The following is a 124444-nucleotide window of genomic DNA, read 5'->3' as shown; positions in this document are numbered from 1 at the left end:
TGTCTTGCCCCAAAATGAGCACCCACTGAGGTCGGGACGGTGGGATCCTGGCCCTGGGGGAGAGCGGGAACCTGCTGCCCAGGGATGAGGAGGGGATGGAAAGGGTGGAGGAGAGGTGGAGGGGGTGGAAGGGGTGAAGCAGATGTGGAGGGGGTGGAGGAGATGGAGGAGATATGGAGGGGATGCAGGAGGGGTGGAGGGAAGGGATGGAAGAGATGTGGAAGGGATGGAGGAGATATGGAGGGGGTGGAAGGGATGCTGGAGATGTGGAGGGGGTGTGGAAGGGATGCAGGAGGTGTGGAGGGGATGGAGGAGATGTGGAGGGGATGGAAGGGATGGAGGAGATGTGGAGGGGATGGAAGGGATGGAGGAGATGTGGAGGGGATGGAAGGGATGGAGGAGATGTGGAGGGGATGGAAGGGATACTGGAGATGTGGAGGGGATGCAGGAGGTGTGGAGGGGGTGGAAGGGATGCTGGAGATGTGGAGGGGGTGGAAGGGATGGAGGAGGTGTGGAGGGGATGGAGGAGATATGGAGGGGATGGAAGGGATGGAGGAGGTGTGGAGGGGATGGAGGGGATGGAGGAGATATGGAGGGGATGGAAGGGATGCTGGAGATGTGGAGGGGGTGGAGGGGATGGAGGAGATATGGAGGGGATGGAAGGGATGCTGGAGATGTGGAGCAGATGGGGTGGGAGGGGACAAAGGGACAGAGGGACACAGGGCTGGAGGCAGCAGCGGGACGGGTGCTGCCTGGGGCTCGGCGGGCAGCCTCCCCACTCGGGCAAACCTCCGGCGAGCATGGTCAGGCATAATAAAGCTTAAAATTGTCCTGTAAAATCCAGTTGCAGAGCTGTGCTTCCCAGGGCTACGGGTCAGCCCGGCCCCTGCGAGATGCTTTGCAAACTGGGGGGGGGGGGGAAACGGGACCCCTGCAAGCAGAGACACCCCCCCTGCACCCCCAAACCTGGGCAGAGAGCAGCACAGGGATGCTGGCAGGATGGGGCCAGGGTGCGTTAAAGCCCGCAGAGGTCACATCAACCCTGTTGGTTCCTCATCGCAGCCCCGGGATGGAAAGGAGGTGGGGGGGGGACACGGTCCAGCCCTGGAGCCCCGTCCCTGCCCCAAGGACGGCATCGTGGTGCTGGCGCTGGGTCGAGAGCATAAAACGGAGGCTGGCAGCACCTTGTCACGTTTATTGTCCTCTTGAGAGAGGAGTGGGGAACAAGAGGATAATCCCCGCTAATCCCATCAGCCGCTTGTGCGCAAGACGAGTGGGTGCAGAGGGCTGCAGCGATGCACACACTCACACTCACACACACACACGCTCTCTCCCACCGTGGTGGTATGTTTTGGGGTGCTGGGAAGCTCGACGTGCCCCAACCGTGCTGATGGGCTCGTTGGGGTCCATCAATAGGTCCTGGGGGAGGAGAAGACCCTGCGTGCTCCTTCCGCAGAGCATCCTCCAGGCACTCGGGGAAGCACCTCGGCCCCGGCGCCGTCTGGGTGATATGGGGGGGGGGTGGGACACGATGCGTCGGGGTGCTGCTGGGTTTGGGTGCTGGGCTCCCACCCTGCGCAGGCAGCGTCTGCTGAAGCACATCCCGTCTTTCCCAGCTTCATTCCCGTATCCCGGCCGGGCTGCGAGCACGGGAAGGCGATTAACCCCCACGCTGCGAACCTCGACCGGAGCATCTCTGCCCCAGCCCCCCGCCCCGGGAGCGGGACGTGAAGGGCTCCTCGGCCAAACCCCCGAGGCTCGAGGCTCGCTCACGCAGGGAGTTTAATTTGCTGTCGGAAGCACGCGCAGGCCGGCGGCCAAGAGCAGGCACGGCTCCGGCGCCCGGCTTGGCACGGCGAGGATGGTTATTGAGCGGAGCCGGGTGAAGGAGGAGGATGACGGAGGGCTTCGCGCCGTGCAAGGAGTGTGCAATGTGCAGCCACATGCCTGCCGGCTCCCGGCGGCGGCTGGCAAACCCCCTGCAGCGATTATTTAGCAATTAGCGCCTGAGCAAGGCTCCCCAACGCGGCAGAGGCTGTATCCAAGCGACCTGTGGACCGAGAGATTAATCTGGGCTCAGCCCACAGCACGGCCGCTGCTCGCCTGTGAGGAGCGCTCCTTTCTCCCCCCACGGCTTCCAGCGACGCGAGGAGTGGGTTCTTTTTCCCTGCCGGGAGGTGACCACGGCAGGAGACACGCAGGGGGGTGCTGGCCGCTGCAGTGCACAGTGAGCAAGGAACGGCAAGGGGCTGGGAGTGGGAGTGCAGGCCTGCTTCCTCAACCTCATCCCATCCCCATCCCCATCCCCATCCCATCCCCATCCCATCCCCATCCCATCCCATCCCCATCCCATCCCCCTCCCCATCCCATCCCATCCCATCCCTTCCCATCCCCATCCCCATCCCCATCCCCATCCCCATCCCCATTCCATCCCTATCCCATCCCATCCCCATCCCATCCCCCTCCCCTCCCATCCCCATCCCCATCCCCATCCCATCCCCATCCCATCCCCATCCCCATCCCATCCCCATCCCATCCCATCCCATCCCCATCCCCATCCCCATCCCATTCCCATCCCCATCTCCCTTTCCCATCCCCATCCCCATCCCCATCCCATCCCCATCCCCATTCCATCCCTATCCCATCCCCATCCCATCCCATCCCATCCCCATCCCATCTCCATCCCATCCCATCCCCTTCCCATCCCCATCCCCATCCCATCCCCATCCCATCCCCATTCCCATCCCCATCCCATCTCCATCCCATCCCATCCCCTTCCCATCCCCATCCCATCCCATTCCCATCTCCATCCCATCCCCATCCCCATCCCCATCCCCATCCCATCCCCATCCCATGCCATCCCATCGATCGTCCCCCACCTTTGACCCCGGGCTGGATCCCTCTCCCCCAACGCCCCCGCAGCGCTCAAGCCGACGGGCTCGGTAACGAGGGTCGACGGGGCTGAGATAAAGCTTTGGGAAAAGGGGAGCAGCGGGACAAGGGCGATGCCACCCACCGCCCCGCAGGGACCTTGGTCACCGTCCCTGCACCCCTCAGCCATGGGTGTCCTTAGCGGGGGGGGGGACCCTGCGTGGGGCCGGAACGGGAGCCCCGTCCCCGCCGAGGCGATGCAGCGAGTGCTGCAGTGCAGCTGCCGTTCCAGGCGTGTTCGGTCGGTGCCTACAGCTGGGGAAATAAAAACAACAAAAAAAAACCCCCAACCCCAACCCCCTCCGACAACCGTGCTTTTCCTTTGTGCCGCTATTTATTAGGCTACAAAAGAAAAAAGGAAGGGGGGTGGTGGGAAAAAAAAAAATAACCCAGGGCACTTAATAACCTTACACATGTAGAAACTCTTCTGGAAAGCAGCCTGTCTCCCTGCCCGAAATCACTCATCCTGCAGGCTGGGTTTTTCCAGCTGATTGTAATTCTCGCAAAGGCTCAGCCCGAACAGGAGGCGAATTGGTTATTCAGCACCGATCCTGGCTGGGGATGGAGCTGGGGGGGACACGACACAGCACCCGGGTGCGTGGGGGGGTGGTGGTGGTGGTGGCTGCGGTTAAAAATCACTCGTCCTTTGCCTGGTGTTAAAAAAAAGGATTTCCAAAATATTTCGGATGCGCCCAGGTCCTGAGACACCCCCCCCTAAAGGGGCTCCAACGGACCCCGTGGCGGGTCCCCAGCGCCGTAGGCTCGGTGGGAACCCAGTGGGACCCCCCCACCCGAACCCGGCTCCCCGTCCGCCGGCTGTCCGAGCACCAGCCCTCCCCGTTAATAACTCGCTTCGTCATTAAGCGTCAGCAAATCCGCCCCCGCGCCTGGCCGAGCCGGGGGTACGGCACTAATCATGTTTACTGCAGAGCCGGAGCGTTGTGTTCGCAGCCGTCACGGCCCACCGGGGACTTTCCCCCTAACGAAAAAGCAGCGGGAGCTCAATAATTGAGGCTTATTTATGGCAGGGAAGCGGTTAGCAGCGGGAGCGTAGAGCCGTCGCTGCGAAAATAGGCGGTGGGAAAGAAGAAAAAGAAAAACCAAATAAAAAAAACCCAAAACCCCCCCCAAAAAAACCCAAAAAACCCCCAAACCTGGGTTTCCATCCCTCGTCCCCCTGCCCTCGGGACCCTCTGCCCGCTCCCCAGGCTGGGTTGGGGTGGGGGGTTCGTTATCCGCCGGCCGCAGGAGACGCTGCCCCAGGGGTTTGTCTGTCCCTCGATGGGTTGGGGTGTCGTGTCCCCCCTCCTCCTCCTCCTCCTCCCCTGGGACCAAATCGCTGCCGCTGGAGGAATTTGGGTGTTCGCTCCCTCGTAGCATCCCCGGTTCCTCCCCGGGTGGGCACCAGCAGCAGGGAGAGGGGCACGACCCCGCTTACGGCTACCTGCTCCGTAACGTATAGAGCCAGGAGCTAGAAATCTCAGCCATACCATCTACGTACCAGCTAGGATACAGAACGCTATGCTATACATCCTATACATCCCGATATCCGTTATATATCCTATACGTACACGCTGAAACCCCAGGGCGGGTTCGAGGGGCGCCGGGGGCGGGGGGGGGTAACGGCCGAGCATCCCTCCCCCCGCGCAGCAAAGCTCATTTATCGACGGCTCGATGGATTGGTTATTTGATGATTTTATTCCGGCGTATCGCAAAATGAGCTATGAATAAAACCCGAACTTGTGCAGAAGAGGATTTATTTATGAGTTTCAGGCTGAAATTTGCTCGGCGAGGACCCGGAGCGGGCAGGCAGGAATACAGATGAGATCCCACTTCCCGCAGGCCAAGCCGGCAGCTGGGGAAGCTGTAGGTATAAATTTTACGTCCCGCATCCCAGCTCTGCTCCTGCATTTTTATTTTTTTTAAATTTTTATTTTATTTGTATCTTATCTGGATTATTCTGGTGATATTTATTCTCCAAGGAAATTAATCTCGGGGGGGGGGTGGGTGGTGTCCGTGTGAGGCTCCCGGCTCAGATTTGGCAAATACAAACCCCATAAGGGGACGACGCCAGGGACAAAGCGTGGATGTAAAAACCTCCCCCCCCCTCCCCAAATCAGGAAAACCAATTTCCCTTCATCTTTAATTAATTAGCTCATGCTAATGAAAGCATCACATTTCCATGACGACCCGGGATTCCAGAGCACAGCCCAGTACCGCAGCAACGCTTGGAAATTAAACCGATAAATAATAGATGCTCACCGTTAATGAACTAATTTAAAATGGAGATTTTAATTATTTTTTAAAAATTCACAACTTTTTCTGCTCACAGCAAAGCCATTAGCACTTGCCTGGAAGCAGAATTAAGTCGGTGAACAGTAATCGATTCCTTTTATTAGCAAATTGAGAAGCGCTTTAATATTTATCAGTTTGTTGTTAAGAAATCACCCGGGAGGAAAATGCCGCCCGCCCCCCCCAAAAAATCTCCACTTTGAATCCCACGCAAACTTTCCAGAATTCAATTTATTAGGGGTATAAATTTATAATGGCTTAACTCGTTACACAGCTGGAATAGATATTGCTCATGTAATTTTCCAAGCCAGCGATGAGCGTGTCTGAGGGATTTATTTATTTTTTTTTTTATGGCAAAGTAATACAGACTAATACACTGCACAATGGGAAAATATATTAAATATATACATGAAGCACCAGGGGAAAAAAAAAAAAATAGAGCGATGCTTGGCCTGTTACAGCCTCGGCGCAAGGTGGGGACAAACCCGGCCGGGATTTCGCCTTGCTCCCAGGATAACGCCGAGGAGCAGGATGGAAGCCCAGAAGGCCGCGTTATGCCAAAAAGCTCGTTGAAATGAGGTTAATTGAAGGCTCGGGCACGTCGAAATGAGCTGGGCTGCTTTTTGCCTCCTCCCTTTTCAGAGGTGGCGGAGGGGTGGGAGCCCATGGAGCACGCATGAGCGGCTCCGGGAGAAAAATAAGGGGGGAAAAAAAAAAATAAAAAAATATATATATATAAAAAAAAAGACAAATGGGGTCTAATTGGCATAATAGGGTCTAATTTGTTTTCAAAAGCTGCCTCTTTCCCGACCCAGGGAATTGGCACGGCGTGAAAAATACCCGCAGCGTGCGAATGAGCCGGCTTTTCGGCAGCTTTATGGATCCCACCTGACACCAGCCCCTCGTTAAATCAAACCAGAGATAGCGCAGGAATTAAACTGTCAGGATAACGCATGCCGATATCTGCCAGGTGACGGCAGCGCCCGCGCCCGGGTCCCGCGCCGGGTGCGAAAATGAAGGATTTTTTTTTTACGTCGCCGGTCCCTTCCGCCCTTCAGCGTCGCTTCCCTCTGGTGCCAGTCACCCAACGGCACCCATGGGTGCGGGGCTGGGTGCTAGGGCACGGCCAGCTGCTCCTAAAACATCTGTCAGGAGCAAACCCCCGGCTCTTCCCTTCCCTTCCCTAGCCCAGCACCCTGCTGAGCATCCCAGCGCCTCCCAGGTGGGGCAGGATGAGCCTATATTAGGAGCTCTGGAGCAGCAGCTGCCCATGGTAGGGCTCAGATCCTGCCTCCACCTTGAGCTGCTTCCTCTTCCTCCTCCTCCTCCTCCCAGAAGATGCAACCAGGCGACAGCAGCTCTCGCCCCTTCAAGCAGAGGAAAAGCCTCGGTACGTTACTGGGGGTAAAGGGGAGCAGAGACACGGGGACGGGCTGAGCTTATCGCTCCTTCTTTTCCCTTCCGCAGCCACCAGGATGCACGAGGTGACGGAGATCCGGATCAAATATCCCAACAAGATCCCGGTAAGGGCTGCGCTCCGCTCTCCTCGTGCCCGTGCAAAGGGAAGCTGTGAGGGTCTTTGCTAAAGACCTCGTGGGTCTCGATTCTGCTGCTCGGGGTGGTCCCGCAGCCTTCCCGGGTCCTGAGTCCCCCTCCAGCACCTTCTCCTCGCTGCAGGTGGTTGTGGAACGCTACCAGAAGGAGAAGACCTTGCCGCCCTTGAACAGGACCAAATTTCTGGTGTCCCAGGACCTGCCCCTCTCCCAGTTCGCTGTCACCCTGCGGTAAGCGGTTAACGACGCGGAGGGCTCCAGGCTCGCTGGGTCCAGCCCCGGACCAGTCTGGGTGGAGCTGGTCCTGTGCACCAAGCTGGGCTTGGAGGCCACTTTGGCAAGCGCTTAGTGGGCAAGTCTTTAGGCTTAGCCCGATGCAATTAGGCGTCGCAATTAGCAAAGAGCATTCGTCTAGTGGGCAAGTCTTTAGGCTTAGCCCGATGCAATTAGGCGTCGCAATTAGCAAAGAGCATTCGTCTAGTGGGCAAGTCTTTAGGCTTAGCCCGATGCAATTAGGCGTCGCAATTAGCAAAGAGCATTTGCTTGCCAGTGCACGGGGATTCCTTACAGCAGCGTTCCTCCACCCTTGCTGGGATAAAAGGGGACAATTAGCTGGGGACCTGCAGCACGTGTGAATCGTTAATTGGGGGTAGGTGATCAGCAGCCCTGCAAACGAGCAGCACTGTTGCAGCTCATTTGAAACCCCTGTGCTTGAAATCCCACCCCCCCCCTCAAAAGAACCAACATCTCCACGGTTCAGGACGGACGGAGGTGAGAGCTTGGAGCTGAGGGTTGGCTCTTCCAGATGTTTTGGGGAGCAGCTGGCTGTGCCCTCGCACCCCTCTTCATGCCTGTGGGTGCTGGTGGGTGGTTGGCCCGGGGCGGGGGGGTGACCAGCACCGTGTCCCCATGGACGGGTCCTCCCCGGGTGCCGCTCGCCCACACGCTGCCGTCACCTCGGCAGGACGCGGCTCTGCCTGGCCTCCTCCCAGACCTTCTACCTGCTGGTGAACAACAAAGGCTTGCCGAACATGGCCGTCACCATGCAGGAGCTGTACCGTGACAACAAGGATGAGGATGGCTTTCTCTACTTGACCTACGCTTCCCAGGAGATGTTCGGCAGCTCTTCCTCCAGCGAGCCAACGGCTGCTTGACCCGTCAAACCATCTCCGGCCGCCGCGTCCTCGTGGCTGCTCGTCTCGGGACCCCGATGCCGGTGAGGTCGGGGAACGTATCTCTCCAAACTGTGGGGAGCCCCGAATTGTGGCTGGACCAAACCTCACCTTCTCTCTGGCTGCTGACAGGCTCAGCTTTGTAGTGGTCTTAAAAAAAAACCCAAAAAAACCAAACAAACCAAAAAACTCCGCTCGCCACCTCCTTAATCTTGTGGCTTTGGATAGAAATTACTCTCCCAACACAGCAGAAGATGGTGCCGGTTTACTCGGATCCGGGGGAAGGTTTTTCTTCTCCCAGGGTCTTCTAAAGGGCTTTGCAGCCTGTCAGCCCTGCCCAGAAAGACTTAGGCTCCTTCTAAACGCCTCTCCTAACAGGATCGGGAGCGGGGAGCTTCACGGTTTTCGTGAAGCCGCGTGTCCGTTCCAGCTGCTGCTAGAGCATCCGTGTTCTCCAAATGTGGAATAAAGAGAATTTGGCTCTTGGTTCATCTAAACGCAGCTCGTCCCTTGGTTGTGAAGCCAGCCTTGACCTTGGGGCTTTGTCCTTGGCTTTGCTGGGCTAAACTGGGCAGGGGGGCGCAGCCAGGGGAACAAGAGCATGGGGGGGGGACGGGACAGGACTTTGCACCCACCATTGTAAAAGCAGCCTGGGAGAAACCCTCCTGCAGAAAAGCAGCTCCCCGTCTCGCTCCCCTCTGCAGAATTGGGGGGGGGGGGGTTCACCCCAAGGACGGGGTCCATAGCTAAAAGCCGCCGCAAAGATGAGCTGAGCTCAAACCGTCGCGTTGTGCTGTGAGTCAGACATAAATGCTTCCTGCCACCGATACTGCAAAACGCCTCTTAAATATTTAAGGCTTCCCTTGCCATAAAATGCATTGTCACACCGGGTGAATATTTCATGCACGTTTCGTGTTAAAATGTTAATAAATAAGCTCTAAAATTAGCTGCCGCAACAGCAGGAGCTGGGTTCCTGGTGCACTGGGGGGGGGGGGGGGGGGGAGTTGAGACAAGTCCCCTTCCTGCCCGGAGCTGGGGTCCGTGCTGTGCCCCCCGGCTGGATGCAGCCCCCAAATAGCGCAGCGAGAGGCTTCGGGCTGGCTCAAGGGGGATTTTATTTTTTATTTTTTTTTTGGGGGGGGGGTGTGTGGAATAACAGACTGGGATGAGCCCTGGTGCTGGGGAAGCCTGGCTTAGCATCTCAGGGTGCAGCTGATGCTCCGCTCCTGGTGACCGACACAGCTCCGGGGCTGCTGGCAGGGAAAATCAGGCAGCGCTTGCCCCTGCCCGCACCAGGCAGGAGCACGGGGAGCAGCCGGAAACGCTCGTGGCTGCCCGTGCCCGAAGCACCACGGAGCTGCAACCCTTAAAGCCAAGAGCAGGGATGGGGCAGAGGGTAGAGGAGCTGCAGAAAAGAGCTCAAAAAAAAAAAAAACCCACCCCAAAAAAAGAAGGGTGTTGCTGAGCGCTGGGCCCTGTTAGCTCGGTGCCCTTGGAGGGGGGGGGAGAGCGCTGCCCCATCCCCTTCACCCAGGCTCTATCACCTCCAGCCTTCTTCCCATCTGTTATCCCAACCGCGGCATTTACCTCCGCGACTGCCGGCGCTTCCCAGGCAGATGTCTGGAGGCAGCTCTTGCTCCCTGCACAGGCACCTTCCCGTTCAGGGTGGGGTTTTGGTATTTTATTTTTTTTTTTTTTAAACAAACATATATTTAACTTGTCAGCCTGCAGCTGATCCACTTATACCTAAACTCGTCTCTCTCCCTGTTGAATAGGGAAGGGGCTGGCACGCCTCGCCGTGTTTGCACACGCGCTCCACGCTCGTATTACCTCTAAGCATCCCGTAATTAAAACTGTGAGCTCTATGGGGCAAGGACTCGCTGGTTTAATCTGTGTATTTTATTTAGGAGGGTCCCTGCAGTCCCTAGGGCTGGCTCTGAGCAGCCTGGACATTCCATCCCCTTCCGCTGCGTGTGTGTGTGCGTTATTTTTCCACGAGCATCCCTCGGATACCCAAAAATACTGCCTGGAAGCCCCCAGGCTACAAGCAAAGCAGAGAAGCTGCATGCATTGTAGGGAGGGGGGGAGTGGGGGAGACCTCCCTCCATCCCTCCATCCATCCCTCCCTCCATCCCTCCATCCATCCTTCCCTCCATCCATCCCTGCATCCATCCCTCCATCCCCCATCCCTCCATCCTCCATCCATCCCTCCATCCCTCCCTCCATCCCTCCCTCCATCCCTCCCTCCATCCCTTCCTCCCTCCCTCCATCCCTTCATCCCTCCATCCCTCCCTCCCTCCATCCCTCCATCCTCCCTCCATCCCTCCCTCCATCCCTCCCTCCCTCCCTCGATCCCTCCATCCCTCCCTCCATCCCTTCCTCCCTCCCTCCATCCCTCCCTCCCTCCCTCCCTCCCTCCATCCATCCTCTCCTGTCCCGAGCTGGCGTCAGAGCAGGATGGATGGGGTTGGCATTTGTTAGATGAAAGCGTATTTTTCACCGGCACCAGGGAATTGCTTCCCAGAGCTTCCGTGCTCCCCCCCCCCCGGGGGAAGATGCGCTTTCCTGCCCTTTTCCCATTTCCCCTCATCACGGGGAGGGAGGGGGAGCCCAAAAAAACCCGTTTCCTTGCAGATATCAGGACTCACTCCGTGAAGCCGAATCCCGTGGGGAAGGGATCCCAGCACCCAACCCAGTGGGACAAAGCCCGGCCAAAGCCCCGGATCACTCCGGAAGGGACCCTGCTGCCTTCCCAGGGTTGTTGCCGACCCAATTCTGAAGACTTGCAGCGCAGATCGCCGCAGAACTTCGGTCCGTCTCCCTCGGGATCCCGATTTTGCAAAGAGAGGCCAAGGGAACCGCGCGTGCCCTGGGCTGGGCGGACCGGGAGCATCTCTCTCCCATCCGGATACAGGGATGCTGATGGATGGGCTTCACGGGTTTCATTTCTCCTGGTAAATCAGTTAAAAAAAAAAAAGCCAATCAGCATTTTACGGGATGCCGACGGACTTTTCACTGGTTCATTTCTTTTGCTAAATGCCATTCGTAATCGCAAGCCGCCCGTCCTAGTACAAATATAATCACATATTTATTGCCGATATAATTCTGAGTTTGACCTCCCGCCTCCTCGTTAAGATTCCCTTCGCACTCGGTTTGTGCGTTCATTAGGGGATAAATATCTATTGTTGGCCGCTTGATCGGGTGGAAGAATTGCCGCGCTTTTTTGGTTTGGAAATCGTTCTTTCAGCTCCGAAAGATGCTGTTTGTGTAGGAAACGCTGCTCAACACACACTGGCTCCTGATTATACTCAGTTCCTTTTGTCTAGCCCTTGAATAGATGTTTTTCCATGAGAGCCACACTAATGAAGCCATCTCCAGATTGAGGTGATTAAGCTCTCGCTTCCTCTGGCTGCTTTTCGTCCCCCAGCCAAATTTTTTCGCGGCTCGTCACGTGAAGCGTCCGGTTTTTCTTTTATTCCGGTTTTGCTCCTCCTGCAGCTGGAGGCTTCATGACGGTCACTTGGCTCCTCCGATGAAGAAGGTACCTAAAGAGCTTCGACGGTTTCCTTCCTGGCATCGGCTCCTTCGTGAGATGCTCTGACATCATCCGTCTCCCTCAAACCCTTCCCCCCACCATTTGCAATATTTTTTTTTTTTTTTGCTGCAGTTTCAGCGGTCCTGGTTGAACACCACCCCACCCAAAAAAAAAAAAAAAAATGGAAAACAAGAAGTTGGTTCCGCTCGAGGTGCTTCCCGAGCTTGCAAATCTGGGAGCTTTTGGAAGTCAGCGGAGCCCCAGGCGGGTCGGCGCGGGCAGCAGCATCGAGCATCGGCCCGACGGATGCAGAGGAAGGCGTTGCAGGTCAAGCCCACCTTGCGGCTAATAAAAAAGCTTTTTTTTTGGTTAATTTTTTTTTTTTTTAATCTGTTTGGGAGCAAGCGCTCGGCCGCTGCCCTTCAACCCGTCCCACTATTTACAGAAACGGCAGAGCCAGCCCAGCAGTGCACCTTTGCCTCGCTCTATGGACCCAGCCTTGGCGTTATCTCCTCTTCGGAGCCATTTGTTCCCCTTTATTTATCCTGGGATTTCTCTCCCCGCCCCCCAAGGCTGTTTAATTTCGGAGCTAAATCCAGGTTGATCCAGCGGCAGTGATATTTCCCGCCTGCATTCCTCCTCTTCTCGTTACTTGATATTAAAAGCGATTTCACTTGCAGTCACATCTCGCGCTATTTATAACCCACGAGAGGGAATATTTGCTAACAGAGCAGGTATTTGGAAACTCTGACTCCAGCCGGGCTGCTCTGCCTGAGCCTCTAGCAGGACCAGGGGGGGGTTTGGGGGGGTACCACATCCCCGAGCATCCCCAGCCCAGGAGGGTCCATCCAGGTGAGCATCATCCCCGGAAAGGGATTTACCCCTACGAATCTCCGCCAGAGCACTTGCGTTCACCCACGTATTTCCGTAGGACCCCCACCACCACCACCCTGTAACCGCATCCCCGGTGGCGGCGGGAAGGCAGGAGTTTTGGTTCGGCTGGCGCAGCGGAATGAGTAAGGAACGGCTTGGGAATGACTCACCTTCCCTAGCAGGCAATTAGAGCCGCGGCTAATGAGCTGCCCTGTCTCTCAATGGGCAGAGGCAAAATACATATTTAAAGAGATCATGGGGGGGGGAAAAAAAAAAAAAAGCCAAAAAATAAATCACTAACCCCTCCCCCAACACCACATCACGAGCTATTTTTAAAACAGTTTAATTAGCTGGACAGAAGGGAGCTGGGAGCCCAGGGGCCAGCGGGACCCGCAGACGTTCCCAGCGGCCGAAGACACCGGCTCCTCCGAAAGCATCTCGGTGCCTCCGCTGAGCTCCGCCGAGCGGCAGAGCGACGGTGCCCAAGAGCTGTCGGTGCCATCCGTTCGTTGGAGTCGGTATGATGAACTTTTCTAAGGAAAAAAAAAAAAAAAAAAAATTTTTTCCTTAAGGAAAAAATAAAAAAAACCCCCACCACGGCACAGGAGGGCATAGCAGAGGGGGAACAGCTCCAAATTACTCCGTTAACGCTGCCGCTAATTGCGTTCCTGCTGTTCAGCACAACAGCAGCCAAAAAAACAAAAAAAAACCCCAAAAACCAACCAAACAAAAAAAGCAGCTGCTTCTGCTTGGCCCGAAAGCGTTCTCCTTCACCGCAAGCTCCCGTGAAAATAAAAGGGAGCGAGAGCAGCCGGACGCCGTCCCGGGAAAGACCTCGCAGCGGCAAGACGAGATGAAGTTGGGGAGGAAGAGGAGGGAACCAGTTCATCCCAACGCTCACGACACCGGCGTTGCCTGCTTCGTTCAAATTAAAATTTCCCCCTAGGGCCACAACCCGGTTCCCGCTTTGCAAATTTACGACTGCTGGAGAAGGATTAAAAAAAAAAAAAAATATGGGTTTTTTTGGTTTTTTGTTTTTTTACCGGCAAGCGTTCCTGGTGGGAAACCTTGCTGTCTGGGTAATTTTGTTATCCGTGCACGAGGGGCCCCTTCCTTCTGCTCCGGCTCTTTCAGCGCTTTGCATAATAAACAAACAGAAAGCACCAAAGGATTTTTTACCCCCTTCATCCAGTCAAAACCTACGGAGACTCCGGATGCGTCCCGAACCGAGGAGGGAAGGGGATTCCCCACCAAATAACCCGCTAGAGGGTTATTATCTATTTTGGGAGGAATGGATCATTAGTCCCCAACCAGCCTGGGGATGAAAAACCCACCACCTTCTCCTCCAAAAGCCGCACGATTCTCCGCCCCGACCCTCTTGAAACTTCGGTATCTACAAGCCAACCTGGTCGAGTTGAAGCTGCCCCTGCTCGTTGCCTGGGATTTGGACCAGATGACCTTCAAAAGTCCCTTCCAACCCAAACTGGTCCATGATTCCACGGGTCTAAGATAAAACACCCCCTTGCACAACAGCTCTCCCTCCCTAGAGGAGACCGCGAGGGAGAAGAAGCCTTGTGAGTGATGTTACTCCTGCCCAAATCCATCTGCCAACTCAACTGAGGGAGCCCCCGGATTAATGGAGAAGGAAGACCGTGATTTTTTTTTTTTACCCCATCCATCCATCCATCTGTGGTCGTCAACACAACCAAATTCACCAACTGTGGTTGTCAACACAACCAAATTCACCAACTGTGGTCGTCAACACAACCAAATTCACCAACCGTGGTCGTCAACACAACAACCATGGTCATCAACACAACCAAATTCACCAACCATGGTCATCAACCAAATTCACCAACCGTGGTCGTCAACACAACCAAATTCACCATCTGTTGTCGTCAACACAACCAAATTCACCAACCGGACCCACGGCCCGAGTTGAAACCACGCCTCCGGCATTGCTGAAAAGTCATTAAATTCAGGCAGCAGCAGGGGACCAGGGGACGCCTCCCCAAATTCAAAGCCCAAATTTTGCCCACCCCGGGCCCTCATCCTGCCGGAGCGAGCGCGCTCGTTCCGCATTAGCGGCGCGTTCCCTGGAAGTAATAAAAACCCCTCAGGTCATTAATATGGAAATGTATTCCCGCTCCGCGGCAGCGAGAAGTTTGCGCAGATTGGAAGCAGCTTGCCGAGATTTGCTTCCGAACGCGTGGACATTAAAGCCTCCCATTACAATGTTGATGATTTCTTCCCTTTTGATGAATAGCCTGCCATAAATAGACTCTGATTAATTGCGGCTGCACTTGGAGGGCTGGAAATGCATCATTCGCCGCTCTGGATCGGGATAATGGTCATCATCTGCCTTCGAGTGCCGTTCAGCCGAGAGGGGCTCGGCTCTGCCGCCAAAGCCAGGTGCCTGGTTTCAAGTTTTTGCGCCAGACAAGAGTCTTGGTCGTGCGTGCGGCTCCGAATAAAAGGGCTCGGGTGCCTCGCTGCGAGCTCGTCGCCAGCTCGTTCTTATTTATCGGCTCCGGCGAGGAGCGGTAGAGGTGGTAGGAAGCCGAGATGGGCCAAGGATCCGAATGGGATCGGTGGGTTTAGAGATCCGAGCTGCGGGGAGGAATGAGACGTGCACAAAAATCACCCCCGCGCGCGGTTCGTCCTCGCGCAGGTAACCCGGGCGGAGCGATGCAAAAGGCACGGCACCCCACCACGTGGAAGCTCCAGTTCCCGGAGCCTCCGGTTACGGACCTCCGGATATCGTTGAGCGTCGCCTCCTCGTGATGCCCAAGCACCGAAAAATCCCCCCCCACACACACCCCCCATCCACCTTCCTAGAGGGCTCTCCTGAGCTGCACAGAATATATAAATAATATAAATATAAATAGAATCTATATCTAGAAAAAGTATAGTGCATATATATAAAAAAAGTGTAATTATATTATACTTCTGATAGGAATCTCATCTATACAAACACATAAATGTTCATATAATGAATATAATACGCATTTTTGAACATATATGCACCCACGTTCGCGTACGTCGCTGAGCTGAGCCCGAGCGCAGGCAGGGCAGGCAGAGGAGGCAACGCCGCGCGGGGATGCTCGGAGAGTTGCCATGGAAACCTGGGAGCCTTGGGATGCAGCTAAGCATCAGCGAGGGCTACAAGCGGGGTGGGACGGTTGCAGGCAGGTGCAGGCAGCTCCCTGCCAGGCTGCGCCGGGTGGTAACGGGGCTCTTTGCTTCCCTGCCAGGTTTAGTTACTCCTTGCTCGTTAAGGAGGCTGAATGGCTCCGCGCTAATTTTGCGGGATTCGCGTATTAATAACGTCTCCGCTTCCCTGGGAAGCTGGGCCAGGACACCAGAAAAACGCCGATGGGACCAGAGCAGATTTCAAGGAGGGGACCCACAGGGCAGGAACCCACAGCGGGGACGGGGGGATGGGGGGGGACACGCGCGTACGGAAAGGAGTAATAGGATTTTTAAGCTCTGCTGGCTGAGCGGAGGCAAACGAGGTCTCGGTGACTAAAGCACGTAAGTAAATTACGGCAAGACGGTTCCAGGAGCTGAGAGCCGGGGGAGGGCAGGGCTGAACAACCCCAGAGACGTGGGGCGGTGTGGGGCGGCGTGGGGCGGCGTGGGGCTGGGACCGGCGACCGCACGACCCGAAGATCCCGAGCAGCTGAGCATCTCCCCCGGGGTCGGGTACGCCCGGCGCATCAACCCAACGCCGGCGACGCAACAACTCCGAGCTATCGGAAACGGCACTTGCAGTTCATTTTTGGGGATGAAAAATGGGGCGGAAATGGATTTCCAAGCAGAGGAGCAGGAGATATTTGAGAAGGAAACACGCAGTTTTGGGTCAGCCGTTTCTACGGTTCATTACCCCTACAATTTAAAAAAAAAAAACCCACCACAAATAAATAAAAATAAAACCCACTCCTTACTTCTGGTCTCAGTTTCTCTAACACCAGACTGGGGCACATCCCTTATTAACTGGTCCGGCATCCCCGCGTGTTAATTCCGGTGAGCCTCACCCCACGCAAACCATCTCTACGTCCCATTTCTCTCGTTTAAACTTCCAGCCTTTGCGTCTCAGCCCCGGCTCCTCTCTCTCCCGGGCTCAGAGACGCGGGGATCCCCTCCCGGAAGGATTTCACACCAGGCAGGAGAAGACTCCAACCCCCCCCCCCCTTCCCTTCCCCACAAAAAAAAAAAAAAAAAAAAAAAAAGAAAGAGAAAAAGATCCTAAAGATCCTTCCCGGTGTGTTTTTTCATCGCTGTAGATTTTGAAATATTTGGTTGAAGGTAGCGGGTTTAATGGGCCAACCGAAAACCATCAAAGCAGGCGCTAATTGGGTCAGCGAAAAGCAAAAAACGGGTCGAGCTCCGGGTCTGGATGTTTCGCAGCTCCCATTGCTCTTGTCGACGAGCTGGGGCTGATGAGGAAGCGGAACGTGCAGAGCAAGCGGCGATTAATCATTCCAGTCGGGTGCCGTAAGGAAAAATAAGCAAACAACCCACCAGGAAAAAAATCTGCTGCAAGCTGGGAAAAAAAAAAATATATAACTTCTGGGTAAGGAAGAGGAGACCGTACCGTCACGTGGCGCAGAGGGGGAAGAGCGGCAGCTCCTTTCCCGCACGGCTCCGGGGCCGATCCCGCATCCGAGGGCGGGTTGCCCGCCGATGCTTCGTCTGCCGTGGCCGGCTCGTTTCCCGGCGAGACCTCGGAGCAGCTCCCATCGGGGACCGGGACCAGCGGGTGCCTGCGCCCGACGCGTACGGAAGCCAAACCTTGAGGGCAGCGCCCGCTTTTTGAAAGAAGACGCGTTAATTCCGGTGTCCCAGCTCTTCCTTCCCGCTGGCGCGAGCAGCGCGGCGTGTCGGGATCTGCTCCGCGGGAACCACGGGCGGGAGCCGGGCAGCGCTTCCCCTTCTACACCGAACCACCGTGAGCGGCTTTCCTGGCCTCCCCGCTCCATCCCAGTGCCTCCCACTCCATCCCAGTGCCTCCATTCCATCCCAGTGCCTCCCACTCCCTCCCAGTGCCTCCACTCCATCCCAGTACCTCCCTGCCCCATCCCAGTGCCTCCCCACTCCATCCCAGTGCCTCCCACTCCATCCCAGTGCCTCCCCACTCCATCCCAGTGCCTCCCACTCCATCCCAGTGCCTCCCACTCCCTCCCAGTGCCTCCCTGCTCCATCCCAGTGCCTCCCCACTCCATCCCAGTGCCTCCCACTCCATCCCAGTGCCTCCCACTCCCTCCCAGTGCCTCCCCACTCCATCCCAGTGCCTCCCATTCCCTCCCACCACACACACAGGGTCCCGCTGTGCTCGGGAGCCCAATTTCCAACACCAGGAAAAAAAACTCCCTCGGGTGAGCAGCCAGAGCCGCCCGGCAGCAGCAGGCTGCACCTCAGCACCGCCGTGGGATTTCCCAGCACCGCAGCCGGATAGACCCGTCCCAGCGTCTCTCCCCTTGGGCAACAGCCTCCGCCGGCGCGGAGTCGGGGCCGGATGGCAGGAGAAGGGCTGGAGATGGAAGCCATCCCCATCGGGCGCGATTCCGAGAGCAGCACAGAGCCTGCGGAAGGTGGCCGCCCGCCGCCCGTCCTTTTTCCACCATTAAAGCAACCGGGGGCGGAGGGAGGAGGCTGGGTAACGAGAATTAGGGTAACGATCAGCCATCAGTGTTTCCCCGCTCACGTCCCGTTGGAAGCAGAACTACGTACAGGAAGGCGGCTGGGATGCATGCGGGAGAGAAAAGCAGCCGCTTTAAAATAGTAATAAAATAAATAATAATAATAATAATAATAATAATAGAAATAAAAAAATGCTTAAAAGCAAAGTTGGCAAGTTTTGTGACCTAGCAAGAACGGAAGGCACTTTTATAATCCCCGGTGGGGGCTGCTGTCAGGACAAGGACTGCCATCCCACGAGCTGCACAGCCCCGAGTTTGTGGATAAAGGGCGAAAGGTGGGAGCAGCGACGGGGGGACGAGGCTGAAGCAAAGGCCATCAGAGCCTTTGTCACATTGAAATGTTCTTTGAGACCTTTCACGGAAATAACGACCTAAATATTAAGCCGGTGCTGGGGCACATGAATAAATCATGCTCTCCCGTTTATTATAGAGCAGCCGGGAGGCACGCAGCACCCCGCTGCTCACGTGGGCAGAGAGCAGAGGTGGCAGACGCCCGGAGGAATTCGGACCCAGCTGTATTACCATCCCAATATTTCTCTTCCCTTCCTCGGTCTCCAAGCACGTGGGAGCTCCTGCAACTTGCTTGCTCTCTAATAATTCACCGTGGCAGAAGACGGGCGAGCACCCAACGCAGCCCTGCCTCACCGTGGGTGTTTTGTTACGGGGATAAAGCTGCAGCGTCGAGACAAACATCCTCAAGACACAAACCCATCCCCAAGACGAAAACCCATCCCCAAGATGAAAACCCATCCCCAAGGCAAACCCATCCCCAAGACAAACCCATCCCCAAGACGAAAACCCATCCCCAGGACAAAAACCCATCCCCAGGACAAAAACCCATCCCCAAGGCAAACCCATCCCCAAGATGAAAACCCATCCCCAAGGCAAACCCATCCCCAAGACAAACCCATCCCCAAGACGAAAACCCATCCCCAGGACAAAAACCCATCCCCAGGACAAAAACCCATCCCCAAGGCAAACCCATCCCCAAGACAAAAACCCATCCCCAAGACAAAAACCCATCCCCAAGACAAAAACCCATCCCCAAGGCAAACCCATCCCCAAGACAAAAACCCATCCCCAAGACAAAAACCCATCCCCAAGACAAACCCATCCCCAAGACAAACCCATCCCCAAGACAAAAACCCATCCCCAAGACAAAAACCCATCCCCAAGGCAAACCCATCCCGAAGATGAAAACCCATCCCCAAGACAAAAACCCATCCCCAAGACACGGGGCAGCTCAGCGTCCTCCCAAAAGCAGCGGAGAACTAGGGAAAAAATAGAAGCAAAGTCACGAGCCCGGCTGCGAAGGGACCCTCCGTGTCCTGGCACCCCGAAGCTGCGTTTCGGAGTCGTCTTTGGGGTCCAATTCCTCCTGAGCTCGCCCCGTGGATGGGAAACCTCCCGGGGTTGCCGCGCTGCTGGGCGCTGCTGGGCTCGTGCCCTCGCGGGTGCAGCACCCGCAAAGAGCCTGGGTGGGTTCAAGGCAAAGCCAGCAGGTCCCAAACGCGGGGCTCCGGCGCCCCGATACCTCTCAGCACGCGCGAGAGGGGCTTTCCAGGAGCACCGCTGCCGCGCAGACACGGCTCCTGACCCCGCGGCAGCAGTTTGCAAACGCGCCGGCACCCCTCCAAACCCACCCAGGCTCAGAAAAAGCATTTTGTGCTAAAATACGGGGCAGGGTCGGGGGGGGGAACCCAAATAAAACCCCATCCCTGTTCTGTCCCACCCTTCTCCAAGGAAGAACCTCGCACAAACCATCACTCCCCCCACCCCAAACCCTCCGGGGCGAGCGCAGTCCCGCACCGCAGAGACGCGGCAGCTCAGCCCCTTCCAGCCAGGCCAGGGCAGGGAAAGGATGGCTTTTATTAAAGTGTCTAAAAATAATTAGCAGGAAAGTTCATTACGGCAGAGCTAAACGCTCCAGCCTCATCCTTGGAAGCTGCCGGCAGCTCTCTCGTGCACGCCGCTCGTTTGCCCAGACCCGTAATGAAACATGGGGCGGGAGGAAGGCGGGGGGGGGGCCCCGAAAACTCGGCAAATTAGATCCAGCTGATGATCCAATTAAGGTTATGTTTGCAGAACTATCGGACGTAAAAGACGGTCCCTGGGCAGATGCCACGCTGAGAGGCAGCTCACACAAAATGGCCCTGCAGGGAGCGCGGCGAGGGGGGGGCTGGGGAGATGCATCTGGTTTCGTCTCCGTACAACAGCTCAAGAGCTACATCTAGAGGTGCAGGCACCCTCCAAACCGACGACCGCCAACGTCTTAACGAGGGATAACACTCCTTCCCGCAATATTTGCAATCGGAGCGACGCGGTCCTTCATCCGTGACGGCTACGGCTCACGTAAAAGCGTAGACGTGCCTTTATTTTTTACGCGGGCCGTCCGTCCCGCGTCGCAGCTCAAGTACGAGCAGGTCCCGGAGGCGCCGGGTCTCGAAGCCAACCTCTGCGTCCCCCAAAAGTCCTTCTGTGGCATCGCCTGCGTCAGGGCAAGAGATAAAAGCGTTCGATGCCAGGAGAGAGCGAGCAGCAGTTTTAAAATAAGGGATTAGTTAGGAAACTTCGCGTGAATGTTAATTGAATGCAAAGTGACATCGGGGTGGCGTGACGGAGGGGAGGAGCGGGCTTCCGCGGATGCAAAGCCAGGGATTTTGCTGCACTTGTGACATCCCTGGGGAGAAGGATCTGAAGGATCGAGAAATTCGGTAACGGGGATTAGGATGGAGCCCCAAAAATAATTTTATTTCCCCAGCAGAGCCACCGAGCGCTCCCTCGCTTTCTGAAATGGCGGCGTTAAACAAACCCTCTCCGTTGCGTCCGTGTGTCCTTCTGCATCCCGGTTCGCAGCGCCTGGAGAACCGTCGCCCATCCCGTGGAAGGCGGGGAGCAAACAGCAGCGTAGCCCGGCCGTGGAAGAGAAAACTCACGGATGCTCCCCCAGGACGGTGCTGGCGGTTGTTGGGCACGGAGACGCCAAAGCAATCTCCGGAGCACAGCCCCGGGCGAGGGACCGGCTGCGATTCACCCCGACGACGGGGAATGAGACCACCAGGAAGCTCCCCAGGTGCGGGTGGGACCCCGGGGGTCCTGAGCTGGGTGCTGCTGCTTTGGTCCACGCAGACCCCGCTCCTTCCAGGAGCCACGCAACCGCTGCTTCTCCATCTGCCCCCCCTGGGCTCTGGGTCTCATAAAGAGATTTCCTGGAGCAGACTGTGGATCATTTCTATTTTATTTTCCAGAAATCACCATTTCTGCAAAGCCTTTGTAAAAACAAACACGTCAGGATCGAACCACTCGGTAACACCCAAGAAACCATTTCGACCTCCTCTCCCTTCGCACGAACGCCACCAGAACCTCATCCCAACTTGACCGATTTAATCACACCGAGACTTTGCTCTATTAACTCCACAGCGTGCCCAGGAAGTTTTGGGGTTCCCCCCCCCCAAAAAAAAAATAATCTTATGATTTCTTCTGGGGCAGAAATACCAACCGTGAGCATCCTCCGTGTCCTCCTGAGCACGAGGAGAACTGCTCACCTTTCCGCGAGGGCCCCAGCGGAAGGAGCGGGCTGCGCACACGAGTTTCCCCGTCTCCCCCCCACGTCCACCCCTCCGTAGGCGCGAGGGGTGCGTTTTTAACGGGACCCTGACACCGCTCTGATTCTTCTCCTCTTCCTCTGGCGAGAAACCAGAAGAAATCCCTTAAATGCTCCTTCTGGAGAAGCGAAGGCTTCAAATATGACGCAGTCAGAAGCGGTTACCGTCAGTGTCACCGCTCCGGTGACGGAGTCCAAGGGCTGACACGTGTTCGGAGCGCCGAGCCAGGGTTCCCTGCAGGAACGGGGCTAGACGGAGCCGCGCTGCTCCGTATCTCACCCAGGAACGATAACCGGGAAGGGACCTGAATCCAGGCCATGACAGCACGCCAAATCGGGTTATTACATCACGGACGCTCGCTGAGCGCGGCCACAAGCGCCGCGTGCCCTGGGGAAAGGGCAGGAGACCAAAGCAGCTCCTAGTTTATGACCTCTGCAAAGAGATAGACAGGACGGTTTCTGAGCAGAGCCGCGGGAGAAGCTCCCACCCGTTCAACCTACCTACTACGCAGTTTCTACCTTGAGCAGCACCGGCTGGACACCCCAAGGGCGTTTATTCTTCTCCGAGCGGCCGCTTGGACCCCAAGACACGGATCCCCCGGGGTAGCAAACGTCCTGAACAACACCCCCGCCCCCCCAACAAGCACTTTTCAGAAGCCGGCACCGTCTCACACAGCCCTTCACAAACCCATGAGAATAACAGAAAAGCCCCCGTACCACCTTAATCCCCAAATTTTCCACCTTCTCTTTCTCTCACGACCATCTCACCAACCTTTTACTTACCTGCTTTCCTGATACCACACAGTTATTTCAGGTATTTTTATTTATTTTTTTTCTTTTTGAAGTTCTTGTTACCCCGAGCTGGATATTTTTCATTTTTTTTTTTTTTTAAATCAACACGTAGCTATGGAAACCAACTTTTATCCAATGCGCAAGAGCCTGGAGGCTCCCCAGCGTAACCAGGGAAGAGCAGAACCGCAAGCGATATTCAAAAGTTTGCTTTTGGTGATCACAGCACGTAAGAGATTTGTGTTTCCCCAGCCCTAAGATGGGAGGTTTTAGGGAAAAAACCCCAAACCCACCATGCCGAGGAGCCGCTCTCCGGACAGGCTGATTTCATAGTACGAAGGGAACACCTAAATTTGCAGAGCTGAGGTAGGCAGTCGGTATGAAATTGCACTGGAATTACTGGGTTTACCTTATCTGAAGTAACACCTGGTACCGGGATTTCAACAGTTCTGATGAAATAAGCAGGAGAACCCAATGACAACAGAGAATAAAGAATATTAACTTATAGCTTAAGACAAATTTGGAGACTTTTTTCTTAATACCACGCAAGCCACGTTTCCCTTTTAAGATTTAAAAAAAACCCCAAACAAACAGCGAGAGCCAATTCAGCACCTACCGCAGAGGTTTGGCTTTTTTTTTTTTTGTTCGTTCGAAGAGAAGCAACAAGATCTCTACAGGCAAAGGAGGAGAAATAATCAATACCAGAGCTCTTGAAATGTTTAATTGGAGAGGGCTTTATTTTCTGCTTAGGAGAACTGGAACTATACAGCCGGTTTGCACTGGACCAAAGCTGGGATTATTTAGTTTTTTCTCCCCCCGTTTTTATTTCGCTAAACATAAGCAATGCAGTGTAACTGGAAAACAACGACTTACAGTGTTTAAACCACAAGTGGATCGAGAGGAGCTTGAGAAAAAAACAAAACAAAACAGCCTTCTAGCTAAAACTGAAAATCCACAATACAGTCCGCCCTACAGAATGGCACCGTCGTGTCTAAATAATGGAGTGACTTCAGCATCCTACGTACCGCTACACAGCTCAGGCTGGCTACCGATCTTCCTGCAGTGGGAACTACTGGCCGTTAGCCTCTCTCGTTTGTAATCAGAACCAAAAGGCATCTTCAAGTTTTAAAGTCGAAGCAGCGGCAGGAGCGGCGAGGGCTCCCGGTGCCACCGCGCGACGGGACAGAGGGACGATCCGCGCCGAGGCAGCTGCACTAAGGGAAGCTACGGACGGACACCGAGGGACGGGTGCCCCACGCTAAGCTGGCTCATGGTTTGCTATCTTACGGTCAATTTGTGAATGGCTTTAATAAATCAGTTCTACAAACCAAGAGATTGGGCTGCAGAGCAAATATCGCTCATTCGGGTTAAAAACGTGTTTAAAGGAACATGCAGAGGGTTGGGGAGTTCATTCCGCCAGAGCACCAGAGTTCACAAGTCAGCTTCGCCACCATCAGTGCCGCGCTGCAATAAATACGCCGCGTCTCTAAGAGGGTGGACGTGGGAAGCACTGAGGTGTGACCTTTAGCATTGACGATTCCTCGGCTAGGACACACGTCAATACGACTCAAGCAGCTGTGGCATGCCAGAAATGGTGGGTTTAACATTCTCTCTGCTTATGAAAGATGCTACTGTCTTATTTTGATTGTGTTCTCACCCTTGGCTAACCATGCGTCTCTGCAGGTGAAAAACATTGTGTCAGGTGCCACAGAAGATATTGAGATATGAAATGAGCTTTTTTTTTTTTTTGGTGTGGTTTTGTTGTTTGTTTTTTTTTAAACTGGAAATGAAGTTCATTTGGGAGAGTGCAGGGTTGGAGTAGGTTTTGTTTTTTTTCCTTTCTTCCCCTCGCCCTTTCCTTTCTACATGTCACCAAGGCACTTCACTCTGTGCGTAGGATGATGTGGATCCCTGATTCTGTGAAAACTGGTCCGCTCATCTCGCCAGCCCTCAGCGCAAATGAGGCATCTTCAAAAGGTTTCTGCATCTGACCTGCAGAGAGCAGACACCAGAAAGTTCAATTAAGCTTCAGCAACGAATGGAAGATCTTTCCGAGCAAGCAAGCCTCAAATGAAGACAGCTTCCAGGCAAACAACAAAGTCACCAATTAATAACTTGCAGGGGGTGTTTGTTTTCATCTACTCCCAGAAGATGATTCAAAACAACTCATTCACACATGCATATACACAGACTTTTTTCCCTTTTTTTTTTTGTTCAGATCCTGCAGACATCACTGCAGCAAGGAAAGATACTCGGAGAGCTGCGGATCCGAAAAGCAGAGGAAATCTGTTCTGCAGAATCACTGGCACAAGTGGATGTTCGTCTTCCAGTCTCGTGCGCCCTCCAGGTACACAGGGGGAACGGATGCGGTGTGCATTACAAGCTGCGCTAAATAATTCACAAGGCACACATGGATAATGTCATGACCTAGATGGGAACTGCTCTCAGGGCTCCCGTCTCCAAGTCACTGAGTTTCAGGAGGTTTAGTAATCCGGGCTCGGGAAAGCCAGAGGTGCTCAGAGGAAGGACCCCGCGTGGGGATTCGTGAGCGGAATGACTGCGGCTTTGCAGGGGGGGGAGAAGGAATAAGCAGCACGAGTGCTCAGCCAGAATAATCCAAGCCAAGGGGAGACACCAGCCTGCTACAGAGGATTCGAGGGGGACGGGGTTTTTCCCCAGTTTCCCCGAGATAAAGGTTAGAGCAGAGAAACTGCCCACCCCAGCCACAATAACGGGGCTTTACTGTTACCCAACAGCTCAAAGTCTCACCGGGGGACTCTCCGCAAGGACAAGGTGGCTGCGAGGGAAGGCCGGGAGGTGACAGTACCCCACAGACACAGGGGGAACCCTCACGCTCTGCTCTTAGCACCGACCACGCTCGCAGAGATGCCTGAGACGACGTACAGGCCAGCGCCTTGCCAAAGACGCAGCATCAATCTCCTGTAAGTTTATGACCCTCGTCTCCGAGCTTCAAGGCGGTGCTGTAGCTTTGGACTCCGCAGCAAAGGAGTTAGGAGGGGGCTGCAGAAAGCTTTTCGGCAGCCTGACAGCCGGATCGGCAGCAGATATCGCAGTGACACACTAATCTCTTTGCAAATTCAACCTCCCCGACCCCTTCAAAGCCCACGCATCCCAGACGCATCGCATCTAGCCCAAGAGCATCTCCAGAATTCATGTTTTCCTTCAGGATCTACATCCATCCATACCCCTTTCTCTAGCAAGGCAGATGCCACAAAAGATGCTCACTTCCTCCCTTTCAGGATTAGTAATAGCTTCAGCTTGGCGTTTTCCCCTTCCAAAGGAAAAAAAAAAAAAGTGGTTTATTACTGAAGTGACCTGATGCATACGGTTTTCCAGAGTTTCGCTTCTCTCACGTCAGCATTTAGATTAATTGCTAGGAGAGGCGAGCAGCTTGCAAGCTCCAGTTACAAAGGCAGCGTCATTCACCGTCAGACAGACCTGCCTTGTCACCTGAATTTTTTGGTTATTTTCCACTAGGACCTGAAATCTTTATTTCAGATGAGGTAACAGCCTCCCTGCTACACCACAGTGGTCTTCCTCAAGCAGAAACATGATTTATTTGAAGGGTTTCAGGAAGACAAATTGAAATGTTTTAATAACTTCACCTCTGAAATAACCAGTGCTCCAAGTTCTAACAAATTACGTTTTCAGCCCAGTGAAAAAAAACAACCAACCAAACAAAATAAAGGCAGAGAGATGGGTTTGGCCACCACGCATGGTTCCAATGCCATCTAGTGGAAACTGGCTTTTGTGACATTTCTTTACATTTTGGTGCAGCCGAGTTTCCGCCGAACCCAAAACAACAGACACAGCACCCTAGGGTTAAGGTTTTGTTATATATAATAAAATATCACTGTTTAGCCCTGCCTGAAAGGATCTATTTGAGGAAGGAACTGCTGCTGAACTGTACCAACGCTGCACCCTAAAATAGAATAGTAATTAAAAATAGTATTTTGAGGGGAAAAAAAGCCCCAGAACTACAGTCCTAAATACAGTTTCACCTGCCGAAGATGGGGGGGGCTTCACCTAGCAGCAGGGGCTGAAAGAGCAACTCCGGAGCCCCTTCCGCGGTTACGTCTGCAGCAGCGAGGCTGCCGGCGTTTTAAATATTCCCAGGACGTCCTAAGCCGGGTAACAGCCCGTGCAAAAATCTCCTGTCAAATCTCTATACTTGCTGTTGGGCACGAGCCTGAGATGAGCTTCTGAATGCTTCAGTCCACAAATCCCAACGTGAGCTTCGGAAAAACCATTAAAGCGACACGCCGGACTGCTGCTCGCCGGTTCAGAGGTGAGCAGCTCTTACTACAGAGCTTCCTCTGGGATCACTGCAAGTCCCCGGGACTTTGGGCACGGATTGTTACAAGAAATATCGCATTTTCTCTCCCTGGAGGAACCTTTCTTGACCCTCTTCAAATAAAATATGCACGGACACTCTCTTTTTTTTTTTTTTTTTTTTTTTTTTTAAGGTTTTGGTTTGTTCTTTGAATATTGTAGCTGCACTCATGGCATCATTGCTTTCTATTTTCTTCCTAGTCGAAATTACCGCAAAAAACATTTGTAAGATAAAGCAAAAGAGGTTTCAATGTTACGCTTTCCCGTCCCAAAGATTCTTCCTCCCACACCAGCAAATCTCATTAACGAGGAAGCATCCACGAGATTTTTGTTGTCGCTCCCTCACTGCACTGATCAATAATCCTGTAACAAAACCTCTCGCCAGCGACATTATTTCAGTGGGCTGTGAATTGTTCTTATTTCCACAATTTGTTAATAGCTTTCTCATTGAAGATTAGAACGTCAAATCATTTATCTGGCGTGCCCTTAGCAAGACTTATCCACTTCTTCCCTATTCACGGCTCATTAATCTGTGCAACTGGATTTCCATTCAGTGTAGCTGGAAAATCCTTTTCCAGAGGGAAAAGCCAATTTCACAAAGGGCGTTTGCACAACATCTCCTCTCTGCCTAGAATAACATTACGGTTGCATTCCTAATTGGTTTAACTTCTAGGCATCAAACTACATTTCCTGCACAGCAGGCTGCCTAGCATATAAATCCATTCTCACGTTCGTTCCCCCTGCCAAGAAGATCAACGTCAATCCCGTAATCTTGATCTGGCGCTCACGTTGCCAGGCTGAGCTCGACTCACCTCTTCCAAACGCACCCAGGTCGCCTCCCGCTTTCGCCGAGCTGCAGTCGCTAAACTGGGAAGCCAGAGATTCAAAATCCTCCTCTCCCGATTTTATCTTCTGGATGTAACCTGTAAATACAGGGAATAGTTCAGTCAGGGGAAGGAAAAATGGAGGAAAAACCCCCACAAAAACCTCAGCCTAAGCATTACATCCTACAGCAAGAAGGGCATATATGCACACCGCGTACACGAAGCAAGGTTTTCAAGCCTCCTGAATAAAGACAGAACCAGAACTAAACTTTCACAACACCCCAAAACCACTTGTCTCAAGTTGTTCGTGGTTTTTTTTTTTCTCCCCCAAGCACGTTTCCATCTTTGCACGGTGGTCCATTTCTATTTAAGCTTCTATCAAGAAAAAAAAAAAGTCGATTCTGCCTACTACTACCCCTGAAGCACAAGAATTTATTATTGGGCTTGAAAATAGATGAGCTTTTGATTTCAGAAGGGCTCACCTCAGTAGAAGACCAAGTATGAAGAATCCCCAAGGAGTGAATTATTTGTCAAGACAGCTTTTTAAAAGGTCAGGTAAGAAATATTCGTAGTCTTAACTGAGAGCTCCGCCTCACCGTTCTGAATCTTTCTGGACCCGCGGAAAACCCCCCTGGCTAAGAACAAAGAAAACCTAAAAGATAAATCGTATTTTCCAGGCAATGGCTTGCTAATGCGATTGGGGAGCCACTAATTAGAGATCCTGGCTGCTCTCAGAGACAAGCAAAGCACAAGTGTCACCAACACATCCCCTAACACCGCACGAGGAAAATTTTTCACGGATCCCTGAGACGAGGAGAAAATCCTGCGCAGTTTCACGCGACTCAATCAGCTTCAGCTCCTTCATTAAAAGGAGCGTAACCACTAATTAAAATCCCAAGCCATCGCCGGCCCAATTTCCAGCCACCAAAATCCAATTTAGCACCAGTTGCAAGAAATGTTTCTGCACCAGGACAGTCGTGTAAGCCAAACCTGCGAGCGTAGGTCTAACCCTCCACCTTCCAAAGCAGCCCGCTCCTGCCAGAGGAGTTTGCCTTCTGCACTTTGGACCACAAGTGATAAATTAAGACTAAATTAAATCACAAGAAAAGCATTCATCCATGTATTTTAAGCAAGGGAGCATCTCCCAGAGGAACCCATCCACACATCCCCTGAAACGCAGAGGAACAGCCCCAAACTGGTGCTCCAGCTTCCAACCCAAAGCAACTCTCCGTACCAGGTGAAATCCAGCTAAATTTATTTCTCACTAAAGATCTGCTTGATTTTTAAATCCTTCTATCCAGAAACCTCCCGCCAGCTTTTGAAAGAAATCGGCAAAGCCCATCTTCCATTTTAGCCCCAAGCAGTCTTCCACCTTCAAAAAGAAACACTGAGAAGCAGCTGATTTTCTTTAACAGGAAAAAAAAAAAATATAAATCAAGATAAAAGAAATGCTGTCGCTCCCCCTTGAAGCTTTTAAGTCTCCTGGTTTCAATAACCAAACTTCCTATTTCAGGTCACTCCCATGTAAGCCCTGTAGCTTGCATGTATAAAGAGCCTGGCACTTTGCTAGATAAGCCTCTGAAAAAATAAAATAAAATAAAATTGGGCTGCATCTCGTTTGTTCCAGCTGTAAGCAGTGGAAGATCCCTACCTGGAAGAGGGTCACGCACGTAATTCAAGAGGTAGGCTTTATTATTTGGAGGGATGCTCTCACAAAAGGAAGAGGGCGGTTTATGACGCAAAAGGGTGAGGAAATAAGTATTTTCCAGCTCATTTTACTGCCATATACTTATATATGCCCGAGGAAACAGCTGCAAGGGCTGGGGGCAGGTAAGAAAATATTCCCTAATGAGAGAACGGAGGTTGCCTCTTAGGAGACGACACATCCAGCAGCAATCGAAAAAGCAGGCTATCGATTTTTGAACGAACCCCTTTATTGCGGTTTGATGCTAGCAAGACCAAACCGAAGGGATTTTAAAAGTCTTCACGTTAGTCTTTTACCCTGCAGCCCGTACTTCCTCCCCAATTCAGTCATCTCTAAATCACCTGCCACTAGCCTCAATCTTTGGAATTCAGCAAGGAGTTTGGGACAGCTAGGTTTGTTTTTCCAGCTGGATGGGCCAGGAGGAAAAGCTACTAAAAAAAAGGGGGAATAGGAGATCGATTACCTCTGGTTCTATAATTAGTAATATATTTATTTTTTTTAAACAGGTGTCCTGAATATAATTCAAAAGCCACAGAAAATGATCTTACTTCCTAAAGTGCGTAACCTGCTTCTAACAGAAAACACCCAGCACCGGTACTGTCACCTAAGTGAGGTTATACACATTTATCCCACCTGCTGCTTAGAGCGCACACGTACAGGTGGAGAAAGTCTAACATGAAAGTCTGAAACTCTACAAAACTTAAGACAACAGCTCTTTATCCTGCATTAAAAAGGAAAAAAAAAAAGGATTATTTATCCGGGTGGAAGACAGTTCACAGCATTCATATGATTTAGGAAAGAAACTGATAGCGGTTCATCCTATTAAGCTAAGCTGCTTGAGCGTAAACAGTCTGCTTGCTGACGAAACAGAGTTTATCCTAAAAATACATATTTACACCACCATAAATGCGTATCTAATTGCACACAGCCGCCAGTCCCCAGCAAGCACCCGCCAGGAATTACAGCTTTAAGTACGTTAAAGTAATAAAGCATTGAAATTAAGGATCGCAGAGTTTACATTTAGATCCAAAACCGCCCGCCCTGGTCACATCAGCAGGTTCCTAGCGGTAAAGCGCTTCCTAAGTGCGCAGAGCAAACCAGTCAACTACACGTCGAAACAGAATTTAGTTATTAAAACCTCCTAATTTTATGCCAGTGACCAGCCTGAGAGCAAAACTCGCCTGTCCTAAGGCAGATAAGGGGTTTCCAGCATAAAACCTAAAGTTTTTTTAAAGCTAAGGGAGTTGTTTCAAGTCACCTCTACCAGAACAAGACTCTTGCACCTCGTGTCTAAACTTTAGCTGGGGGAAGTGGGATTAACGAGCCTTTTCCCCAAACGATCTCAGCCATTTAAAACAAATTTTGCCGATTAGGTGCTGTCCAGGTTTTAATAAACTACCTCTAAAAACGGCGTAAGTGAAATCGAATAACGGGACATTAGTGCAAAAAGAGCAAGACGAAAAACGGCAACGGATTGCGCTGAAATGGGGAGCATTTGTGCTGAAATTGGGGAAGAGAAGCTTTCGGGGACTGAAATTTGGGATGAATCCTAACTGATTCTGCAACGAACAGGGCTCAGCTAACGAAACATCCAAATGAAAGGAGGATCAGAATATTAAACGGGACCCGAACCATCAAGCAAGTTCCAACGACACCAAGCGAACTCGCAGACGCATTTACAAATGCAACAACAAAATAAATAATAATAATAAATATCTGCTGTATGCAGAGAGCTCGATCGGAAAGAGGAGGATGTAAACGCGCAATTACAAATTAACTCCAAACCGGGCAGTATGACTTTAAAAGCGAAAAACCCAGCACCGAAGTCACGGTATCCTCGGCAGAGTAGAGAAGGGCAGTAGTAAATGCCAGAGTAAAAGGCACGGCCAAGAGCTAATCCGGAATATTGCACACCACGATGAACCCGTCCTCAAGAAAGATTAATCGAAACTGAAGTGCAAAGGAGGGCTAAGACTAGAAACAGCAGAAGGGATGACCTACATTACCAGAAACTAAAAGCCTGGTTAGCTCGGCACGCAAAAACCAGGCTGGTAAAGAGCAGGGCTCTCTGAATCCACTGAGAGGTCAACATCAGGAAGAAATTAAATTTAATTAAGTAATTAAACAACACTAATGCAAGAAACAACGGGTAGAAACTGATCATAAGCCGTATTTAGCTGGAAACCGGGTTTCTACACAGCAGAGCAGAGACGGTCTGAAATAACCTTCACAGAGCCCTAACTGCCTCTTAAGCGGAGCTTGACAAAGCTTGCAGCGGGGCCTAAGAGGTTTCACCGCCTTTAATATCAGGGTCAGGCTCAAATCTGAAACATCTTTTTAGTCCCACATTCCCTGCGACGTTACCACCCATCCGAAAAGCGCCTCGTGAGCCGAGTCCTCCGACTCCCGCTGTAACACAACGGGAGAGCTAACCTACATTTAATCCTCCGCTGCAACTTTCTTAACGGATTAAAAATCGTTCACGGAGGACGCACCCCTCCAGCGCTCTCGACTCTCCTCCCTTATTATCGGAGAGAAGCCATCAAATGGAATATTTGACATCAGTCAAGTTCACCTACAGAAAGTGTTTATCTTTAGGATCGTCCCCTCTCCTGTGGGAGCAAAGAACTCCCTAATCAAATTTCTTTCTTTCTCAGATTTTTATTGCAGAAAGTGTCAACAGCAGAGCTAGATTCGGAGGAGGGGATCTCAGAGATAACCCATCTCCAAACAAAACACGAAAATGTGTGGTGCTGTGCCTGTCACAACAAATTCCTCCCCAGAGACCTACTTCGACAATTCTACGCTATAATTACATCCACCAGGTACAGTACATCTGTTCAGAGAAGTTCACCGATGCCCCACTGTCAGGAGCCAAGCCGTGCATCCTCCCAAAAAGCTTCAGCTTTTCTAGAAACTTAATTTACAGTCATTTTCAAGAAGCCACCATAAAATAATTAATCATAAGCTGATGTTCCCTAGGACTTTCCCAGGAATAGTGTTTATTGGGGACAAACGTGGACAGAAGGGCGGTTGGGTTGGGGTTTTGTTTTTTGGGGTTTTTTTTGGACAATGATATTCCCACCATAGGGATTAATTCCCTAACGGCCTTTACCGGAGACGACAAGCAGGGTATTCACATGAAATAAGTTTTAATCGTGACTCTTTCCTCTTCAGATTATGAAGCCTAAGAGTTATTTGATAGCAAGAAAGCCCTGAAGTTGTCAAGCTAAGGGAAGTTTAAGCTGTTTCTTTCCATCACCTTATCGGGTAGCAAAGAACTGTGGCGTCTCAAAGAAAAGCACCCAAACAAAGACAGAAGGATGACAATTGTTAGGTCCAAATAGCGTTAATCAAGCTTCTAAAGATAACCAGGTTGCAGAACATCTACATATCAAAAAGCCTAAGCAGTCACAAGCTCCTGAAATACCTCGTTAGAGAAAATGAGACAATTTTCTCTTCTAAAAAGTAAATGGTTCCCTCTTACAGGGATCCAAGTACACCACTGCCTGCTTAGAACAGGCCAGCATCGTGCATCATTTAACCTCTGATCTGTAGAAAGCTCCCCGCTGGCCTTTTGATGACTCTCATCCCAAGAGATGGGTCTACAACAGTTTTTAAAGAATAAAAAAGAAAAGAAAATGAAAGAGGAGAGACAGAGAATTTACAGCTCGGCTGCAATATTTCCATCCATTTATCTTTACACCAGTCTCAACTCCCTCGGCACACATCTCCGCACCAGGCGCCCATCCCGCTTTCTCGCCCCCGGTCACACTTTCTCAGCCACCCTAACCTGAAAGGGACAATTCCCTAAAAAAATTCCCATCTGTGCCAGTTAATTTAACCTCCCCTTGCGAAAGGCTGTGAACAGATACCACCTGCTGGTCACTGTCTGGGTGCTTCAAACTATTCAGCAAAGATATTTCCCCCCCACCACGGGGCTTGCAAATAAGAAAGTCCTTAAATTTACTGTTGGTTAGGACCAAGGCAATAGCCAAAACATCCGTCCTATCTTCCCTCCCTCATTGCCGAGGCCATAAAAGATAAGACGGTCCCGGTTACATTATCTACGCGCTCGCAGCTAGCCTCCGCAACCTCGCTGCCAGGATAAACAACGCTGCCCACTGAAGAGCACGGTCTCAGTTTCATCAATTAATCAGTGGGACTGACTGAAACCTCACCGCAAGCCCCCGAATTCCTTATCCTAAGAGGGGAGAGAAGAAAAAAAAAAAAAAAAAAAGAAGCCAGTAGCAACAGCTGGACTTTGAACTCCCGTAAGATCAAAACCTTGATGCTGAAGAAACACGACATCGATTCGATTCTACTGCCAGAGCTGCAAGGGGAAAAAAAAAACCAAACCAAAACATCCAGGCTGCAAAGACTAACACCACTCGCTGCGGGAGGCACGCGGCGCCCTCGTTCCTAGACCAGATCACGAGCCAGAACACTTTGGGAAAAGCCCGAACCGATGGGGTCATCCGTACAGCCTCGTGCAAGGTTGGTTGATCCCCTCCTACAAGCACCTTGACTTCAAGTTAATTGAAATTAAGAGGTTAATTAGAACTTACTCTAAGTTGCTATTAGGGGAAGGAGTCACGTGACATTAAATAAAAAGAAATGTTTAAAGAACATTTGTTTTAGCTTTAAATAATTTTATTTTTTATATAAATATACACATTTACAAAGAAAATACAAACAAACCTCTGAAATAACATTACAAAAAAAAAAAAAAACCACCAACCAAAACCAAACCACAACACAAAGGGGAAGACACACGGGCCGGGACCTATCTTTACGTCATTTAATCATACAGCAAAATTGTTTCTGCGAGTGGCTGGGCCACACGAAAGTCCATGTTCAAACCACTTGGCTTAAAGCACTTTGCTTTAGCAAGTTCCCGACACACCGAACCACTCATCCGGGGTCCAATTCTAGCCTTAAAACGACTTTTCCCCTTCAACAGTATCATATTCTCTCTCTCCTGCATTTACTTGCCATTTATAAGCTCCAGTGCCTCATCTTTGGTCCGCGTGATCTTTTCCTGCCTCCACGACGAGGGTCTTCTGGACTGGTTGTGTTTCACCAAGAGATGCGAACATCGCACTTTGCTGGGCTCCCCTTGGCCGTTCTTCCCGCTGCCGCTGGGCCGTTCCCACTGGCTGGCATTTGTGATGTGGTTGAAGTAATAAACACGGCCTGCGGACAGACAGAGGGGCTGGGGTTAAAAAAAAAGCTCCCGACGGACCCCAAGAATCAGCTTTTTGACCCCAAGAAACAGTTTCTGATCCCAAGAAACAGCTTTTTGACCCCAAGAAACAGCTTTTTTGACCCCAAAGGCACAGAGGACTAGATTTCTGCGAGCGCTTGGCCACATCCACACGATCAGCTCAAACACACCAAGCAGGAAACAAGATTTTACAACTCCACATAATTTCCTACGCAAACGTTTCCGTCGGGAAGCGTCTTCGGTCAAAGCAACAGCCCCGCGCAAAACCAGGCTCCAGCTGCCTTTCCAATTCACCACGCTGGCGCAGATCAGCGACAAAACACCCGCTGCCACGGTCAGAAGCCAGAAACACCCCCAAGACAACACCCTGCCGCTGCCGAGGAGGCGGATAGTGCCGGGGTTCCTGGCCTGGGAATGAGATTGTGTTTTCACCCTGTTTACAAGGGTGAAAGCGTAAAACTTCTCTGTTAAGCACATCCCGCAGCAAACGTGGTGAGGTACTGCTAGCAAAGATCACGTCTTTGTGCCGCACAGACCTTTCTTTCTGAAAATCCTCTTTTTTTCCTACCAGAAAAAGACAACCTTCCTCCACAAGATACCCACGGTCTCCGTAGCTAGCAGAAAATGAAGCTCCTAGGAAGTCACCTCTCGACACATTCAGCATTAGAACCAGGTAATTCTGCTGCTCAAAGGCCTCTCAGCGCTCAAAGCCACGCGTGCGTTTACCTGCGATAACTCACGGCATCGATCGAGATGATTTCTGCTCGCTTCTAGCGCATCAGTCATCCCAAAGCTCTCCACTGAAGCCAGAAGCAGACTAGACTCGAGGAAAAAAAAACCAGCCAGCCGCAGAGCTCCCTCCCTCCCTCCAGGACACTTGAACCGCGGTGGGTCTAGCAAGGAGGGCTCACGCAGGCTGCTCTTCCCTCTCGGCCTCCCTACATTCACCGTCCCCACCTCGAACAAACGAGCTGAGCAGCCAAGCTGAAGAACGCGACCTCCTAGGAACTGCTTTTGAGCCGCAAAGGACCAAACCCTGCTGAAAGCACCGTCCTGACCCCCCCCCCCTCCCCGCCCCGAGCCACCGCAGCCCCACGGAGGGCAAAGCGTCCCGCCACGCTCCATCCCGGCCTTTTATAAAAGAGGCTTCTCCCGGCTCTACCACCCTGCCCCGCTTCCTTCCACCGGTTCGCAGCAGCCGCCTCCCGGCCCCAGACACCCGCAGGGCCCAGGCCCGGTTCCCCCGGCAGCCCGCGGCCCCCGGAGCCGCTTTAACCCCCACCAAGGCCAACCCCCGCCCCCGGGGCACGACGCCCCTGGGAGCCGGACACCCCCCCAGACCCCCACCCCGGCTCTCAGGCCCGCCCCAAGCCCAGCTCTCCACACCCCGCCGCCCTCAGGCCCCGCTCAAAGCCCCTCACACCCCGCCCAGGCCCAGGCCGGGCCCACCGGGCCGCATCCCCACCGAAACTCAAGCCGGATCCCCGATAACCCGAGAGGACCCAACCCACCGCCCCGGGAGCGGGTACCACGGCAGCCCCTCCGCTCCTGGTACCGCTGCCCGTACCGGAGCTGCGGCTCATGCGCTTCTCCCAGCCCGCGGGCAGCTTCTCCTCCTCCGCCATCTTCCCTCGGCTGCACCGCCCGCACCCGGCCCGGCCCCATTGGCGCGGAGAGGGGCGGGGCGAACCCACCCTTTCTCTACTTCTATTGGCCTGCGGAAAGGTAACGCCCACCCTCCCCGCGTTACTATTGGTGAAAACGCCTGCCTTTCTAGATTTCATTGGCTGCGGGCGGGAGGCCGCATTGTGCCCGGAAGCGAGCCTGGGCACGTGACGCAGGAGCGGACGGTGGCCGTGGGTGGACAAAAGACGCAGGAGCCCGTAAGGAAACAGCAACGCGTCGCTCCGCTCCCGGTCCGGCGGCTCCCGGTGCCCGATTCCCGTTTCCCCCCCACCCCAGAGCCACACACCAACCAGAGACTCGAGAGACACGTTTATTATAAACCACTTAAACACTCCAGGGTAGCTACAGCAGGTTTAAAGCCTCAACGCGGCCATACCGGGGCGGGGGAAAGGGGGATTGGAGAAGGAGAGAACGGAGACGAGAGCACCGGGAGGAACCGGGAGGAGATGGCAGCCGCTACTGGTAGTAGAGCTCCAGGTTCATGCCATCGTGGATCTCATCTGGAGGATGGAGTTAAGGGGAAGGGCGGAGATCGATGGGGGATTGCGGGGACACCCCCCCCCCCCCCGGTAATACCGTAAAACACCCGCCCGGAGAAGGATACAGTCGCCCAGCGTGACGTGATCCTTGAAAATGGTGTACCTGCGGGGATGGGAAACACCGTTATCGGGCAGTCGGTACCGTTCCCACGGCCCCGCCACCCCGGGGCAGACGCTGCTTCTCCCCCCGCCCCCTCCCCCGCTTCCACTCACCACTTCTTGAGCACGATTTTATCCCAGCGTGTCCCGGTCTGGGCCGCGATCAGCTTCTTCAGGTCGCGGATGGAATCCTCGGTGCTGGCGGAGCCGTTAAGGAAAACGGGGGGAACCGGGAGGTGGGTCCCCCCCCCATCCCCGAACACCCCCCCCCCCCCATAATCTCGTTTCCCGGGGATACTTGCATTTCACCCGCACTTTTTTACCCAGACGGTCGTTGCAGACGACTTCGATCATGGTTACCTGAGGGGGGGGGGGGAATGGACCGGACGACACCGCGGGTTAACGGGAAGCACCGGGAGGGGGAAAATGGCACCGGGAGGGGGCTGTCGGTAAGGGAAGGGGCTGTCGGTAAGGGAGGGGGTTAAACAGGGAGGTCCAGGCCGCCCCGGTACCCACCGAGCCCTGCGTCACTCCGCCACAGCCGTTACCGTGCCGGATCCGGAAGTTACCGCAGTTAGACCGGAAGCGGAAGTGACGCTCGCAACGCCCGCCTCGTTGTGGTGAAGCGGCCAAGATGGCGGAGGAGGTGGGAGCGGTGCTGCCGGTGTTGCCTGATTCGGTGCTGCTGAAGGTCCTGGAGCTGCTGCCGCTGCGGGATCGGCTGCGGGCGGCAAGGTGGGACACCCACCCCCTCCCTCCCCGCAACCCCGGGACCGGCCGCCTCCCCGCCTGGGCCTCGGCGGTGATGGCCTGGGGCCTCCCCGCAGGGTCTGCCGGCGGTGGCAGCGGCTGGCGCTGGACAGGACGGTCTGGAGACATGTGGATCTGAGCCCGCACCGGGTACGGGCTGCCCGACCGCCTTCCCGCGGCGGGGGGGGAATCACCCCACTGGGGACGGGGGGCTGAGACGGGGAGGGGGGAATCACCTCACTGGGGATGGGGGCTGAGACTGGGGGGAATCACCCCACTGGGGACGGGGGGCTGAGACTGGGGGGAATCACCCCACTGGGGATGGGGGGCTGAGACTGGGGGGGAATCACCCCACTGGGGACGGGGGGCTGAGATTGGGAGGGGTGGAATCACCCCAGTGTGGGCAGGGGGCTGAGACGGGGGGGGGAATCACCTCACTGGGGATGGGGGCTGAGGTGGAGGGGGGGAAATCACCCCACTGGGGACGGGGGGCTGAGGGGTGTCACCCCACTGCGGACAGGGGGCTGAGAGGGGAATCACCCCACTGGGGATGGGGGGCTGAGACTGGGGGGAATCACCCCACTGGGGATGGGGGCTGAGACTGGGGGGAATCACCCCACTGGGGATGGGGGCTGAGACTGGGGGGAATCACCCCACTGGGGATGGGGGCTGAGACTGGGGGGAATCACCCCACTGGGGACGGGGGCTGAGACTGGGGGGAATCACCCCACTGGGGATGGAGGGCTGAGATTGGGAGGGGTGGAATCACCCCAGTGTGGGCAGAGGTCTGAGACGGGGAGGGGGGAATCACCTCACTGGGGATGGGGGGCTGAGACCAGGGGGGAAATCACCCCACTGGGGACGGGGGGGGGGGGGCTGAAACTGGGGGGGAATCACCCCACTGGGGGCTGAGATTGGGGGGGGGAGGGATCACCCCACCGGGGGCAGGGGCCGATGGTGCCCCCCCCCAATCCCACGCCTCGGGAAACGAGCCCCTTTTCTTCCTCGCCCCCAGCTCACTTCCCCCATCCTGTGGCACTTGGTGCGGTGGCGTCTCCGCGACAGCCTGCGGACGCTGCGGTTGCGCGGCACGCTCCGCTCCGGCGACAAGCGGCGACTCCTCTCCCCGGCGTTGCTGGTCGCTCTCGGGAAACGGTGTCCCCAGCTCCAGCGGCTGTGCCTGGCAGAGATGGATCTCCGCCCCGTCCCCTACGAGAGCATCCCCCTTTCCCTCACGGTGCTGGAGCTGAGTTGCTGCGAAATTCCCGCCGCCTGGTTCTGTGGTTCCGCCGCGATGGCCCTGCCCCAGCTGCGGCACCTCATTGTCCGCAACGTCCCTGCCTTTTCCGATCACCATCTGCTGAACGTCTCCTCCCAGAGCCGCCTGAAGACGCTGAGCCTTTCCGGCACCTACCGCGTAACAGATACGGGGATTCAGAGAGCGGCTCCGCGCTTGGAAGAGCTGGAGCGCCTCGTGCTGCGCCATTGCGTCATCGGCGACTCCGCCGTGGACTTCATCGGGCGCCACGTGAAACATCTCCGGTTCCTGGAGATCAGCAGCGCTTCCTCCCTGACGAACGCGGGTCTGGCTGGTGTAACGACCCTGCAGCGCCTGGAGACGCTGGGCCTCGACCTCTGCGATAAGATTTCCCCCGGTGCCGTTATTGCTTTGTGTCGAGCGCTGCCCCAGCTGAGGAACCTCAAATTAGGCGGGGCTGGCTTAGAAGACGAAGTAATCGATAAAATTCAGGCGAGTTTGCCCCACTGTAGCGTATCGCACGCTCCTTGACGCAGGGCCCGAAGCAGCGGGGCTTTTGTCGTTCATTTTCTACGCCACAAAGTGCCTCCTTTTTGGGGTAAAGCCTCCTTTTCCCGCGAGCTGCTGTACATATTTTTAGCACAGAATTTTTATTTGGGCTAAAACGGCAAATAGGTGATGTAAAGCGGTTTGTCGGGACCTCGTTTTTGGTAGGATCCCCCTCTTTTCTGGCGATGGGGGGGAATAGGAAAGCCGTGGAGCACCCAGCCCTCGGGAACCCCCCCCAGAGACGGGCTGAGGTTACGAGTTTTTAACCTCTGGCTGCTTCTCTTCCCCCCGCCGCTGAACGTTGGGCAGCAGCTTAACGAGCGCAGAATGAAGGAGCAAAGCGAGTTGCCCTCCTGCCACTGAAAAAAAACCCCACAAACCCCAAACAGGTGGCGGCCCAAACCCCAGACTTCCAGTTAATGTCTAACTCCGATTGCTTAACCGCCCTGCACGTACACGCCGGGCTCCGCCGGGGCAGAAAACACCTCAGCGACGCGTACCAGAGCCGCTGTTTGCTTGGCAAAACTCAGGCGATCCGCCCAGACAGCGAGCGTTTTCAGTCCAGGATGTCGTCTTGCTTCTACTTCCCTTCAAATTCGGTTCAAGTTGCTCCTCGGGACAGTTTTGGTAGCCGGGCTTCCTGACCAGCTGGTCCAAAAAGCCAGAGGTCCGATTTGCGCAGCCAATGGGCCGCTACGTGCGAACGGGCGTCGCCAGGGGCTGCCGTTACCTCTGGGTTCGCAGCCGCGTTTCCTCCTCGCCTTTTATTGTCCGCGTCCTCCTCCCCGTAACACCAGGTGACCCACGCCGAGCCTTGCGACGTTGCTTTTCTTAGGTCGCCGCATCAGCCAGGATGTTTTCAAAGCGAATATTGTATTTATTGAATAAAAACGCTTTTGATTTATGTTTTCTCAGGCCGCAGTGTTTTAACTGAACGCGTGCGTTTAAAATAAAGAAGTCGGGCAGTTTTTGACACCGAGCCGTGTCTGTTTTCACCTCACCCCCCTGCCCTCCGTTCCGCTGACGCAATAAGCCGTTGGGTTTCAGACAGACCTGGGTGGCAGTGACCCCCTCGCCGTGATGAAATCCTCGTTCCTGTGCGTCTCGTTAAGAGCCGGTCTTCGTGCCCTGACCTCCTTTCGGTTCCTGTACACAATCCCGGTGTAGCTTTGGGGCAAATAAACAACGGTAAAATGCCCCAGCTCTTGTTTTGGAAAGTATCCCAAGGCTGCTGGCTTAATAACAACCGCCACGTGTTCATCACAGGCCCGGAGATTTACGCTGGAGTAATTAGCGTTATTAAAACTTCCAGCGCTATCTGTCCCAGCACTCTCTGAGCTCGGCGAGCGAAGGGAAAATTAAAAACAGTAAAAAAAAAAAAAAAAAAATCAAACCAATCCGTCAGTCAAGGCGCAGCTCGACGCGGCGAGAACCTAAACGTTCTCCCAATGTTTCCCGTGGGATGCGCGCGAGCCTGACGGCCCAGCGCTCCGAACGACGTAATTTAATATCCGACGGTCCCAACTTGCCAGTTTTCCATCATCTGTCTCCGCAGAGCGCGTAATTGCTAAACGCGGAACAGCAATTGCAAGTTTTTGTGGCGCAAAGTGGGCTTTTTTTCGGGTTTGGAAGCAGGAGGGGAGCTGTAAATACCGGGTGAACGTGGGCAAATTGTAGGAATAAAGGACTGAGAGGGTCGTCTTGAGTCAGCAGTTCGGTTTCTGCCCCGGCAGCGCGGCACCTCGCCCTCCTGATGCTCCTGGGGGCCGTTCTAGACCCGTATTGCTTCTAATTCCCAAATTGGGGGGATTTCTGCTCTTTTATCTCCATATCATTTTCTGCCAACCTTTAACTCGGTTCTTATCACCGACTCAGAGAACGGTTTGGGTTGGAAGGGACCTTACGGATCCCAGCTCCGCCTTACAGCTGGCTGTATGCACGTCACGACATTAAAGCCCAGCTTTTTTTTTTTTTTAAATAAAATACAGAATAAAAGACACAAAGCCGGCTAAACTCGCAGCGAAGCCACCGCGTGAACCAGCTCCGGTTTATTTTCTTGCATCTGTTGGGGCGCTGCTTGTGCCTTCAGCTTTGGTTTCCACGCCAAAGACTTTGGTTCCTATTTTTCCAGACCCCGCTCCCTTCCACGCTTGGCGGAAACACCTTCAGAAACTTGAGGATTTCCCTTTTTTAATCCAAAGGGATGGGGAAAAGTTACAAATAAAAAGGACACCTGGCTTGGTTGGAGGAAAAAAAAAAAACCCCGACCAACCCAGCCCCTCCAGACAGCTGAATTATTGGAAGCGGATGCAATCCAAGCTGCTAATTCCGAGAGGACAAACCAATAGGACCCAGCCTGAAAACCCGCTGGTTAAATTACAACCTTTGGCCTCAACATCCCTAGAGGTTTTCCAAGTTCTTTATTCCGGAGATCCTGGTGAAAAAAACCAACCGCTTCCTTGGCCCAAAGCTGCATCCTCCTCCCAGGCAGAGCTCAGCGGGATGGATGAGGAACATCTTCACGACGATCTGCACGTTTTTGAAGGTAAACTTCGGCCCGCCGCCTCGAGGGGACGGGCAGGAGCGAAGAGGGGTTTGGTTTCGGAGGGAGAGGAAGGTCCGCGTTCTCCTTCCTCCTCCGCTTGGGTGACTCGGCTGATCAGCTTAATGAGGTTGATTGATTGGGATGGGGAACCCTCACCCTGATGAGCTCAGCCCTGAGGTGGGGTGGAAAAAGGGACTTTCTGCTGGGCTGGCACCGAGCTGAAGGTCTGGTGGTGCCCAGGCAGCGACACCTGGGAGCGTTCAGCCCTGGAAATATCCCGGACCGGAGTAAAATTAGGCTTTTCCTGGAACTTTCCTCAAAAAAACCCTGAGTGGCTCCGCAGAAGGATGCCACCGAGAAGGATTTCTGGGGAACCGTTTCCCTTTTGAAAAGGGCTTTCTAGACGGCCGGGAGGGTTTTAAAAACACGTCGCAGCCCAAAATCCACGGTGGAAGCTTATAATTTCTTTTTTTTTTCTTTTGCTTCCACGGTTCGGGATCGCCTGCCCTGTCCTTCAGCAAGGCTGCGCCGGTGCTAACGCGATGCCCCGCGTGACGGCCGTCCGTTTTGGGGTGCTTTCAGCCCCCCCCGCTTGGCCAGAACACAAGTTACCATCACAATTTTGCCTTTTTTAGCAAATAGTTAACTATTCCGGGTTATTTATTAACCCTTCTATAAATGGAACTGGAGGAACTGTGAAAAAATCCCACTGATCCGAGGGGAATATTTCCACATCTCTTTTTTTTTTTATCTCTTTTTTTTTTCTCTCTTTTTTTAATCTTTTTTTTTCATCTTTTTTTAATCTCTTTTTTTATCTCTTTTTTTTTATCTCTCTTTTTTTTTTTTTTTATCTCTTTTTTTTTTTACCCTTCTCTTTTAAAGACAGAAACTTCTTCCAGCTGAAGCTGAGATCCTTCTTCACGGTGTACTTGCTACTGGCCCTCTCCTTCTTGCTGAACATCATCCTGTTTGCTGTCTCGCTCTCCAGAGGTACTGGGACATCTTTGAACTAATTAAGTAGGCAGGTAGGACTAATTAATTAGGCAGGTAGGACTAATTAGTTAGGCTAGAGGACTCTAGGTCCTAATTCCGCAGGAAAAGGCGATACAAGGAGCTCCCAGACCGTCGCACGTAGTGACCGCTGACGCCCACGCTACCGTGTGTATATACATATATATATATATAAAAAATATACATAAAATCCCGGCTAATCCATGCTATAAGCCAGGATTTTAAATTTCCTGGGATTTCTTTGCCCCGTAGGTTGCTGGCAAAGCGTCTCCCCAGCAGAACAAACAAGGCAGAACAAAACACGTCGGGGTGAGGTGCTTGCGGACAACCCTCGGCGCACGGGTGGAACACGACCGCTAACCCGGCATCTCCCTCTCTGTCTCTCTCCAACAGTTTCAACCGTTTCTTCTAAACTCAACGAGGTGAGGCCGGAAGAGAAACAGAACTTTTCTGGCAGGGATTCGCTGTGTAAGTCACCCACAAGTTTTTCTTCCCCTCTGAACTTTCCCTGCTCCGGATCGCATCGCTAAGGCGGTGCAGAGCATCCGTCTCCTTCTTCTTCTTCTCTATTTTAGCAAAAAAAAATAAAAAATAAAACAAACCAAACCCCAAATTTTCCTTCCAGTAGAGGCTTTTTTGGCTGCTGTGCCGTTGGGTCGGGAAAAATCCTCTTGCTGGGCCGATCCCAGCGAGGACCGGCTCGCCTGCCCGCGTTCCCCCTGATTTCCCCTCCCCTCCCCAGTGTTTCCCTGCGGACCCGGATCCCGAGAATGGGAATATTTCGATGGGAAATGTTACTACTTCTCGCTAACCAGAACGAGCTGGCACAAAGCGAAGGCTCAGTGCGAAGAGATGCGCTCCCAGTTGGCTATCATTAACAGCTACGCCAAGCAGGTAAACCCCCCCCCGGGAAAATCCAGGCACGGCCGAATCCTGCCCGCAGCACCCCCCGGTACCTCCCTGGCTCCCCGCTGCCATCCTGCGCGCCCCAAGCTGGTGCTGTTATCCTTTGCATCAGCCAGCAGAGAGCAGGCACAACCTTCTCTGCCCGCCCAACGCCCAGAGCTTCTCTTCTACGCGTGCGGGGCGCTTAAACCCAGCGCCGGCACCTATCCTGCACCTCCACGTTTGAAATAAATAACCAAACGCGGAGTCGTTACCTCGCCGGTTCCTCCGCGGCGCGAACGCGGAGCCGAGCTGACCGCGAGCCCGCCGGCTCGAGGAACCTTTTCCTTGTGCTTTTCCCTCCTGATCCCTTTCCCCGCTGCAGAATTTTGTCATGTTCAGGACAAGGAATGAGCGTTTCTGGATCGGGCTCACCGACGAGAACTCGGAAGGGGAATGGGAATGGATTGACGGGACCGACTATAAAACCACGTTCACGTGAGTGCCGGCCTGCCCTGCGTTTTCCCACCTTTCGCCCCAAAACGGCGGGCAGCGCCCCTGCCCGCGTGCCCCTGTTTCGGGCAGCAGACCGGGTTTCTTCACCCTGCCCTGGGACAGGCGCTTGCACGAGGTTCTTAGCGGCAGCGGAGGCAAAAAAAAAAAAAATTAAAAAAAATAAATTAGCGTCTAAACCCATCTAAAATCAGACAGGTTTAGCTAGTCCCTGCCTTTCTCCCAGTCCCGGGGAAAGCTGCTCCGCTCGGCCGCCTGTCCCTGCCACCCTCTCTCAGCTTGATCCTTCTCTGCCCAGCTTTTGGAAGGAGGGAGAACCCAACAACAGCGGCAGCAACGAAGATTGCGCTCACATCTGGATCTCCGGGGAGTGGAACGACGTCTACTGCACCTACGAGTGTTACTACGTCTGCGAAAAACCTCTGCCCGACTGAGCAAAGCCGCGACGGCCGATGCTCCGGCACCGCGAATGTTCCTTTTTTCCTCTTAATTTATACTATCCGAGCGCTCGCTCCCCGCTCTTCCTCTCCACCGCGTCGGCCCGAGGAAGAGCGGGGACGGATTTCGATGGTCCTAAGCGATATACGCAGGAATCCGGGTTCTCCGCGGGGAGCTCAGCCTAATAAAGGCCGATTATTGCTCTGGTTAACGAAGCTTCTCTGTTTCTAGGCGTGGGGGCGAGCCGGGGCCGCAGGCTGGGGACAAACGGGACAGAATATGGGATTTGGTGCCCAACGGTGAATCCCGGGAGCGGGACGGGGCGGCGGGGCGGGGGGGCATCTCCGAGGGGAGGTTGGGACGGGCTAGAGCCGAGCTGAGCCGCGTCCGAGAGGGTTCGGTGCCAGCGAGCCAGAGGATCCGAGCGGAGCAGCCGCGGGACACCGGCCAACGCGGTTTCAGGGGTGGAAACGAAGTTGGGTTTTCCTGCTCAGGGGGGAAAAAAAAAAAAACAACCCCCAAACCCCTCATCATTTTCGTAACTTTTCCTTTTTTTGTTGTTCTCGTCGTTTCAATTCGGATGCCACGTGACAAAACTGCCCGCCGCTTGTTTGTCAGAACGTGAAACTCGATGGTGGTTCAGCTCTGCGTCACGGCAGCGGTCACCACTGGGGTCCTTGGGCTCCAGGACCGCGCCAGGATCCGGCCCCCTCCCACATTTTCCATTCAAAAACAAAAAAAAATCCCATTTTGGGCCAGACTGGGAAACCTTGGAGCTCCCACTCTGGTTTCAGGCAACACTCGAGCCGCTGACGGCACCCGGATCTTGCACAGCGTCAGCGGGCGTGCACGTGTGTGCGTGCACTGTTAGGGGTGCGTGGGGTGCGTGCACGCGTGCGCACGCACGCTACAAGGTGCGCGATGCGTGTGGATGTGCGCACCCTGCAAGGGGTGTGGGTGTGCACACGGGCGTGCGTGCGCGCTGCAGGGTGTGCGTGCACGCTGCAAGGCACGCGCGTGCGCGCTGCAGGGAGCGGGCGTGCCCACGTGCGTGCGCGCACCCTGCAAGGTGTACATGCGATGCACGCGAGCGTGCGCGCGCTGCAGAGAGCGGGCGTGCGCACGGGTGGGTGTGCACGCTGCAAGGTGTGATGTGTGCGTGCGCGGTGGGGTGTGCCCACGTGTGTGTGCGCGTGTGCGCTGCAGGGAGCGGGTGTGCCCACGCGTGTGAGCGCACACTGAAGGTACGCGTGCACGCTGCGAGGTGCGTGTGTGCGCTGGCAGGGAGCGGGTGTGCCCACGCATGTGCGTGCACCACAAGGGTGTGCGTGTGCGTGTGCGTGTGCGTGTGCGCTGCGGGTGGGAGCCGCTCTCAGCCACCCGGTACCGGCGGTGCCCGGCCGTGCCCCCCCCCACCCCCACCCGAGGGCCGCGCGGGGCCGGGACACGGGGTGGGTGGGTGGGTGGGTGGGTGGGTGTGGGGGGGTGCAGCACCCAACGCCCCCACCGCCCCCCCCGGGACACCCACCCGGCTGCCGCCCCGAGGTCCTGCCCAGTGCCTGGTCCCGGTTCCCCCAGTTCCCCCCCCGGTTCCCCCCGGTTCCCCCGGTTCCCCCCCCCGGTCCCCCCCGGTCCCCCCCGGTTCCCCGGGCGATGCCCGCGGCGGATCCGTTCGTGGAGCCCCGGGAGGGACGCGGACACCGACCCGGCAGAGCCCCGGGCCCCCGCCGCCCCCCGCCGCCCCCCGCCCCCGTGGAACCGTCCCCAGAGCCGAGCGGTCGCCCCGACGGCGGGTGGACGCGTCTCCTCCTGCCCTGTCGGCGACATTGTCGGGAGAGAGCGCGGGTGCTGCGAAGCGGACGGGGATTAACGAGACCGGCGACACCGAGCCCACCCCCCCCCCGAGCCCCCCCCTCCCCGGCCGGTCCGGTCCCCGCGGAGCCTCCCCCGTGCCTGCGACAGCCCCTGTCGTGAGGAGCTCTGCCTTGTGTCACGACAGCCGCTGCCGGGGGACCCGTCGGTATCGCCTCTTGGGCGCACCGGCATCGGGGGGGGGGGTGGGTGGGTGGGTGGGGGTGTCCGGAGCGGGTTGTCGGGGGGTGTCGGGGGGTGTCGGGGGGTGTCGGGGGGGGGTGTCTGTCGGGGGGTGTCTGTCGGGGGGGGTGTCTGTCGGGGGGGGGGGTGTCTGTCGGGGGGGTGGGGGGGTCCCGCCTTGATGGGGCCCCCGACGCGCTGGCGGCTCAGGCGCGCTCCCGGGGGAGGCGGGGGGCGGCGGCGCTCACGGGCGCGGACACGGGCGGGGGCTGCGAGCTCTGCCCCACGCACAGTCGCGCCCCGCTCCGCTCCTCTCCCTTCCCCTCCCTGCCGGTACCGTTGCCGGTACCGTTGCCGGTACCGTTGTCCCGGTAAGTGCTCACGCGTGGACGGGGCGGGTGGGGATGCGGTGCCGGTAACTCGGCCCGGTGGGGATGCTCCGTACCGTGGGGGGGGGGACACGGGACACGGGGGGACACATCGGGGCTCGCCCCGTCTGTGAGCGGAGAGACCGGCCCCGGCACCGCAGGGACCCGTCGGGCCGCCGCCGTGTCCCGCCAGGACGGGCCGGGGCCGGGGAGGGGGGGGGGTGGGGGGTGAAGGGGGGAGCAGCGGCGGCCGCAGCCCCCGGGGTGGGCACCGGGGATACCGGGGCCAAGGTCGGTCTGAACCCCGGGGGGAGCGGGGGGAGCGGGGCGGGTGGGCGCTGCCACCGCCGGGATTTCGTTACCGTTCGTTAACCGGAGCTCCGGGACGTGGAAAACGATCGGGGGGGGGGGCACCGGGCAGCCCCGAGCCACCGGGGGGGTGGGGGTGGGGTGGGGGGGGGTGTCGGTGACCGGTGCCGGTCCTTAACGCCGCTCTCCACCCGCAGCCCCCGCACCGGCTGCCGGTATGAAGACGGAAGAGGCTCCATCCTGCCTGCAGCAGGCAACGCCGGTCCTGGGCTTCGGTGAGTGCCGGGGAGCGGGTGCCACACACCGGGGAGCCCCTCAGCCCCCCCCCATTCCCCCCCCAAGCCCGGGCTCCTCAAGCAGCATCCGTGGCCGTCCGCACCATCCTCATCCTCCCCGGGCCGCTCCGGGGGGATCTCGGGGTGTCCGTTAAGTTGCGGCGGGACCAAGCGGCCCTGCCCGCGCTGCCCGTTTTCCCCCCAACCGTACGATCCCATCTGCCCTCAGCGGCGTTTCCCCGCTCCTCTGCCGTGGTTATTCCCCGCTCGGGAAGGAGATTCCTTCCCCCCACCCCACCCCACACCACCCCACCCCGGATTATCGGGGTGACCGGGGGAGAAGGAGCAACCCCCCCCCCCCCGCTCAGCCTGGCTTTGGGATTTGCCGATTTTGAGGCAGCAAAAGCCACGCCGAGGTGTTGGCACGCTGCAAAATGCCATCGTGCGACCCCCCGCCCTCCCCCAAAAAAGCGGCTGCGGCTCCGTGGGCTGAGGTTGTCCTTAACGGCAGACGGCACCGGCGCGGAGCAAAGCACACGGTACGGAGCTCGGAAGGGACGGGGACGCCGTAAGCATCCGTCCCTTGTCCGTCCCGACCTCCTGGATAAGCCCCTTCGGAGCCTCGGCTCATCCCGGTCCGTCGTTGACGGTCGTGTGACCCTCGCCCACCCCAACCGCGGGCGATGGCTGGATTCGCTGACCCGAAATTTCGATTTCAGCGAGAATATCCGTCCCACGAGACCCGGCGGGGGAGCTCACGTGGGAGGGTTTGGCTGCGGGGGGGTTAATTTTGGGTAAACGCGCCGGGCTGGCCGGGTCGCGTCCCCCTCGTCGTCCCTTTTTCCCTTTCTCGGAGAACGGCGACGCGGTGGGTTGGGATTGCTCTTCGTGAACGTATTTGCGGGTCCAAACTGGTGCGGTTTTATAAACCTTTCGGGCGGCGTAAGGCAGGATTAATCTCCTTTATTTTCAGTTTTGGCTCTTTCATCCCGAGCCAGCTACTGGGGGGGGGGGTGGGATTCGGGGAAGCCGATGGTTTTCCTGGGATTTTTCACATCCCCTCTTCCCCCTGGAGCTCGGGATTGTTCGCTCGCCTCCCGTTGCGTCACGGCATCGCCGTGTTCGTGGCCTCGTGCCGAGAAAAACCGAGCTGTGACTTATTACAGGGCGGTAACGTCCGCTCCGGACCCTGCCTGTGCACCCTGAGCAGGATTCTGCTGCCTCCCACCGCCCCGAATCCCCGGCATCCTCCTGCCGAGCGAGAGGGAGGGAGGGACAGACATCCCTGGGCTGAAGTTTCGTGACTCTCCCTTTCAGACCGATCCCACATTCCCAGAGCTCCCTGCCGATTTAACTGTCTGCTCTCAGACGAATTTACTACGAGATGATTCCCTGCTTTTTACCCCCTACATTAAAGAGGAATTGGGGATTTTTAGTCCCGGGTGCCTCTAACCCGCTGGAGGTTTGGCTGGTCCCGCGGTGACGTGCAGCCCATGGGGATCAAAGTCCAGAAGGGTGAAAATATTTGACTGTAGAAATTAATAACGGAGGAAAAAAGTGAGAAGTGGAGGCTCGACGTGGGATAAATATCCACGGGGAACCCCCGCACGTGGCCGCAGCCCCTGGGACGCGGGTCCTTGTCGCCCCGGCCGTCCACGCTGCGTTACGGAGTTGCACGGTTATAGTTCTGGTGCTGCTGCTCCGGCACGGCAGACATTCATTTGTCCTCTTTTTGGGCTAAAATCCTCATTTCCGCTCCTGATCCGCTGGATCTCGATCTACAGGAGATCTCTCAGGGTCTGGTCCCCTCCAGCTGACGCTGCCACCCGATTTCCAAGTCCCAGCACTTAATTAAGGAGCTTCCCGGGAGCTGCGAGGGACTTGGCTTGCCGCAACGTCCGGCATTGCCCGGGCACGCGTCCGCGGGCTCGGCTGGCTGCGATGCCGGCTGGGATGCCGGAGAGGCAGGACCCAGACCCAAGCACTGCAATGAAGTGGGGCAGAAGCTGCCTTCACACAAGACACCCCATTTTCGGGTGCGTAGAAACCCCAAATCAGCCAAATTTGCTCCCCGCAAACAGTCCGTCCCGTGTTGGGTTGGAGACCGTGTCGGTCTCTTGGAGGCAGAGAGCATTTGCCGCGGTTTCAAATGATTTCGGGACTTTGGGAAAACATCCGTAGCTAAAATTGGACGGAAAAAGGCGTTCGGAAAGCTTCCCGCTCGTGGATGCTTTCTGCCCGCCTGCGTTCTGCCTCCGCCCTGGCGGTCCCGCTGGCTCCCCGCTCCGCTCATCCGACGTGAACCTGCGGAGTCCAAGGAGCCGGAAAACAAATCGTTGATGGGCTGGTTCAGGGTCCTGGCTGGGACCTTCCGCAGCGGAGGAGCGCGGATGGGCGCAAGAGCCTGGGAGAGACGATCTGCGGGGCTGGGAAGGTCTTTGCGTGTTCCCGGAGAAGCAGAAAAATCCCTTTTTTTTTTTTTTTTTTTTTTGCCGGAGCTGTTCCTTCTCTCCCAGCCCCGCGCGGAGACGCGTGGCTCTCCGCTGGAAGGTGCCTCCCGCCATTTGCCGCCGCCGTCGCCTTCGCGCGGGCGAATCCCTCGCGGGGCAGAGGAATTCCTCTTGATTCCTCGCCCAAATTAGAACCGGGCTTAGCGTCCTCCGAGGGTCCCCGTCCCTCAACCTCGCCGCTCCTCCGAGGTGCAGCAGAAGACCTCGCTTGCCCTAAACTTCGTCGGCGGGATGCCAGCATCCCTCCGAGCCATCGAGGCGGGGGGGGCTCGGGCAGGCGTTTCCCCCTGGGATCTCGGAACTTACGGGAGGATAAAAGCGTCGAGGAGCTGGAGGGGAGGGAGATAAAGGCTCCTGAAAGGCAAGGAGCTTGGCAGCGTGGAGGTGGCGGACATCGGCGAGGGTGCCGCTGCCTGGCTCAGCCGGCAGCCCAGATCCAGCGCACCAGATAGTGGATTTATTACTCACTCCTTTACCTTGAAGTTATCACGACGGAGCCTTTGAAGAGCAGCCATAGATTTATATGTTGATAACACTGAGGAGGGGGGGGGGGAAATAAAAATTAAAAAAAAAAATAATCCCAAAGGTCTGGAGCAATTTTAAGCAGCTCTTAGCACCAAATCTGGGGTGAAACCGGACAAAATTCAGACCCAGGTCTGTCCTCTGACCTGGCCCAAGGTTCCCAACAAGCTCAGCACCCACCGTCTCCCAGCGAGACGCACGTATCTTTGCTCTCCCATTTCCAAATGCGTGTTCTCCACGTTCTCTGCCATTTCCACGGCGCCAGAGCTCTGGGCTCGGGGGTTCCCCTCGAAGAGAAACCCAGAACCCGCTGCTTTCGCCGAGCCGTTTATTTTCAAGGTTGTCACGGCTGAGTCCTCGCTGAGCCTCCCTTCTCCACTATCGCCACGTGCCTTTAAAAAATTACGAAGCAAAACATAACAGGAGACGATCACAAGGAGTTTCGGGAGGCCAAGCATCACCCCCCCACCCACCCCCCCCAAAAAAAAACCCCAAAACGACCAAAAAAAAAAAAAAAGACAGCGCAGGATGCGATCCCGCCCCGGCACGGGGAAAAACTCCTTCTCACGTTGCCTTTTCCCCGCCGCCCAGGTTCAGACTCCAAGATGCGGGAGGTGTGCGCCGGCTGCGACACCCCCATCTCCGACCGGTTCCTCCTGCGAGTCAACGAACGCTCCTGGCACGAAGGTTGCGTGAAATGCGCCGTCTGCCTGCAGCCGCTCTCCGGGACCTGCTACTGCCGCAACCGGCAGCTCTACTGCAAACACGACTACGAGAAGTAAGTGCCCTCCGGGTTTTTTCCCACCCTTCTTGGGTTTTTTTTAATTCCCTCTCGGATTTGTTTTGACGGGGTTGGAAGCTGGGGGGGGGGTGTCAATGGAAGGGGGGGTGTCCGGAAGGGCACGGCGGCGTCGGTGTCACGTAGGCTGGTGAGGACCGGGAGAGACGAGAAGGAACGTGGAGGCGTTCGGCTTCGATTTAACTGGGTGACGTGGCGGGGAGGAAGAGGAGGAAGGGACGAGGTGGCGGCTGAAGAGGCGGAAAGGACGCGCCGTTGGTGGTCGGGGTGCTCGGTCAGGAAACGAGGGGTGCCCGGTCAGGAAACGAGGGGTGCCCAGGAGATGACAGCGCTCCACGCCTGGTCCCTCTGGGACACGCGGGGTCGGCGGATTTAAACCCGAGGGGCTTCGCTCTGCAGCGAAGGGGCACCCACCGCTGGGCGCGAGGGACCCACGTCCGTGGTTACGCCGCCGGGTTGGGCCTGCCTTTGTGCGGCAGGGTGCTGGGCTCCGTGCGGCAGGGTGCTGGGCTCCGTGCGGCAGGGTGCTGGGCTCTGTGCGGCAGGGTGCTGGGCTCCGTGCGGCAGGGTGCTGGGCTCTGTGCGGCAGGGTGCTGGGCTCTGCTCAGCAGGGTGCTGGGCTCCGTGCGGCAGGGTGCTGGGCTCCGTGCGGCAGGGTGCTGGGCTCTGCTCAGCAGGGTGCTGGGCTCCGTGTGGCAGGGTGCTGGGCTCCATGTGGCAGGGTGCTGGGCTCTGTGCGGCAGGGTGCTGGGCTCTGTGCGGCAGGGTGCTGGGCTCTGCTCAGCAGGGTGCTGGGCTCCGTGCAGCAGGGTGCTGGGCTCCATGTGGCAGGGTGCTGGGCTCCGCGCAGCTCCGCTCGTGGTGCAATCCTGCGGCTCCGGCAGCGGCGACGCCACCAGTATTTAGAGTGGGATGGGATGGGACAGAATGGGAACGGGGATGGAACGGGAACGGGAACGGGAACAGGGATGGGATGGGATGGGATGGAGTAGAATGGAAGGGAATGGGAATGGGAATGGGAATGGGAATGGAATGGGAATGGGAATGGGAATGGGAATGGGAATGGGAATGGGAATGGAATGGGAATGGGAATGGGAATGGGAATGGGATGGGAATGGAATGGGAATGGGAATGGGAATGGAATGGGAATGGGAATGGGAATGGGATGGGAATGGAATGGGAATGGGATGGGAATGGGAATTGGAAGGAAAGGGGAAAGGAAAGGAAAGGGGAAAGGAAAGGAAAGGAAAGGAAAGGAAAGGAAAGGAAAGGAAAGGAAAGGAAAGGAAAGGAAAGGAAAGGAAAGGAAAGGAAAGGAAAGGAAAGGAAAGGAAAGGAAAGGAAAGGAAAGGAAAGGAAAGGAAAGGAAAGGAAAGGAAAGGAAAGGAAAGGAAAGGAAAGGAAAGGAAAGGAAAGGAAAGGAAAGGAAAGGAAAGGAAAGGAAAGGAAAGGAAAGGAAAGGAAAGGAAAGGAAAGGAAAGGAAAGGAAAGGAAAGGAAAGGAAAGGAAAGGAAAGGAAAGGAAAAGGCGTTTCAGTTGGAAGGGACCTACAACGATCATCCAGTCCAACTTCATTTGCTTTTGAGCACCTTGCCAGGGCTTCCAGGAGAAGACAGGGCCGTCGCGCCGCTCTGGTTCTCGTGGAATTTTAATTGCGTAGCTCAAATGAGGTGTGCGGGTGTCAGCGAATCCAGAGCCGAACAGAGGGAAGCGACCCGCGGAGCCGGAGGGGCTGAAGGGGTTCGGAAGTGGAAAGCTGGGTCGTGGTGGTGTGAGATGGAAGGGGACATCCCTAAAACGGAAGCGTGGCAGGAACCTGGAGGGGCTGGGGAAGCCGCCGCCCCGCGTATCGCCGGGCTCTGCTCTGGGCTGCGCGATTTGGGCAAACGGAGCCGTTGCCGCGTGTGAAAGCCTCGGGAAAATCAGGTTTTTGGATTTATCCCGAACTCGAGCCTCGTCTGCAAAACTCAAAGAGCAGCAAATCCCGCGGCGCTGGAGACGCAGCCCTGAATTTCGGCAGCACCCGAGCTGGCGGCGTGGTCGCGCCCTGCCCCAGCACTAAAGCAACGAAGGGGTTTTTTGGGGTGGTTTTTTTTTTTTGCCTTTTGTGGTCGTAAATACACTTTTATTAACAAAGCGGCTCGGGTGCTTCTGTTAGCATTGCTCACACCGGTGGGAGGTAACACGGGATGGAAAATCTCCTCCCTCCTCCACTGCCCCGGCTCTGCGGCCGCAGGTAAATCCTTTCCCCTTCCCTCTGACCCCCTCCAATGGAAAACCGGAGCCTCCACCCTTTGCTTTGATTCCCACGCCGGTGATTTCCCCTTCCGAGGGGCGCTGGGACTCTGTTCGGCCACCCTCATTTTTTGCAGCCTGGAAGCATTTTGCAGCAGAGCAGCAGCTAGAAACGAGTCCGGGAGGAGAGGGAAAGGGGCTGCCCTCTGAGGACAGCCTCGTGTCCCCAATTCTGTCTTCCCCCGGCAGCCACCGCAAGCCCCGGGTGGCTTTTTTTTTTTTGGGGGGTGGGTGGGTGATGTGGCACAAGAAGCCACTCATTTTCCCGAAAGCAGATCCGGAGCGGTGAGAGCCCGTCCGCTGGCCACCCCCTTGCCTTCAGCATCTCAGGAACAGGAGATAAGCTGGAGGAACCCGAAGGGAGTGCAGGACCTGTTCCTCCGAGCAGGACTTTGAACGACGAGCCAGCGCCGCAACCTCCCGTCTGGATGCACCAACCAAGCGGCATCGCTCCCCGGAGCCGGGACGGGGTCCATCCTGCCAGAGGTTATCTCTTGGCACGGAGCGCTTTGATCGCGGCTCTGAGAAACGGAGCTGCTTCCGCGCCAGCTGCCGGCTCCGTCCGCCTTGCGGCAGGGCAGGGGATGGCTCGAGGGCTGCTGCTTTTCCTTTTGCTTCTGGCAAGAGAGCTCAATAACCACGGCGAGACTCCGGCAAAGTTCGGATACATCGGAAAACCCTGGGAGAGGGAGCTCCGAGGAGCTCCCCGACATCGCCACAGATGCTGGCGATGTCACTAATGTCACGGCACCGGGCACCGAGGAGAAGGACCGGGCTCAGTCGGCGGCTCGTGCTGATGGTGATGCTTCCTCGGTTCTCCTCCTCTGGCAAATAAACATCTCCGGTGGGCGCAGCACAAACTGCTTCCCACAAGCTCCCTCCCAGCTCGTCTTTCCCATGTCGGGACTTCCACTGAAATATTAGGGAAGGGGCTGCTGCCCGGAAAGGTCATGTCTGTTGGTGACCTCCAAACCCGTGTCTGGTTGTCACCTCCAAGCCCGTATCTGGTTGTCACCTCCAAGCCTGTGTCTGTTGGTGACCTCCAAACCCGTGTCTGGTTGTCACCTCCAAACCCGTATCTGGTTGTGACCTCCTGCGGCCGGTGCTGCTGGGAAGAGCCGGTGACACGCAGACATCCAAGGATGCCGGGAAGATGCTCCATCAATTCCCTGAAGTTTGGCAGCATCCCCTAAAGACTTCACGGTCCAATCTTATCTTCTCTGTGCCGCACAAAGGAGAGCGCAGCCTCCTCCCGGCCACTGACGCAAACGCTTGGCAGCGCTGGGAATGGTAATAAAAATACCAGGGCTTGCCCGCTTCCCCGGGGTGGCTGGGAGAGGCAGGGACAAGGAGCCGGGCGGGCACGGCCACCGCTTGACGCGGAAGGGAAGGACAGACCGCGTGAGCACGGCAGCACCCGCACCGTCCCGGCAAAGGGTGAGGGTCCCGGGGTGCTTGGAAGCAAAGGAGGTGGACGTCTCCGAGGTCTTGGCTTTGGCGGCTGAGCCAGGCGCTGGAGCGGGTTTGACCACTGCGGTTAAGGGTAACCGGATAAAAAAAAGTATTTGCAAAACCGGTCGGTAAGGAGCACCGCCCTGACCCGAGCCCAGCGACCGCATTTCCACACGGAGCGACCTCAGCCTCCAACGCTGCTGTTCCGCCATCCATTTTGGGGCAGGATACCGTGGCCGCGCAGTTTTCCCAAGCGCCGCGCTGCGTCCGGCCGCGGGGCTGCAGACCCCTGGCGCGATCCGCTCCATCCCGCTCCTCTGCTCCAAAACATCTCAGCCGGTTTCAAAAACACCCCTTAAGGTCTCCAGCTCCTTACGTGCTTTTGCAAGTTGGTGCTTCGGGCACTTTTGAAGGCATCTGCGCTCAGCACCTTTGTGTTTCCAGCATGGGAATTTCCAGGGAGGCGAACTCTCAGTCCTCCTGTTTGGAAATCTTGTCCCCCCCAGAGTATTCATTCTTGGCCTTGACTTTCCAAAGTTTGTGTTTTTGGCCAGGGATGAATCCCAGACTGCAGAATCCAGCGTCGCCCCGGGCTGCGGCACAGACCGGGGTTTGCAGCGCGGTGACCTGGAGGGGAGACCCATCTGGCATTTATTCCTCCTCATGCGAAACTGCGCAATAAGAGGAAAATGCTTTAATGGAGAGATAAGCCAGCAGCTGCAGCTGAACGTGGGGGAAGGAACGGACTGTTGATCTAGAGATGAAATGTTAAGCCCGAAGATGGATGTTGTTCTGCAGTCCCTATCATATAAAAACCACAATCCGAAGGCTTTTGTGAAACTCTCCTCTTCCCCTTTTGCCTGGGGCCCAGCCAGCTCTCCCGTGTTTCGCTCAGGCACCTGCCCTGTAAATCCAGCTCCGGGCTGCTCGTGTCAATGCGACGGCTCAGGAGAAGGAGGAGGGAGGGAGAGGAAGGAGAAATACTCCTGAACGATGATAGAGTGGCTGCAACGGCCGGGTCCTGGGCGCCTTGTTTACTTTGAAGTTTGTTTTGTGGAATGACAGGCGATGTGGGGGCTGCTGGGGAGCTGTCAGGAGGGATCTGAACCGCAGCCTTGCGCTGGCAGCCTTCCCTCTCTCCTCCACGCTCTCCTCTTGCCCATGTGGAGATGATTTGCTCGTCCTCTGTAGAGATACGGGGTGAACTCGGCTCGAACCTGACTTGCAGCTTCCCCATTGCCGAGCGGTCGCTGGCACGTGACCGGCACAGCTGAGCACGGACCGAGTCCGCCGAACGCCCTCCTGGTCCTTGGGTTTTGCCCGAATCGCCTTCGTTTCTCCATCTGGTTGTAGAAACGAGAAGGTTGAGGAGAGGTCGACCAGCACATCCCAACCATCGGCTCTGCCCGCATCCGTCTCGCTATTCGCGTCCTCGCCGGGCGAGATGTGCAGAACTTAGCGCCGCGCTTGAACCTGAGATAATACTCCTAGCCGCGAGGGTTTTGAAAGCCCACCAAAGGGTGGCCAAGGTTTAGGGAGATCCTTCAGAACCGAGAGCAGCTCGTTCGCCTTTCGAAACCCACCGCAGATAACGTGCGGGGATGTTCAGAGAGCAGAGGTGGGAAACTTGGGCTCCGAGACCAGACCGTTTGGTGCGCGGCTGCCGAATCGCTGTTTTGGTACCCTGGAGTGACATCCAGCATCGTCCTTGTTGAGACCTTTAACAGTTCTGACCGATTTTCTGGGTTGTGAGGGTTAGGAAAAGCCCAGCTGGAATGGAATGGCTTGAAAAATGGGAAATTAGGAGCTGACTTTTTTTCATCGGGCGGAGGACATAGGTTAAGGACGTGGGCTCGGGAGGTGGCTGAGGATGGAGGGAGGGCAGAGGGAACCAAAAGTCCTTTGCGCATCCGGAGGAGCAACGCGGTGCAGCCAAGGAGTAGCCGGCAGCTCTGCTCCTCCCTGTTGAACACCCCCCCCCCCCGCCGCCCAAATATCGGGGGCTGACCCGGACCGAGCACCTTGGCAACTCTTCTGAGCAAGCCGGTTAATGTTTAAAACCATGTGGGAGGGCTCCCCTCCGAGCAAAGATCTCCCGGGTAGGAGAAGCCGGGGCAGGAGTTGGAGAAGAGGCGCTGTGTGCAAACCCCATCACATTCCAGGAGCTAAAAATGATGGAATTGGTGTTGAAACCAGAAGGATTTGGTTGGTTGGTTGGGTTGTTTTCTTTTCTTGCGGTGGGATTTTTTTTTTTTTTTTTTTTTTGGCTTTTAAGTATGAAAGCTTCTCCTTCCCCTTCGCTGCGCTCGGGACATTTAGTTGTAGTCAGCTCAGAAATTATCAGAGCGCTTCCTCGGCATGAGGACGTTAAAAAATGGCGCTTGAGATGTATTTATAACCCGAAAATCAGAGACTCGAGGACAAAACAGCGCCAAAACCTGACGGATTACAAGAGCTGATGATAGCTACCACTATCAACGGGGTCCGTGTCCCCCCCCCCAGGTCGTGTCTTCTCCTGGTCCTCCTTCTCCGTCGGGCCGGAGGGAGGTAATGAAAAGCGACAGTGCTCTGAAAAGTGAGCAAATAAATGAGGTAATGAGCACCCTTGACAAGGCAGTGATGGATGGAGCCCGCGCGCCCAGCCAGCAGACCCTGCGGGTACCTCCGCAACGGCGGACGAGGGGTCCGAGGGGGTGGGAAGGAAAGACCCGCGTCTCCTTCCAGCTCCTCCGGGCTGGGTGACGGGACCGAGTCCGGACGCCCTTCGACGGCACCCATAAATAGGGCGAGTTGTGCTTATCCCCAGTCCTCGAGGACCATCCCTAGCTGTCCTCCTGAGATACTTTGCTCCCCCCAAAGCGGGGAGGTCACCGCGGCCATCCCTGCTCCGGTGGTGAGGACCAGCGGGACCTCGGTAGTGGAGGAATCGGGCAGCTTGAGCCCGGGAAGGGACGTGGCGTCCGGGGTTTAGGACGGTCCCGATGCGTTTGGAGCTTCACATCTCTGGGACGCGGCAGGATCGGTTCCCCAAAGCTTCAGCGAACAACCCAATCTCCAAAGCTCGCGCCTTTTTCCCCCATCCCAAATTTTTCCTCCTTCCTCGTCGGGTGGGTGGCTGAGCCCCGTCTCCCACTGCGAGCGAAGCCCATCTGATGATTAATGACGTTAATTACACAAAGCCATTCCTACCCCAGTTCTCACTCTTCCCTCGCATTGGTTTGTTCACAAGGCCCAGGAAATTAAACGCTAACTCTATAATCACTGCGAAATGAAAGAAATATGCAGATGCGCCTTGAGCGTGATTAAGAAACCAGCCACCACGTGCTGTCTGTTCCCCACCGCTGTTGGATTGTTTTTCTAACGGGGGGGGGAAGGAATACATGGGGGAGGAAGAACTTTTTTTTGTGTGCGCGCGGCACGTTATTTTTCTAGTTTAATTAAATGTAATTTACTTTGATAGATAGTCTTTCTTTCTCTTTCGGGCTGGTTTTTTTTGCCTTTCCGTGTTTTGTGTCCCATGGCTTTGAGGCTCTCCTGGACCCCACGTCACCAACTTTCGTACTATTACTGGGCAGAGTTTTCTTAACCACTCCTGGAGCCCCGTCTAATAGTCTAATATCAGCTACGCCCGCCTGTAGAAATAATTTGCTCTCTCTTCTGATGAGAAAAAAGGAAAATATGAACCCAAAACGACTTAGATATCAAAGTAAACAACTGTAATTCAAGGTTATCGGCTCCCCCCAAGCAGAGGAGACAGATGTACCTCCAGAATGGGGTGGTGGGACATGGTTTGGATCCTCGGCACTTCCAGCGAAAAGACGTTTCTTATCGCTTTCAGGCTGCGGGTGACTTTACGGGCACGGTGCGGATAGCGAGGATGCCACCACCTGGGTTTGGGGAGGAGGACACGGTCCAGCAAGCAAGCAGCCTCCGGAGCAGCGCGGGGTTCGGCAGCCCGCTCTTCGGGGCTGAGCTTATTAACGTGGCGCTGATAGACGCGCTACGGCTCTGCCTTCTCAAGCTTAGTTCGGTTTAGACCCAGCACAACTCCAGCTGGGCTTCAGAACCGGCGTCCCGGCGAGGAGCGGCGATCGCTGGCAGGCAAGGAGCAGGCTCGGAGCTCTGGGCGCCGACGCCGTTCGCATCCTGGCACCCGCGTTTCCCTCTCCGGTGCCTGGAATACCGTTCGCACCTTGCAGCGGGGAGGTCTCGGACGTTACCCGGCTCGTTTGCAGGAAAGCCTGCGCGCTGCCGCGTCGACTTTCCCGGCGCCGACTCCTAAAGCGGGACATCAGGAAGGGCTCTGGGACGCAGGCTTAGGGCTTTGAAGGCTCTACCAACTCCAGCGCTCCCGGCTTCTGGACACAACATCTCTCTGAGTCCGGAACCAGGGACCACCAGAGGGCAGCCGCGAAGGCAAAGGTGCCAGAAATAAACTCCCGAGAGCCAGCTCGCAGCGGTGCCAGGGGCTGCGGCGCTGGAAACGGCAGGCAGGCAGGCAGGCAGGCTGGCAGGAGTTGTTCCCATGCAGCACGAGCATCCTGACGGGCAGAGGGGTGCTAATGCTTTAAAAAAACCCCCAGTTTTCTCCCAGACGAGGGGGGATTCCTGGAGCGTGGCAAGGGGAGCCCAGACCCCGTTGCTCTCTCGCACTCGCGCTCGGCAGTGGAATAGAGAGGATGCACTAGAAGGTGTTTACGGCAGAGAGTTTGCACTAACGTGGAGAAGCCCACGGCTGGCGTGACTGATCGCACGGCTTTAAGGGAAAGTGATTTATGAAACGCAGAGCTGCTACTGTCCCTGTATTATCACATTCCTTTTATTTCTAAATTTGTCTAACACAGCGAGCGTAGCGCTTACAATCTATCACCCAGTTCCTTCGTCCTCTGCTTCCTTCTTTGAGAAGTTGGGGCGAAACCAGACGCTAAAAAACAAGGGTGACAGCTGGCAACGTCGGACGAGCGTTGCTGGTGTCGCTCAGCACCCCGAAAACGAGATCCTCCGACCCAGTCCTCCGGCAGGAGTTAAGTTGCTCTTTCTCCCTTGCTTCTCCCAAGGTATTTTCCCACCTTCTGTTTCCCAATCCTCCCTCTCTTTCCCTCTGGTTCTGCTCATCGACGGTCTCTGGAGACCGAGGAGCTCCGTGCCTCCCGCGTTGCTAACACGCTGCCGGAGAATGTGGCCCCTTCTTTCCTAGCTGTTGCACAAATTGAATTATAAGCCAGATCCATAATCTGCTTCCAGCTTTCATTTCCCCCTCCCTCTTAATGCAATTAAGCTTAAATGTGGTTAATTACAGTTTATCCTAACTATCTTGGTGGCAGCTTCACCCACGTTTGACTGCTCACACAGGGTTTTTTGCCGTTATCGAGGTCTTGCCACGGTAATATCGGAGGTGGTCAGCCTTGCGCGGAGAAGCATCGTCCCAAATCCCTTTTTCCCCGATTCCTGGATGCGGTTTCGCTGGTGCCAGGAGAAAGGCGAAGCCAGAAAGCAGCCTTGCCTGTAAACAAACAAAAAAAAAAAAAGATGCACAAGTTTCATTAACAATATGCTTTTAAAGTGGTGACATTAATCCCAAAGAGCGGTGTAATTCACTTTCGGTGCTACGGTAAATTTAGGGCGACGGTTTAGGCAGAGAAACGAGCAGCCACGCAGCGCTGGCCCGTCGATGAGCTGGTGCACGACCGCGCAGACTTTGCTAGGCTACTGCCAGAATGGAAGCTGCCTCCTTAATCTAGACTCGGGCTCAAAGCGATAATCCCAGTTAGTCTCGGAAGCGCAGCAAAGCTGCCACGTCACTTTTGGATCGCAGCCCGCTTGCGTACAACTTGCTGGTGGCTTCGTGGACTAGGAGAGTCCACGCGGCAGTTTGTGACCTGGGCCCTACGGCTTTCGGTTGCTTTTTTTTTTTTTCCCTGGTCTTTTCTTTCTTCTCACAACTTTTAACTTCCCTTCTCTTTATTGCTACCCCCTCCATCACAAATCAGGCTGGTCTGTACCTGGAGATCTCCCTCAGCGAGTTTCTCTCTCGAGTTAAATGGGTTCCTGTTATGTGACAGCTTAACAGCTTCCACCGTTTAAAAAAAAAAACCTCTTTAGATTTTTTTTCAGTCTGGATTATGTTTAACTGGTATCTGCCTTAAGAGCATCCCCACAGAGGGATCCAGAAGGTGACTGCGTTAGCTTGGCGTCCTCTCCGCAGCAGATCACTCATCGTGGCAACTTTACATTCAATTTTGTCTCCTAAGGTCGCTCTTAGCAGAAGTTTACTTTTTCTCTTCTCAATCCTTAACGCAGGCTTAGCCTTGCGCTGAAATACTGTCCCGGCCATCTCTTGGGCCGTGGCTGTTTTGTACGAGCATTTGCACTCTTTCCAAAACGAGTCCTGCTTTAAAATACCTTAAAGGAGAACTTCTCCTCAGCCCTTGCAGCGAGGATGCTCCGTTACTCCCAATCCACAGCGGGCTATGCCCAAAAAGTCTAGCAGGGCGCGGACAGGGACTACAGTTTAATTAAACCGAGTGCTTATCTCCAGCTTATCTCCATGCCCAACCTGGGCTGCTGAGCTCCGAAACCCTTCGGAGGTACCAGAGGCGTTTTGCCAGGAACGCTTGGCCCCGGTCGCCAGGTTCGGGTGGGATGGAGGTAGATGTCAGTCCCGGTGGGGGCAGCAGCCCTGCCCAGCCGCCGTGCCCCGTTACCGCTACCGAATCGTCCCCTGTGCCACGGTTAGAACAGAGAGAAGAGGGAGAAAGCGCAGAGTTTAATTTAAATCACATCTCCCAAGCTTGTTCTTTTCTCAATCAATATTGCTTTTTACATCATATCTAATCTCTTTTTTTTTCCTCCCCCCCCCCAAAGTAAAATTTAATTAAATAATTCTAATGAATGTTTAATGATGTTCTTTTGTCATTATTAAATCTGTAATAAAAGTGTCTGCAGCCCTTCTACCTCCCTCCCCCTCGCTTCCCCCCTTAATACCCCCACCGCCAGCCCTCCCTCTCCGCGCACACACTGTCCTGCTGTCTCTCTTTCTCCCTGCCTTCCCCCTCGTCTCGCTGTGACAACGCCAGCATTCAGACCTGCAAACAGGAAATGAGAAAAGGAGAAACAGGATATTGAGTTTGGATACTATCTGGATCGGTAATATCACCCCTAGCTACTAAGCGAAGGAACCCTTCTCCTGCCAGGCATACTAATGGAGATGCGGAGGCTTCCCGGAGCCATGCAATAAGGCAGGACAAAATCAATATGAATTGATAACTCCCAACTTTAAACCCATGGACCTGGAGCGAGCTTTTGGTTTGTGCCTTGTTGAGTGGAGCAGGGGAAAACAAGAGGAGAGAGAAAGGAGCCGATGGTTCCCTTCTCAGCGGGGTGCTGTCTCGGAGATACAGGACCAGAAACTCCCTTTCTTCCCAAAGAGGTGCAATCCCCAGAAATAAGAGATGCAATTCCCTCTTTTTTTTTTTTTTTTTGAACCAGGGATTGGAGCTTCCCAAGAGCTCAGTGTGGAGTAAGAGCCAGCTTGAGTCCCAAAATGGGGCGGCTTGCCAAGGCACCACACCAGCACTCTGCGCTCGAAGAGAAAATCATTTCGAAAAGAAAAGGGCAATGCCGTTCTCCGGGCAGGCAGAGGCAGCTGGTTCGGGGCAGGACCCTCCTCCTCCACCCTGCACCTCGCTCTGTCGTTCCCGACAGCTTGCAGAATAGCCTCCTTTAAAAAAAAAAACAAGTGCAGGACTCCACAAGGGCTTCTGAATTACAGTGGGAACTTTGCACGGGGCTACAGAGAAATAAACCCGCACCCCGTAGCTCTGCGCGTCCCGCGGTCCGCCGTGCCCGTCCCCGCTCAGGGCAGCACTCCCACGGTCTCCTGTTGGAAATACTAAAAACAAAACAAAAATAAAAGAGCATAAAACCAAAGCTGCAGCCTAATTTCCAGTCCGGTACAGGTCTGTAGAGATTAAACCACCTCCCTGCAGCTCAGAGCCAGCCTAACGTGGGATTAAAGCAGAGCAGGACCATTTTTGCCACCTTTGCTCCGCAGAGGTGAGGGTGACTGCAGAAGCCGAGTTCAGCGACAAGAGAGTATTTTCAGCTTAGGAGACGTCTGGCAGGGCTGCGAGCGCGAGGCAGTTTGGATGTTAGCAGCTCAAAGCGAAGGGCAGGAGGGAACCGCCGTCTTCCCTCCGTCCTGGATGCGTTTGGAAGGAGTCTGCTCAGGGTTTTTTGGGGTTTTTTTTGGTTTTGGTTTTTTTTTTTTGTTCCTCAGATAGCAGTGGTTAACGGTGGGTGATGTCGAGAGCCGCGATACCTGGCAAGCGTGGTCCTGCCGTGCTCTTGCCGTCACTGCGGAGGCCCCCTGCCCCCGGGGACGGTGGGGTTTGGGAAAGGCTGAACGCCGCGAGCTGCCCCTCCGGGGGACAAAAAAAAAAAAAAAAAGCACCTGCGGGCACAGGAGCAGCCCCAGGGGTGTCTGTAGACGCGGGTAAAACTCATTTTTGGGACCTATTTTCCCCGCCGCCGAGCTCTGCCTGCAGGGAGAGGCTGCAGGGTGTGAAGGGAGACGGTTTGGGGAGGGGGGTACGTGTTTTTCCCGCTGTATTTTAGGCAGTAGCACCGTCCCTCCCACCTCTCCTTCACCTGACACAGACACCGCGACACAATCCAGTACTCAAAGAGTTGGGGGGGGGGACGACAAAAAAAACCCCAACAAACCCCAACGAACCCCAACCCCAAACCACCTTTTTTTGTTAGCATTCAGCAGTGATATGACAGGCGCCCTATGAATTCTGGGAGATTTTAATAAAGAAGACAGGCCTGTGAAATTTAATAAAAGAGTTCATCAGATTATATGGTGATGGCTCAGTGCCACCGTGCTGGCAGTAATATCCTCGCAGTGGGGGGTTTAACCCCTTGAGGGACAGAGCAGCAGCAGAGTATTAAATCTTTCAGTAGCACTTCACTCGTGTCACTTTAATATTTATGAATCTCTCTGGCTTTGGGAACCTCTTTGGTGTTGTTTTGCTTTGCTGTTTCGCTGGTGGTTGAGGTTTTCGGCAGCGATAGCGGTTGGGTTTGTGGGGTTGGGGTTTTTTTTTTCGGCGTGTTTTCATCGCCGACGTGAACAGAATCAAGCCCGGGGAGCAGAGCTTGTAACACCTCTTACCTTCTGGGTGGACGCCAAGGGCATTTACAGGGTCCAGCCAAGCAGGACCACGCTTAGGAGATGCGGGGCGGGGGTTTGGTTGGGGGTTTTTTTGGGTGTTTTTTTTTTTTTTAACCAAATTACCTTAAATGCTGCTCGCGGTGCTAGATGTCAAACTCTGGGGAGATCTCTTTGCTGCATGCCTCGTCCCCAAATCCTTCTGTTCTACAAAACCGCAGTGCTGCCCTCACCCTTATTAAGTAATATTTCCACCGACGGATAGAGAAGGTCGGGTCGTTCCTCCTGCGCGACTGTGAAGACGCAACCTTGCTGGAAGAAGTCAGAAATTAAACAGAAGGAAATTTTTTTTTTTTTTTCTCCTCCCCGCCCCCCCCCAATCCCCTGGTGCCGCTCGGTATCGCGGTATCGGGGGAAATGGCTGTCGCGGTAGGGAATGAAAGGGCGTATTGTGCTGCCGCTGCCTCCTCGCTTTCCCTTGTGCGTCCCCTTCCCCATCACGCCCCCAGCCCGAAATCTGGCAAGAGGCTTTGCAAGTTCCACTTCAATATTTCAGACGGCTACAATGGATTTTGCAGCTCAATGTTAAGTAAACAGACCTTGCTTAAGCCCGGACTGCTTCATTTTGACTAAACCCTAACTAAATAAGCTAAGTTTCATGAAGCGCAGGCCTCCCAGCTTATTCCTTGCTTCATTAACACCTTTTAATCCCATCGAGACAATCGTACGTCCCCCAAATTACCCTTCCCAGGCCTGGGTCGGCGTCTTCTCTGTGCCGTGGCAGGTCAGAGAGGTTCTCAAATAACTTGCTGCTCAGCTCGTCCCCATCTGGAGAGCCGGGCTGCCGCTTCTCCTCCGGTGCCATCGGCAGAAAGAGCTGGGTCAGGGGTGCTCCGCGAAGATTCACGGAGAGTTAGGAGCTGGGGAGGGTTTACCAGGGCTAAAGTCTGATGAATTAAGTCCACAAAATGTCTGAAAAGACGTAGAAAGGTCTCAGAGCTCCTCAGCTGCGTGCAAAAGCCAGGCAGAGGCACGTGGTCGCTTTGCTGAGATTCCTCTTCCCGCTGCTCCACACTTTGAAATTTTTCTGAACTTCTCAGGGTGGGATTAATTACGTGCTGGGCTCTCCCCAACCGGTTTGTTCTTAAAAGAAAAGCAAATTGCTAATGGTAAAAAGAGAGACAGCGAAGCCGTAGGTAGGGTGAGGGAACCGAGTAACGGGATCGTTTCTCGCAGAGCGCGTAACTCCTTGCTACAGGACGCCGTGGGGACCAAGATTTCCGTAAGCTTCAAGGAGACGTTGGGCAGTGCTGTGGTGCCCGGGCATAAAAAAAGAAATAAAGAACTAGCGCGGGGACCCCCGAGGCATTGCGGCTCGTGCTCCTGCCAGCCGCGTGGCCCCAGGTCCGGCCTCAAACACCTCCTGGCAGAAGAGCGTGGGCAGCCGGTGCGTTTGGCCTCCAGCCCAGCGTCAAAGCTCTCTTTTTAAGATACCATGGATCTCCATCCCCGCTTGGGTGACACGTGCCGTTGGCGAACGGTACGGATGCGTCAGCGAGAAGAACCGGCTGCCGAAAACCGTCCCTTGTAGCCCCAAGCGTCTCTCACGACGCCGACTCGTGAGTAACCGCCCCGCTTGCTCCAGAGCCGCTGCCTTTGCAATTCCCAAAGACGTTCCCGCTTGTAACCCATCCGCTTTCCTGCTAATGGCACTTTTTCCATCAAGGCGAGCAATCCCCCGGCAGGAAAAGCAAACTCTTACCATTTGCAAAGGTAATTAATTTGAGGCGAGCTGGTAAGAAGGACGCGGGGGATGTACCTGCGCGCACGCACCTGCCTCTACCCGCTGGGTGGTTTCTGAACGTTCGCAGGAATAAAAGTTGACGGCCCGACTGCACCTCCCGTAAGGAAATCTTGAACAGAAACCAAACTCGGGGCGGGGGGAGGATATTTTTGAGTAAGGACATGGGGAAATCTGGTTAAAACAGAAGCGGAGGCACGTGGGCTGTGAGGCTCAGGCGGCACAAGGGTCTTTCCAAAAGGAGGAGGGTACAGTCGTGGTGAGTTACGGGCACTCGCTGCCGAGGCTCTGCTCTTCTCCGGGAGCACGCAGAGACCTCGCTTGTGTCACTGCTGGTCCTAAACGCACTTTTCATTACGAACCTGGGCACGCGCTCATTTTTCGGACTGTCCCTCAGCGTAGTTTCTGCAGGCAGCCGCTTCTAGACGCGGAGCAGCCGCGTCCGCAGCACAGCCTCCCAAGCCTCCCCGTATCCCACTGCCAGCAACGGAGATGTGTTTTGTTCCTATGGCAACCCAAACAATATTACCTTGACTTAAACGGATTCAGGCAATATTAAAACCAGCCTCTTTAGGAATTCCTGGTGTTGGAGGGGCTGAGAATTTTAATTTTGTGTAATGCGAGCTGACACCGTGTTTATGAGCTGCTTGCTGAATGTTTTCTTCAATTAGTACAAAGCAGAGCGGATTTGTTTTCGGGGCTTAGCTGGGAGATGGGAGGGCGCGGGCCTTGCGATGCCAAAAGCGTTATTGAGTTACGGCGCAGTAACGGCGCTTCCCTCACCTGATAGCTGCAAAAAAAAAAAAAAAAAAAGCCCTTTTCGTGGAAATGTGGCACATGACAGCATCTTTAAATAAAGCTTGCTAACTGCCTCGTCCCAACAGCAGCGGGAGGAATCGGCTGGGTGCCTTGCAGGTGAACGGGTCTCCTTTCCCAGCTCTGACATCTCTTCCCGCGTTTCCTTGTCCTGCTCCATCCCTCTCGCAGTTAGAAGCACGTCACGCTCAAAGCTTCCCTCTGCCTGCCTCGGCTAAGCAATATTCTGGATGTTTTCCTCAAGCAACCAGCAATATCACTGAGGCTAGAAATAGAAAAGGACCCAGGGAATGCTCCGGTGTGGATACGGATAAAAATAATTAAGAAAATACAAGTGTGGAACAAGACAGGGGGTTTTCCATCAGTGTTTTCCTAAACGATCCTGTTCCTTACTTGGAGATGGGTCGGGATATCGAAGTAAAGCTTCTGTTTGTCAGGTCTATGCGCTTAATGTGTCCGTCCCTGGATTTGGGGCTCTGGGGCGGAACCGGCGTGGCTGGGGTACGCTACAGGAGTAAACCCGTCTCTGAAAGATGCAGCAAGAGCAGACGGGAGCTTGGGGCTAGCTTGTCTCAAAGTCGAGCGACGTGTGGATCACCAAATTCACCTGCACGACAGCAGAGAGCAAAGCCAGGCAGAGCTTTCTTTGGGGGTCAGTAGTTCTCCCAGGTGAGATGCAAAGAAAAGTCAGTACTGGCTCTTAAAGCAGCTGGTGAAGGATAAGGGACAGAAACCTGGGAAGAAGAACAGTTTGATTACCCGCAATTGGCAGAACTAATTATAAGCGGTTCTTGGGAAGATAAAAGACGTGATAAAGTCTAGTTGGTGGGCACGGAATAAAGGAAAATTCAAATTGGAAATAAGGAATGAGGAGCTAGTTAGCCTCTGGAAGCTCTTCCAAATGGATGCGGACAGACCCGCTTCCCCGGAGCCTCCAGCCGCGAGCGCGTCTTGCCACCAGCAAACCGCCCCGAGGCCGGGATCGCTGGGCGAGATTCTCCAGGTGGCAAAGAACGTGGGGTCAGGCTACATCACCGTTATCTTCCGTCTGGGCTTAAAGTCCTGGAACATAAATAACGTTTAGGAATACGTCCCATGTTCCGGACTGGTCCCAGGTAGCCGCGATCACAGACTGGCTCTACTGTTGGGTCTTTTTGATTCTTTTTACTATTTCACTTCCGCTGCGACAGAAGGACCTTGGCGTTCGGAAAGGGACAGACTTGGACTCTGCCCAGATTCGGACTGGGATTGTGCCTGGAACACGCTCCCAGTTTGCTCCTTCGTAAGACAGTGAGCAGTTGTGGTTTAAAGGCCGCTCTTTACTCCTGGCTTTTTCAACTGAAATTCGATTATTATTATTTTTCCAAGTGCGTCTTACAGAAAGACAAAGAGGAAAGGGGAAGAGAAAGAGACGGGGAGGGAGAGAGGAACATGCATGCAAACGCACTCACACAAAGGAGAGAGAAATCCCACACCATTCCAGTTGGAATGTCCCAGACACTTCAGCCGAAAGCCACCGCACAGCACAAATCCATGGTGGTATTTGGAAGGGATGAGCCCACCCCTGTAAGCCTCTTCATCCTGCTCCACAGAGTTTGCCAGGAGGATTAACCCAGTCTTGTTCTCAATCCCAGTTTATGAGTTCCCTGCTGGTGGGGAAGATCCTGTGTGTTTAAACAACAGCCTAATTAATCCCTATTTTATTACTTTCTCTTGTCAAGTGGCTAAATAGAAGCTGTCAGCCGGCAGCCACCACTGCTCACATTTGTTTAGATCCCAAATTACTTCATCAGAACCATCTGCTCTGTACGCGGGGCGCTCAGCAGTTGTTTATTTCTCTCTCTGGACACGGTGTGGGGCACAAACAGCCTCCCCCGTGGGACTCCCCGGGGTAAGGCTCCCCCAGGCCCCGGGGACGGCCCGTGAGGTCCTCTCACTAGGAGCAACCTAACAAAGCCAGGCACTGGCCAGCCCTGGAGAGGAAGAGGGGACGTAGACCTCTGTCCTGTTGGGCCGGGCAAGTTCACGTTCCTTCCCGGTACTACGGAAGGTCAGAAAGCCCCAAAACAGAGTTGGGATGTGCGCTTCTTGCTGGGATGTGCTAGCAGAGCTCCAAACATTCATCCCCTTCTTCCTGAGCCTCAACCCGGGGCTGATCTTCCCTACCCAAGTGTCTAAACCACCAGGACCTTCTTTGCAGGTTGTTCCAGACCAAGTGCAGCAGCTGCTTGAAGGCGATCGCCCCCTCCGAGCTCATCATGCGGGTGCTGGAGAACGTCTACCACGTTCACTGCTTCTACTGCTGCGAGTGTGAGCGGCGCCTGCAACGAGGAGACGAGTTTGTGCTCAAGGAGGGGCAGCTGCTGTGCCGCAGCGACTATGAGAAGGAGAAGGAGATGCTGAGCGCTATCAGCCCGGCACCCACTGAGTCTGGTGAGGGGCTGGGGCTGGAGAGGTGCTGAGGGTGGGGAACCAGGGTGAGCCTTGTAGAGAGCAGGTACCGCCTGGTCCCCGATTAACTGCAGGGAAGGTTTCAGAGGGAGCAGATGGAGGTAGGCGGAGGTTGTGGCACCTTTTCCCCTTGGCGATAGGCAGCCAAGGGGGTACCAGGCTGCTGAGATGGACTTGGCTGGTCTGGAGAGGTTTGGGGGGGCTGCTCTGAGGTGTTACAGAACGGACGACATGGGGCCAAGGCGGCCCATCAGCTCCGTCTCTGAATCGACAGCGTTCCCCTGAGCCACAGCTCGGTCCGCGAGCTTTGCTGGCTTCCTTCCACGCTTCTGCTCTAAATCCCACCTTGGAAGGAGCAAAACTCTGACCAAAGTTTCTCTGACTCCTTGCCCTGGCCCAGAAAGGCCGTTCTTTGCTGAATCACCGCTACCGATCTTCCGTTGCAGTGAAAAGCGAGGACGAAGACGGCAGCCACTCGCACGGCAAAGGCGGCGAGGAGAGCAAAGACCACAAGCGTTCCAAGCGCCCGCGCACCATCCTCACCACGCAGCAGCGTCGGGCGTTCAAGGCCTCCTTCGAGGTTTCCTCAAAACCTTGCAGAAAGGTACGAGGAGGTCGCTCAGCTAAACCGCTGGTTCGGTTCCTTTTAAGCGCAACTTGGGTTCTGATTCAGCTCTCTGCGTTTCGTGGACAGGTGAGAGAGACGCTGGCAGCCGAGACGGGCTTGACCGTGCGGGTGGTCCAGGTCTGGTTCCAAAACCAGAGAGCCAAGGTGAGTGACGGTTCCCGGGTTCTGCGTACCTGGGGGATATCACACACGCTCATTCAATTAAAAAGGAAATGTAGAATAGCTTAGAAAAAAAGAGAAAAAAGTTTAGAAGAACAGAAGAACGCCTACGCAGGACCGTCCACGGGCCCACCTAGTCCCACAACATGTACCCAGCAGTAACAAAAGCTTAAAGAGAAATACAAAAATTGATTAATTATAGATGTTTGCAGGGCTTAACATTTTTCACATTGTTGGGTTTTAGTTTTTTTTTTTTACTCTTTTCTACTTGCCTTTTCCCCCCTCACTAATAGAAAGACTGGAAGGATTTCCCACTTCTTTCTTCTAAAAGTTGAAACGTTCCTAATTTTGCAGAATTTAAGGGGTGAAGCCAGAAAATACACGGCTTTGAAAACCCCACTGCGTAGTAAAACAAAGCCCTTTGCTTTTTAAGCTGCAAACGGCATCTCCCACAAAGATAACACGGCCTTTTCCGTCAGCCCCGTTTCTCGGGCAGGGAGGACTGCAGAGAACATTGACCGCGGCGGAGTCACCCAGAGGAGTCTGAGCAGGGCGATATCACGGCAGGGCTCGGTCTCTGCGAATCGCAGGCGGCAGCGGTCCGCTGCTGCGTTAACCCCCCTCTCCTCTCTCAGTTTGAGCCTCAAATCGGGGTCTCCGTCCTCCTTGCAGATGAAGAAGATCGCTCGCAGGCAACAACAGCAGCAGCAGCAACAGCAGGAGCAAGATCAGCTGGGCAACCCTCGCTTAGGGACCGGGAGAGGGACCGGTCGCAACAGCAGGCAGAGCAACGACGACAGCGAAGGTGAGGAGCCGCCGCGCACGGCGACAGCGCGAGGGGCCGCGGGCTGGGATGGAGGGGACCGACTCGGACGGATTTGAGAGAGAAGGTGCGCAGGGAGAGGTTAGGAAAAAGCGTACGGGTTGTAACTGCGTTGGTGTACAGATGGGGGTAACCGCAAGCTGGAGGAGCGAGGTAATGCCCGGCTACTCGTGATGCAGCATCTCTTTTTGAGAAGACGACGGGGCGTTATTCTGCTGGACGTACGCACGGAGCCTAGCGCCACGCCGTGCTGGTCCAGACTCAGACCACCGAACATTGCTGCAGCGCCCGCGAATAGCGTTACCGCGACAGCGCCGCGCACCTTTTGCTTCAACCCATCCCGCGGGTTGTGTTTTTAGACGGCGCGAGCGTTCACGGCCTGGATGGGCTGATGGTCCCCTACCCCCGGATCCCCCAGCAGCAGCTCCTGCCCCTGGATCAGAACGGCTACAGCACAGACTTGTACAGACAAGGGCTGACGCCGCCCCAGCTGCCGGGAGATCATCTGCACCCCTACGGTAGGCGAGCGGTGTGGGGATTGCCCCCTCTCTGCACGGAACCTCCACGTAGCAGTCCCAAGTCATGAAAAGCCAACTCCGCTCGTGGCTGCTGACGAAGCCAGCAGCAGCGGGCGCTCTGCAGGACTCGGACTTCGTGCTGAGCCTTTCTCAGAAGTTTGGCGAGGCCAGAGCCGCAGACTGAGCTCTGCTAGGGGTCCGGGGAGCGAGGTTGGGGTCTTCCCTCCATCCGACGTGAGATATTTGGGGGAGGGAGGAAAGAGTTACGCCTAAAGCTGGCCCTGTGCGTGGGGCCCACCTCATAGCAGCCCCGCTGACCACGGCTTGTGGTGAACCGCGGCCCTGCTGTCACCCTTTTTCTGTGCTGCGGCTCCCCGCGGGACACGCTCGCGCCACGTTCACGCTCGTTTCCTTTTCCTTCCTCTTCCAGACTCGGAAGGAGTGTTTCACGATATGGACAGCGACGGCATCAGCCACCTGGGAGACTGCCTGCTGTCCACGGCCGAAGCCAACCTCCTCCAAGCCCGCGTGGGCAACCCCATTGACCGACTCTACTCCATGCAGAGCTCCTACTTCACATCCTGACCATAGAAAAGCTCCCAGCTCTTCACGAGTATCTCGGATGGATGCTGCTTCAAATTTAGAATGAGGGTGAGGGGGAAGAAACGAGACTGAGACCTTCAGAGACATTCCTTGAGCACTGCACAACGGAAGAGGCAGCTAGGTCCGTCACACACGTAAGCACTAATTCATGGAGACCTTTCACAGCCTGGAGGACTTTGGATCGCCTCTCTCCTTTTTCCTAGCCACGAGTAGATCGACGGTATGATGTTGTTTAGCTGTAACTTTAGCAGTTTGTCCGGTGTTTAAGCTTTTGAGCATTATGTCCTGCAAACAAAGACTGGCCAAGCGAACCAGAGCTGCTCCTAGAAGTAGGAGGTGCCCCTTCCCACAAGAACTCGGTTTATTTAAGTCTTGCTTGCAGCCGAGCTGCTCGCTGCGCTGTTTTGCCTCATTTCCCAATCCAGATGTGCGGGCTTCATGGGACGAGGTTAATTTTCAACAGTAAAATCCGAGGTCCTGAGGCATCTCTAAAGGATGCCACTGCTGCCTCGGAGGTTTTCTACATGGTTGGCAGTCAGTCAGGCCAGGACGGGGTTTTTTTAACGTTTGACATTTCAGGAACGCGCAGTAGTTTGGCCTCTGATTGAAACGGCTGTGCTCGAGTATCTGCTTCAAAAACAGCAGAATATTTATCTTCTCTCACGTTCAAGGATGCCAAGAGAAGTGTAACACACCCACAGTGAGTTATCTATCGCCTTTACGTCTGTCTGTCTGTCTTTCTCTAACGGGACAGTTCTACTCCCTGTACGGACAGAACAAAGACTTACTCTCACAAAATCACAGCTGCTGGCCACACTAATTTCTGTTTGTTTCTTTTTTTAAAACAGCAAAGTGAAATGCTTTTCCTCTAAAAATATTTCTGCTAGAAAGCCCTTGCTCCGTAGGTCTGTCCAGAGCGGGATTTCCCACCCTGACTCACTTCACCGAAGGCATCCTAGCGCCTCGCTTCCCACCAAGCGACGAGAGAAAGGAACTGGATTGCATTATCCTACAACGCGTCCCTGCCAAGTCGCTTAGCTCCAAGAGGTTTTCGCTTTGAGAGCAACCCGGGGGGGTGACATCAGGACTCGGGCAAGAGAAAAGCACGTCCCCGCCGCGCATCGGCAGGAATAATCTGTTTTCTCCGCCCACCATCGTGCCACGTTACCAGAAGCAGGTGGGCAGTAACGCTAACCCCCAAAAAGGGCAAGAAAGAGAGAGCAGAGAATGGAAATCTGAATTATTACCAAAGGGAAACTCTTTATTCTCCTACCTAGGACCCAAGTCTGGGATTTGGCTCTTTCTATGGGTGAAGGACAGCTGGTATTCCTGGAAAGGTCAGGTTTTCCCATGAGCCCGCTTACAGCACGTCCGCTGAAGGAATACGGTCCTCCAGAACTACCCTTCCCTTCTCTATTTGAACTGAAAGACTGGCAGACAACTCCAAAAGGAAATAATGACTTCCTTTTAAATCTTGGATCTCCAGAGTTGCGAGTCCAGACCCGAGAACTTGCCTGACTGATGTTCCCGTATGTGATGTTTTACTTCTAAGCCTCCGCAGGCTTGCCAGTCTGATTTCAAAGGTGTCTCGCCTCTCCAATGAAAAAGAAAAGGTTAATTTTCGCTGTCTGCAGTTACGGAGGAAGATTCCCAGCAACTACATAATCCTGGATTGGGGGATGAAAGGAGACGCGGTCCTGATGCATTTTGCTTTTTATCAGGACTTTTTCGCCTTCTCGGAACTGACACACGGAATGCCGTGTAACAGAACCACGGCCCTTCTAAAGATCACCCCACCGTTGCCTCACCTTTAATAAAGCTGTGTGAACGCGACCCGTGCTGATGTGCAGTCACTTCCCGTTGCGTTTGCAGCGCCAGGTTCCGTAGCTGGACTTTCCTTTGCTCTCGGTATCGATGTCTCTCCCCAGAAGGCAGTCGTGTACATAGTTTACAGACACTTTGACATTTCTTTTTATGAGGGAAGGGGGAGCCTTTGGCAGAAACGGCTATTTATGACATATGTTTGCCCAGATAGACGAGTTCTAGACCGAGCTGCTGCAGCTGGGTGACTCCCACCTTTGTTGGGTGGTCACCCGCCCTTAAGAAACGAAACGGAAAAAACTCCTAAAGCTGTATGTTCTTTTTAGAGGCTCTTGCACTAGAGACGGTCTCAGTTTAGATTAAGTTTTAAGAGAATGTAACAGTGAACTATGTGCAAATCGATGTTTCTCCCAAATACCAGAGCCAGCTTCACCCACTGAAACCCCCACCCTTTCTTCCTTGTGATCCAGTGCTGTGATGTGCCGATGGTTTGGGTTTTGGTTTTTTTTTGTTTTTTTTTTTGCATGTACATTTGAAAATAAAAAAAAAAAAAAGCAAACTAAGTGGAAATCTGAAGCTTGCCTCAGCACAGGCAGACAAACTGCACGCACGAGCAGTCAGCCGGCTCCCTGCAGCCCCACAGAGGGTGGCCTGGGCTCCTCAGGAGGACAGCCCACCCAATTCCTTTCCCAGGAATACTAGCTATCCCGGGAACATTAGTATTCCCAGGAATACTAGGTATCCTGGAGCAAAGGAGACCTAGTGTCGGCGGCCCTTCATACCTTAATGGAGTCAGCAAACTCGGTAGCAGGAGGGAGTTAGCTGCAAGAGGAACTAGAATCCCAACGTGAATAAATAAATAAATACGGTGAAAAGTGAGACTAGACCCAGAGCTGCTGACGGAACAGAGCCTGACGGTGACAAGGGAGTTCAAGTTCAAGAGCCAGTGATGAGGTTCATCCCCTATAGCTGAGGGTACGCGGCGTTGCAGGTGCTCTCCAATTCTGGGGCCAGATTCTGCCCGAAGCGAGCAGAAATCAGAAAGGTGGACACCGGCACCGCAGCCGACGCTCTCAGAGCCCGGAAAGTTCCGGGCTTGCCACGCAAGTCCTGCTGCTTCTCTTACCAAAGGCTACAGCTGCTTTTAGCATCGGCAGGTTCAGCCACTCTCGGGCAGGCGAATCCACTCCCAACCGCATCTTGCTTCTCGTAGCGACAAGAGACTTGGGGAGACGGCGACAGGAGTGCCAGCGGGAAGAGGCAGAAGCAGCTTGGTGTACGTACGCAGGAGGGACGGGACCCTTTGGCGACCTAAGGGCGTCGCCGTGCATCCCAAAGCACCTATGGGTATCGGTGAATCGAGTCTCACGGGTACCGCAGGGGTGAGAACGTTATTTGCCGAGAAAGGAGGGGGTGGGAATGCCCACCGCTCTCTCAAGTTATGTTTCTCTCCCGTCTTTGCAGGCAGGAGAATAAAAGTGAATAAAAGTGAGTCAAGGTGACAGACTGACCAGGAGATGAAAAACGTTCCCCTCTGCCCACACAATTTCCCTCGTGCTCACAAGCGACTCAAAAAACAACAACAAAAAAATCATCTGGATGACAGCCAAGGAAAGCAACCGTGTGTGTGAATGGAATGTGGCTCCGTACAGCGCTCTGCCCTCGACAGTTGCCCATTTCAGAGCCGGGCCTGCCAGCAGCACTAAATCTCTCCCTGTGACTGCAAACACCAAAGGAACACGCTGATTTATGGTTCCTTTAAGTAAGAGAAGCAGAGTGTAAAACGAGAATATTTTCTGGATGAAAAATTAAAGAGATGTTTTTGTTAGTTCCTCGTTCTAGGATCGTGTGTAATTTACCTTATTGGTTTTAAAGTTCCACTTGAAAGGAAAAGTGACATCAACAAGAGTTAAAGCAACAGGCTGAAAAAAGTCTTGACACGCTTAACTTTACATTCTGAGAGATCTAAACCGAGAAGAAACGGAGGGAAAACAAAGCAGAGAATTAACTAACCTAATGATCCTTGGCTTTCTCTTAGTTAAGGACCTCAAAACTCCTTGCATGCATTAATTAATTATCCCTCATTACTCCCCAGCCAAGTAGGTGTTATTTATTTCAGAGATGAGTAAACAGAGACACAGAACACGTCACGACTAGCTTCCAAGGCCACACAGAAAGACAGGGGGTAAGTTAAAAAAGAAAAAAAAAAAAAAGGCATCCAGTTTCCTTAACTACCAGCCTAAACGCACATTTGACTGAAAACAAGAGTCGAGAACCATTAAAAGTGGAGAAAACCCAGAACCAGGAGGTGGAAACCAAGGAGAGGACGGCAAAGCCCATGCCAGAAGACAAGACACAGGCTGTAATGACAGAAAAAGACTTGTGCGAACGAAGGATCCTTTACAGGAATTAACCCCCAAGCGAGCACACCCACACGAGTCCCACACTGCTCCCAACGGTTCTCAGCCACCTCAGAACCGGCTCCTTCGGGTTCTTCTCCTGGGTACCGCAGGGCCTTAGTCTTTATTTCGGTCTGGTTTGCGTGGGGGAGGATGCGAGAGGACCAATCTATCCGAATCCTGCTCTATTCCCCCCCGCCCCCGGCTCAAGACTCCCACTCTGGGAAATACAGGCTTATTCACTTATTGATTTCAGGCACTTGGCATTAATTTAGCTGAATCTCTTTGCAGCCTTTGGAGATAAAGCTGAACCTGCCAGTTTGATTGACTGCCCGAGGACTTTTTTTCCCCCCTTGTTTAGCTTTATGCCGGTAACTGTCCTAACGGCTTCCTGCACTTGCTTCCATGATCCTGTCCTAATCAAACCAGGAGGTACGAGACAGTATCATAATCCTGCGGTACAAGAAATGAAGAGAACGCTTCCTGGGTTCCTAATTCTTGTTTAATTCTCAGGTTTTCAGAGGTCTCCCTTGCCAGCCCACACCCTGTGAAAGATACTGGTGCAACCGCTGCTCCTTTTAGCTTTTACTACTAAATATATTTCCAGTGACAGGACCGAAAAACCAACAGCTGGACTTGGAAAGAACAGCTTTTCCCGACATTCGCAGGGCGCTTGCTCACCCTGTGTAACGGCTTTGCCTTGTTTCCAACTCCGAGCAAGTCAGATCCGCAGCCCTTGCGTTTGTCAAGGCCAGAAACAGCTGTAACTGCCACTCCGATTTTATTCCAGCGATACGTATATGCACATATAGCCACAGATTCCTTCGAGGCCAAGAGAATGCCCTCTGGCTTCTTCCAGCCGTTATCTGGCACATCCAGTCGAAGGAAAGAAAACTGCTGGTATTCCCTTCACTTTTCACAAAGGGATTTGCCAAATTTGCCAGGGCTACAATTGATTTAACCGAAAAACTTTTCCAAAGGAGCTGGTAAACTGAGGAAGGCAACGATTTCAGGGAGCGACCATCACCGCAACACTTCCCTCCACGGGAAGGTTCCGTCCTCATTCTCCGCTACACAAAATTATTTTACATTTACATTACACACACAGCGAACGACGTAAATTCTTTCTTCGCAATAAAACTTGCAGCTGCCTCACTAATAGCTTCTCAGAAAGCATTTCCCTCTGCGAAAGAGATGGAAACGGGGGGGAGGAGCATCTTCCTCTCCCTAATTAACAAGTTAACCGAATTCTGTGCGAGTTTGGCTCATCGATGACAACACCAAGTGCCTGGCAGCTCAGCGGTTAACACGTAAGAGCAAGTAATAATCGAGTGGCTCAGGCTCCTGAGGAGGAGGAGGCATAACTGGGCTTAAGAGGGGGCCCAGCGCACCTTAAACGTAATGAAAAATGGCTTTTCTGCTGACAGGCTGACATTTCAATACAATGTCAACAACATGTAAAGCACCTTCGCTCCCGTCTAACGGCATCCTTAATAAAGCTATTCACACCGCAGACGTTTCTGACGAATGGGGTGCTGCCCAGTATAAATAAAACTCAAAAGACTCACTAAAAATAGATTTCTCCCCCTTTTCCGGTAGCACTTGCCCCACCTCTAAATTCACTTTGAAGCACAGCTACCGCCACCTTTTTTCTCCCAACTCTTCTGCCGGAAGATAAAAACGACTCTTTACGTTTCAAAGGCGCACCATTTGATAAAAGGAAACAAGAGAGTCTTCTGCAAGCGCGCACAGATGTTTTTAGACGTGAACCCCAGCACCTCCACGCGTTCCCATCGCCGCTGAAACGCGGCCACCTCTGCGAGACAGACAACAGCAACGCCGACAGCCAGCTTCGCGATTCGGGCTCTGCTAGAAGCTGGAATAGATCGACTTAAATCTGTCCCTCTCCCCAAAGGAGTTAAAACTCTGCCCAATTGGAAAATGCCAAGCGACGTTTGCCAACCGCCACAGGCTCAAAGGCGAACGCTTGGACTTACGCCTGGCTGGAACGCGCAGAAGGATTAATGTGTCCCAGGAAAGGGGTATGAACCCCTGGGAACCAGGTCAAAGCCAAGTTTCCCGGTCCGTGCCTCACCCTCTCTTAAAAAACCCAACCTCACAACCGCAGGAAAGCTGTGCTGCGCCTTCAGAGAAAAGATTCTGCTGGCGCTGTACACAATCGTTTCTGCGTGTTATCTGTTCCCTGCGCGCTTCTGGAAAATTTTGGTTTATGGTTCCCTGTAACTCTTCCGGAAAAACGAAGCTCCTACTTCGGAGAGCAGCAAAGCTGCTCCTCTGAAGCTGCGTTTGTGTAACTAGGTGGCAGAAGCTCATTTCTCCTTCCTCGTACCTGCTCTCCAGTGCCCCAAGGGCTTCCCAAGCTTTAAACTTCTGCTGGGAGAGATTCTCAGTCCCGCTTAACAGACAACACACCGAGCGGTGATTTTTCGGACACGGCACACCAGAGCAGACCCAAACTCTCCCTCCACAAAAGCGCTCACAGATCCCGTGAGCCCCAGCTCTTAATCCACTCCTCGTTACACCATCTATTGTTTCTTATCGTTTTAATTTCTTTTTTCCCTACTAATTACAGCCCAGAAACAACCTCTCCTTAGAGCGGGGCTCTTTGTTCCCCCGTGTAAGAACGAGGTGCCCCTCCGCACCCCTGCACTGGAAGATCTCTCCTTGCGCTGTCGATAGAGCGGTCGGTGCTCCCAAATCCGCAGTTTTTCTGCCGTCTCTGCCGGCGGGAAGACTCCCTCTGCTGTTCTGACCCAGCAGAAGGCCCGGGGCTACAACCCCTCACAGCAGCCCCAAAACTGGGAGCCGCAGAGGACGTTTTCACGTGGGGATGTTTACGGTCACAGGAAGGTCCCCGTAGTCGGTTCGGCTCAGAGAGCAGATTCCACCATCGGTGGGAAAAGCCAGAACTGGCTTTGGATCTTGAAAAGTGGATTAATTTTTTTTTTATTGGGGCAAAGGAAAACATTCTGCTTAATTATCAAAGGAACTGTGGAAGAACGGACTGCAGAAAAAGAGGTAAGGGCTGATTTTAGCTTTTCGTTCTTTTTCAAGCACATCTGCAGGTTGCTGCTGATCCTTCGCTGTCGCTTCAACATAGTGCTGTGATTTATTTAAAATTTTTCGAGGTAACTCAGCAGCACTATCAGCACACAAGTGCCGACGGATCAGGAACGCTCTGACATCCCGGTCAGAGTCCGGCTGCCTGCTGAAGACAAGCGTAGTGCGACCAGAACCAAGAAATCCCCATCGCGGGGCTGCGCTTCGTTTTTCAGAGGGGAAAAAAACCAACCCAACCAAGCGTTGGAACGATACTCCAGGGTACAGAAAGACTTTTCATTCACTCCTGAAGATGAGTTTTAATTCCAAGGCTCCCCTGTGAAAAAACCAGCACAAATAAAAGCATCAGGTAGGCTCCGTGCGCACGCAGCACCCTAGTTATGAGGTACAGCGGCTTACCACGTCGGGACACGGGACTACGTCACATCCAGGTGATTTCTATATGCTCAGTAACACGTTCTTAACTTTAACGTTGCTCTATAGATGTGTACAAGCTCACCTACGCCAACAAAACCGTTCTGTGTAATTAACCGATGACCAGGTTAATTAATTGTCCAAATAATTGGACAAAAATCATGACTTTACCTCAGCAATGTTGCTTTTCTCCCAGAGTTTTTTGCCGCGGGGTATCGGCTTAGCCCAATACTGAGAATCACCGACCCGTTTGGGAGAAATACGCTGCTGTGTTCCCGTCCATAACGGCCACACACACACATCACCCACAGCCCCTGAGAATCCACGCCAATGAATTACCACACTTTTAGCCCAAATAAAACTTCCTGGTTGTGCTCTATATTTTTCTGAGACAGGAAGGGAATGCTGGAGGGACAAAAAAGCGGGTCTGTGTCTGTTCTGGGCTGTACTATTCCACTCCGGCCGGTTAAATAAGTGGCTCACAAGGAGCAGGAGGGCTCCAGACCGCAGGTCTCGAGGGAAAGCGACTCCTCTCCGCATCCCGACACTCACCTCACGTGGAGAGCTTCACCCGGTCAGCGCAGAGCAGGAAAGCGTTGACGTGGTCACTGCAGTTCACGACGGAGGCTTGGTTCTCCTTCAAGCACTGCTCGAAGGCGGCGAACGGCTCCGCGCAATGCTGGCGGATCTGCTGCACGATCGGGCTGCGAAAAAACAATGGGCCCTCAGCTCCAACGGGAACTGGTTGGGCCCAACCCTGACAGACCCCAACCCTGACAGACCCCAACCCTGACAGACCCCAACCCTGACTGACAGGCCCCAACCCTGACTGACAGACCCCAACCCTGACTGACAGGCCCCAACCCTGACTGACAGGCCCCAACCCTGACTGACAGGCCCCAACCCTGACTGACAGGCCCCAACCCTGACTGACAGGCCCCAACCCTGACAGACAGGCCCCAACCCTGACTGACAGGCCCCAACCCTGACAGACAGGCCCCAACCCTGACAGACAGGCCCCAACCCTGACTGACAGGCCCCAACCCTGACTGACAGACCCCAACCCTGACAGACAGGCCCCAACCCTGACAGACAGGCCCCAACCCTGACAGACAGGCCCCAACCCTGACTGACAGACCCCAACCCTGACTGACAGACCCCAACCCTGACAGACAGACCCCAACCCTGACTGACAGACCCCAACCCTGACTGACAGACCCCAACCCTGACAGACAGACCCCAACCCTGACTGACAGGCCCCAACCCTGACAGACAGACCCCAACCCTGACTGACAGGCCCCAACCCTGACTGACAGGCCCCAACCCTGACAGACAGGCCCCAACCCTGACTGACAGGCCCCAACCCTGACAGACAGACCCCAACCCTGACAGACCCCAACCCTGACAGACCCCAACCCTGACTGACAGGCCCCAACCCTGACAGACAGACCCCAACCCTGACTGACAGGCCCCAACCCTGACTGACAGGCCCCAACCCTGACTGACAGACCCCAACCCTGACAGACAGGCCCCAACCCTGACAGACAGGCCCCAACCCTGACAGACAGACCCCAACCCTGACAGACAGACCCCAACCCTGACAGACAGACCCCAACCCTGACAGACAGACCCCAACCCTGACAGACCCCAACCCTGACTGACAGGCCCCAACCCTGACTGACAGACCCCAACCCTGACTGACAGACCCCAACCCTGACTGACAGGCCCCAACCCTGACTGACAGACCCCAACCCTGACTGACAGACCCCAACCCTGACTGACAGACCCCAACCCTGACTGACAGGCCCCAACCCTGACAGACAGACCCCAACCCTGACAGACAGGCCCCAACCCTGACTGACAGGCCCCAACCCTGACTGACAGGCCCCAACCCTGACTGACAGACCCCAACCCTGACTGACAGGCCCCAACCCTGACAGACAGGCCCCAACCCTGACAGACCCCAACCCTGACAGACAGACCCCAACCCAGACAGACCCCAACCCTGACAGGCCCCAACCCTGACAGGCCCCAACCCTGACAGACCCCAACCAGCCTGAGCTCCAACCCAGTAGGCCCAGCCCCGACCCCGACCCTCCCGCACTCACTGGGCGGCGGCGCAGCGGGACATACTGAGGCGGAGACGGTGACAATCGCTTTGCCAAGAGGCCGGGCTGGCGGCCACGCACCGTCCGTACTGCTCCATCTCGTTACGGCAGTAGCGGGCCGTGATTTCCAGGGCCGCCTGCCTACGGGAAGACAGCAAAATTAACGGGGAGGGAGCGGCGAGGCCTAGTGAGGCCTAGTGCGGCCTAGCCCGGCCCGGTGCCCCCGTCGCCCCCTACTCACATGCCGCCGCCGCCGCCGCTCCGGGCGCTACTACCTCTGTGCGCATGCGCGGTCACCCGCGATGCCGCTGTGCGCATGCGTCGAGCCGTGAGGAAGGGAGGGGGCGGCCGCCCCCTCCCTTCCTCACGGCTCGACGCATGCGCAAAAAACTCCGGGACGCAAAAAAGAGCACTGCGCAAGCGCCGGACCTCTCCGCCGGAAGCGGAAGTGGATCGTTGCGGTCCGTGGGCAAGATGGCGGCGGCCGGTCCGGCTCCGGGTTCCGTGGACGAGCTGGTCTCGTCGGTGACGCTGTACCGCCGACGGCCGAGGCTCCTCCACGGCACCGTGTTACCCTTTGTAGCGGGGCTCTATCCGGCCTGGTTGTGGCTGTGGGGATGGCGCGTTTGGGCTGCATGGGGAGAAGCGGCGGAGGAGGAGAGCGGCCCAAAACCGGGCCCGGGGCCCGCTCCCCCCGAGGCCGCGTTGTTGGCTCTCGCCGCTATCGGTGTCGTCCATTTACTGACGGCGCTCTCGGGGCTGTGGTCGGTGCACGCTCACTGCGCCCTCACCTGCGTCCGGGTAAGTCGCTGGGGCTGTCGGTTGCGGTGGGGGCGGTCACGCTGGAGACCCCTCCGGGGCTGCCCCGGGGGCGTTGGGTCTCCTTAGGGGCGACGATTTTATTTTATTATTTTTTTTTTGCGACGTGGCAGAGCAGCAGCAACCACGTAGAGAAACTCTGCGAGGGTGAGATGGGGGAGAGGGGCGTGAGGGAGACGCTTTGCACGGAAACGTTCCTTCCGTTACCTGCCCGCGGCTGCGTGCTGGCGGGGCGGGAGGAGACGCGGGCGTTTTGCTGTCTCGGGGCATCCGGCCGTGTGTCTGCGCCCAGGATGCCCCGGGATGAGTCGAGCGTTCGGGGCAGAGGCCGACTGCCGTTGCTTCCGTCGATCCTTTCCCTTTTGCCGACGGACCGGCTGGTTGCCGGTTTTGCAGTCGTCGTCGTCGTAACCGCGTCTTACCGGCAGCTGCATACGTCTGAACTGCGAGTGACGTACTGAGCGTACTTCCTTCGGTGGTGGGGGACGATTTTGGGGACGGATTGCGATAATCGGAACGTCTTTGCTTCTAACAAAAGCACCCGGCTGCAAAGAGCTCGTTTCTCCGCCTGTCTTAACGCGATCCGGCGAGGATCCTTCCCAACTCGTTGAAATTCAGGATCGGCTTTACGAAGCGCGTCTCGTTTGTGTTTCAGGAACCTTGTCCTAAAAAAGCCACATTGGCTAAAGTCGTGCCAACCCCAAATAACGGATCGGCAGAACTGGTGCCGCTCCACAGAGACCAGGTAAGGGTAACGGCCGTCGGGAGCACGACTGACGTTTGTCGCGCGCCGCGGAACTGCTACGTCGCGCTGTCGGCCTGCGGTTTATTACCTTTTAACTACGGCAATTAGGGGAAAATCAGCTGCAGCCAGCGAAAAGCGGGGACGTTAAAGATTGCAGGGTGTTTCCTGGCGCGTGCGGCGCAAGCGGAATCGTGCGATAGCTAAATTTGTAGGGGGTTGGGGTTTCTTTCTTTCTTCGGGCCAGATTACGTGTGGAGCGAAGCCTTTGCCGTGCGTTCAACTGGTTGGATATTGGTGGTTTTTTTCCCCCTCTCCGCAGGGTGAGGATGGGCAGGAGGCTCTTTCCTTTGAGTTTCAGAAAATCAAATACTCGTATCAGATAGACGGCAAGAAACAGTTTCTTCCTGTAGCTTTCCCCGTGGAACATCCCCTTTGTTACTACCAGAACGCTCGAGGCTATCAGGAGGACAAAGATATCCGAGCAGCTGAGAAGAAATACGGTACAAACAAGTAAGTTTTCCAGTCCTAGTCCTGTTTTTCAAATTTCAATTACTCCCGGCACTTGTTTCAAATTCCTTTAAGGCCAGAGAACAGTATTGGACCGAGGGGTTTTCTCCAGGCTGGGCTATAGATGGAAACAAATTGCACAGAATAAATTAATTGAACCAACGTATTTGAAAATAGAGAGATTGTGGACGTGCCGGAGTACAGCCTGGTCTGAGCCCAGAGGCTGCGGGGTGGCTTTTGGGTTGAGCTTTTGCTGAGAATCTGGAACGTTTTGGTTAATGAGGATTCAATTTTTTCCCAGGGCTGAGATGGTGGTGCCGGAGTTCTTGGAGCTCTTTAAAGAAAGAGCTACGGCTCCATTCTTCGTCTTTCAGGTAAAATGAACAAACAGAAAGAGCCGTAAATACTTCTTTGTGCTAAAAAAAAATGAGAGAATTCCTTACAATCCTGGCTCGAGAGCCATAAATCAGCTGGCAGCTTTCTCAAATGGGGAGCAGGTGCCGTTCTTGCGCACTTGATATTCCTTCTGAGAATGACCCTGTTTCACCCTAACGATTCTCTGTTTTTTCTGGCTTCCCACAATTAAATATGTACCAACTTAGCTTAAAAGAAAAATTAAAAATCCTAGAAACTGAAGGTTTTTGTTTTCTGGGGGAGATCAGAGTAATTTCTGCGTCGTGTCGTCCCCGCAGGTGTTCTGTGTGGGTCTGTGGTGCCTGGATGAGTACTGGTATTACAGCGTTTTCACCCTCTCCATGTTGGTTGCGTTTGAAGCTTCTCTGGTCCAGCAGCAGATGAGAAACATGTCGGAGATTCGAAAAATGGGCAACAAGCCGTACATGATCCAGGTAGTTGGAACCAGAGAGGATTGTGCTTGAATTTTTTTCATGTAGCTGTCTTTTAGCTGATTTGCCGTTCCTTTTCCCCGTCCTTTTTCCTCTGATCCTTTTCTGGCGCGTGCAGGGCTTCTAAAATCCTTTTTTTTTTTTTTCTTTTTTTTTTTTCCCCCTACAGGTTTACCGAAACCGCAAGTGGCGCCCCATTTCCAGCGATGAGATTATTCCAGGGGATATCGTTTCCATTGGTAATGACTTGCGTGATGGTTGTAATCAAAAGCCTGTTTAAAATCAGATTCTTTCCGGCGCGTTCAGTTGCGCGGTGAATTGCGTGAGGCGTAAAAACCTAACGGTGCTTTTGAGGGCTTTGCTTCGTAGGCGTCGCAATTCAAGGTTCTTGGACCCGCTGGCAAGGGAAATACCTAGATAAATCAGCGTCAGATTCTTCAGCGTAGGGTTGTGAAGATGAAGCGTTCCCTTCCTCCTGAGAGTATCTTCCTAGCGTGGAAAGGGCGGATCTCTCTTGACCCTGCTCTCCCTGTTGAGGTTGTATTACCCCAGGATGCGATCCCAGCCTGAACGGCAATAAGAACTAAGCGGTTTTAAACTTTCCTGGTCTCGATAGAGACCTAATGACCTTCAAAACCTTTTGGCTCTCAGCAATTCTGAGCGGGTCTGTGCTGTGCTAGACCTGGCACCAATTTTGAAACTTGAGGAATCTCCTGCGTCTCGGCTAACGTGAAGGAGAGCTGTTCCCTGGCAGACAAATAGCTGAACAGTCACTTCTGCCTTTGAGCTTCTTCTCAGTTTTAACGTATTAATTGCAGGCCGATCTCCTCATGAAAATCTAGTGCCGTGTGATGTGCTGCTGTTACGTGGGAGGTGTATTGTAGATGAAGCTATGCTGACGGGAGAGTCTGTGCCGCAGATGAAGGTCTGTGAAACGTCCTCTAGCTCGTCCCTTTGTCGCAACCTGGAAAACTTAAAAAAAACCCCAATGCTTAAGGCACTGCGGGATTTGTGAATGCAAATTAATCTCTGTGTGTGAATGCTGGCCCAAGCAACCTGGTCTGTTTGTTATCGGCTCCCTATCAGTGATTGATGATCTCCGGTAAATGAGAAACAGAAATATCTGTTTTGTCTGGCGACGTCTCCAGCCTCTGGGTCTGAACTGCGTCGTGTGGGCCTGGCATCGCCCTCCTACGCATTCCCCAGTCTGGATTCCTTTGGGTAGAGGTGGGAGGAGGAACGAGCGTAAAGCGCTTCAAAACCCTGAATCTTCCTTCTTTTTGTGCCAGTGGGTGACTTAAAAATGATAAAGTAGTGCTTGCAGAGCCTCCCTTGCTGAATTCAGTGTGCCAAGAGTGAACTAGTCCCCCAAAACCAGAATTTCCGCAGGTGCCAGGCTCTAAACCCAGACCGATCAGGAGCTGAACGGCGGGTTAAGGTCAAGATTCAGTTCAGGCCACCTTTGGCTGAAGCGAAGCCGAGAGCGTCTCGCGGGAAAGAATATTTTCAGTGTACTTGTATACAGCTGTGATTCTGAGACCGAACGTTGTCCCGCAGGAGCCGGTGGAGGATCTCAGTCCAGAGCACGTCTTGGACATGCAGACAGATTCCCGCTTGCACATCATATTTGGGGGAACAAAAGTGGTGCAGCACATCCCGCCCCAGAAAGCCAGCACAGGACTGAAACGTACGTACCTGCGCAGATTCCCTCTGAGAGGGCGTCTCCAGCGTTTTCTGTCTGCGATAAGCCTGTAAAAGATTGAAACTCGGGTTTCTGTCCTCATTCCCGTTCTAGCTGTCGACAACGGGTGTGTGGCGTACGCTCTGAGGACCGGCTTCAACACGTCTCAGGTAAGACGCGAACGTGCCTTCTCGCCTCTGTCTTGTCGATGGTGTTTGTGTCGTTCGGCGCTTCGCTGTGAGGAAATCCTTAGGAACCGCAGCAGTGGGGAAATGTAAATCGGGGCATTGAGATTACTTGTTGGTTTGCGGGAGAGGGATAAATAAGGTCGGTCTCTTCTCTGTTTGATGCAGAAGGCCGGGAGTCGGGATTCAGGGTTCCTGTTGTGACTGGCTGCACTGTGTATATGCTACAGCTCCTGGTTATCCCTGTTTCTGTAACGATAATTGTTGGGAAAGGGGATTTGAGCGTGTTTGTAGAGACTGGAGATGTGAACGTGAGCTTTTTTCAATTGACATTTGAAGACTGCTTCAAAGAAATCGTCGACTTAAGTGACTTAGTCACAGGTTTGGGTTTTTTAACAGATTAATTACAGAAATGGGAATAAGTTTCAGGCTCTGGCACCAAAACCCCAGCGTGTAATTTTAAAGTTGGGTTTCATACGTATTTCTAACAAGCTACTGCATGCTGCAGAGGTAGCTTCTTGCACTGAAGGCTGTTCTTCTCAGGGGAAATTGCTACGTACAATCCTCTTTGGGGTGAAGAGAGTGACAGCCAATAACTTAGAGACCTTCATTTTCATCCTGTTCCTGCTGGTCTTTGCCATTGCTGCTGCAGCATACGTCTGGATTGAAGGTGAGATTTCTTCTTGCCTCTTCCAGGTCTCTACACAGGACTTGTACCAAAGCTTGTGGGAAGGACAGTTGACGTAATTTCTGAGAGAGTTACAATAGCTGGGTTGGGCTGCGCCAGTGTTTGAGTGTAGGGGCCCACACTGCATTCTGGATGCTTTTCTTGCCCTCCCACAGCCCTTCCTAGGTAGGTGAGCTTCTTTGTGGTACTCGGCTTAGTTCCGTGGGGCAGGCAGTCTGAGGATGAGGAGGTATACGGGTCTCCCCTCTCATTCCGCAGGCACCAAGGACCCCAGCAGGAACCGTTACAAGCTCTTCCTGGAGTGTACTTTAATACTGACTTCCGTCGTTCCACCCGAACTTCCCATTGAGCTCTCTCTGGCTGTCAACACCTCCCTCATCGCCTTGGCCAAGCTCTGTAAGTACCACGCCTGAACGCAAGGATAGAACTGCTTTCTCGCGTCTGGAACTGCGGGGACGCTGGTGAGGAAACGAGGGTGAAATTCCTGTAGCGTCCTCGGTTTCTGCGCAGTGACGGCGTGGGTTTTGGAGCTGGTGTATGGCGGGGGGGTCTAAACCCCAAAGATTTTTGAGTTGCGCGCTTTGAAGCGGATCCCAAATCAAGCGTAGGAGGAACGTATTCACGCGAAAGTCCGCTCGCTCCACAGCGCGGCGGTTCGGCGTTGAGCAGGTTCCTACGTACGGAATGGGAAGGTCAATGACTTCTGTGTCGGACCACGTCACTGCTACAACTTGGTGACTCTTCTGCTTTCAGATGCCACGAGAATTCAGAATGGGGAGTTTGGGGTTCGTTAACTCCAGTGGAGCACCGTGGTGGTAGCTCCTGTCTCGTGATTAAAGCCGCTGAGCATCCCGGCCTGGCCTTGCTGTAGCCGCTCTCTCACAGAACGCCCTCTCCTCTCTTCTAGATGTGTACTGCACAGAGCCCTTCCGCATCCCCTTTGCAGGCAAAGTTCAAGTCTGCTGTTTTGACAAAACTGGCACGTTAACCAGCGATCACCTTGTGGTGAGAGGAGTAGCTGGGCTCAGGTGGGTCCCGGGTGATTTTCGTGGTATGATTTGCCGTGGTCTGGGCTTCGGGGGCTGGGAACTCCTCAGGCAGAAGTGAAATCACGTTCCAGAGGGGACAAGAAGATAATCTGTCATTCAGAGAGCGAAAGAAGTGGATTGAGCTGGAAGGAGAGGGGGTTCTCTGGCAACAATGCTTAGAAAAAGACTTGATGGGCTCAGGAGTTGTGAATTTAATTGTCTGGGGGCACTTCTTGCATTGGAGTTTTATCTAACTGAGATGCAGTAGCATCCTACCTTCTCGTTCCGCCGCCGTAACGAACTGTGCGTGAAGGCTGGATGCCACAGCAGGGAGACGTCTCGCCCTTTGATTCTACGGTTACCTAACTCTGTTCTTCTCAGGGGAAGAGCGTTCTGCTTGAATCGAGTTTGCGTTGGAGGACTGGCAAAAAAATTACGGGCTTTGGCGCTGTTTGCAGTTGAGGCAGCGCCAGATTTCCCTATGGCTTTGATCTCACCATGAGAAGCTCCGCTGTTTACTGTATTCGAGTAGGAATTTTTAGCTGGGAAAAATTCCAGAATTTGTCTAGATAATGTCTTGTTAACACGGGCGCTCTCTTTTTACGCCGCAGGGATGGGAAGGAAGTGACGCCGGTATCCGACATTCCTGTAGAAACCCACCGAGCGATTGCTACTTGCCACTCGCTGGTACAGTTGGACGATGGGACGCTGGTGGGAGATCCCCTGGAGAAGGCGATGCTGATGGCTGTGGACTGGACCCTGACCAAAGGTAAAACCTGATTCTAACTCCTCCCCGGATGATACCTGAGCCCTGTGTCCATACGCTGCGGGCTGTGGGGTGGTTTTTTTGTGGGAGGTGACGATGATGATGCTGGTTTTGTCAGTTCTGAGCTTGAAATTATCTTGCCTGTGGAGATTTCCTATGCCTCATGCCGGCTTTCTGCAAGGAGGGAATTCATAGAATCGTTTTGGCTGGAAAAGGCCTTTAAGATCATCAAGTTCAACCGTTAATCCCATCTGCTGCGATCCCAGGAACTGGTTTGGGGCAGTGGAAATCCTTACCGTGCACGTCTGAGGGACAACAAACGCTCAAAGTCCGTTCTCGGGGCTGCAGGTGCTGGATTCTGCAACTGGCACGCTCAGGGTGGCGTCTCTTAGTTCTGATTGCGCCGACTCAGTAAAATCAGGGTGCGACTAGCGCCGATGGCAGTAGTGAAGACATGACAGCGTGGGTTTTAACGTGTCTCTCTGGGGGCTTTCTGCTCTGCTTTCTTTTCTTTCGCGCGCACAGGTAACTAAAGTGGAAATCCTCCAGAAATATTGTATACGTTTCCCACTGAAACCCATGCTGTTGTGGTTTTTGCTTCTGGGTTTTTACCTGTAATAATAAAATATGCTATAAAGGCACCTTCAGCCCGCTGCGTGGCTGTTCGTATTCATGCACGCAGGCGTTCTGGTCAGTTATATCCCTTAATTCTCGGCGCGAGACTTTCCAGCTCTGTATGCTTGTGTCTAAGGAGAGGGAACTCATATGATCTCGGTGACCTGTGGGTTCCTCTGGGACCCGAAGGGAGGGATGTCGCTTTTGATACCGAGAAACCTTTCAGGATTTCCTGATCTGTTTGTTTCCAGATGAGAAAGTTTTCCCCAGAAGTATTAAAACTCAGGGACTGAAAATTCACCAGCGCTTTCATTTTGCCAGTGCCCTGAAAAGAATGTCTGTCTTGGCGTCGTACGAGAAGATCGGCTCGACTGATCTCTGTTACATTGCAGCTGTGAAAGGGGCCCCAGAGACGCTGCACAAAATGGTGAGCGCATCTCTCTAGGAGAGGAAGGGCCTTCGCTAGCGCTTGTGCTCGTCCCCTTACGCCTCTGCTTGTCCCTGCCGAGTCCGGAACCTGAACGACGTAGGGATTTCATCCTGTGAAACGGCGCGGTGAACCCGTGCCTGAAAACTAACCCCGCTGGGGAGTTTCGGTCGAATCCCAGCGAGATCTGAATACCTCGCCGTGTGCGTTCCTGGCCCTGTTGCTTTTAGCGGAGGGCTAAATCTGGAGGATCTCCTCTTGTGCCCTTGATGGTGAGGGACCCTCCCAGAGGCGCCTCTTTTCCCCCGTCTTCATATTTAGCGTGAAATGCCAAATTGTGTTCGAAACTGTATTAACACGATGCTTTTTCCCCGCACCCGCTCCAGTTGTCTCAGTGCCCAAGTAACTATCACGCTCTCCACACGGAAATTTCACATGAGGGGGCAAGAGTGCTGGCCCTTGGCTACAAAGAACTGGGGCACCTCACTCACCAGCAGGTACATCTGTCTTAATTAAGTCTTGCAATCGAGCTCCCGTTAACAAAAAGGGAGCTGGTGTGAGCAGGGAGGAGGGGTGGGACCCTTTTGGGGATGCGATTGCCTAAAGTCGCTGTAACCGTGTTGGTTTTATCATCTGGATCTCCTGGGAAGATGGCACCCTCGGCGTTGTGCTCCCAGTTTTGAATTCCTGTGTGTCGTTGCTCGATACTTCTGTTTCCCTGTTCGTAAAGCGGGGTCCGTTCTTTCCTTGTCACACCCGAAGAGGCGTAGCACCGAACTTCTTGGCTGTGAACCTGGTTTTACGTGGGGATGGGCACGCGTAACCCCTTTTCAGGGCTGCTTCTGTGTAGCTTTGTGCCAAAGCAGCCTTTGTTCTAGAGCAGGGTTGCTCTGTGCACCTCGGAGCACCACTTGTGTTTCTACTGATGCTTTGGTTGCAAGGAAGCACCCGTTGGAAAACAAGATTGCTGCTCCAAAGCAGCAGGTAACGCTCTCTTTGCCGATTTGCTTTGGCAGGTGCGAGAGATGAAGCGTGAAGCTTTGGAGCGTGATCTTAGATTCGTCGGATTCATTGTGGTTTCCTGTCCTCTCAAAGCTGACTCCAAATCCGTCATCAGGGAGATCCAGAATGCATCGCACCACGTAAGCGTCGGCAGCGTCCTAGCCTTACTGGTACCCGTGGTGTTTGGAATGTGGAATTGCAGTACCCGGAGCCTTTGTGGAGCGAGGGCAAAGGCTTCCCCGTGGTGAAAGCCGGGAGACCTTGTAGATGTGATGTTATTTCTGCGGTGGGATTTGCCCTGCGGGGCGCCGCAGAGAGCTACGTCTCCCAGGGAATCTCACCGGCATCGAAACCAGGCGGAAGTCAGTTCAGCATCAAGAAGACTCGCTGTGAAGTGCTGCTTATCTACCCAGAACTGATTTTTCGACCCCTCTCGCTTTCCCCTCAGGTAGTGATGATAACAGGAGACAATCCTCTCACTGCCTGCCACGTGGCCCGGGAGCTACACTTCCTCCAGAGGGAACGCACCCTCATTCTGCAGCCTCCTGTGAGCAAAGGTAACCCATCCCTTGCAGGAAACTCTTCTGCCTTTTGGAGAACAACGGCCCAAGCCCTGCTGGGGCATTGTATGAAAGTTAGCCGCATGCTCTTAAGCTCTGCTGCTTGATGCTGATAAAGGAAACGACTCGTTTTTCCAGGATAACCCCCTGTCCTTTGCCCCTCTCTTCTCTGCCTTGGAGTACAAGCTCCATACGTTCCTCTGCCAGCTCCGAAAACCTCGCGGACGTGCTGATGGCAAGCTGCTTCTCTTTCCAGGCTCCGGCTGGCAGTGGCAGTCCATCGACGGTGCTATCGTGCTTCCAATCTTGCCAAGCTCCTTGCGAGAGCTGACGCAGCAATACGACCTGTGCGTGACCGGGGAAGGTCTCTCTCATCTCCAGTCTGTGAACAGACAGCAGCTGCTGAGACTCATACCGCACATCCAGGTGTTTGCCAGAGTGGTGCCAAAGCAGAAGGTGAGGAACTTCACTCACTGGTGAAACCTGATTTTAGCAGCGTTCCCAGCAGGGCTCCCGTGGTGCTAGCGCAGGATTAAAGCTGTTTTGACAAAGCAGCGTAACCTCTCGCGATATCCAAGCCAGCAGGAAGCAAGAACCAGAGCCGAGGATGTGCCACGTTGTTATCCTAAAGAGTCCGGAGCCTGTTGGCCCGTTCTAGCTCTGCGTTCCTAAAACAGAGCCTGAAGGTGACGCTTCTGGAGCCTGGGCGTGAAGCCAGCGAGTTCCTGCAGGACAGAAGCGCTTGGCCGAGACGCGTAACCCAGCCAGCAGCGCAGCGGGACGCGCAGGCTGCCAGTCCTCACCGCGCCTTTCTCTTTGCAGGAGTTTGTAATCACGACTTTGAAGAGCCTGGGCTACGTCACGCTGATGTGTGGGGATGGGACCAACGACGTCGGAGCTCTGAAACATGCAGATGTGGGTGAGTCCGCGTGCAGGGCTCTGACCGTGCCCCTCTCTGGGTTTGGTTAGCGTTCCTAAAAACAAACCCAGCGTTTCTCCGGTGTTTTGAGGGCTGGGATCGATCTGACCAACAGGGTTTGGTGGCATAAACGGACATAGAGAAGAAGGATCTCTGTGCCGGCGGAATACCCGCTGCGTGCACACCAGGCAACGGGAATTAGCTGCAAACACATTTTCCTGGAAGAAATATTCTTCCTAATGAATTTATTTTTTTCCTAAGCTTTACTTCAGCAAGCGTAACGTCTCTGAAGTCCCTGCGTAACTCGCCTGCCCACCTGACTCCAGGTCTAAATAGCAGTTGGGATCCCTACTTGGTGGAAACGCTCTGCCGGGAAAGGGATTTACAGCCCTTTTTCCCTGCAGCTAATGCTTTTACGCTCCCACAGGAGTGGCACTGCTGGCAAATGCTCCTGAGAGACTTCCCGAACGGAAGAAGAGAACTCGCGATGGACCCAGCGACGGGAGACCTGCTTTGCCGTCGGTGGGCAGCGGGACTGTGAAGCCCACGTCCCGTGGTGCCAAGCACAGAGTCATGTCCCAAAGAGAGGAACAGCTCGCCATCCAGAAGGTCGGTAACTAGGTGTTTAAAAGCCCGTTAACTTATCCTTGCTCTTTGTTCCTCCTCTGGTTTACTGTTAAATTCATGAGAACTGGGAAAAGACTGGCTTTTCAGCTTCTTATCCTGAAATAACAGAGTGGGTTTGGGCAGAGAAGGCGCAGCTCTTCCAGCCTGCCGTCAAGCTAACGCTGCGGGCGTGAAGGCTTCTCCGCCTCGCCTTGGAGATCAGCTTTCTTCCCGGTTGTGATAACGAGGAGTGAATTTGTATCTTCCTCTCTTGCAGGAGCGGATCAGTCAGGTCCTGAAGGATTTGGAAGAGGAGCGTGTACCAGTCGTGAAGCTGGGTGATGCCAGCATCGCAGCCCCCTTTACCTCCAAGCTGTCTTCCATTCAGTGCAGTAAGTGCACGGAGGGAGCTGAACAGTTGGCGTGCGTCTCCGTGCGTCCGGGATGACTCTAGATTTGAAAGAAGCCAGGACGGAGGGCGCGGGGTGGTAACGAACGCCCCCAGACCCGTGGCTTTGCCAGCTCTTTGTGTGGAGCAGCCCTGCGGGGGTTTCTTGGGCGGGGACGCAAGCGGTGAGGGGTTAGCTTCCCTCCGTACTGCTTCGGAAAAGGAGAGGGCTGAGGGACGAAGCCCCAGAACCTGTTTTGTTTCCAAACGCTGCTTCCTCTTGCTCCTTAGTCTGCCACGTGATCAAGCAAGGTCGTTGCACGCTAGTGACAACGCTCCAAATGTTCAAGATCCTTGCCCTGAACGCCCTGATCCTTGCTTACAGCCAGAGCGTCCTCTACTTGGAAGGGGTCAAGTTTAGTGATTTTCAGGCAACTCTGCAGGGTCTGCTGCTGGCTGGCTGCTTCCTTTTCATCTCCAGGTCGAAGGTAAGGGGGAGGGAAGTGCGTTGGGACAGCGGCTGGTCGATGTCGGTCACATCGGGGTCACTGAAGGAGTGCTTCTCTCTAAAAAAAGCCGTTGATTTTAAGAAGTTAACGGCCCGCAATGCTGGAATATTACGAAACAGGAATATTAGATTCTGCTGGAAAACTGCCTAGAGATGATCAGAACCATTCAAGTCAACCCTGCTTGCTTTTCTCTCCCAGCCTTTGAAGACGCTTTCCAAGGAACGCCCGCTGCCAAACATCTTTAACCTCTACACGGTCCTGACAGTGCTGCTGCAGTTCCTCGTGCACTTCCTCAGCCTGGTTTACCTGTACCACGGCGCCCAGGCGCGCAGCGATTCCAAGTAAGCGTCTCTTCCTCCGACACCGGCACGTTTTCCCCAAATGCTGCTAAGCAGGAGGGTGAGGAGAGGCCTCCCTCGTCTCTTTGCCGAGCATTAGGAGTTCCGCGCGTTAGACGCGTTCAGAAAAAGCATTTTTTGAGTTGTACGGCGAGCGCCTCGGCGGGCAGCTCGGCACGGCAGGGAGGCGATGGAGCCGGTGGGAATGCGGTCTGTGATACGTTGCAGTTCCCGTGTCTGCTGTCCCCAACGTGGAAGGGGAAAGGGAAATGGAAATAACGCCAGTGAGGTGGAGTACTGGAAAGCTTATAAAGAAAACCAGACAAAAACCCTCGGGTTTTTTTTTCTATTTGCCTTTTATTTTGTGAAAAAAGAACCCAATTATTACCTGTGCTTGCAGCTCCGCTTGTGTCAGGCGGGGCTGCCGCTACTGGGAGCCACCAAATTTTGGGAACAAACTGCTGTTGCCCAACAAAACTTGCCCGTAGCTTAAATAAACCGTAGCTTAAATAAACGGGTGATTCTGAGCCCGCTGATCTCCAGCTTTGTTCTCGTTCAGACAGGAGGAGTTTGTGGATCTGTACAAGGAGTTTGAGCCCAGCCTTGTGAACAGCACTGTCTACATCATGTCGATGGCAATGCAGATGGCTACGTTTGCTATCAACTACAAGGCAAGCCACGTTTAAGTCGCGTCTCCAGCAGCACCAGAGAAGCGATTTTGTAATTAAGGTGCAATAATACAAACCAAATGTTCTTCTCTAAGCACAAACTACGCTGTGTCAGTGCTCTGCGGGGGAAAAACTCCCTCTTTTTGCACCTAGTTGGAACGAGCCACGTGTCCCAAACTCCCACGAATTGCTCCGCGTCCCCTAGTCTGAAGGTGCGCGGCCTCGCCTCTGCTCACAGATCCTCCCCGCTGTGTTTCAGGGCCATCCCTTCATGGAGAGTCTACAGGAGAACAAGCCGTTACTGTGGAGCATCGTCCTTTCAGGACTCGCCATCGTGGGTCTTCTCACGGGCTCTTCGCCAGAATTCAACGAACAGTTTGGCTTGGTAGAAATCCCCACTGAGGTGAGCCGGCGGCGTTTCTCTTCCCTTTTCTGGGCGGGAGCGTTGGTCTGTTGAGGGCAGGAAGGCTCTAACGAGGGATCTGGACAGCCTGGATCGATGGGCTGGGGCCAACGGCATGAAATTCATTTTACTTGGGTCACAACAACCCCGGGCAGCGCTACAGGCTTGGGGAAGAGCGGCTGGAGCCAGCAGCGTGCCCAGGTGGCCAAGGCGGCCAACAGCATCGGGGCTTGTATCAGAAACGGTGTGGCCAGTGACCGTCCCCCCCCGTACTGGGCACCGGTGAGGCCACACCCCGAGTTGTGTGTTCGGTTTTGGGCCACTCGCTCCGAGAAGGACATTGAGGTGCTGGAGCGTGTCCAGAGACGGGCAGCGGAGTGGGGAAGGGTCTGGAGAAGGAAAAATTCCTTCACCCAAAGGGTTGGCAAGCACGGGAACAGGAAAAACTCCTTCACCCAGAGGGTTGTCAAGCACGGGAACAGGAGAAATTCCTTCACCCCGAGGGTTGTCAAGCACGGGAACAGGAGAAATTCCTTCACCCAGAGGGTTGGCAAGCACGGGAACAGGAGAAATTCCTTCACCCAGAGGGTTGGCAAGCACGGGAACAGGAGAAATTCCTTCACCCCGAGGGTTGGCAAGCACGGGAACAGGCTGCCCAGGGCAGCGGCGGAGTCCCCATCCCTGGGCGTATTTAAAACGCGCGTAGTCGTGGTGCTGAGGGACGCAGCTTAGCGGTGACGTGGCAGCACTGGGTTAGCGGTTGGACTCGGACCTTAAAGGTCTTTTCCAACCAACACGATTCCGTGATTCCGTACCGAATTTTACGCAGTTTCCAGTGGCAGAACAGGACTCGGTTTGTCCTCGGGAGCTCTGGAGGAATAAAGTTCGTAGTAAACGTCAGGCAGGTGACAGCTGACGGGAGCACTGCCTACCTGAACAGCTCTAACTCGGAGCACAGCGTAGCGATCCCGCTGAAGCGTGGCGGGATTTTTTTTTTCACAGCCTGCTGCGACATTTTTAGAGTTTTGCCATTTTTTACAGCAGGCTGTGAAAGGAAGGAGGTCAAGGTCAAGGTCGAGCTGGGCAGTTGCGGCAGAGCCTTTGTGGGGGGGGGGCCAGGGTACCTGAAGAGAGGACGGAGAGGGACTAACGGGTTGCGTTCGTTTTCCTAGTTCAAGATCGTGATCACGGAAGTGTTGCTGGCTGACTTCTTCCTCGCCTTGTTAGTGGACCGTATTCTTCAGTTTCTGCTGGGGAGCGCAAAACTTAAAGTGCCTTCCTGAACCGGATCGCGAGGTCCTCGCCCCCAGCAGCGCCGGACGAAGGCCAGCACCCCCCAGGGCCGTCGGTTTTGCCATCACAAGAATCATCTTTTAATTCTTTTGAGAATAACTGATCCTGTTCAGAAACAGGCCGCGGGGAAGTTTTCTTCCAAATCATGTGGGAAACCACCTCTGTGAAACCAGACCTGACTTTTTAATGTTTCCAGGACGTACCACCAACCGTCGGGAGTTTTGTACTGCCCTAACGTTTAAGGAAACCTTTACAGAATTTGGTAACTAAAATCAGAATCGATTGTATTTTGAAACGTGTTTGGAATTTCCTTTGTGGGGCTGAAAAAGCTTTGTGATGTTTTTAGTAGACAATGAGACCGAGCGCAGGAGTAAAGAACAGCCACAAATTAAAGGTGAGGCCGCGGGGTGGGAGTTCGTACGCAACAGAAACGCCTCAAACACCGTTGCGGGAGGTTAACGCGCGGAATAAAGAGGCGTAGCGACGGCAAAGCGTAGGAGAACAAACGCTGCCAAGGACTTCCCTACGTTGTGCTGCTGTAGGTGCCGGCCCCGAAGCTCTGTATTTCAAAACCATTACAAAAATATTTTGGCAGGTGAGAAGAGAAAGGCGTTTATTTTTCTCCCTAGGTAATTGCTGTAATCAGATATCGATTGCGTTTCTTCAGGTACCCTGAAATTTAAGCGGAGAGAGAGAGCGAGAGGAGCTCTGGGCGGTTTGGCTGCGGTTTAACGCCCTCGAGGTAGACTCCGGTGCTAACAGACGCTGGGCGGGAGCCTGGCGGCGGCCGTCCTTTCGACTATAAAAGCGTAATCATACTGAAAACAAAAAATAATCGGTCAGGACAAGAGGCTGGTATTGAGAAATCCAGAAAACACACCCCAAAAGAGGCGCGTGCGCCGAAGCGGCTCGCTTACTTCTTTCTCGATATCAGCGAGTGACTTCACAGTCAGGTCTGCAAGGATAGCCTAAAAAAAAGAAAAAAAAAAAAAGGCAAAAAGGTGTCGTGTTTCTACTTAAGCCTAGTTCTGAGGTTAAGCTTAAAGGACGACTCACGGTACTGCCAGAACTGAGCTTGCTCTCGAATTTGGGGTGTAGGGTGAAGGGCACTCCGTCCATGGCTGCCGAGAGAAGGGAGAGCCCTCAGCCCACGGCAGGGGCTGCCCTGAAATGGCGCCGGTGGCCGCTGCGCGAAGCAGCTGGGCGCAACGGGACCCCGTAACCCCGGGCAAGAGGCCGAGCGCGATATCAGTGACGTCTTAAGCGAGGAATAACTTTCAAGGAGGGAGAAGTCTTTAACGAAACTCTTAAAATTTCACTCAATTCCAGTCTTTAAAGGGAACAACTTGTGCGTGAACCAACTTGTGATTTTAAAGTGCCCCTTAACTACGGCTCTGCTTGCTTTACGCAGCTTCCCCGTTTGAGTCCAGCCGAAGAAACGCTTTACCCGAGAGGCCGTAGATGTTGGAGGTGTCGTACAGAGATTCGTGCTGAGAAGCACGTTTGACGCTGCATCGAGCCGCGGGTGACCTGTAGCAGATCACAATTAATTAGTGGCTGGAGGTGAGATGCTAACGAGCCGCAGAGTGAGGGAGTGGAAACCACGAGGTGGCACCAGTGGCAGGATTTATTCCCGGTCCTGGACTGGTTCAGGTAAGACTAAGGGGGGGAAGAAAATAAGAATAATAATTAGCGCGTACGTACTTTTGGTCGGAGTCGGGGGGCTGGAGCGAGAGCTGCTTCAGGCCCGCGCTGATCGTCCGCGGTTTGGGGACGGGCGGGGGGCCGGACTGCGAAACCGGCCCTTTTTTACACCAGATGGCAAAGTTACCGATTTCCCTGGAAAAAAAAACCCACGGAAAATGCCGGGGGGGGGGGGGGGGGGGGGGGGTTACCGGGAAGGGAGGGCGGGGGAGGGCAGGGCCCCCCTACCCTATTCGCAGGTACTGCGGGACGGCTTTGCTCTTGGAGCTCAGCTTCACGTCCAGCACGGCCGTCTCGGCGGTGTCCGGCGGCAGCAGCTTCACGTACAGCCGCTTCTTCCGGGAGAGGCCGGTTCCTACGGGGATATGGGAGGGGGGGAAGCTGGGGACCGGGCCGGGGGGACCGGGCCGGGGGGACCGGGGCGGAGCTGGGGACCGGCCCCCCCGGGCTCCCCACTTACGAGGCTCCGGGAACTCGGGGACGCGGGTGTAGCCGGCGGGCTGCGGGCTCCGGTCGCTCAGAACCTGCACGTCGGTCACCACGGTCCCGGGAACCGCCTGGACGGGACGGGACGTCGGTACCGGCCCGGGGAAGGACCCTGACACCCCGCCCCGGTTCCTGCCCTCCGGGACCGGCTCCCCAACCCTTCCCCCGCCGCACCTGGGCTCCGCCGGTGCTGACACACAGGTACCCGCCGCCCTTGTGCCCGAAGCCCTTGCCCAGGTTGGCCGCCGCGCCCTCCACGGTAACGGTGATCTGCGGGCACACGGAGCGTCACACGGCGGTGGAACCGGGCGGCGGCGTCCCCCGGCCCAGCCCGGTCCCGTCCACCCACCGCGGTCCAGCCGGCGGGGGCCGCCTCGGGCGTAGCGGCCCAGGCCAGGCCGGTGAGCGGAGCCTCCGCCGCCGCCATGGCCGCCGCTTCCGTCCCGGGAGTAGCGAAACCCCGCCCCCTTCCCCCCGCCGATGCGCTACCATTGGGGCAACGCGGGCTACGGCCGCGACCATTGGCTGACGCGCTCCGAGCGACGCATCAGCTAACCAATGAGCGACGGCCGGTTCCGAATTCCCGGAAGCGAGCACCGAGCGGCGCAGCGGGCCGGTCCCGGGCTCCCCCCGCCTTTATTGACCGACAGCACCGGCCGCGCCCCCCGCCCCGCTCAGCCGTCCGGCGCCGGCGTCTTCCTCGGCGGGGCGGCGATCAGCTTGCGCACGGGGGAGTCCTCCAGCTGGCGGAAGGTCCTCGCGGCTGGAAGGGGGGGGAGGAACCCCCCGTTAACCCCCGTTAACCCCCGTTAACGGCCCCCACGGAGGTTTACACACACACACACCCCCCCCCCAGGGATTCCCGCTTACCGAGCTGCTCCGACAGGCACCGGAGGTACTGCCGGCTGTCCTCACCGAAGGCCTGCAGCACCTTCGCTGCCTGCTGTAGTTCGTCCAGCTGCAAAACCAAAGAAACCCCCCCAAAAAAAAAAAAAGAAAAAAAAAACCCAACAAAAAGAGTGAAATCGGCGGTGAAAGGCCTCTCCCCCCCCGCCCGCCCGCGGCGGCAGGTCTCCCCTCGGCTCACCGCAAGCTCCACGCAGCGCAGGACCTGCCCCTGCTCGTCCAGGATCTGCTGGTAGTCGGGTTTGGTGCCGAGGACCCCGGCCTGCGACGTCCGGAGGGAGCTGAGCGGCTCTGCCCCGGCCGGGCTCCTCCTGCGTTCCTCCAGCCGCCTGCGGAACAAACCGCCCGTCCCTTCCCTTTCCTCTTCCCTTTTCCCCCTTCCCTTTTCCCCACCGAACAGCCGGAAGCCGGCGGGGCGGAGGAGGGGGGAAGCCACCCGCACCTGGACATTTCCTCAGCGCGTTCCTGGTAGCGCAGCGCGAGCTGATCCCAGGCCCGACCTTCGGCAGCGAACCTGCGGAGCGAGGGGAGGGAACGGATCTCGACGGGAGATCCCTCCGGAACGCCGGCGCTCCCGCCGAGGAACGACGGCTGACGGGGATTCCGTACGCCCAAACGCCTTCGGAAGGGGCGTCCGAGCCCGCTCCGGTGCTGGGGGTCTCACCTGGCGATGTACTCCTTCACCTGGGCCACCGACTCATCCGAAGCCGAGTCCAGCAAGGTCCTAAAGCAGGGATACGACGTCAGCGCGACGCAGGCGGGCGTACGCGTTCCGCACGCGCGTGGCAGAGGGCTCTGGGGAGCGTTTGGTGCCCAATGCTTGGAACGGCAGAGTAAGGGTGAGAAAAGTCTCCCGGATCGCCACGATAACGGCCGTTCGCTGCCCAGGGACGCCGGCGGCCCCCAACATCCCGGTAGCCGCAGGTCAACGGGGCTACTCCGCAAATTTAATGACCGGGCAGGCCCTAAAGCAAAACCGGAATCACGGAACGACGGGCCGGTTTGGGGTGGAAGGGACCGTAAAGATCCTCCAGCTCCAGCCCCTGCGTGGGCAGGGACAGCCTCCAGCTCGACCTTGAACCCTTCCAGGGACGGGACGAACGCTTCCTCCAGCGTCCACCACCCTCGCCGGGAAGTTTCTAATCTCCGTCTCCCCTCGCTCCATTTAAAACCGTTGCCCCACGACTCCCCCGGAGTCGCTCCGAAGGGCCGGAAGGCCGCTATAAGGTCTCCCCGGTGCCTCCTCGGAACACCCCCAGCTACACGCGCCCCCCCAAAGACACGATCCTAATTACCCGCGCGCGTACACCCGTGGGTTTTGTAGCTATTTATTCATTTATTGGGAAAAATCCCGTTTGGTCTGCCTGAGAATTATGAACCACTCCCCTCTCCGGATCCCGCGGGTGCACAACGGGATAATGTCGCTGTTTCTTTCCCATTTAAAAGTTTCACTCTCCTGGATGAGGGAAGCCAGCTAATTAAAACCTTTAAATGAACCCAGAGCATTCTGACACAACGGGATTAGGAAGGTTTGTGCTGGCAGGGCGAGGTCCTCGTACGCGTTGCGTCCGGACTGCCCCTTTTCCCCCCCAAAAAGCGACAGGGTTCACTGCTCGCGCTCCACGAGGGATGAGTTCGGCGAGTCCTTACCCTTTAGGGTCTTCTACGCAGCTCTTCAGCGTTCCGTCTCGCTTCAGCTTCCGCACGTATCGCTTCAGGTCTTCCGAAACCGACTGCACTGGAGACGAAGACAAAACGAAACGGGGTGAAACAACGCTCGTAGCCGCTGCTTAGAAAATCAGCGATAGTGAGAAACTGCAGATACTGGTCTGATTCCTTGTCGCTCTCGTTAGCACTTACGCCGTTTCTAAAGGAATAACTCATCTCTGTGGCCACCGTTTATGTTAGCGTGTCCATTTGTCTTCCCTCCCAGAAACTGTGGTCGCGCACAGCATCTTAAAAACATCCTTCCCGTATTTTTGGCCGCACCCACCCCGGTTTCACTTTGAGAGGCGGCCAGGGAAGGGTCAGCATTGCCACGCGCGGGATTACCCTCTTTGACACACGTATCACGCCTTACCGTTAGCTGTGAAAGCCTCCGGGCTAAAGCCGTCTGTCTCCTTCAAGACGTGTTCGAGCTTCTGTGCCGAAAACTAAGAGAAAATAGAAAAGAACATCTTAGCGGTACGACAAAGCTCGTGGGAGGATTCGTTACCGGCGGAGAAAGGAGTCCCTCCTCCCCTCACACGTTATTTCACAGCTCAGTTATACAAATCAGAACGTGCATTCGGTGGCAGAAGAAAGGCAAGAGAAAAATAATTCACTTTTGAAAGGATCTTACCTGGAAACTGGACAACAGCAGCAGAGAAAGCCGGTCTATCTCTGGCAGATCCAGGCTAATTGCTTTGCTCAATTCTGAAAAGTCAGAACAAAATCATTTTAAGAACAACCACACTCACACCAAGTTACACAGGGCTGAAACGTTCCTGAGAGACACCAAAAGCTGTTGCTGCATAGGAGCGCAGGATACGGAAGGAGCAGGGAAAAGAGGGAGAAACAGAGTTCTTAACAAGGAAAGTCACACTTAAGGCTTGACCACAGAAGAAAAATGGCAGAGACAGCGTCTACAGAAGCCATTAACGCAGCAGCTCCTTTCATCCTCAAGTACCCGGACCTTCGAGCCCACTGCCGACACGGACGTGAGCGGCTGCTAATTTGGAATAACGTGATTAGACCGCGACCACCCTAAAGATCATGCCATGACATCGAATTTCAACTTGCTGCAGGCTGCCCTACAAGTTTCTCGAGAGAACTTGATAAAGGGAAGAAGCGGAGCACGTACCAGTGACGTCTTGGTGAACGGGAGGCAGAGATTTTCGGCGTTTTGTCCCCTTCAGGCTCGAACGACACCACGAGCGACGCTTGGCTTGAGGAGTGGCGACGAGCTGTCTCGGGGACAAGTTAAAAGAACTCGATGCCTGGTCTTTCCTGGGACTGCTTCTCCAGGGAGACAACCTCTTGGGACTGGGTCCGAGGGGGCTTTTCCTGACGCTGGGACTTTCGTGGGATCTTTTCCTCATAGCCGCTCCGGTTGTCTCACGGGGACTAACGTTCTTGCTAACAGCAGTTACGTCAAGCTTTAGGAATTGCTCAGGATCCGCTTTTTTCTCTCCAGGGTCAGATTCTGAGTAAAACAGATGTAACCAACACATTAGCAGGGTTAAAAAAAAAAAAAAAAGAGAGGAAAGGGTCTTTCTCAGGCAGTCAGAACCACTCAACCTGTTTCTTTGCGCTCTTTCTAGCTCGGAGCAACAGCAGCACCGAGGGGCGATGGCTGGATCACCGGTCCACGGCCTCCCAGGCCCGCCGGTGCCTCCGGTCCTCCCTTCCAGCACGGAGATCCCTCTCCCGGGCACAGCCGGGGTGGGCGGGGGTGATGCCCGGCCCGGCCCTCCCCGCTCGCAGGCCCGCCGCCGCCCTTACCTGACACACCACCTTCCACCGCAGTACGGGCTCCGCGGGGGGAACGCTGAGGGAAAAAAAAAAAAAAAAAACCCGTTACGAGGCTGAACAGCGACGCCTCCCCGCGGCCACCTCAGCCGAACCAGCCCCGTACAGCTCTCTCACCTCCTCCTCCGACCCACCAGACGGCCGCTGTAGGACGGAGACCGGCCCGGAGCTCCCCGCCGCCCCGCAGCCCCTCACGGATCGTTCGGCCATGGCCGCCCCGCGCGCCCGCAGCGGCCGTTAGGCGCGAGGCACGGCGGGAAAGCCCCGCCCGCCGGCCCGCAGGGAGGCGCATGCGCGGAAGCCGCCTACGCCCTCTTTCCCGCCCTTCCCTGAGGGAGCCCGGCGTTCGTTCGTCCCCTCAGGTACCCCCAGCCGCTTGCGAGGAAAAGCAGGGAGAGAAAAGAGAAAAAAAAAAAAAAAAAAAAGGCTTTGGAAGTTTATTATCTTTGATAAAATCTCAACTGAAAGGGGTGGACTCTGTGTTAACAGCTGCAGAAATGCACAAAAACCTATTATCCATGGGGAAGTCAGGTGGTTTTGTTGGTTGGTTGTGTTGTGGTGGTGGTTTTTTTTTTCACTAGACATTAAATTAGAATTACATGGAATGACACAGGATGGAAGGTCCTACCCGAGAGCAAAGTCCAGTGAGAGTTTTGGTAAAGCAACGTTCTGATTAATTAGCTCAGAATGAATTCTAGTTAAGAAAAGCTTATTTTCCTATACAAAATTACAATACAGAGAACGCATACAATTACAATACAGGGGGTTTAACTGTTAGTAGCTATCAACTAGAACAGAAATTTCATAGTAAAAAACTTTATGGAAATTAAAATAAGTCAATTTTCTTAAGCTGTAAAACTTGAGACGAACGCCAAGTTCTAGAAGAGACACTTTCAGATTCTTACCATAAAATCCATATTTAAAAAAATGAATTTGGTTAAGAAAATGAAGCAAGTTCTTTTAAAACAATTTCACATCCCAATGGGCATAAGTGAAAAGAACTCAACTGCGTGAGGCTGAGAGGTAGAGAGGTATCATTGTAATCACAATCTTCTATTGGTTCCAGGGTTTTTTCTGAGGTAATTAGCTGTGTGTCAAGTTGTATAAACAATAGTATTGGCAAAAAGAGCAACATTGACAAATTACACTAATGACCTCTTTCCTCTCATCAATAGGTCCTAAAAACTTAATTAGACGCATCCGAATTAACACTTCCAGGGTCTCCAGCAGGTGAAGTGATTGATGAAGGGGTGGTAGCATCCTGCCAGCTGCCATTAGCCTGAAGGGAGAATAAATATTTCATTAAATCTTTATACAAAAAGTATGCCTTTATATGTTTACACCTTATAAGCAACAGTGCTTTTGAAAGGAAATAAAGGAAATAACTCCTATCGGCTCGGGCAAAGCACAGTCCACAAATACCCCGTAAAACCTCTCCCCCCCCCCCCGCAAGATTTTATATAGTGTTACCTATTCCTAGCGCCATCTCCTTATGGCAGGAATTAATTGAAGTGCACACGTTTTTTGGTATCGAATTCTTTTGTTACCAAACCAGTTGGAAATCTGGAGATGTTTTCTGATGAGCAAAGCCAAAATTTTAAATCGCGCCTCCAGGAGGGAAAGGCTGGTGTATGAAACTTTTCCAGCTTTTTCCTATCCCCGCATCAGACACGTCAGGGGAATGCAAAGTCAACATTTATTCACAGATCGTTAACCCATCTTGGACAAAATTGGTCTTTTCTAGTAACTAATACCTCAGTACATCTTACATCTATGCGCTGCGTCGTATACAAAGGATTCCCCACGATTGTGTCATATCTTCCTGTCTGGTGTATGACATGGTGTAAGGAATCCATCTAGAACAAGATGCCGCAGAGTGAGAACGGTAAAGATAAAAAAAAAAAAATCAAGTTAAAGAAATGCCAAAAATTATCGAAATAAGGGGCAGGTTTTCTTGCAGGAAGACAAGTTTTCTTTGCTGTTAACTGAGCTATACCTAGCTGGTTCATTATCAAGCAGAATTAGAACCTATCACCTATAGCTTTTGTAACAGAGGAACAGATTTTATGCAGTTCAGATGGATTTAGAAATTCAGCAGAAAGCTTAAAGTGAGTTTAACAATGCTGTTAAACCAGAAATCCTACGCAAAGTTCTGCTTATATGGAGCAAGACTGACTGTAAGATGAGAAAACACCGATTCATGAACGTAAAGTTGAAAGGATAGAAGAATGGCAGTAGGTTAATTTAGGTATCAGTTAATTCCGTAAGAGAAAATCCCAGTTCCAAGAGAAAATACACATTTGAGCAGGTTCGTGTCTTGGCTCGTTTGAGAAATTTGACTCTAGTCATTTCTTGCATCCTAGCCAGTGCTGGCCAGAGCCAGAAAAACCCATCCCTAGCTGCTAATAAAAGAATCTACTTTAAAAAAAATAAAACAAGATTGTCGAATCCAACCCTGCCGTTTGAAGTGGGGTCAATTACAGCAGGTTGAGTTTTGAGTATCTCTGAGGACGCAGGGTCCACAACCTCCCTGGGAAACCTGTTCATACCGTATAAAGGACAGAGAAATGGGATTTTAACATTTATTTCGCTGTTGAAAAGTTATGTATTTTTTTCCCTTACTGACCTGGGACTGCACATTGGCTCCCACTGGGGAGCTCTGGTAGGAAGTCAATGACTGCAAGTTTATAAACGAATCTCCGGAATTTGTCATCTTAAAAGAGCCAGAGGAAGCTGGGGGGAAAAAAAAAACCCAAACAAACATGTTTTAATGAGAAATAAAACCCACCAAAAATGGTACCGTTTCAAACACCGGTAGTCTGTGGTACTAATTGTCACAAGAAATAATTAGAGACTTTCAAGCAGACGGACTCTTCACCGGCACTCTCACCTGAATTTGGTGTAGATGGAGAATTTGCCTGGTTGCCTTGAGCCACGACATTAGTTGCATCCACTGCTGTTTTTGCAGCATAAATATTAGCTTCTTCTTGGAACTTCCCCATGTTTTTTTTGTATCGAATTCTTTTGTTACCAAACCAGTTGGAAACCTGGAGACATATATCACTGTTAGCATTTGATCAAATGATGAGATATTCCGCTATATTCGGAAGTTACCAGCAAAGGAGATGTTTTAAACTAGGCTTTGAGCAGAAAATACCTACTACTAAACCCTTCCAAATAACCTAAATCCTATTTAAAGTACCAGTGACTGAAGCCTGTTGCTAATTATGGGGAAAAACCCCACAACATTGTTCAAGGAAAAAAAAAAAAAAGGTCACTTAATTCCAGATAAACCACTTCATACCTGTGAAACTGTGATGCCGCCTTTCTTTGCTAGCTCTTCTTTGGCCTCTTCACTGGGGTAAGGATTACTCAGATGCGAATAAAAATATTCATTCAGTACCTCCGTCGCCTGTTTGCTGAAGTTACGTCGTTTACGCCTGTAAAAATATTAGTTATTCCTATTTAAACAGTGCTGCAGATTGGCTAGAGTACGCCGTTGGCTTTTTTCCCCCCCCTCTAAAATACATTTGGTTTGAAGGGGAACATTAAGAATTGAGTGGAATTAAACAGATCTTGATGTCAAAGTATACCCCAGCGAGCAAAACGGGGGGAGAATTCTTAATATTTAAACTAGACCGACACTGGGAACGACAGGCTTGCGATTTCTTGCGCAGTCGCCGGCATCCAGCAACAAAAGAAGTTCGGCCTTAAACACACGTTACGGCTAGATTGTGTTTTCGTCGTACCTTGCGTCAAGAAAGCGGGAACGCAGGATCATCACTGCCTCGCACGTGCTCTGCTTCAGTTGCATCTGGATGGTGCTGAATTTGCCGTGGATTATGTTCACCATGCGCTCTATTTCTTTTGGCGAAATCGGTCTTGTTCTACTCTGTTCCCTAAGCAGGTTCATAACGTGGGTGGTGAACTCGCTGCAGGCCTGAAAATACACACATTTGTATCGACAAACAATAAAATACCCTAGAATTCGTTTCCCCAACAAGAATATATATCCAAAAAACTTCAGAGGAGTTTCCATGTTTCAGCTTTACTCTATTTACTCTTAAAAGAAACGGCAACAAAGATAAACGAGACATTTATTATCTTTAGTTTGATGTCCAGTCCCCCTATCTTCACCTTACTTCTGTAACACTGAGATAAGCTTTCAACTGAATTTGATCTCCTCGCGTTCACCTGAATTCATTATACTTCCTGTTCTGTTCTTAAAACCGACACCAAAGGAAAAAATGGTTATTTTTAATTGAGATGATAAAAACTCTTCCATGCAGAAAGATCACCTGTTCATATTTCTCTAGCTCAGAGTGGTATATCTGTCGGATCTGTGACAGCTTGGCCCTGTAGTCAGAGTGTTCAATGCTATTGTCATTTGGACAGCCACCTGATGTTGCTGCTACAGCCATCGGTCCTCCTCTTCCTCTTTTCTCGGGCCCGGAGACACCCTCTGCCAGCAACATGTTATCTAGTCTCATTAGTTGAGCATCTGGGGGATCTTCTTCCTGAATACCGCGAATACTTAACACTAGATAAATATAAAGAGGGAATCAAAAGATTATTTCCGAAACAGGAAAGAGCATCCACTTCAATTCTGGCAAAGCATTTAAACGCCCTTCAGAGGATTTAGCAGGTCTTGAGCTCAAGAAAAAAATTATAAGGGAGTATTTAACGAAGCCACGAGGCAACACGTCGGAACAAACAGGACATTGTTTGGATCGAGAAACACCAAAACGCAAGGCAAGTTTTCAAATGCACGCTGATTGTGAGGCTACTCGGGGGTCATACTAGTTTATACTACATGCAGAAATTATTTTAGCAGTCTATAAAAATTAGAACGAGGTTATTAAAGAGGGGACGCCCCGCGTCAGCCCGCTGCCTGGCTCCTTGCACGGTCCTCAACGGCGTTCAGCACCACCTTGTGCAGCCAGACGACGACGGACGGACAGACGGACGAAAGGCCTGAGCCACTGGGACAACTGCTACGCCTCTGCGTCCAGGGACGGAAACGGACACCACGCTCGTGCAAGAACCCGTGGGAATCTGTACACAAGGCGTGAGTTCGACCTCGTCTGCTTCACGTGCCAAGGATACAACTATGCCATACAGCAGCAGGCTACAAATCGAAGCCTTATTAACAGCGCTGAATTTTAAAATCTACTAAAATCTGCAACAACATGAGAAAACGCTGCAGAGCCAGTTTCCTTAAGCTTACAGTCAACAAACCCAGGCTGCAGCAGTCTGTATGCTCAGATTATTCTTCAAGTCTGATTACAAGCAAATTTGTTTTAAAAACTTCATTTCCCATTTTTTTTGACAACTTATCACAAATTCAGTTTTTAAAAAAAGTGTAAGAACTCATGAGATACTGAGCCAATACAAAAAATGCCAACAGCTTTTTGGCTTTTAATTTGATTTTAATTGCTAGGCAATTTCAGTTCGATGAACAGTTGGTCTTGACCTTGTGAAGCTACAAAATTCAAATGACCTTTTCCAAATTGTAATTGGCAGGTTAATGGGACACTACGTTCCCGCCCAAAGATAAACTCAAAAGATCTCTTGTTATGCAAAGATTAAGATTCGAGTGTGAGGGCAGGAGAACAATGTACATGTACAGAGACATTAAAGATACGCATTCATAACAATTTTCAGCATTTTGTAGGCAAAAGAATAGCCCATCGAAAAAAAAAAGAAGAAGAATTTTGAACACATGAGCAGCCTAACTTACACTCACATTGCTGAACTTAATATTTTGCAGGCTGTACAGAAAATTACTACACAATTCTGAAGAAAAGAGCGCTTTGGAGTGGCTGCAGACCTTCACTCTGTCACAGCGACCCAGCTCTTCTCCAGAACTTCCCCCGTCTTTTTGCAAGCGGAGAAAGGTAAGGCAAAAGTAGCTGTAACGTAGTACGTGGGTAACTGTTGAACTCGAGCTAAGACAACAATGAGGAGAGTGTTGACTATTTTAAAAGTTAGTGGCTCTTCTAACTCGTTACGGCATTAAAATGAACACCTTATTAAAAAACCAAAACCAGACCCTCTACTGCATACACCCTTTTTAACGAGTGAACGTTACAAGAAATGAAACAAACACAGAAAAAAAAGAGGGGTTTTTTAATTTGTTGTTGGTTTTTTGTTTTTAAAATCACCAGTTCTCCTTGTTTTTTTCCTGGGAGACCCAGCAGAGAGTTCACCAGCAGGCATTTGCTGTTAGTCTTTTGGATAACACTCCCATGGAACTATTTGGACTGGCAAGCGTCAGTTCAGTGCAACAGATACTTTGGTGTCACCTTCTTGTTTGAATGCGCTTCTGCCAAGCGTCTTTTTATGCACATTATGATGCATATCAGACTACCTCATGTTGAAGTCAAGCTCCCAGCTGCAGCTTAATTTTATGTCACTTGTCTAATTATGGTAATTAGACATTAGTTATCATCAATTACACATCAGCTCATCTCAAGTTGACTGCTGAAAAGCATGTCTAACGCACCTTCCCCATCTCGAGGGAAGACTCTGGTTGGCTGGCTCTAGTAAGTCACAAGAAAGTAGAAAGGAGTTAACCATCATCAACAGATTGTAAACTGCATTTCCAACCCAGCGGTTCAAACTTTTATTTAATAAGCTCTCTCAAAGATGGACAGACCGAAGAATCGATGAGTGCGAGAAGCTCTGTCAGTCCAACCTGCTCCATCGGGTGGATTTTAAACTTCTGGCTTAACTGCATCTTAATAATACGCGTGACGGTTAAAACACAAGTTCTACAGAAATCATTGCCACGAATATTATTTTTAAATTAAAACCATCGTCTCCTGGAATGGATACCTTTTGCTTTCCCTTTATTTTTACTCCTAGTATCTTCACCTAATGATAGTATTTGTAAAGATTGCAAGTTACATCAAACTCACTCAAAACTACCTATTTTTTTGCTGCAAGTAGCAGCCAGTTCCCATTTCCAAGTACAAGCGCTGCAGTTGTTCACCTACCGACCTTCCAGAGCCGATAATCTCAAAAGATGGCGCAATGGGAGAGCAAAACCATCGCAGCTGCAGGAACGCTGCGCTCCCACCAGCTTCTGCAAGGCTCTTTTGACAGCCTGGTGAAAACAATCCCAGAAGTACATGCCGTACCACGAAGAGTTTTGTCAGGGTAGCTGCATCTACCCCGAGAGCCTCCGGCATGCTCTGTGGGTCAGGCGTCACCCATTTCTTTCTGCGTACAGTCCTGAAAATTACGCCAGCAGGAGTTTGCAGTCTGCGTGGCTTCTGGAAGAACTAGATTTCATTAAACAAAAAGGATTCCAAAGGAGAGAAGAAAAAAAAAAAGTTACCACAATAGAAAAAGCCTCCTCAAATATTCCTGTCCTTTCAGGATTATTACCCACTGGCTCTCGATACTCCGAGAAGAACGCTTCTCTAGAAAGTTTACCCCTCGCAGTACCCTTTTGGCCATCAAATTTTTGAAGCTCCCACAAGTTTAAGAACATCTAACAACTCTACCAATACTCAAGGCTTTGCGTCAAAGACGCTAAGAGATTGGAGTTACGGCATAACCGGTTGCGGCAGAGTCAGTGTTTTAAGGGTGATGTAGAAAGTAATGGTAAAATCCTTCATAATCCATCACTCTCATGGATGTTTAAGAAAAACCCTACACTGGCTCAAAAAGCCTGAGGAGCCGCTCCCGTCAGCTGCACTAATATACTATTGTGCATTCTCTGGCACATCACCTACAAGATATTCATCAAATATGTAAAATAATTATACTAAGCGAAATGAAATTCCCATCATTTCTAATTAATCTTTAATTAAAATACATCACAACCTAAGGTGCTGAAGCCTCACTCAGTATGCAAATGCAATCATTACAATATATTTACATCTCATTAATTAAAGATTTGCAGTTCTGTAATGAACTGCACAAGATCACAGGTATCAAAATAAGCGAGACACGCTTTGCTTAGACTTGCTTTCCTTCCCAGATTCTCCTTCATAGAGTAAGTAACGCAGAAGAGCAGGATAAACGTGTGTATTTGGCACAGAATACCCAAAGCCAGAACCAAAATCTGCCGTTTTAGCGCAAGAAATGAACAGCCCATACCGCATGAAGTATAAAACACCCACGGAGGGTGCAAGGAAGCGGGCAGTTGGGTGCTGGACCTGCAACTCTCCTCGTCCACGTCTCAGTTTTTCCCAGCTGATCCCATCACCTACATTACACCGGCAAATATTCATCCTATAACTCACGCTAAATACTGACTCCTGCTGTTTTATTCAGACAGGCGGCTTTCCTCGATTTGAGGGTCCACAAATCAAACCGTTAGGTGAGAAGGCGGGAGCGTATTTTTTTAATAGAAGGTCACCTAAAGCCATCATGAACCCCTTCTTTATGCTACCAAAATACCACACACACCCCCACGCGCTATCAAGACGATTTTTCACCCGCACGAGACACCCCATTTTCCAGTTAGCAGTCGAGCATCTCGCTACAGAGATGACATCGCTGTTGCTTCAGCTGGTCTCAAAGCACTGTCACAGGAGAGCGTTTTCTCCAGATGCAAGACAGTCTTGCACATCCAGGGAGAGAGAAAGCGAATGGAAACAGAAGACAAAAGCCAGCGGGGCTCCGAATGCCGAGGAATGAGACTCGGCTACGTAAGAATGTCAACAAACTCAGCAACAAAGAGAAAGCGTGTTCTTCGGCCACGCCGCTTGCCAAGTTTATAACCGAATGAAAAGGTACCCGTTAAATGAACCTAGCCCAGGGCCAGCACATGAAAGGAAGGACACAGGGCTGCAGCTAGCAACGAGGAGAAACAATAAAAAACCGGTACTCCATGTTACGATGCTGCAACAAACACATTCCCTACCACAGAAACACAGAACGAGAGTCCCACTGCGCAGCGCGTGGGTGGAAATACACTCTCCCTGCCCCAAGGGGCCTGAAGCCCACCACAGACTGGTGCCTTCCTTGTGCCTTCCTAGCACTATGGTGTGATCGGCAGAGAACAACTCTGAAATTTAATATTCAGCACCAAAAGCGTGAATCTTTAACACTACAGATGTTTAATTCTGGTTTTAAGATAGAATTATGCCATGTTTAAATTCACACAGCTTGAATCGTATCTGAAGCGTAACCCAAGCAGCGAAAACCCTATCTGCTGCATAGATTAAAAACGCTCCAAATGCTTCTGTGAGTTCCCAGAAAAACTAAGTAGGCTTGAATGGATTGGATGCCTCTTCAAAGAGCTGCATATGCTCCAGGCATGTATTTAAGACTTGAAAATAAAAAACCTGTTTTTCCCATAACTGGTTTAAAATTAAAAAAAAACAAACAAAACAAAACAAAAAAAACCCCAATTGAAGTCATTTGGGGAGAGGTGGGGAACAGGGCCTGAACAAAATATTAAACGTGGCCAAATCAATTTCAATTACAAAGAGTCCTTTGTAATTTCTTCTTAATTGATAAACACGATCGGGGAGAATTTTTCGGCACCTTTCAGCTGGCTGCCCATTGCAAAGGCGTACGGCTTATCCCGAGCTATTGTGAACGATACCAGCGCTGCAACAAAGAGCGAAAGAAAGATGAGGGGGGGGGAGGAACACGTTGGAAACCGATTTCTGAGCTAGAAAAGAAGCTTGTGTGCCTGGGTCACAAAGAAAGCCCAAAACCTTGTGCTACAGTATGTCCAGGCTTTTGTTTGCTTGAAGCCATAACATCTGCTCCCCATAATTTAAATAAGGAATAGACAGACCATCAGACATTCAAAAAACCTCTGAGACCAAAACAAATCCAGCATAACCGGGACAGCAGAGTCTGTTCCTGCAAGTGTGTTTAGCTCGGAGAAGTCACAGTTTCGATCAATAAAACACAGGAGGCAGCTTTCAACGTGGAAAAGAAAAACAGAAGAAAGACCCTCTTCAAGGAGAGCAATCCTCGAAGGACAGACAGACATAAAAGCACCCCCGGACAGCACACACACGCTTACTACCACAACATTTTTTCTTGAGAAGCAAACCGCTGTGGTGAGAATACGCTATATGTGACCAAACTCTCCGGAAATGAACGTGTAATGTCTGCCTCGAAGCTGCCTTCGATGAGAAGGGCTCCACCGAGGACGGAACTGGCAGTACAATGAGATGATACAAAGGTAGGTTTAGGATGTTAAATGTTAATACAACTAAAATTAAAAAAAAACAAAACCAAAACCCAACCACCACCACCGTATTAGTTGTGTATAAGGAAAGTAGCTATACGCTAAAAATCCATCAAAATCCACTACGGTTTATAGAAATGAGATATTGCTTAAGTGGTGATGTATGAGCATCTACTGGGCGATTCAAAATGGAAATCCATTTGCCCCCAGCGCTTCTGCCCCTCAAAGAAAGCTGCGTGATCACCAGCTCCATTTCCCGCTACTTCTGTGCTTCCCCATGTCCCCAAGCGTTCTGCCCCGCCGTCTCCTCTTCTCCATCACACAGTTATTTGCCAACTTTGAGCTCTTACTACCACCCCAATTTTGGTAACGATTCCTTAAAGGAAAAAAAAAAAGAGTGTAACAACATAGCAGGATTATTCAGGATTCTCTAGGTATTTAGCCAGACATCAGAAAAACCCAACCTGTAGATTCCTTAGGTACACACAAGCAAAACACTTGTTCAAATACATTTTCTCCAAACCTGCGCACAGACGGCATCATAACAAGCACATCAAAACCATTTCCAGCTTACAGAAGACTATTAAGTGGAACAAATAAATAGCCTTCAGTTGCAGAATCTATCAGGGAAAAGACAGACCACATTAAATGAGAGCAGAGCTGATGACTGAATGGGTTTGGGGTTTTTTTTTTTCGGAAAGCTGAGGCCAAAACCACACCAAAACGCACCTGTTTTCTCCTTGATCTCACAGAGCACGCTGAAAAGAGCAGGCTTCATTCTGTGGCAGTTCAAGGCATGTTTTCTGAAATGGAAGAAGAAAGGAGGAGTGAACGCCAACAGGAAAAGCAGCGGAAGATGCTCACAGAGAACTGGGTCGCGCTTCAGTAATAGCAGGTTAGAGCGTAAGATTAAGAAAGAAACGTGTAAGTTCTGGTGATCTATTTCATTGAAGTGCCACACTCGGCCATCACTGGGAGCAAAACTGTCGTAAAAACACGCAGGCCTTTTAAAACTCAAAATTCTGTGTGGCTTATAGGAACAGTGAGCGCCTTCGGTTCTACCAAAAGCATATTTTATACGTGGGGATAAAGAGTTCCTTCCTGAGCGAGTACGGTTCTGTAAGATCTAATAATGGGATCCATCCCACAGGCAGAAAAACCTCCGGTGTTTTTAGAGCGTATAGATCCTGAGGGTAGGAACAACGCAGTGCCACACTCACTGACTGGCCCAGCTTACACAACCAGCGGCCACCTGACCCAACGAAAAGCAGATCGGATTTAACAGCATTTTAGTACAAGTTTTACCGCACGACTTAATTTTGCCTTTTTGAAGCTCTTCCAGTGTTTGCTGCTTTCCCTTCCGCATTCTCTCTAGGAAGAGGCAACATTAATTACACCATTAACACAGAATCCATCCTAACGTCTAATCGAAACAGAGAATTACATCTTTCGCTGAGTTGAAAGCACATTTGAAGTGTGGTGAGCACCGTACAAAAGCGGGAGCTGAGGTTTCCCACGGTGTTTTACCTAGCCCTCGCCAGGTTTCGAGGGCAGCCGGCAGTTAGGTGCCTAACTTCCACTGGAAGTCAGGGGAAAGATCCGGCTGCAACGTACGCCTCAAAAAAAAAAAAGCCTCTTTTGCTTCTTGTCACCCTTTTCGTAATTCAGAAATAATACTTAAATCACCTTTACAGCTAGGTTTCAAGACGGTTTTTAGATAAAAACAGACTGGCCTTCCTCCTCGCACGCCGATCACTTCCGCAAACACAGGTGCTCGGCTTCCTCACCCCCCGTAACGCTTCAGCTACTGCTGAACCGCCCGCAAATGTCAGAACGCGAGCTTTTCACAAAAATCGCGGAAGCTCAAGTGGATTGGCCGCTTTCCTTCGCCACGCTGGCCGAAAGAAGTATAAACCCCATTCAGCGACGGAGAGACGTTTGATAATATCAGCCCCAAGACAAACAGCCTGAGAACAAAGGCAGCTGGGAAGACAGCCTGGTGGAGTCTATTGTCCTTGCCTGATGAGGGAAAAAAACGGGGCAGAGAGGGAGAGAGAGAATGAATTCCAAACCTCCGGACCCCACCCGGGTCAAAAAACCCGGTGTTTAGGTACAAGGCAGTAGAGATACCGGACCCAGAGATAATTGCCTAATTAACGGGGCCGCTAACTCTTGTGAAGACGACCAAGGTGGTAACACGAGGTGTTGGGCGGCAGCGTTAAACTCATCCTCGGTGGATTTATTTCCTTTCAACGAAACTTTCACCCAAGTTTTCAATTTGGATTTTAAAAATTCTCGTTGCGCAGAGGGAAAGAACCCTCCGACATTCGCTGGGCGTTCAAGTAACAGGGACAAAACGCATCACGGTGCGTTTTTACCACAAAAGAATAATCCCCAAGAAATAAAGCGGTTAATGCCGTCGTGAGGTGCGAGGAGCCTCACTCATGCGAGGGGTTTAACCAGGCCCGAGTTTTACTTTCTCAGCGCTACCTCCTCTTAAGGAGGACTAAGTAAACCCAACAAACTTCTCGTCCGGAAGACAAAAAGCTTCTTTTATGCAAATATACATGAAAATACACCGAAGGTGCTTTAAAATTTGGGGGCCTTCAAAGCCTGTTGTGCTTCAGGTGGCCTCCGACAGCATCGCTAAGGCAACAAGCAGGGTTAAAGTCATTTAAACAACCGTCGGGCCATTTTTCGCAGCCTGTTCTTCAACTCTTGTCTGAAACTGAAGCTCCCGACAAATTTATTCTGCTCAAAATTATCTTAAATATGAGGTTGTGAGAGAAAACCGCAGCTGACACAGGCAAATCCACACCTATAGAATCTATACTGGAGCCGCGGGTGGTTATTTCGGAGATGTACCGCTCACAGGTTTCGTTTCCTACAAGCTGCAGCTGGAAGAGTCGACTTTAAACCCAAATCCTGATGTTCTTCAAATGCACAATTTCCTCCTTGTATTCACAGAATCCGCTCAGCCGCCAGGAATCTGGTACCTGTCCTCGGTAACGCCATCGGTAACGCCTCCGTAACGCCCGACGGCGACAGGCGTACCCAAAATTGGCTAAATTTTAGGCAGAGATCAAAAAAAACCCAACCTGGCAGGGGTTTATTGGCACCGCAGCAATCGCCACGACGGGGAAATCGGGGCACGGAGGGGCGACCGGGCGCAACGCCCAACCGTGGGACGAGCCGGAGGAGCGGCACCGCGTTAACCGGAGCGGGGGGAGGAAAAAAAAAAAAAAAAAAAAAAAAAGCCAGAAACCCATTTTGCAGATTTTTCTAAACCCGCTCCGTAAGTCTCCACCTTCTCGCAAACCACCTCATGGCGGGGGCTGCCCACCTCGCGCGCGCCGAGGAAGCAAAGCGTGTAATTACGTGTAATTACACCGCGCCAATCAGGGCCGGACGCGGCTCCCGGGGCAAGGAGAACGCACCACAAGATGCTGAATTCTCTCCGTTTCCAGACGGGTTTTACCGTATAATTATTTCCATCCCAACGAAGTCAACAAGAACGTCGTTCTTCTGCCTTTAAACTCGATTCTGGAGAAACTTGGGGGTGAAAAACCTCTGGAGCCCCTCGCACCCGCGCCGTCGGGGGCTCGACAGACCTCCGGAGCAAACTTTGACCCTCGACGGCAGCCGCCGGTTCCGTTATGCCGGTGCGGGCGGTGTCAGGCTGGACAATCCCGCTTCCACCCGGGATAACGGCTGCCGTTAGATCGCCCGGGGCCGTTTCTTCATGCGGAGAACCGGAACGTTCGTTACGAGGAACCCGGGCATCATCCCGGTGCTGGAGGCCGGTGCTGAACCTCGGCCCAGCTGTGACGGGAAGCGAAGGCACGGAAAACACCCCGGGAACCGGAGAAGGAACCGGGAACTTTCCGCCTACCGGAGGGGGGGGGGGATTTCCCACCCCCCCACCCCCCCCCCGTTCCCCGCCGGAGCCGCGGCCGGGAGGGTCGCACGGCGGGACCGCTGCCCTCCGGGAAGGACCGGAGCAGCGGGGCCGAGGGTGTCCCGTCCCCCCTCCAACCCCCCCCAACGCCGCGCAGAGCTGAGTCACGGCGCCGGGCTGCGCGGGAAGGCGGCCGGTACCGAGCTGCTCCCCCCCCCTCCCCGGCCCAACCGCGCCGAGCTCCGGGCCCGTCGGTTACCTGGCCTGGGCCTCGTCCAGGCTCTGGTCGGTGATGGCCATGATCTGCTGCAAAACATCGCCCGTGTCGTGGTGCGCGGGCGGCGGCCCCGGTGGGGGCGCGGCGGCCGGATCCCCGGCGGTTGGCGGAGGAGGCGGCGGGATTCCACCGGGTAGGGTCACCCCGGCGCCGTGCGCCGCCGCCAACAGTCGCGACGGGTCCTCCATGGCGGGGGGCGGCGGGGCCGGTCCGCCGCGGCCCCAGCGGTTCCCACACAACAGGGCCCAGCGCCCGCAGCCCCCCCCCCTCCGCGCCGCCGCCGCCGCCACCGGGCCCGCCCCGCGCGCCGCGACGTGCCCCGCCCCCGGCAAGCCCCGCCCCCGGCAGGCCGCCGAGAGCCCCGCGCTGGGTCCTAGCGCCGCCCGTCCCGGGTCCTAGCGCCGCCCGCCCCGGCGGGGCCGTCACCTCTTCCCGGTTCCCGGCTCGCGGTTTCCCGGCCACGACCGGCGGCCCTGCGCGCTCCGTTTACCGCCGGAGGTTCCCGAGGAGCCGACGTGATCAAATCCACGCTGTAACGTCAGCGCGGCAGTCGGCCATTTCATAAAACTATATTCAGATAAGCTTTGGGGTTTCCCGCCTAACCGACCTCTAATTTGTCTCAACGATCTTCGCACGCTAACACACATTTACACGCGGTGCAAGGATGCCGTTCTTCGCCCAGCCGCCGTCGTTTTCGCGTATACCCGATGTCAGGCCAAGCCCTGAGCCCACACAGTACGTCATCCCCGTTCCGTGCTTTTTACACTCAAAGCGAGCGGAATGCTTCTGATAAATGCTAGTGGAGTTCTGGTCGTAAGAAACGCAGTCGAGAGAAGAATTACGCTATATACTACTTCTTAGTTGCTAATAGTGTTCAAATTCTTCAGTAACCCCAAACTCCCTCACCTCTAAACCAATTTATTCTTCCCAGTCACCGCTAAGCTACTGATCTCCTGAACCACCAACACCGCAAGTACCAAACGGCGTAGTGAATGGTGCCTTCCATCAGCAGGCAGCGCAGGCTCGGGTCGTATTTATTCATTGCTTTCACGTGATCGTGTGCGACTCTGCGCCCACAGAGGCTGCAACAGGAAAAGCTGCTGAGCATCTCCTGTATTTGAAGCTGGATAAGGTATAAAGCAGCGCCGAAAAAGTTGTTACTTTTTATAAAGGTCACCCAGACGACTTTTTAAGAAGTTTTGGGATCTTCCTAGGCTGCTACTGTAATGTTCTATCACTATGGCTAGACCTAGGGTTGCCTAAAAACAGAAGTGAAATTTAGATTCTGTATTTAAATGCTTCTGTACAAGCACAGAGCTGACTGCATCATCGTTCACCTCTTTCAGCAGGCGTATGACGTTTGTCATCTGCTTCAGAACACAAAATCAGGGTTCCATCCCTCTCTCGAACGCCTGGTGGCCAGGTCTCGGTGTCAGCCGGGCACGTCGGCTTCTCTACGTAAAGAAAACATTCCCTCCTAGCTAACACGAGGAGCAATAAAGTGCTGCAAACTGACCCGGAGCTTCCCCTCTGGGGATGTTCCCAGCAGAGCGACTGCAGCGTACGGGCAATCGCTTGGCTCTGTAGCTGTGCTCTGACCAAGGTAAAATATCTTTTCTGTTCCTCTGCAGCAAACGCGTTGATGTCCTTGCGAAAAAAAAAAAAAAAAAAGTTTAGTGAAAGCGGCAGTTAGGTAACGCGCAGGGTCGTTATAGTCGTGGAGGGAAGCAGGGCCCCTCGGGGGTCCCAGCGAAGCTCGGCCGAGGGCCCCTCTCCAAATACAAAGCAAGGAAACCTCCTTCCTCTCCCCTCTGTAGTTTATTCTCTCCCCCGTAACACCATGTACCTCTTAAACCCACTGACATTTTCAGGCACCGCTACAGCCATAATCAATACGGAGTCACCGTCAGAAGCCTCAGCATATCGCTCTTCCTTGGGGGGAAGGTGGTAATTGTGGTGTTTAGAAATAAAAAGAGATGAAAATTTGTTACGTTAGAAAATTTCCAAGAAACCGCTGGTATCGGGAAACACAAACGCATGAGTAGCGAGTTCCCAGAACTCTGCTCACCTCCGCCCAGATCAGGAAATCTTCTTTCCAGGCAGAACATTACCATTCTCTTAGCATCGGTGCATTTATTGATTGAACTGGCTGCAGCTTTAAATCAGAGGGGAAGAAAACCCCAAAACAAACCCATAACCACAGCAACACTCTCAATCCACCCGATCTGGGTATATTTACCTTTTTTTCCTTTTTTTTTTAAATCATTGGGCAGTGTTTGGATCCGAAGCAGCATTAATGCCCACAAACAAAACAGCTTCTTACTGTTTTATTTCGGTGTATACATATGTATTTGTGTGTGCGTGGACGTATATATCTATAGTCCCGTTTATAGTTATTAAGCGGGTTCGGCGCTAAAGCAACCCTGGCTTTGCACGTCGCTGGGTCTGGTGCTGTAGGGACGACGCCTGTGTGGCCAAGCAGCACTTTTGCTCACGCTGATACTTTCCACCGTTACTATCACGTAGGGGATTGGTGGCAAATCACGGCTTATTTGTTAAAATTTCCAAATATGAGTCATTCACATCGAGCTCTGGCATTTATGTGTAATGAAAACCGAGCGCTCTTCTGGGCGTTCTAGGTTTAGATGTTTTGCCTTTGTTATTTCAGGTGAGGAATCTTAGCTAAAACTCCTGTGGAATAAACCAGAAAGTGGCCTAAGCAAGGGACAACTTCTTTAGGCCTGGCTTTAGGAGCCAGCAGTTCCCACTCAGCTCAGTAAGACAGCGATCCTCCCACACTTTGTGACATTGAGAACACACTTCCCCCCCCCCACTTTATTTTGAGCAAGTTCTTGCATAAAATGCTGGGGCCAAATCCAAGGCTAAGTAACACCCTGCAAGAGCCCAAAGAAGGCCAAACCTGGCTCCACACGTTCCCACTCGTCAGGTTTTCACAACGAGGGAACTAATTTGCCCGTGTCACCGGGCCGAATGTTTACGACCCTGTGGCTCTCTGAGCGCTCTGGGAATGCTGACTGATGAGATACAGAGCAAGCACCGCTGAAGAAACGCTCTTTTTCCTCAGCCTTTTGCTAAAATGATTAATAAACCATCTTTTCTCATTCACAGGCTGACTATAGGGGAAAAGGGAGCTGGATTAAAAGATGACAAGAAATTAAATTGTCTTGCAAAAGTTCTTGCTGATGCAGCCAAGGGAACAGGGAGAGCTGTCTCCAGCTCTCTGATAAATCGCCCCGTGCATTTCGATTGGAAATGGACTGGGGTATAATTAGCAAGTGAATTCGCTCCTGTCAGCACAAAAAAAGGCGGGGGGGAGCGAGGGGGAAGAGATCGTTTTAAAACTGAAGCCAGGACTTCAGATGCCAACTGACAGGCTATAAAGCGAGCCTGAAGCCCACAGAGCATAAACTCCCAGGGAGTTACACCCCCACCGCAGTTTTCGCCTTCTCTCTGGGCAGTCCCGTGGCAAGAGCCACGGCTCAAAGAAGCGTTTGTGTCGGCGATGGGATTAGATTAGCCGCTGGCCCCGTGATCGCTGCCTTAGCGAGGGCGCAGAAGCGAGCAGCTCCCCAGCTGTATTTCAGAGTTCGTCTGGGCCAGACTTATTTCTCACCGCCTCTGCCCATAAGATATGTAAATGATACGTACAGGTGTGAAGATACCCGCCCACCACACCTGCACGCTGTTCGTTCATACGGGAAGAAACACTCGCCTTGCTCTTGCGGCCACGACTATCCTGTGCGTTGGAGCACGTGAACTTGGTTTCACGGATCAGTCGGAGGCTTTGCTGAGCCAAAACTAACAGGGACGGCGTGGGGAAACAGGGTCCGCTGCCGCGACTCGTGTCACCCAACTCCCAGATTCGCATACGGGTGACGGCGTGGGTGGCACAGCCCCTCCGTGGAGCGCTGAGAAGTGACAATGAGAGGATTAAAAAGTACCAAGAGGAGAGCTGGCCGATGGCAGGCTGTGTGTCCCCCCTTCTTGGGGGAGAAGGGGATGCGAAGCATCGGGCCGAGATCAGGAAAACACAGCGGGAGAGAAAAGCTTGGCTTACATTGCCTCCCGGCGGAGGAAGGCTACAGCACGCCGCACAACAGCCACCCTCATCCTCGCAGCAGCTACCAAGGTTTTCCTGCCAGTAAGGGGACTCGTGAGCTACTTCCACGGCGAGTCATAGACTCAGCCTTTCGAAACACTGCTTGTAGAGATCTCCATGGGCTCAAGAGCTGCATCCCTTCGCATCGTACTGCTCCCCACTTCTGCTTGTGATTATTCGTGCACGTGTCCTGCAGCTTCAACCCCAAGTTGCTTACGTATCCCTTGGCTGCTGCTGCAACAGCTTTGGGAATGCCAAGAGGCGTTCCCTCTTCTATTACAGAAGAAGGCGACCGAGTCCATGCCTCGGACTGTGCACGATGCCGTGGTGACACGGGTCGTGCCATCGGTACCCCAAGGAGGAGCTGGGATGCTCTGGCTTTGGCCTTCGCGTTCATGAAGTGCCTCCTGGGCTCGCCACGATCTGCCAGGGGGGTATTTTTTTGACAGAACCATTTCCAAACCCTGACAGGTTTTACTTTGATTTGGGCTGTGAACTAAGTTGCTTCTTACAGCCAGATCAAGCAAATAATAAAACTGATCTAGCACCGAAAGCGACATTACACTCACAACAGCCCATGCCAGAAAATATCAAGATACAAGGATGCATCTTTGATCTCTGACTATTTGCAATGAAAAATGCAGTTTTCCTGACAGCCAGAGAGAAGATAAGAGCAAGCACCTCTTCAGTGAAGGTTCCCGAGGCACGGAGACAGCAAGGAAAAGAGACAAGCAGCAGCGTCAAAAGCATTTCTGCTTCTCTGTCACCATGTAGCACAGCAGCCAGTTCGCCATTGGTATCTCCAGATCCCACTGCTCTACCATGCTGCATTACTCCTACCGAGAAAAAAAGTGGGTGGCAAGTACTAAAAAATCAGCTGGGTATCACTAAAAAAAAAAAAAAAAAATCCCTTTGTGAAAAATTACTATACCAGAGCAAACCCAGCGTGCGAGCTCCTCTTCCTGGCTGGTGGCACTGAAATCTGGATGAGCCCGTGGTTGTGAAACTCAGGAGGAAGACATTCTCCTCCTGCCTTTGGACATTCTTCCCACGTAGGGCTGGGGACATCAAGAGCGTGATGGGGACACCCTGCAGCGTTAGAAACATCTACGGCCACATTCGAAGAATCTTCCTGAGAAATCCCAGGCACGTTTTCCCCAGTTTGTATTCCTTGCTTTCCGTGAGCAAGAGAAACCTAGAGAGTACGACTGGTTCTACCATGAAAAAGGTCAATGCAACTCAAGCCGAGCAGAAGTCAGCTAAATCTCCCTGTCACCGTTACAGAAGAGACTCCGAGGTGAGATTTATCAGGAAATGGGGGTGAACAATGAAAGAACAGTTTTATTTTCCCTGCTGGGAAGCGCAGGCACGTCAGAGCCCCTCCTTACCTCTTCCCTCTGGTGCCCACTGTATTCTCTGTGACAGTCACAGTGTAAGGACAAAACCTGGTCAAGACCAGCAATTAAAAGAGAAACATCTTCCAGAAGCGCCGTTTGAAGCCAAACTCCGGGCCGTAGCAGCTTTCAGATGAGGTGAGACACAGGTTCTTCTCACTTTGGCCCGCAGAAGTTACGCTCACCTTATTACCTGGGAGTGCGGACTTGTGCAACCCAACCGCTGCCGCTGAACATTGTCCTTCCTTTTCACAGAAATACCGGAGGAAGTAATTATTACACCATCAGTGTGACCTTTCTTAAATTATCTTGGCTACACGCATGCCAGTCCACTGCAGAGACTGTCCTACGCCAAGAACTCAACCCTAAGAGCTTCTCAGTGCTCGCCGTCTCCTTCGGCCGGGGGAGCACCACGCAAATGTCTGGGGGGGCTCCAAAACCATCTACCACCATCCTGCAGACCAGGGGCCCCAGGTGTCACCCCCAACTCACCCTCGCACGTTAAAAATAAACTCTCAGCCCTGATATTCCAGTATTGCCCGAGACTCAGAAAAGCACAAAAAGCACTCCAAAAGCTTAACTTTTGCATTGGCTACACTTACAGGCTAGCAGAAACTTTGATTTTCATTTTCCATGTCTCTGTAGGTCAGAAAAATGACAAACTGAAGTTTAAAACCAAAGGAAAAAACCCACCATCGCCAGCTTCCCCTTATTAATCTCACTTCCCCCTTATTATGTCTTTCCCCTTTCTGCATATCGGGGTTTTTTGTTGATGGATTTTTTTCCCCTCAATAAAATAAA

The 124444-nt window shown here is 53.4% G+C and overlaps 11 protein-coding genes across 20 annotated transcripts; 5 read left to right on the top strand and 6 right to left on the bottom strand.

Annotated features, from left to right (window-relative positions):
• The first annotated feature begins 3894 nt into the window (after positions 1-3894).
• On the top strand, positions 3895-8016 carry LOC104642569 (microtubule-associated protein 1 light chain 3 gamma). Of its 3 annotated transcripts, XM_075738097.1 has the most exons (5): positions 3895-4008; positions 4705-4801; positions 6691-6746; positions 6901-7007; positions 7741-8016. In XM_075738097.1, exons 2-5 carry the CDS (start codon positions 4753-4755, stop codon positions 7928-7930), a joined length of 402 nt encoding a protein of 133 aa, XP_075594212.1. In that variant the 5' UTR covers positions 3895-4008; positions 4705-4752; the 3' UTR covers positions 7931-8016. The 3 variants fall into 3 exon arrangements, with proteins under 3 accessions (XP_075594212.1, XP_075594213.1, XP_010309869.2); XM_075738098.1 differs by lacking the exon at positions 3895-4008 and having other exon boundaries at positions 4663-4797; XM_010311567.2 differs by lacking the exons at positions 3895-4008; positions 4705-4801 and adding an exon at positions 6562-6613.
• A 15153-nt stretch (positions 8017-23169) lies between these two features.
• PIN1 (peptidylprolyl cis/trans isomerase, NIMA-interacting 1) lies at positions 23170-36236 on the bottom strand. The gene is made up of 4 exons (XM_075738063.1): positions 36128-36236; positions 34329-34529; positions 27617-27727; positions 23170-24443 (listed from the first exon to the last, which is right to left on the bottom strand). The coding sequence occupies exons 1-4, from the start codon at positions 36183-36185 to the stop codon at positions 24334-24336; spliced, it is 480 nt and encodes a 159-aa protein (XP_075594178.1). The 5' UTR covers positions 36186-36236; the 3' UTR covers positions 23170-24333.
• Positions 36237-36543: 307 nt separating this feature from the next.
• UBL5 (ubiquitin like 5) lies at positions 36544-37523 on the bottom strand. Its single transcript, XM_075738022.1, has 5 exons — positions 37401-37523; positions 37183-37244; positions 36999-37082; positions 36851-36888; positions 36544-36746 (listed from the first exon to the last, which is right to left on the bottom strand). The coding sequence occupies exons 2-5, from the start codon at positions 37236-37238 to the stop codon at positions 36703-36705; spliced, it is 222 nt and encodes a 73-aa protein (XP_075594137.1). The 5' UTR covers positions 37239-37244; positions 37401-37523; the 3' UTR covers positions 36544-36702.
• Positions 37500-40408, top strand: FBXL12 (F-box and leucine rich repeat protein 12). The gene is made up of 3 exons (XM_075738019.1): positions 37500-37619; positions 37712-37784; positions 38650-40408. Exons 1-3 carry the CDS (start codon positions 37519-37521, stop codon positions 39421-39423), a joined length of 948 nt encoding a protein of 315 aa, XP_075594134.1. The 5' UTR covers positions 37500-37518; the 3' UTR covers positions 39424-40408.
• A 1403-nt stretch (positions 40409-41811) lies between these two features.
• Positions 41812-44882, top strand: LOC104642934 (hepatic lectin-like). The gene is made up of 6 exons (XM_075738096.1): positions 41812-41986; positions 42869-42976; positions 43391-43465; positions 43740-43891; positions 44268-44380; positions 44694-44882. The coding sequence occupies exons 1-6, from the start codon at positions 41944-41946 to the stop codon at positions 44827-44829; spliced, it is 627 nt and encodes a 208-aa protein (XP_075594211.1). The 5' UTR covers positions 41812-41943; the 3' UTR covers positions 44830-44882.
• A 2166-nt stretch (positions 44883-47048) lies between these two features.
• On the top strand, positions 47049-72350 carry LOC104635679 (LIM homeobox transcription factor 1-alpha). The gene is made up of 9 exons (XM_075738024.1): positions 47049-47238; positions 47742-47819; positions 51443-51629; positions 69387-69619; positions 70084-70241; positions 70332-70409; positions 71097-71229; positions 71607-71765; positions 72196-72350. The coding sequence occupies exons 1-9, from the start codon at positions 47049-47051 to the stop codon at positions 72348-72350; spliced, it is 1371 nt and encodes a 456-aa protein (XP_075594139.1).
• On the bottom strand, positions 60201-82506 carry CHCHD5 (coiled-coil-helix-coiled-coil-helix domain containing 5). Of its 5 annotated transcripts, none has more exons than XR_012832719.1 (5): positions 82433-82506; positions 82192-82332; positions 80632-80787; positions 63203-63273; positions 60201-60900 (listed from the first exon to the last, which is right to left on the bottom strand). XR_012832719.1 is itself a non-coding variant. In XM_075738027.1 (4 exons), coding segments are annotated over exons 1-3 (294 nt in total). In that variant the 5' UTR covers positions 82435-82506; the 3' UTR covers positions 64677-64881; position 80636. The 5 variants fall into 5 exon arrangements, 3 of the variants coding, with proteins under 3 accessions (XP_075594142.1, XP_075594141.1, XP_075594140.1); XR_012832718.1 differs by lacking the exon at positions 60201-60900 and adding an exon at positions 62423-62482; XM_075738027.1 differs by lacking the exons at positions 60201-60900; positions 63203-63273 and adding an exon at positions 64677-64881 and having other exon boundaries at positions 80636-80787.
• A 129-nt stretch (positions 82507-82635) lies between these two features.
• Positions 82636-97478, top strand: ATP13A1 (ATPase 13A1). Its single transcript, XM_075738179.1, has 26 exons — positions 82636-82992; positions 83666-83755; positions 84075-84265; positions 84564-84636; positions 84955-85110; positions 85277-85346; positions 85926-86032; positions 86665-86794; positions 86903-86958; positions 87517-87643; positions 87920-88057; positions 88569-88689; positions 89301-89458; positions 90322-90497; positions 90884-90994; positions 91514-91639; positions 91948-92056; positions 92316-92515; positions 92882-92978; positions 93406-93587; positions 93862-93976; positions 94264-94460; positions 94680-94822; positions 95379-95490; positions 95747-95890; positions 97063-97478. Exons 1-26 carry the CDS (start codon positions 82666-82668, stop codon positions 97171-97173), a joined length of 3567 nt encoding a protein of 1188 aa, XP_075594294.1. The 5' UTR covers positions 82636-82665; the 3' UTR covers positions 97174-97478.
• A 291-nt stretch (positions 97479-97769) lies between these two features.
• Positions 97770-99947, bottom strand: MVB12A (multivesicular body subunit 12A). Of its 2 annotated transcripts, none has more exons than XM_075738190.1 (9): positions 99723-99947; positions 99548-99643; positions 99348-99444; positions 99131-99242; positions 98888-99022; positions 98631-98713; positions 98240-98304; positions 98101-98151; positions 97770-98001 (listed from the first exon to the last, which is right to left on the bottom strand). In XM_075738190.1, the coding sequence occupies exons 1-9, from the start codon at positions 99798-99800 to the stop codon at positions 97939-97941; spliced, it is 780 nt and encodes a 259-aa protein (XP_075594305.1). In that variant the 5' UTR covers positions 99801-99947; the 3' UTR covers positions 97770-97938. The 2 variants fall into 2 exon arrangements, with proteins under 2 accessions (XP_075594305.1, XP_075594304.1); XM_075738189.1 differs by having other exon boundaries at positions 99116-99242; positions 99723-99944.
• On the bottom strand, positions 99930-104064 carry DSN1 (DSN1 component of MIS12 kinetochore complex). 2 transcript variants are annotated; one of them, XM_075738182.1, is made up of 11 exons: positions 103907-104064; positions 103763-103808; positions 103122-103463; positions 102621-102694; positions 102360-102432; positions 101930-102017; positions 100944-101003; positions 100722-100793; positions 100461-100608; positions 100244-100331; positions 99930-100136 (listed from the first exon to the last, which is right to left on the bottom strand). In XM_075738182.1, the coding sequence occupies exons 1-11, from the start codon at positions 103997-103999 to the stop codon at positions 100048-100050; spliced, it is 1173 nt and encodes a 390-aa protein (XP_075594297.1). In that variant the 5' UTR covers positions 104000-104064; the 3' UTR covers positions 99930-100047. The 2 variants fall into 2 exon arrangements, with proteins under 2 accessions (XP_075594297.1, XP_075594298.1); XM_075738183.1 differs by lacking the exons at positions 103763-103808; positions 103907-104064 and adding an exon at positions 103559-103699 and having other exon boundaries at positions 99974-100136.
• Positions 104065-104212: 148 nt separating this feature from the next.
• Positions 104213-118424, bottom strand: PBX4 (PBX homeobox 4). Of its 2 annotated transcripts, none has more exons than XM_075738181.1 (9): positions 118112-118424; positions 114684-114757; positions 108088-108329; positions 107539-107729; positions 107094-107229; positions 106680-106836; positions 106416-106522; positions 105559-105645; positions 104213-105068 (listed from the first exon to the last, which is right to left on the bottom strand). In XM_075738181.1, the coding sequence occupies exons 1-9, from the start codon at positions 118315-118317 to the stop codon at positions 104976-104978; spliced, it is 1293 nt and encodes a 430-aa protein (XP_075594296.1). In that variant the 5' UTR covers positions 118318-118424; the 3' UTR covers positions 104213-104975. The 2 variants fall into 2 exon arrangements, with proteins under 2 accessions (XP_075594296.1, XP_075594295.1); XM_075738180.1 differs by having other exon boundaries at positions 104832-105068; positions 105544-105645.
• Positions 118425-124444: the final 6020 nt, after the last annotated feature.

Source organism: Balearica regulorum, chromosome 30, assembly GCF_011004875.1.
Source record: "Balearica regulorum gibbericeps isolate bBalReg1 chromosome 30, bBalReg1.pri, whole genome shotgun sequence".
Taxonomy (NCBI): Eukaryota; Metazoa; Chordata; class Aves; order Gruiformes; family Gruidae; genus Balearica; species Balearica regulorum.
This window is presented reverse-complemented; position numbering and strand designations above follow the sequence as displayed.

What these genes read in the sequence shown, in the direction of transcription:
- LOC104642569 (XM_010311567.2), top strand. Translation starts at nt 6,562, where the DNA reads ATGCAACCAGGCGACAGCAGCTCTCGCCCCTTCAAGCAGAGGAAAAGC. An exon ending in CAAGCAGAGGAAAAGCCTCG is followed by an intron (nt 6,614 to 6,690) that starts GTACGTTACTGG and finishes TCCCTTCCGCAG; the next exon opens with CCACCAGGATGCACGAGGTG. An exon ending in CAGTTCGCTGTCACCCTGCG is followed by an intron (nt 7,008 to 7,740) that starts GTAAGCGGTTAA and finishes TCACCTCGGCAG; the next exon opens with GACGCGGCTCTGCCTGGCCT.
- PIN1 (XM_075738063.1), bottom strand. Translation starts at nt 36,185, where the DNA reads ATGGCGGAGGAGGAGAAGCTGCCCGCGGGCTGGGAGAAGCGCATGAGC. An exon ending in GCGCATGAGCCGCAGCTCCG is followed by an intron (nt 34,530 to 36,127) that starts GTACGGGCAGCG and finishes GTCTGTCCGCAG; the next exon opens with GCCGTGTTTATTACTTCAAC. An exon ending in GGCACTGGAGCTTATAAATG is followed by an intron (nt 27,728 to 34,328) that starts GCAAGTAAATGC and finishes CTGTATTTACAG; the next exon opens with GTTACATCCAGAAGATAAAA.
- UBL5 (XM_075738022.1), bottom strand. Translation starts at nt 37,238, where the DNA reads ATGATCGAAGTCGTCTGCAACGACCGTCTGGGTAAAAAAGTGCGGGTG. An exon ending in AAAGTGCGGGTGAAATGCAA is followed by an intron (nt 37,083 to 37,182) that starts GTATCCCCGGGA and finishes CGGCTCCGCCAG; the next exon opens with CACCGAGGATTCCATCCGCG. An exon ending in AAAATCGTGCTCAAGAAGTG is followed by an intron (nt 36,889 to 36,998) that starts GTGAGTGGAAGC and finishes CCATCCCCGCAG; the next exon opens with GTACACCATTTTCAAGGATC.
- FBXL12 (XM_075738019.1), top strand. Translation starts at nt 37,519, where the DNA reads ATGGCGGAGGAGGTGGGAGCGGTGCTGCCGGTGTTGCCTGATTCGGTG. An exon ending in GATCGGCTGCGGGCGGCAAG is followed by an intron (nt 37,620 to 37,711) that starts GTGGGACACCCA and finishes GCCTCCCCGCAG; the next exon opens with GGTCTGCCGGCGGTGGCAGC. An exon ending in TGGATCTGAGCCCGCACCGG is followed by an intron (nt 37,785 to 38,649) that starts GTACGGGCTGCC and finishes CCTCGCCCCCAG; the next exon opens with CTCACTTCCCCCATCCTGTG.
- LOC104642934 (XM_075738096.1), top strand. Translation starts at nt 41,944, where the DNA reads ATGGATGAGGAACATCTTCACGACGATCTGCACGTTTTTGAAG. An exon ending in TGCTGTCTCGCTCTCCAGAG is followed by an intron (nt 42,977 to 43,390) that starts GTACTGGGACAT and finishes TCTCTCCAACAG; the next exon opens with TTTCAACCGTTTCTTCTAAA. An exon ending in TTCTGGCAGGGATTCGCTGT is followed by an intron (nt 43,466 to 43,739) that starts GTAAGTCACCCA and finishes TCCCCTCCCCAG; the next exon opens with TGTTTCCCTGCGGACCCGGA.
- LOC104635679 (XM_075738024.1), top strand. Translation starts at nt 47,049, where the DNA reads ATGGGGCCCCCGACGCGCTGGCGGCTCAGGCGCGCTCCCGGGGGAGGC. An exon ending in CCTCAAAACCTTGCAGAAAG is followed by an intron (nt 70,242 to 70,331) that starts GTACGAGGAGGT and finishes TTTCGTGGACAG; the next exon opens with GTGAGAGAGACGCTGGCAGC. An exon ending in GAGCAACGACGACAGCGAAG is followed by an intron (nt 71,230 to 71,606) that starts GTGAGGAGCCGC and finishes TTGTGTTTTTAG; the next exon opens with ACGGCGCGAGCGTTCACGGC.
- CHCHD5 (XM_075738027.1), bottom strand. An exon ending in TCCCGCTGCGCCGCCGCCCA is followed by an intron (nt 80,788 to 82,191) that starts GTGAGTGCGGGA and finishes GTTTTTTCGCAG; the next exon opens with CCCGATCGTGCAGCAGATCC.
- ATP13A1 (XM_075738179.1), top strand. Translation starts at nt 82,666, where the DNA reads ATGGCGGCGGCCGGTCCGGCTCCGGGTTCCGTGGACGAGCTGGTCTCG. An exon ending in ACAAGCCGTACATGATCCAG is followed by an intron (nt 85,111 to 85,276) that starts GTAGTTGGAACC and finishes TTCCCCCTACAG; the next exon opens with GTTTACCGAAACCGCAAGTG. An exon ending in AGTCTGTGCCGCAGATGAAG is followed by an intron (nt 86,033 to 86,664) that starts GTCTGTGAAACG and finishes GTTGTCCCGCAG; the next exon opens with GAGCCGGTGGAGGATCTCAG.
- MVB12A (XM_075738189.1), bottom strand. Translation starts at nt 99,800, where the DNA reads ATGGCGGCGGCGGAGGCTCCGCTCACCGGCCTGGCCTGGGCCGCTACG. An exon ending in CCCCCGCCGGCTGGACCGCG is followed by an intron (nt 99,644 to 99,722) that starts GTGGGTGGACGG and finishes GTGTGCCCGCAG; the next exon opens with ATCACCGTTACCGTGGAGGG. An exon ending in TCGCTGATATCGAGAAAGAA is followed by an intron (nt 98,002 to 98,100) that starts GTAAGCGAGCCG and finishes TTTTGTTTTCAG; the next exon opens with TATGATTACGCTTTTATAGT.
- DSN1 (XM_075738182.1), bottom strand. Translation starts at nt 103,999, where the DNA reads ATGGCCGAACGATCCGTGAGGGGCTGCGGGGCGGCGGGGAGCTCCGGG. An exon ending in GGTGGAAGGTGGTGTGTCAG is followed by an intron (nt 103,464 to 103,762) that starts GTAAGGGCGGCG and finishes TGTTTTACTCAG; the next exon opens with AATCTGACCCTGGAGAGAAA. An exon ending in TGCTGTTGTCCAGTTTCCAG is followed by an intron (nt 102,433 to 102,620) that starts GTAAGATCCTTT and finishes ATTTTCTCTTAG; the next exon opens with TTTTCGGCACAGAAGCTCGA.
- PBX4 (XM_075738180.1), bottom strand. Translation starts at nt 118,317, where the DNA reads ATGGAGGACCCGTCGCGACTGTTGGCGGCGGCGCACGGCGCCGGGGTG. An exon ending in TCCCGCTTTCTTGACGCAAG is followed by an intron (nt 107,230 to 107,538) that starts GTACGACGAAAA and finishes ATATTTTTACAG; the next exon opens with GCGTAAACGACGTAACTTCA. An exon ending in TCCATCTACACCAAATTCAG is followed by an intron (nt 106,523 to 106,679) that starts GTGAGAGTGCCG and finishes TTTTCCCCCCAG; the next exon opens with CTTCCTCTGGCTCTTTTAAG.